Source organism: Ovis aries, chromosome 6 (genome assembly GCF_016772045.2).
Source record: "Ovis aries strain OAR_USU_Benz2616 breed Rambouillet chromosome 6, ARS-UI_Ramb_v3.0, whole genome shotgun sequence".
Taxonomy (NCBI): Eukaryota; Metazoa; Chordata; class Mammalia; order Artiodactyla; family Bovidae; genus Ovis; species Ovis aries.
The window spans coordinates 112,187,183-112,331,361 of record NC_056059.1 but is presented as its reverse complement, the minus strand read 5'-3'; the positions used below and the strand labels follow the sequence as shown (position 1 = coordinate 112,331,361).

Genomic DNA, 144,179 nt, shown 5'->3' with positions numbered 1-144,179 from the left:
GTGGGATCCTAGTTCCCTAAGCAGGGATCGAACACGGCAACCTGCAAGAACCTTCCTGAGCCCTGAGCTCATCTCTTCCTTGGCATGCAGAGAGGAAGGAAGGTTGCCCCACCTCTCATTTGCTCCCCACTGCAGCTGTGCGTGAGTGGCATTCTTAGCTGTCTCCAGCCAGGGCTGGGCTTGTGCTGCTGTGTCTCTGGTTCCCACTGGCAGAAAGCAGAGAAGAGAGAAGCAGACACAAGAGAGCATCCTTAGGGCTTCCCTGTGGCTCCCTGGTTAAGAATCCGCCTGCCAATGCAGGGGACGTGGGGTCGATCCCTGGTCTGGGAAGATTCCACATGCCTCTGGGCAACCAAGCCCATGAGCCACAACTACTGAGCCCTGGAGCCCTAGAGTGGTTGCTCCACAGCAGGCGAGCCCACTGAAGTGAGAAGGCTGTGCACCATACCAGAGGGTGGCCCCACCTGCCGCAACTAGGGGAAGCCCACATGCCACAGTGAAGACCCAGCACAGCCAAAATTAAATAAATAAAACAGAGAGAGAGAAAAAGAGGATCCTCCACCTAAAGGGCCCCCTCGCCCCATTCTGAGCCATCTGTTTTCTTCCACAATGTGGCCCAGTCACTGTTTTGTCTGCGGGAGCTGATCGGTTTCCTTCACATTCTCAGGTCCACCACCCTCTCTCTTGCTTCATCCTTGTCAAAGAACACTTTCAAGGCAGGAGACACAGTCTATGTTAATTTTCCATCTAGTCAGAAGCATTTTTTTCTGGGCTCCAAAACCACTGCAGATGGTGATTGCAGCCATGAAGTTAAAAGATGCTTACTCCTTGGAGGGAAAGTTCTGACCAACCTAGACAGCATATTAAAAAGCAGAGACATTACTTTGCCAGCAAAGGTCCATCTAGTCAAGGCTATGGTTTTTCCAGTGGTCATGTATGGATGTGAGAGTTGGACTATAAAGAAAGCTGAGTGCAGAAGAATTGATGCTTTTGAACTGTGGTGTTGGAGAAGACTCTTGAGAGTCCCTTGGACTGCAAGGAGATCCAACCAGTCCATCCTAAAGGAGATCAGTCCTGGGTGTTCACTGGAAGGACTGATGTTGAAGCTGAGACTCCAATACTTTGGCCACCTCATGCAAAGAGTTGACTCATTTGAAAAGACCCTAATGCTGGGAAAGATCAAAGGTGGGAGGAGAAGGGGACAACAGAGGATGAGACGGCTGGATGGCATCACTGACTCAATGACCATGGGTTTGGGTGGACTCTGGGAGTTGGTGATGGAGAGGGAGGCCTGGCATGCTGTGGTTCATGGGGTCGCAAAGAGTCAGACACGACTGAGTGACTGAACTGAACTGAACTGAGTCAGAACCATTCGTTACCTGGAGCTGTTCTCCTGAGACCTGAGTAGAGAGCCCACCCCAGCTGTTCGTTCACCAGTGATTTCCGATTTAGGAAAGGAAAGAAAAAATGGAGCTTTCACAATTCCCATAATAGAAGTACATGGATAGGTAATTAAAGCTAAGGCAAAGTTTTAAACCACATCTTACAGATTTTTGCTCAAGAAAGACTAAGCATCTATAGAAAACTTAGGACATTGATAAATGATAGTTTTCCGGGCAGGGTTATTGCTGCAAACAAAAGGATGCTGGGTAAAAGGCCATCGATACGTCTGTTTTTCTTTCAGCCCTTATTCCGTTGATACTGTGGGTCCTCCTCCTGTTCTCATGCTGTTCACAGCTGCTATAACGACAGGGGCCCTGGGGTGGGAGGTAAGGTGCTCAGAGCTTTCCCGTTGTCACTGAGTCACCTTGAGTGGGCTCCCATCCAGCAATAGGACAGATTATCAAAGTTCTCACCAAATTTAATACGAAGCAGTGTGTGTTTGTTACAGAGTAAAGATGAGTGTGCATGTGTCTTTGTTAGTTTCTCTGAGAGCTTAAAGAAGCTAAAGCTCCAAGAAATTTTGCTCTGAGTTTCTCTCACCTTTCTGTATCTCACAGAGAGCTACACAGACCTATTTGAAATGATCTGAAATCAGGTGGGTTTTGTATAGCCGATGGTAACATGAGATTGGTGTGCTGCAGTCCACGGAGTCACAAAGAGTCAGACACGACTTGGCGACTGGGGTCACAAAGAGTCGGACACGACTGAGTGACTGAACTGAACTGAACTGAGTCAGAACCATTCTTTACCTGGAGCTGATCTCACAGCAACATGCAATTAATAAGGACACCATTTGACTCTACTATCAGGGCTTCCCTGGGGGCTCAAATGGTAAAGAATCTGCCTGCAATGCAGGGAACCCGGGTTTGATCCCTGGGTCGGAAAGATCCCTTGAAGAAGGGAATGGATACTCACTCCAGTATTCTTGCCTGGAGAATTCCTTGGACAGAGAAGCCCTGTGGACTCCACAGTCCATGGGGTCACAAAGAGTCAGAGACGACTGAGCAGCTAACACTCTACATTTCCACCTGGGTCAAGAATGAATGTGTTCTGAAAACATCTGAAAGAATGCAAGAAAAAACAAGCACTCTTTTGATTTAAGGAACTGACTTCCAAAATGAAGGGGTTACAAACTCACAGATAAAGAGAAGAAACTAGTGGCTACCAGTGGGCAGAGGGAGGCGGGGAGTGGAAAATAGGGTAAGAATTAAGAGGTGCAAGCTATTATGTATAAGATAAGCTATAAGGAAGGATACGTTGTACAACACAGGGAATACAGCCAGTATTTTGTAGTAATAAGTGGAGTCTAAGCTTTAAAAATTGTGAGTCACTATATTGTACAGCTGCAAATTATCTAATATCGTACATCAACTATGCTTGAAAAAAATGAAGGGGTTATAAAAGATCTTCAAAATGGAAGGTTCTCTCTATCCCCTGAGAGCTCAGAGAAGCACTGTGTTCTCTTTTCGTGGAAAAACTCCATGACTCAAGACAGACGCTTAGAACCCCGGTCCCTTCCGAGAACAGATTATCCACCTACAATGAGGACAGTATGCATATAATGCTATACTTTTAGATTAGGACTTATGCCTGCCTGGATGCTGTTGTTGTTTCTAATGGACTTTATTTTTTAAGAAAAGTTTTAGGTTCACAGAAAGACTGAGCTAAAAACAGCTTCCGTATGCTCACAGCCTCCCCAATTTTTAACCTCCTCCACAAAGGGACACATTTGTGAAAACCCATGAACCTTCATGAACTCATTATTACCACCCAAAGTTCATAACCGAAATCAAAGTTCACTCTTGGTGTCGCACATTCTGTGGATTCGGACACACGTGGGCTTCCCAGGTAGTGCTGGTGGTTAAGAACCTGCCTGCCAATGCAGGAGACTTAGGAGACTCTGGTTCGATCCCTGGGTCAGGAAGATCCTCTGGAGGAGGGCATGGCAACCCCTTCCCGTATTCTTGCCTAGAGAATCCCATGGACAGAGGAGCCTGGCGGGCTACAGTCCACAGGGTCACAAAGAGTCATACACCACTGAAGCACCTTAGCAGGCACGCATAATGACATGTATCCATCATTATAATATCATGCAGTCTTCCCCAGTGGCTCAGCGGTAAAGAATCCACCTGTGATGCAGAAAACACTAGCGATTTAGTTCGATCCCTGGATTGGGAAGATCCCCTGGAGGAGGGCATGGCTACCCACTCCGGTACTCTTGCTTGGAGAATCTCATGGACAGAGGAGCCTGGCAGGCTACGGTCCATGGTGTCACAAAGAGTCATACACAACCAAAGTGACTGAGCGTGCATGAAGTACCGTGCAGAATAATTTCACTGCTATAAAAATCCTCTGTGCTCTTCCTGTCCGTCACCCCTCCCCTTCTAACGCTTGTGTCTTTTAAATATCAATAAACATCCGTATTTTGCAGTAATTTTTAGAGTTTCAGACAAGTTGCAAAGATGCTACACAGAGTTCCTGTACACCCCTCAGCCAGTTTCACTCACTGGAAACATCTTATATTTTCACAGTACACTTGTCAAAACCAAGACCCTGACATTTAACCAAGCTCCAGACTTTATTTGATTTCATCATTATTTTTTGCTACTACCCTTTATAGTGCCCGGATCCAGCTCAGAGTGCCACTTCGCATCTAGCTGTCGCGTCTTCCTGGTCTCCAGATCCAGCTCAGAGTGCCACGTTGCATCTAGCTATCGGGTCTTCCTGGTCTCCTCTGGCCTGTGACTTGGTAGCTGTGACCTTGAGAGTCGTAAAAATGTTGATCAAATACCCTATATAATATCACATAACCTGCGTTTGCCTGTTTTTTCACTTGTTTTTTTCATTATTAGCCTGAGGCTATGAGGTTTTTGAACAAACATACAGGTATGAATCAGTCTTCTCATTACATCCAATTAAGGGGTGCAGGACATCCAGGTGGCATCGTATCACATGATGTAACTTTTATTATTTATTTACAGGTTTCTCCACTGTAAAGGTGCTCTTATGCCCTGTGCTATTCTTTGCAAAGAGTCACTGGGTGTAACACACTGTCAGTGGTGGGGGAGGTGGGAGAGGAGTGTGTGGCAATTAAACCTTAGCTCCTGAAGGGGTACCACCTACTCATATTATTTGGAACTCGCCTTTATTGCTTGCTCTTTCGATGTATATCTTCCCTTCTGGCATGTAGCTTGTTTGTCTTAGCTGTGTGCCAGTCGTGTGGAACAGCTGGCTCGTACCAGCTTGGGAGGGCCTATTGCCACATTTTCAGGACTTTCACAAGCTGGTTGACATACCAGTCTGCAGTCAGTGTGCTGGGAGTATTTACAACACAGACATTGGCAAACACTCCAAATCAAGACCCCACCCCACCCCTAGAACTGGTTGTTAAACACTTAACCAGCATACCCCTGTATGATCTATGTGATCAGATATTATTATGGGCCCTTTATTTCTTTGCTGATTGAAACAGAAAGTGGAGTCAGAAGATGTCCTCATTCTGCCATCCCCCTCCTGCATCAGACACTAGCCCATAGTGTACAGAAAGGCCCAGCTGTACATCTAGGTGTCCCATCTGCTGTTTGCCTCCATCAATGCGTGAAATACACCACTCTTCAGGCTCCCAGCTGAGAAAGTTTTAATACTTGTATTTTTATATACTGTCCTGAATGCACACATGAGGTTTCCGGTCAAAGCAATCCTTATTCTTTACTTACAACAATAACTGCACCCATTCCTCATGCCCCCTTTCTTCCTCCTTCTGGGGTGATGCAATGTGAGCCTCACAGGCACAAAGGGAGGTGCCCAACCACAGGGGAGGGACTCTGAAAATATATATCTGGGAGTGCATATGCATATTGTTCCCTGTGCTCCAGAGAGAGGGAGAAAAACCTCATTTCTTTAAGGTATATGCTTTCCTTTGGGGGAAACAAGGAGAAAATTCCAGAATTTCTACACCTTGGAATTTAAATAACTATCTCTAGGGTATAGAGAAGACAAACTGAAGTTTACAACTTAGAGTCTTATCCCCCTTATCGTCCATGTGTGACTAGTGAACACATGGAGAGATAAGCCTCCTAAGGTTTTTCAATCCGTCTTTAACTTCTCAAATTGGTCCTTCAATCCAAGTCCTAGATTTCTTTGCTCAGAAAGCCCTAACTAGTGAAAACATAAAAGTGTTTTCTCTCCTGGCTCACACCATCATCTAGGAGAAGGAAGAGACAGTACAGATTCTGAAGTTTTATTTAAGAAGGACTAAAACGATGACAGGACTCCTTGGCTGAGCTCAGCCTCTGGAGTCTTACATTTTCTTGTGTTATTATCCAAAACACCATCATTATAGCTTCACCAAAAGAGGCAGCCCCGATTTGTAGAAATCTAAAGATGAACTCCTGGGGCTTCCCAGGTGGCGCTAGAGGTAAAGAGCCTGCTTGCCAATGCAGGAGACTTTAGAGACACAGGTTCGATCCCTGGGTTGGAAAGATCCCATGGAGGAGGGCATGGCAACCCACTCCAGTCTTCTCGCCTGGAGAACCCCAGGGACAGAGGAGCCTGATGGGCTGCAGTCCACAGGGTCACAAAGAGTCGGACACGACTGAGCATGCACACCACACATACTGTGTGCCTCTTTGTCTTCAGTCTTGGATCCAAGTCACTGACCATAGAGAGTAAAGTCCCAGTCTGTTCTCTGTTACACAATCGCATCCCCAAGAGGTTGACTGTAGGAAAGATGTCAAACCCCACTGCGAATCCCACACTGCATTTCCCATGTTTAACAGGATGACTGTGACATTGCAGCTTCTGTTGCTGTTCTGTTCAGTTGCTCAGTCGTGTCCAACTCTTTGTGACCACAAGAACTGCAGCACATCAGGCCTCCCTGTCCTTCCCTATCTCCCAGAGTTTGCTCAAACTCATGTCCATTGAGTCAGTGAAGCCACTCAACCATCTCATCCCCTGTTGCCTCCTTCTCCTCCTCCCCTCAATCTTTCCCAGCATCAGGGTCTTTTCCAATGAGTCTGCTCTAGACTGACATTGCAGGCACTCAATAACTCTTGAATGAATGAATCAATGGAAACAGTGACAGACTTTATTTTGGGGGGCTCCAAAATCACTGCAAATGATGACTGAAGCCATGAAATTAAAAGACGCCTGCTCCTCGGAAGAAAAGCTTTGACCAACCTAGACAGTTATTAAAAAGCAGAGACATTACTTTGTCAACAAAGGTCCATCTAGTCAAAGCTATGGTTTTTCCAGTAGTCATGCATGGATGTGAGAGTTGGACTATAAAGAAAGCTGAGCACTGAAGTATTGATGCTTTTGAACTGTGGTGTAGGAGAAGACTTTGGAGAGTCCCTTTGACAGCAAGATCCAACCAGTCCATCCTAAAGGAAATCAGCACTGAATGTTCATTGGAAGGACAGATGCTAAAGCTGAAACTCCAATACTTTGGCCACCTGATGAGAAAAGCTGACTCATTGGAAAAGACCCTGATGCTGGGAAAGATTGAAGGCAGGAGGAGAAGGGGACGACCAAAGATGAGATGGCTGGATGGCATCACCGACTCAATGGACATGAGTTTGAGTAAACTCTGGAAGTTGGTGATGAACAGGGAGGCCTGGCATGCTGCAGTCCATGGGGTCACAAAGAATTGGACATGACTGAGCGACTGAACTGAACTGAACTGAATGAATCAATAAATCAGTCAATCAATCAATCAATTTGATTCTCTGTTGGGAACCAAATTAGACACTGGATTCTGTCTTTTCCTTATATTAGTACTTATTGGATTTTGTAAGGAGGCATTAGTCACCTCTCATCTAGCGTTGATAATAAAGATTAAAAAACAGGCACCCAGTAAATACTAGGTAGGGATTATGGTTTTAAATCCTTCAACAGCCCTGTGAAGTAAGTATTATTGTCCTTGTTTTGTAAACGAGGAAATTGAGGCTCAGGTACTTTAGTAAAATGACCAGGACTCTCAGGATATATCTGGTTAGTATTCAAGATTTCTCTCTGTATGTTTCTTGACCGAGAATGTGCAGGTTTTAGCTGTTGACTCTTTAATGTAGGGATGGCATCCGGGTGTGGTTTCACAGAACATTTAGGTGGTAGTTTTTGCCTGGAGTGCCATATCAAGGTCAGTGCTGTGATCCCAGTCCAATCCATTGAGTATGTCTGCTGTGCCTACTTAAGGGGAAAAGTGGTGGACACACGCACCAGCCCTGATCCAGGCAACTGTCCATACTTTCTTCAGCCAAATTAGAAACTGAGAAAGTCTGTCTTTGGTCTCTCCAGTATCCCTGCTTCTGCCGCCTCATCCCCTCCCCTTCCTTAGCCTGGGTGTCCAGCCTCGCCCTCACGCTGGCTCTGATATGGGTCCCTTTCATTCAGCTGTGATAACTCTCCCCGGGTGTGTTTACACTTGGTCTTTAGAGTCACGGGCAGGTCTACTGAGTGCGAAGTGTGCCTGACCTAGAATCACAGGGCATTCCTTCCTCCCCCTAGCTGCCTGTGTGATGCTGTAAAACTGACTTAATGTTACTCAGACGATCATAACTCCTGCCAGACCTACTTCTAGCCTTGCCTTGAGAATTAAACAAATTTAATTAATTAAAAGAGGATATAAGGTCTTACTATCAGGATGTGACAGCATTTGTCTGCTGTGGAAGGAAGTTCCAGACTTCCTGAAGGAGATCGTCTCCCTGACAAGTCCAGTTTCTCAGACCCTCTGCCACTATCCCTTGTGGGCTTTGGCTAGTAAATAGCTCTGTGCTTGCATGCTCAGTCATGTAAGAAGACTCTCTGCAATCCCATGGACTGTGGCCCACCAGCCTCCTCTATCCATGGAATTCTCCAGGCCAGAATACTAGAGTGAGCAGCCATTCCCTTCTCCAGGGGATCTCCCCAACCCAGGGATTGAACCCAGGACTCCTGCATTGCAGATGAATTCTTTAACAGCTGAGCCAGAAGGGAAGCCTGTGATATTCAATAAATGTTAAACACTGGAGACAAACTCTTTGCCTTCCTTCTCACTTCTTCACCTGTCAGTTGCTTCCAAGCCAGCAATTACTGCAGCCACCAAGGTTCTTCACTCCTGATCTTTCCCAGAAATTGCTCCGGCAATAGGAAGTGGTGTTGCAGAGTAAGGTAAGAGTGTAGTCTTTGGGTTCAAAACCCAGGTCTGCCACTCGTGAGCTCTATGACCTTGGGCAGGGTTGGGGCTTGTTTTTTTTTTGTTTTTTTTTTTTTTACCACTTTTGAGCCTTGATTTCCTCCTCTGTCAGATGGTATCACCATCCATCACAGTGTGGTAAGAAATACTATGAACATAATTTGTCCATGCAGTGCCTTGCATGTGGCAAGTTGTAAGGGTAGTTGATGGCTGCTTCTGCTCACTAGTCTGTAAGTGCCAAGAAGGCTAGGACTGTGGCTGGCTTTTCCTCCTCCGAACTTCTGATCCTGGGGAAGACTAGCCATCCAAAGTGAATAAATAGCCCCATGAGTGAACAAGTGAGACCAGATGTGTTGGGAAAGTAAGTCCCCCTGCTCCGGAATCATGTTTGCTGTTGTGTCTCCACATTGTTTGTTCCCAGCAAACTGTGGGGAATGAACACATATTTGTTGAATGAATTACTGGCCTTTAATCAAAATGAGTCTCCAATTACATAATGGAGAGCCCTGAAAATGAGATTCAAGAAAAGAAATTTCGTCTTATGGGCCTTTCAGAGATAACCTAGTTCATTAATCTGGATAAACTCAATGTTGATGCACCCTCCACTTGGAAATTATATGCAAATGCAAAACAATGGAAAGTGTGTTAGTCACTCAGTCGTGTCCGACTCTTTGAGCCCCATAGACGACAGCCTGCCAGGCTCCTCTGTCCACGGAATTCTCTAGGCAAGAATACTGGAGTGCGTAGCCATTCTCTTCTCCAGGGGATCTGCCTGACCCAGGGGTCAAAGCCTGTTCTCTGCACTGCAGGTGGATTCTCTTCCAAGTCAGTCGCCAGCGAAGCCCAATGTGAATGCAATGTGTGTGTATCAGCCCAATGTAAATGCAATGTGTGTGTATCAGCCCAATGTAAATGCAATGTGTGTGTATCATTTCTTCCTTGCAATAAAAGCATCCTGATGGTGTAATTGTCTTAACAAGTCAAGATACACTTTCTCCCTCCTTTGGCTTAAATGAGTATCTCTGTGATACAGCCCCAATTTTTATACCTGTATTCGAAAACTTTTCTTTTTACCAACTACTGACATCACTTGCTGTATTTTGTGAAGTTCTCAATCCATACAGTCGCAAAGAGTTGGACACGGGTGAGTGACTGAGCACAGTGCACACAGTCTTACCTGAGAGATTTTTTAGATTCATTACTTATTTCTTCTTTTTATTTGTTTCTCCGGGCCAGGATATTGGAGAGGGTAGCCAGTTCCCTTCTCCAGGGGATCCTCCCAACTCAGGGATCAAACCCAGGTCTCCTACATTCTTTATGCAGGCAGATTCTTCTTAGCTGGGCCACCAGGGAAGCCCAATATATACATATCCTTTTTTAGATCCTTCTAGTAGATATTTTTATATCTGAAACATTAGCAGGACCATATATGAAGGATGATATGATCTGTCACCAACTTTAGGATTCATCAATTGAATTGAATTACTGCCAATGGCTTTTAAAATATACTGTTTTTCCTAATATCTAATTTTCTACTATTACTTCTCTTGCTCTAACATAACTGATTTTTCTTTCTCTTTAACCTTCCAGAATCTAGCCTAGAATTTTTCATTGTCTTTCAATTGTTCTGAATTAAAAATAATATTAGTGGTTCTCTTGAATATTTCATGAGAATAGAAAGGGATAATTTATTTATAGTCTCCAATGATCACATTTTGGCTGAAGAGGCACTCTTTTTTTTTGTTTGTTTAGGGAAGATTGTTGTCACCATTACCCCTCTGTAATACTTCAAGATGCTTATTATTAATAGATATTAAATTAAATTAAACTTAGTACTCACTGTTCATGCCAAGAACTTTACAATAATCAATACTGTTATCATCATAACTCATACATGTATATATTTTTTAAGTTTACTAAAGCATTTTCACATTCATGATCAAGCCTACTCAATCTTATAGCTCTGTGACATGGAAATCATTTTATTAATTTGGAGATAAGGAACCTGAGGCTCAGAGTAGTTATCCAAGATACAGAGAAGAGCCAATTCTGAGAGCAATTCTAGAACTCACTCTAATGTTATTCTGTAGGAATACCACGGAAACCAAAGAATGAAGGGAATGTAGAGATTAGTTGATAGAGAAAAAAGCAGCAGCAAACAGACCCGGAGTGTTCAGATGCATTCCACAAGATTTAGCTGGGCGCCTACTGAGCTCTATGCCGCGTGTGCACGTTGTTGGGATAAAACGGTGGACAAGGCACAGGGTGTCTCTGCTTTCCACGGACTCACTCTCTAATGAAGAAGAGAAACAAATGGGTATTGGGTATTGGAAAGGACCTCTGAGGTCTTTGTATGCAGCTCATTCAATCTGCAGGTAAAGAAACTGAGGTCTTGGGAAGTTAAAAGATTTGTCCAAGATCACAAGGCAAGTTGTCAGAAATCCAGCACAGTAAGCCAAGGTTCCTAGTTCAGTTCAGTTCAGTTCAGTTCAGTCGCTCAGTCGTGTCCAACTCTTTGTGACCCCATGGACTGCAGCACACCAGACTTCACTGTCCATCGCCAAAGATTCAGGCAGGAGCACATTCAGTGACAGGGATGCCATCGAGGACCAAGGAGCTTACCATGTCTCCGTTCCATGTCTCCATTTCACAGATTTCTGCAAGTTCTTCTTAATACTTATCCCCTTTGTGTTTATGTTTTGGTCAGATGATCAGTTGACCAGTTGGGTCCCACTCTTTGCAACCCCATGGACTGCAACACGCCAGGCTTCCCCATCGTTCACCATCTCCCAGAGCTTGCTCAAATTCATGTCCACTGAGTCAGTGATGCCATCCAACCATCTCATCCTCTGTCGTCCCCTTCTCCTCCCATCTTCAATCTTTCCCAGCATCAGGGTCTTTTCCAATGAGTCAGTTCTTCGCATCAGGTGGCCAAAGTACTGCAGTTCCAGTTTCAGCGTCAGTCCTTCCGGTGAATATTCAGAACTGATTTCCTTTAGGATGGACTGGTTGGATCTCCTTGCAGTCCAAGGGACTCTCAAGAGTCTTCTCCATCACCATAGTTCAAAAGCATCAATTCTTCAGTGCTCAGTTTTCTTTATGGTCCAACTCTCAAATCCATACCTAACTTCCAGTCTAATGGAATATATAGAAATATCATTTTCAAAGTTATTGTTGAATAATAGGCCAAAGAAATCAGGGAGACTTGGAAATGGAATTCTTAATTCATCTTCAGCGTATCTATGGATTATAGCACATCCATTATCTGCATAGTTTCGGCTGCTGTCACTACAACAGCAGAGCTGAGCAGTTGCAGCAGAAACCTAAGGCTTATAAATCTGAAGTACTTACTATTTAGAACTTTATGTGAACACTTGCCCACTCCTGCGGTAGTGGAAAGAACTCCAAGCGGGAGTCAGAAATAATGTCATGCCATTTCTACCACCTGCTAACTCTGTTGTAAAGATAGCCTAGCTTTCCACCTGCCTGATTTACTTCTAGTAAATCACCCAGGTAAGGATTCCCCCAGATAAAATCTCTGTGATGGAGGAGTTGCATCACTCAGGAAGGGTTTAGCTGTAAATATCTGAGGACCAAACTCAACTGCCTTAGGTAAGAAGGAAAGATACACAGAGGCCCATGGACAGGCAAAGATTCAGGCAGGAGCACATTCAGTGACAGGGATGCCATCGAGGACAAAGGAGCTTACCATGTCTCCGTCCTATGTCTCCATTTCACAGATTTCTGCAAGTTCTTCTTAATACTTATCCCCTTTGTGTTTATGTTTTGGTCAGATGATCAGTTGACCAGTTGGGTCCCACTCTTTGCAACCCCATGGACTGCAGCACGCCAGGCTTCCCCATCGTTCACCATCTCCCAGAGCTTGCTCAAACTCATGTCCATTGAGTCAGTGATGCCATCCAACCGTTTCACCCTCTGTTGCCCCCTTCTCCTCCTGCCCTCAGTCTTTCCCAGCATCAGGGTCTTTTCTAGTGAGTCGGCTCTTTGTATCTCACGTGGTCAAAGTATTGGAGCTTTAGCTTCAGCATCAGTCCTTCCAATGAATATTCAGGGCTGATCTCCTTAAGGATTGACTCGTTTGATCTCCTTGAAGTCCAAGGGACTCTCAAGAGTCTTCTCCAAAACCGCAGTTCAAAAGTATCAATTCTTCGGCACTCAGCTTTCTTTATGGTCCAACTCTCATATCCATACATGACTACTGGGAAAACCATAGCCTTGACTAGATGGATCTTTGTGTTTATGAGACACTGCCATTTTCTCTTGCAGGAATCACCTCTCTTGACTGACACACTATATCCAGAAGTGTTTTGTAAACTGTTTAGTGCTATACATAGATAAGGAGTCAGATTGTTATTGTTGTGTTGTTATCTTGTATAATGAATACAAGCAATCCCTTGACTCTTGAGTGCTTAGGGAAGGAACCCTTCTTGACGTGTAGTGGGGGCTGCTAATTTTCCCACTGGACTGATCTTACAAACCACAATTCTCTTCCTGTTAAAGATGCCCCATTGCCCTTCCTTCCAGCTCCCAGCAACCTCCATTCTACTTTCTATTTCTATGATTTTGACTGTCCGAAGTAACTCATTTAGCATTCAGTTAGCATATTCATATTCATTTAGCAGTTGTATTCATTTAGCATAATGTCCTCAAGTTCCTCAATTCTGTAGACCCACCTGCAGGCTATTCAGCTTTTCAAGGCTGAATAATATTCCACTGTGTGTTTCCACTATGTTTTGTTTATCCATTCACTCGTCCATGGACACTGGGGTTACTTGCACATTCTGGCTATTACGACGGGGCTATTAGAAATACGAGTGTGCAAAGGGATTTATGATTTGTGGATGTGGACTGTTCCAGCTATTATGATCTCATTCAGTTTCCCTGGTTGCCATGTGAGGTGGGGTGGCAAACTGCTAGCCATGCCCCAGTATCCACTCTTGCTCCTTCCTTAGTAGCAGAACCCTCCCTAGTTTTAAGTCAGCACATAGACAACCAAAGTGAGGATGAAAATCTCCCACTCCCCTTGCAGCCAGATGGGGCTGCCTAGGTGACTATGTTGTCTCCAATAAGTGCGAACAGAAGTGATTGTGCAGCTTCCAGACAGGCTGTTAAAAGCTAGGGGGCACACCCTCGCCTTCCCTTTCTCCTTCTCCCACAGGCTGGAATGCAGATGACTGCCCTGGATCTTGTGGACAATGGTACCCCCACACACAGGGATGGGGAGCAGCAGGGAGCCTCAGTCACTGACTTTCACTGTCCCCTGAAGGGCATAGCATCCCTATGTCTTACGCAAGGCACAGTCTTGGAGGTTTCTGCGAAGGTATTTGGTGTGCATGCTGAGTCGTGTCCAACTCTTTGCCACCCCATGGACTGCAGCCCTCTAGGCTCCTCTATCCATGGAATTTTCCAGGCAAGAATACTGCAGTGAATTGCCTTTTTCCTCTTCCAGGGCATCTTCCTAACCCAGGGATCAAAACTGAGTCTCTTGTGTCTCCTGCATTGACTGGCAGAGTCTTAACCACTGGGCCACCTAAGAAGCCCAAGGTGTTCACCCTGTATCCCAGCTAATACCAATAGGTTACTGTTACAGCTGTTTCACAGATGAGGAAACCACTGCTCAAGCAGAATTACTTCCATGCTATCAGAGCCAAGAATGGACCAGAGCTGCCTGGCTCCTCACCTGCTTTCTTTCCCCTGTACCAGCCTGTCCCAGAGAAACTTTAGGTGATGTGCACACATCTGTGACTGTGCTTATGTTCACACGCGTGTTGTGTGTGTGTGCATCAATTTAGACTTTGTGTTGAACTAATTTCTAAAAAATGTAAAACTCTAGATATTAAATAATATTTACGCGGCTGCATCGGGTCCTTAGCTGCAGCACGCTGGATCAGCTTTGCACCGTGTGGGATCTTTCCGCGCAGCACTGGGACTCACTAGTTGTGGCGTGTGAGGTCAGGAGTTGCAGCAGGAAGACTCAGGAGTTGTGATGCGGCGGCTTAGTTTCTCCACCGAGTGTGGAATCTTAGTTCTCTGACCAGGAATTGAACCCATGTCCTCTGCATTGCAAGGCAGATTCTTTACCACTGGACCTCCAGAATGAGTGAATGAATGAAACCCCTCAACCATATCCCAACTTTTTGAGACCCCATGGAATGCAGCTTACCAGGCTTCTCCATCCACAGGATTTTCCAGGCAAGAGTATTGGAGTGGTTTGCCATTTCCTTCTCCAGGGGATCTTCCTGACCCAGGGATCAAACTCAGGTCTCCCGCATTGCAGGCAGATGCTTTACCCTCTGAGCCACCAGGGAAGCTAATTGTTAGAGACCTCCAGGGAAGTCCCTAAATAATATTTTGATTGCATCCAGGGCACTGTGTGGTTCAAAGACATTTTTAAATACAGACCTTTTGTAAGGTGAAGTCTAAGTCCCAGTTTTGTTTGGTTTCATTAAGCAAACTCAGATTCTCCTATGCTATGTTTGGTTAGGGCAAAGTACACACGCAAACACACACCTAGACACATGTACACACACCCAGGTACATAAGTCTCAATTGTCCTGATAGCCTGTCATATTTGCTTTCAGGCTCTGTTGATAATAATGGAGGAGGGAGAGAGAGTGGAGAAGACAAGATGCATAATTTGCACTACTGAATATTTCTTCACACTCTAATTTTTAATTTTAAAAATTTTTTAGTTTTTACATTTTTCTGGTTTCTCCCAAAAAGCAATGCAAATCAGCCATTATTATACACACATCCCTTTCCTAGCCTCCCTTCCCTCCCTCCCATCCCCCACCCCACCCCTCCAGGTGATCACAGAACACCAAACTGCAATACTGAATTTTTAAATAAAAGCTCCCCAGACCAATCACATTTGCAACTTAAGTTGTTTTTCTGTTGCTTGAGTGGTTTAGAAAGTAAAACACATTTGAGGGAAGATGGGGGAGCAGACTGAAATGTTGGTTTCGAACCTCAAGTGACCATGAGTTTAGTGGGAGTATATTACTATACTTGCTTAATTCTGCCATCTGCTGAGGTTTTCCACGTGATTAATGAGAGACCATCATACAACATTACCAGAAGGGAAACAATCTCACTCACCAATATAGCTAAACCGTAATTACTATGCAAATGATTTCAGTAATGTAATAGAAAGGAATCTCAGGTCATTACAGGGCAGACAATTCACCATGCTAATTGGGGCTAGTCTGTTTTCTGAAAGTAAATAATATTAACAGTCAAATAAATCCAAACTAATATTAAGTTTGATTTTGCTTGTAATCAAGGAGAATGGCCTGCTTCTGAAATTACATTTCTATTCAGAAGATAAACTATACTCGCTGCAATCTCTAGTAAAAGTACAATGAGTTGGGATTGAAAATACTGGGGAACAAAATCATATGAAGATGAGATTTAGGACTTGAGAAAAATGGTCCTCAGCTGAAAGTTTTCAGGCCAGAAGACAGACATGGAAGTGTTATTATGGTTTGGTCACTAAGCTGTGTCTGATTCTTTTGCGACCCCTGTCGGGTTCCTCTGGCAATGGGATTTCCCAGGCAAGAATGCTGGAGTGGGTTGTCATTTCCTCCCCCAGGGAATCTTCCCAACCTTGGGACAGACCCGCATCTCCTGCATTGCAAGAGAATTCTTTACCACTGAGCCACCAGGGAGGCCCCAGATGTGGAAATATACAAGCTTTAATTCTCAGAGTTACTTATATATACTTGGGGTCGGAGAGAATGTCTCAGAACGTGAAGAAAAAAGGACAAAGAGGAAGAACACTGCTGCTAAGTCATCCTCTTAGACCTTTTAGTTTCTCCCCAGTCTCTCTCCTGTTACCCGAGATTAAGTCTTACATCACCACTTACTTGTTCTATGATCATCGTTTTCAGATCTGTCTCTTCCTCTGCCCATTCTCTCTTAGCCTTGCCCATCCCATGCTCTGGAAGGGCAGAAGTTCCTTTTCCCCACAGCTAAAGCCCCACACTTTCTACCTTTGGAGGAGGTATCCAAAGGCGTCCTCCATCACAACCTTTCTCTCCCCATCCTGTACACCCACTGCGACCCGGAACCTGAGCTTGGACAATGGGCTCCTTTTCCCGTTGGAGCTCATAGCAATGGAGCCCATCCTTCCAGCTCCAGGGTCCTGTTGCTTGCGCTCCACCACACACAAGGTTTCTGTTTGTGCCCCCTCTTGTTCTATTTTTAGGCCAGATCCTCCAGCCTCCCTCCCTCTCCCTGATCCACACAACATCCTTCTAACAAATTCTCCTTTTTATATGATCTTAGCCAAAAAAAGAATCCTAACAGATACACTTATCCTAAGAAATTTAAGTCAGATCATCAGAGCCTCCAGTGGGGCTCCAGGGCAGGAAGAAGGCAATGATTAGATAGTAAATTAGGGCTGTTTCTTAAGACTGCTTGTGGTCAGCTTAAATTCAGAAATATCCTGTGAGCAGATGACATCATCAGAAGCAGTGGAGGTCGTGGTTAGGAACCAACCTCCAAACTCAGACCACGTTGGTTTGAACCTCACTTCCTCCACTTCAGAGCGGCAGGACCTTGGGTAAATTGCTTACAAGTTAAATGCACGGTGCAGGAATCCATTCCTTCCAGGATTGTTAGGAAAATGATGAGTTATATGTGTAGAATGTATAGAGCAGAGTCTGATGCTAGCAAGCATGGTAAGCATATAAAATGTTACTATTAAGGTTTTTGAAAAACAGCTTATGTGGGTAGGCAAATAAGATTTGAAAAATAAGATTCAATACAATATACTGACTTGACATCTATGTACAGAGAGTTAGGTAGCACCCAAAGTCGTCCCCCTGGGGCTACAAATATTCCCATGGCATTGCCATGATTCAAGCCTGAGATTTTTTCCTCCAGAATTTCTCCTTTAAAGCCTGCCAAACATAGCAGACTTGGACTGCGAGGAGATCAAACCAGTCAATCCTAAAGGAAGTCAACCCTGAATATTCACTGGAAGAACTGATGCTGAAGCTCCAATATTTTGGCCACCTGATGAGAAGAGCCAACTCTTTGGAAAAGACCCTGATGCTGGGAGAGATTGAAGGCAAAAGAAGAAAGGAGGTGGCAAGAGATGAGATGGTTAGATAGCATCACCAACACAGTGGACATTAATCTGACCAAACTCCAGGAGATAGCGAAAGACAGGGGAAAGACTGGTGTGCTGCAGTCCATGGGGTCGCAAAATCAGATACAACTTAGTTGCTGAACAATGACAGCATGCATAGATAGGTTTGGTTGCCTTTGTGCCTCTTAGAAAGGGATTTCGTTACTAAATACCAAAAGATAGTAACCGTGAAAGCATCTAGACTATGCCTGACCATTCTCCCCAGGGGTCATTCATGCCCTGCCAAAAATGTAAATTGCAAAAGTGAGGAATTACAAGTCTTTGTTCTCACAGACCCCTCTGGTTCACAAAAGCAAGTCCTGGGAAACAAGCAGGTGCTTGCCTGACAGCAAAGTACCCAGTCCATGATCCCCAAACCGGCTGTGGTCCCTGATGGCCTTCTTAGATGGTTTCCAAGGCACTTGGGTCCCAGGAGATGCCCCTGCCCCTCCCCATTGTCCCACTTCTCCCAGAAGCCCTTGATCAGCACCTGTATCCTCTGCTTCACCTTCCGGTCCTTCCCCCAGGCTGGGGTGGGATTACTCTCCAGCCCTGTCCAAAGCGCTCTCAGGCTTTCCAAAGGGAGCTAATCTGATGTGCTGTCGCTTGAACGAGTTCCCAGGAGCCAGAGCCACCGAGCACTTGAGAGTCCACCAGGGCCTTACTAAGCCCAACCCTCTACACATTTCTGGATTTGAAGGCAGTGGGACACCCTGTACTCTGAACGAGATACTTGAGTTTCCAGCTGCCTGCAAATCATTGGAAAAGACCCTGATCCTGGGAAAGACTGAAGGCAGGAGGAGAAGGGGACCGCAGAGGATGAGATGGTTGAATAGCATCATTGACTCAATGGACATGAGTTTGAGCAAACCCCAGGAAATAGTGAAGGACAGAGAAGCCTGGTGGGCTGCAGTCCATGGGGTCACAGAATCAGACACAAATTAGAGACTGAACAGCAGTAAGAGCAGGACGTCAAAAAGTCTATGGATCTCAGTCTGGAACTCCATCATACACCGTGTTTTGCATCCATCTTCCTGCTCAGGATGTCTTGCTTGAGCTGAGGTGGTGGTGGATAGAATCAAGGCACAGGCATATTTCAAGGCAGATCTGAGTCAAACACCAGGGCTTGCCAGGCAGCCCTAGTGGTAAAGAATCTGTCTGCCAATGCAGGAGATGCAAGAGACTCAGGTTCGATCCCTGGGTTGGGAAGATCCCCTGGAGTAGGAAATGATGCCCCACTCCAGTATTCTTGCCTAGAAAATTCCATGGACAGAGGGACCTGGTGGCCTACAGTCCATGGGATCCCAAAGAATCAGACATGACTAAGCACATACATACACACTGAGAGAAACAGTGGCCAGTGAACGGAGGCTGTACTGGCCTGCTGGCGTTCTGATCCCCAAAGGTGGCCAGGTTACCAAGTCCTGTCGTAGACACCGTGGTGGTGTCCTTCCCCAGAAGTCCCTACTCTTAGGTGGGCTGCTGGCTCTCCAGCAATGCAGTCCTTAGAGACTTTTTCACCCAACATGTCAGATTCTTAGATAAAAGTTCATTTGATTCCATAGAGCTTCACAGGTAAGTTGTCTCTAATGCCAGCCAGTGCCATGGGTTCCAATTACAGCACCCTAAGTGACAAGTCAAAGCTATGGTTTTTCCAGTGGTCATGTATGGATGTGAGAGTTCGACTATAAAGAAAGCTGAGTGCTGAAGAATCGATGGTTTTTAACCGTGGTGTTAGAAAAGACTCTTGAGAGTCCCTTGGACTGCAAGGAGATCCAACCAGTCGATTCTAAAGGGAATCAATCTTGAATATTCATTAGAAGGACTGATGCTGAAGCTGAAACTTCAATACTTTGGCCACCTGATTCGAAGAACTGACTCACTGGAAAAGACCCTAATGCTGGGAAAGATTAAAGACAGGAGGAGAAGGGGACGACAGAGGACGAGATGGTTGGATGGCATCACTGACTCGATGGACATGCGTTTGAGTAAGAGCTGGGAGTTGGTGATGGACAGAGAAGCCTGGCATGCTGCAGTCCATGGGGTCCCAAAGAGTTGGACACGACTGAGTGACTGAACTAACTAAATAAAGTAATGAGAGGCTTGGGAATAAGGGATAGTGACCCCCCTCAGCATAGCCAGGGATGCTTAGAAACAAGGTGGACTCTCTCATGACAAGTTTCAGAGGAGAAATCTCTGGTGCATGGGAGCAGTCACTGAAATCAAGGCAGACATGCATGGAGAAGGCCCTTTGACAAGGAGGTTCTGGATTACAGGCCCCCCATCACAAGGCTCTGGAGAGGCTTGGCAGCACTTTCTAGGCTGTGCCCAGTGGGTTTCCATGGCGACAGGCTGGCATGGGTCTTCCTACATGATTATGGCACAGGGCACCTCATACCTTGCCAGCGAAAGGTGCCAAGTAGTCAACATTCTGAGTTCTGAGTACTGTTGGGTGACAGGGTAATGACCTCTCTCCTTAAAATGCTTACTGAGCAGGGTTATTTCAACAGAATGAAACCACCATCCCAAGCCACACACCAATAGGGATGGGGCAGAGGTTAAATTTTAACTATTTTCCTAGTGGCTCAGTGGTCAAGAATCTGCCTGCCAAAGCAGGAGGTTTAAGTTTGATCCCTGGGTCAGGAAGTGCCCATGAAGAAGGAAATGGTAACTCACTCCAGTATTCTTGCCTGGAGAATTCCATGGACAGAGGAACCTGACGGGCTATAGTGCATAAGGTCACGAAGAGTTGGGCATGACTTAGCGACTAAACAGCAACAACAAAATAGATTAATTTAGGGCTTGAGTAGGAGGAAACTGAGACACTGGAAGATACCAGCCTGGCCTCCCTCCTCCTGAAGACAGGGACAAAGTCTCCAATTCACCATTCCGGCTCTAGTACCCGGGACATTTTGGCTCTCATCTAATGTTGCTGTTGCTCTGCAGTCCCTACGTCTTGTCGAGCTTCGTGATCCCATGGACTGCAGCACGCCAGTCTCCTCTGTCCTTCACATCACAATTTGAAAGCATCAATTCTCCGGCGCTCAGCCCTCTTTATGGCCCAACTCTCAAATCTGTACATGACTATTGGAAAAACCATAGTATACTAGTACACTAAATATTAACATGAAATTAAACTAATATAGACAATTAACAATTATTAGTAATAAGTAGCTATATAATTTTTATAATTGTGTGATATTAATAACTGATCACTAATGACTAGTAATAGTATAAGGATATGACTATAGCAGTTTTTCTTTTTTTTGGCTTATATAGAAAAATGTGTTTGGAGAGTCAAAGAGGATGGTGAAGGCTCAACCCCATCAAGCCAGCTGCCAACTGTAGCTCAGCATCTCTCAGCTCCAGCCAGCACCTCTGAATAGGAAGGGTAGCTGCTGCTGCTGCTGCTGCTAAGGCGCTTCAGTCATGTCTGACTCTGTGTGACCCCATAGACAGCAGCCCACCAGGCTCCTCTGTCCCTGGGATTCTTCAGGCAAGAATACTGGAGTGGGCTGCCATTTCCTTCTCCAATGCACGCTAAGTTGCTTCAGTCATGCCCGACTCTATGAGACCCTATGGACAGCAGCCCACCAGGCTTCTCTGTCCACAAGATTCTCTAGGCAAGAATGCTGGAATGGGTTGCCATTTCCTCCAAGGAAGGGCAGACGCACACCTTTTCCTTGCCCTGCATGACCTGAACAGATGCAGGATGAGTTCCCACAGGCTAGGTGAAGAAGAGTTTGCTGATAAACACTTCGTCCTTGGCTGCAGACCACCCTAGTGCTCCAGAGCTGAGGTTCCCTCTCCTGACCAGGGTCCTCCTGCCCCTCTGATGGAGTGGCATCTCCTCCCCAGCCCAGCTTAGCCCCAGCAAGCTCTCTTATCAGGACAAGGAGCACGTCCTGGTGTCCCGATGGCCATCAAGACACTTCAGCCTCATCCCAGCATTACTGTAAAGACGCTCTGAGACCAGAGAAAGCCACCGGGCCCATGTAGGTGATGCTTCTTCTCTAAAGAGAGAAAAGTACATGTTTTTAAAGTCTGAGGTCATTTCTAGCAGAGGCGATGCCATGAATCTATGAATGATTGCAATAGGTGACCTGCTTGTCACATATTGGAAACTTCAGATATAAAGTCCTCTGCTGAGAAATTAAAGCCCCAGAACTGGACACAAGATGGGCGGGAGACTGGGAATGGTGGGGGGATGCAGGAACATAAGAATTTACTTACTAGGGTGCAGTCTGGTGCAGCAGGAACACTTTGCTTTAAAGAAACATTCAAAAGAATGATGACCTGTTTTCCCAGGAAATTTCTCCATTTTTGTGAACCTCCACATCTCTAAAAAATGAAACACAACAATTTTGAAAACAAAGCAAGCTATATGTAAGGCTAAAACATTGCAAAGATACAATATGCCTTTGAATTTTTTTCAAGCTTTTGCTTTTTTTTTTCTATTGGGGTATAACTGATTAACAATGAGGGAGTGTCAGGTAAACAGCCAAGGGACACAGCAATACATACACATGTATCCATTCTCCCCCGAAATCCCCTCCCATCCAGGCTGCCACATAACACTGAGCAGAGTTCCCTGTGCTATGCAGTAGGTCCTTGTTCATTAACTATTTTAAATATAGCAATGGGTGCATGACCTTCCCAGCCTCCCTAACTATCCCATCCCCCTGGAAACCGTAAGTTCATTCTCTAAGCCTGTGAGTCTCTTTCTGTTTTCTAAGTGAGTTCGTTTGCATCATTCCACCTACTCCACTTAGATTCCACCTTAAATTTCACTTAGGTTCCACGTTAAATTCCACTTAGATTCCACCTATGAGGGATGTCATATGATATTTTTCCTTCTCTGACTTACTTCACTCAGTATGACACTCTATATCCATCCATGTTGCTGCAAATAACCTGCTTTTGAATTTTATTTTAGACCTCCAAGAATCTAACAAAGTAACTGCTGCTGCTGCTGCTAAGTCGCTTCAGTCGTGTCCGACTCTGTGCGACCCTATAGACTGCAGCCCACCAGGCTCCTCCGACCCTGGGATTCTCCAGGCAAGAACACTGGAGTGGGTTGCCATTTCCTTCTCCAGTTCTTTTTCAAAAAAACTAAAAGCATTCATATTATATAGACCCTTCATTTTCTAGGGAATCTAGCCTATACCAATACTTTCACTCTAAGTATGAAAGTGAAAGTCTCCCAGTCAAATCCAGCTCTGCGACACCATGGCCTGTAGTCCGCCAGACTCCTCTGTCCATGGGATTCTCCAGGCAAGAATACTGGAATGGGTAGACAGTCCCTTCTCCAGGGGACCTTCCTATCTCAGGGATTGATCCCCAGTCTCCAAGAATACTGGAGTGGGTTGCTATGCCCTCCTCCAGGGGATCTTCCCAACTAAGGATCAAACCCACGTCTTTTATGTCTCTTGCATTGCTAGGCAGGCTCTTTACCACAAGCACCACTATATAATATGGGAGAATCACAATACTCACCAAAATTCAGATACAAAAAGCACAAAATTTGAACTCACCTGCACAGCCCTTCTGCTATTTCACTAGGTGGCAGCATGGAATAACAAATAATGATATCACACAGAAGTAAGAAATGAAACTGTGAAAAGCTACTCTAAGAACAATGTCAGCTTCTCAAAGATTTCTGAAACAACAGAAAGAACTTCAGTGCTTTTTCAGCTTAACTTGAAATTGGATTTATTAGAGGCATTATTGGAGTCCACACATTCACACATTCCATTTCAGGTAAAAATTCTTGAGACTGAAGTATGATGGAGAAAAAGGGTGGATTCTATGAGGTATCTTTTCTTCATTAATATTTAACCAAAGGAAATAACAATTCACCGCTAAGCAAAGAATCCGCCTGCAATACAGGAATCCTGGGTTCAGTCTCTGGGTTGGGAAGATATCCTGGAGACGTGAAAGACTACCCACTCCAGTATTCTGGCCTAGAGAATTCCATGGAGTATACAGTCCACGGGGTCACAAAGAGTCGGACACAACTGAGAGACTTTCACTTTCACTTTCTAAGCAAAGAGAGCTGTTGATAGATACCAACACCAGTTATAACGAAATTTTCTCAAAGTCAGATCTTGGATTTTACTTGGCAATGAATGACCTACAAATGAAAATTGGAATTTTAACTCTAAGAAAACATACCCGCACAAATTAGAAATTTAAGACTGTTGGTAGCAGACTGTCATTCCAGAGTCAGGGCATGAAGGCGGTTCCTTGACTTCATGTGTGTGTCTCTGTGTGTGTGTAGAATTTCCATGTTAAAAGTCAAGCTGTTTCATACAAAAATCCAGATTCTTGGCTTCTCTAGAGCCCACAGATCTGCAAACACTGAATCCATATTTTCTCTTTTTTATTTTTTAATTGCAGTATAATCGCTTTGTTTCTGCTGTACCACAACGTGAATCAGCTATAAGTATACTTATATCCCCTCCATACTTTCACATGCAGCAGAAGGCTGGCACCAAGTGGCAGCCACCCCCTTTAACCAACTAGGAGCCCTCCAGAATCTTCCATCTGCTCTGACCCTGGTGTCTGCTTCCTAGCTGTGTTAGTTTTCTATTGTTTTGTAACAATGACCACACAAACTTAGAGGCTTAGAACAGCACTCATGGGGCAGCTGACACCTCTGTGGTCAAAAGCCCTGTGGTCAGAAGCCCAGGAACAGCATGACTGCGTTTCCTGCTCACAGTCTTATGAAGCTACCGTCTGTGTGCCAGCCAGCCTGCTTTCTCATCCCCTCCCAGACCACGTGGTGCAGGCAGGGACTGAGTCCTGTGTGGTCGTATGCCTGTACTCCCACTTGTCTCTTGGTTCTGAGCAGGAACAGTCTCAAGTCCGGCTGGCCGCCAGCATTCCTTACCGCGTGGCCTGCATATTCAAAGGCAGCAAGGGAGCACCCCACTCATGCTCCAGCTCTCCCTCCAGAAGGAGCTCAGTCCCCTTTGAGGCCTCACCTGAATAGGGCTGGCCCATCCAAGTTCCTCTCCTATCCTTAAAGCCAAGCTTTGTGACACAAGCTACTCCTGGGGGTGACGTCACATCACAGTGACAGTCCCATGGCTTTTGCAGGCCATGCACACAAACACGAGGCGGGACTCTCAGAATCCTGTCTGCCACACTTGGCTAAATAAGTTTATCATTCATTATCAAACTTGCACTGGAGTTTTTGTTGTTGTTCGTTTCTTAGAATCGTGTTCACACCGAGCTATTTCCATGACACATTTCCAGCAAAAATTGAGAAGATGAAAAAGTGAAGTCCATATAGTTTGAGAACAACAAGACAAATGTTCGTACATGTTTCATATCAAAATGACACGGACTTTTTTTAGACTCGGGCCCCATGACTCATCTTTGCTGCCCACCTGGGAGTTTCAGTCTGTGGCCCCTGGCTTAAACCGTACTCAACATCTGTCTCCACTGAAGACATTTGAAGAACCTCTCCAACACCTCTCATATGACGTCTGGCTCCCCGATTCCACTGCCTCTCTGCTCTTGAGTTTAGGAGCTTCAATCTTCAGGGTTCCCCGAGATAAGAGACTGTGCATTTTTTCTAGTGCATCTCAAATTCTCTGTGATGAAGAAACTTCCTTCCCCAACCCATCACACATAGCTCATGACTCAATGGACATGAGTTAGCAAATTCCAGGGGATAGTGAAGGATAAAGAAGCCTGGTGTGCTGCACTCCATGTGGTCAAAAGGAGCTGGACACAGCTACTTAGCGACTAAAAAACAACAACCCATCGCAGACTGATTTTTTTTTAAAAAGTACTATAGAAATAAAATGAGTTCACTGATGATGTTCTCAGATATTGGAGCAATGTAAAAAGTTGCTATGAAAAACTGTGAAAGTTAGCTGCTCAGTCACATCTGACTCTTTGTGACCCCATGTATTGTAGCCAGCCAGGCTCCTCTGTCCATGGAATGCTTCAGGTAAGAATATTGGAGTGGGTAGCCATTCCCTTCTCCAAGGGATCTTACCAACCCAGGGATCAAACCTGGGTCTCCTGCATTGCAGGCAGATTCTTTAGTCTGTGCCACCAAGGAAGCAAAAAAAAAAAAAAAAAAAATTGCTATAAAAGTTTCCAAATTTTACCTTGTTAGAGACTGTTAGCAGATTACTCACACAGAGTTACTACTCTTGTTACCATAAGAAGCTAATAATGACCATTCATTAAGCATGTTTTCAGTGTACATGGAATTACATACCAGTGCAGTTCAGTCGCTCAGTCATGTCCGACTCTTTGTGACCCCATGAATCGCAGCACGCCAGGCCTCCCTGTCCATCACCAACTCCCGGAGTTCACTCAGACTCACGACCATTGAGTCAGTGATGTCATCCAGCCATCTCATCCTCTGTTGTCCCCTTCTCCTCCTGCCCCCAATCCCTCCCAGCATCACAGTCTTTTCCAATGAGTCAACTCTTCGCATGAGGTGGCCAAAGTACTGCAGTTTCAGCTTTAGCATCATTCCTTCCAAAGAACACCCAGGACTGATCTCCTTTAGAATGGACTGGTTGGATCTCCTTGCAGTCCAAGGGACTCTCAAGAGTCTTCTCCAACACCACAGTTCAAAAGCATCAATTCTTTGTCACTCAGCCTTCTTCACAGTCCAACTCTCACATCCATATATGACTACTGGAAAAACCATAGCTTTGACTAGATGGACCTTTGTTGGCAAAGTAATGTCTCTACTTTTGAATATGCTATCTAGGTTGGTCATAGCTTTCCTTCCAAGGAGTAAGCGTCTTTTAATTTCATGGCTGCAGTCACCATCTGCAGTGATTTTGGAGCCCAAAAAATAAAGTCTGACACTGTTTCCACTGTTTCCCCATCTATTTCCCATGAAGTGATGGGACCAGATGCCATGATCTTCGTTTTCTGAATGTTGAGCTTTAAGCCAACTTTTTCATTCTCCACTTTCACTTTCATCAAGAGGCTTTTGAGTTCCTCTTCACTTTCTGCCATAAGGGTGGTGTCATCTGCATATCTGAGGTTATTGATATTTCTCCCAGCAATCTTGATTCCAGCTTGTGCTTCTTCCAGTCCAGCGTTTCTCATGATGTACTCTGCACAGAAGTTAAATAAGCAGGGTGACAATATACAGCCTTGATGTACTCCTTTTCCTATTTGGAACCAGTCTGTTGTTCCATGTCCAGTTCTAACTGTTGCTTCCTGACCTGCATATAGGTTTCTCAAGAGGCAGGTCAGGTGGTCTGTATTCCCATCTTTTTCAGAATTTTCCACATTTTATTGTGATCCACACAGTCAAAGGCTTTGGCATAGTCAATAAAGCAGAAATTTATTTTTTTCTGGAACTCTCTTGCTTTTTCAATGATCCAGAGGATGTTGGCAATTTGATCTCTGGTTCCTCTGCCTTTTCTAAAACCAGCTTAAACACCTGGAAGTTCGCAGTTCACATATTGCTGAAGCCTGGCTTGGAGAATCAAATTACACATAGTGCGACAGTTGTGATAGCTAGATTTTCTGATGGAATTTTTGTGCCAATTATTGAGTTGGTCAAAAAAAATTTATTCAGGTTTTTCTGCAATGTAACTGAAAACCCAAATGAACTTTTTGGCCGACTCAGCATTTTTCTAGTTCTTTTATCTCCTCTAGTCCTCAAAATCTACCTGTGAAATAGATTCTACGATTATTTCATAGGTATGAAAACCAGCCCCAGATCATGTAAATAAGTTTCCCCTTTCACACAGATAGTCCATGTTCTCAGACACCACGCTCAGTGGTCATTCATGGGACCGACATTCATGTGGCCACAAGGAGAGCTGGGAATTGTATGTGATTTTGTGTCGGAGACCAGGGCTCAAACCACAGTTCCTCCATCTCCCAGGTACATGACACGGCTTAAATTATTTAGCCTGTCTGAGACTCACTGTCTTCATTGAATTTCAACATTGTAATATGCAACTCACTGGGACAAAGGGAGAGAGGGGGTTACATGATGCAATTTGTGTTAGTACTTTAGAAATAATAAACTTCTCCTCAAGCATTAATTACACATACACTCAATTTTTAAACCAAGATATCCGTGCTCGGGCTTAGTTGTGTCTGACTCTTTGAGACCCTTTGGAGAGTAGCATACTAGGCGTCTCTGTCCATGGGATTTTCCAGGCAAGAAGACTGGAGTGGGTTTGCCATTTCCTTCTTCAGAGGATCTTCCTGGCCCAGGAATCAAACCCCCATCTCCTGTGCCTTCTGTATTGTTGGTAGATTCTTTACCCACTGAGCTGTGTAATATTGTTACAGGTGAACTAACAGTGATTCTCAATTTTCAAAGGTTATACTCCATTTATAGTTATTAAAAATATTGGCTATATTCCCTGTGTTGTACAATATGTCTTTGCAACTTAGTTATTTTGTATGAAACAGTTTGTACCTCTTAAGCCCCTATCCCTGTATTGTCCTCCCCCCTTCCCTCTCCCCACTAGGAACCGCTAGTTTTTTCTCTATATCTGTGAGTCTGTATCCTTTTTGTTGTATTTATTTGTTTTGTTATTTTAAATTCCACATATAAATGATACCGCATAGCATTTGTCTTTTCCTGTCTGACTTATCTCACTTAGTTTAATACCCCTCAAATTCACCCATGTTGTTATATTATTTCATTCTTTTTATAGCTGAGTAATATTCCACTGTATATATATATATATATACACACATATATATATACCACATCTTTTCTATCCATTCATCTGTTGATGAACGCTTACGTCCATTCTATATCTTGGCTATTATAAATAACGCTGCTATGAACACTGGAAAGTATGTATCTTTTCAAATTAGCATTTTCTTTTTTTTTTTTTTTAGATTTATACCCAGGAATGGAATTATTGGGTCATACAGTAATTCTGTTGTTGTTGTTTTTTTTTGAGAAACCACCCTACTATTTTTCCACAGTGGCTGCACCAATTTACATGCCTACCAACAATGCATAGGGGTTCCCTTTTCTCCACATTCTTGCCACCATTTGTAATCTGTGTTGTTTTGGATGATAGCCATTCTGACGGGTATGAGGTGATGTATTATTGTGGTTTTAATTTGCATTTCGCTGATGTAGTGATGCTGAGCAATTTGTCATGCACCTGTTGGCCCTCTGTATGTCTTCTTTGGGAAACTGTCTATTCAGGTCTTCTTCCCATTTTTAAATTGAGTTGTTTGTTTTACTGGTATTGAGTTGTGTGAGCTCTTTATATATTTTGGAAATTAACCCCTTATCAGTCAAGTCATTAGCAAATATTTTCTCCTATTCAGAAGGCTGTCTGTTTTGTAGATGGTTTCCTTGGCTGTGCAAAAGCTTTTAAGCCTAATTAGGTACCATTTGTTTATTTTTCCTTTTATTTATCTTGCTTTAATAGACAAGATCCAAAAAATAATGCTACAATTTACATCAGAGAGTGCTCTACTTATATTTCCTTTCAGGAGTTATATGGTTTCTGGTCTTACATTTATATCTTTAATGAATTTATATTTGTGTAGGGTGTGATAAAACGTTCCATTTTTATTCTTTTCCTTGTAGCTGTCCAGTTTTCCCGGCACCACTTATTGAAGAGGCTGTCTTTTCTCCACTGTGTATACATGCCTCCTTTGTCATTGATTAATCGATCACAATCACGTGGGTTTATTTCTGGGCTCTCTATGCTGTTCCACTGATCTACAACACACATGAATTTTTAAGGTAATGTTGGCATAGTCTGTAAACAATGTCCTTTGAAAAGTTTCTTTAAAATATACTGTGCCAGTGAGGGCTCACAGAGTAGAGAGATAACCTGGAGAAGACCTGCATCACTCAGGGCTCTGCCAGAGAAACAGGGCCAGCATATTAGACAGACAGATAGGTGGATAGATAGATATTACATACGTTACACATTGTGAGAAACTAGCTCAGGTCATTGGTGGCTAGGCATCAGCTAGACTGAAGCCATCAGCTAGGCTGTCAAAAAGCATTCCCTCGGGATGCTTGGGAAGATGGTGATGCTGCAATCCACAGGGCCGCAGGCAAAATGTCTTCTTTCTCAAGGAAACCTCAGTTCTGCTCTTAAGACCTTTCAACTGAAGGACCTTGGATCAGGTGTACCCACATTATTGGTCATCATCTCCTGAAAATCAACTGACTGTAGCTGTTAATCACATCTGTAAAATACCTTCACAGCAACACCTAGATCAGAGTATGATGGATAACTGAGTGCTATAGTTGATACAGAAGACCGACCATCACTATTGATGGCGAGAATGCATACCAGCACTACAGCTGGGGGAACAGTGGGATGCTGAGGCATCCTGGAGTCCAGACACTGGGGAAGCGTGGTGGGAGCTGCCGGGTAAGAGCTGGAACCACAGAAGACACATCACAGGTGGCAGAGCTGCCATGACCGGTGGGCAGAGCCAAAGAAAAGGGAGAGAAATGCCCATTCTCCCCTTTCCACCCATGTTTCTCGCTGGCCAAACCTTCAGGAAACCAGAAGGCAAAGGGGCCTGGGAAATGTAATTTTCTGTGACGCAAAACAGTCTGGAGGAGTGAAGGGCAATGGGATTATTGACATTATGTACCTGAACAAGAAAAGAAAAAAAAAAAAAGATAATGTGTCCCATCCTAGGGAAGGTTAACATTCAGAAAACACTCATTGGCTTAAGATAACTTGAAAGACTGCCTCTTCAGAAAACAAAGACTAGCCGTGTCATTCTTACCTTTCATTCGTTTGGTAAATATCAAAGTTTTATGTGGTTGGAGATAAGGCCTCAGAAGAGGGACTTGGGTGCAATGCTTAAGAGCCTGGACTTTTTCCCTGTGGTCTACGTGCCTCCAAGTGTGATCCAAGTACCACTTGTATCCGGATGACCTGTGCCCTTGTAGAAATAAAGATTTCTGAGCCCCATCCCGAACTACTGAGTCAGAATGTATGGAATGGAATACAGAACTATGCATGTTTATCAAGCTTCCCAGGTGATCCTGAGACAAACTGAAGTTTGAGAATCAGAGTTTTAGGCAAGATGGGGAGCCGCAGAGGAGTGTCAAGATAAGATTTAAGTTTCAGAAAATAAGAATACAAATAACCAACACTTATTGACAAAAAGACCAAACAGTGTCTTATGTACTTCACATGTGGATTTATATAACTACTCCAGTGTCTCTGTGAATGATAGCTGGTTTTTTGGTTCTGGGTACCAAAATGGTGAGTAACAGTCAATGAGTGTTTTCCAATTTCAGATAATTAAAACAACATCTGAAGGGGCTAAATCAGAACTTCATTAAACAAACGTTATTTGCTCCTGATTTGGGAAAGACAGCTGAACATGCACTATCAATTGCAAATTGCATGTGGTTTATCTAACCACAAATTTGAGCATATTCAAATACATCTACAGATAATACCCAGTGGGTGTGTGTTCAGTCGTTCAGCCATATCCGACTCTCTGCAATCACATGGACTGCAGCTCACCAGGCTCCTCTGTCCATGGAATCTCCCATGCAAATATACTGGAGTGGGTTGCCATTTCCTCCTCCAGGAATCTTCGCAACAAAGGGACTAAACCCGAGTCTCCTGCATCTCCTGTGTTGGCAGGAGGGTTCTTTACTATTGAGCCCTCTGGGAAACCCAATACCTAGAGAGTTCCTGGCAGTGTAGTAGAGTCCTTTGCTCCCATTATTAACACCTTCCTGCACGCACACTCTCTGCCATGTGACTCCGAAGTGAGCAGGGTGCTCTGTTGTACCCCTTGACCTTGAGCTTAATCATGTCACTTCACCAGCAGAGGTTAGCAGCCGTGACACAAGCAGAGGCTTGAGATGGGGTGCAGGCCGGGCTTACTCACTCTTGTGCCGCTGTCATCACGTGAGTGTGTGCCCTGCTTAGCCAGCTGGAAGATGAGAAGCACGTGGAGGGAGCTACACCCCACCAGCTGCACCAGCCATGGCCAGCTGAGGTCTGCCAGTTTACCTTAGAGGCGTGGAAAACATATTCTTTAGTGTAGATTGCACTAAGGTTTTACAATTGCTTGTTACATAGTATAACTGGACCATACACGACTCTATCGGCACTGCATTTCACTTCTGCTTCATTGCACCATGGACCAGGAATGACGTCCGTGGCATCAGGGAACGAAGGATGTTGCAGCCGTCGAGCCACCTCAGGGTGGAAACCGGATGCCCGCCGTCAAGCCCACAACTGCTGTAGGTACCCACCCCCAAGCATGCCCCCTTGGAAACTCAGGAATGTGAAAACACAGGATACTGGCCCCAGAGAGCTGAGGTCCACGCCAAAGGAATAATTTCAGTGAGTCCAGACTCTTGCATCTTCCCATGTATAGAAAAGCACTAAATTCATTAACTTGAGATATCTCATTTTCTTTGATTAACAGTCATCTTTTGATGTTCCAGCCACCTGGTTTTTGTTACAAAACTCCTATATATCCTGGCTCCTCCCTTATCTCTTCCGAGCGGTTCTCTCAGAGCCATCTGAGAGTCCTATCTCCTGGGCCTGAAATCTGCCAAATAAAACACAACTCACAACTTTGATGTTGTGCATTTTTCTTTTTAGTCAATGCTATGCTGGTAAAATTCCTTGTAAATTGTGCTTGGTGAACAGTGCATGTCTTTCTAAAGTGATTGCTTTTTTCTTTAATTTTTCCAATTCTGTATCACCCTAAAACTTTATCCCGTATTTCTACAGGTCATGATCCTAAGGAATGTGGAATGGCCTTCCATTCCAGACACATCTAGGAAGGAACTTAGGGTTCTTGAGGTTAGTGGTAGAGCTGGAGCATTCCCACCAAGACAACAACGGGCTCCAAGATTGGAGTTGCTGGTGAGGTTAGAGTCTAAAACAAAAAGAGTGAAAGTCCAGACACAGGGGACGGGGAGAAACCACAGATTAGAAGAAATGATTGTAATCCAGCTCTCCCAGGAAAACATTCAGGGATATGGAGCTGATTTTAAAGGGAATACATACATAGAGAACCCTAAGGAATCTAAAAACAATAACAAAACTGATAGAACTAATTAAATGGAGTTAGCAAGGTTTTAGATACAAGGTCAGCAACCAATTATATTTCTATATATCAGCAACAGACTTGAACACCAAAATTCCCCAAATAAGCCATTTTTAATAGCATCAAAAAACACAAACCAGTTAATAGCAAATTGAAATATATGTATATATAGGCTCTGTACCTTGAAAAATACAAAATACTGATGGGAGAAAGTAAAGGAGAGCTAAATTAATGGAGAGCCATATGGACTCAATGGACATGAGTTTGCGCAAACTCCAAGAGATCCTGAGGGACAGGGAGGCTGGCGTGCTGCAGTCCATGGGGTCACAAAGTGTCGGACATGACTGAGCAGCTGAAAAACAGCGACAAAATTCACAGATTAGAAGACTCAATACTGTTAAGATGCCAACTCTACACAATCAGAATAGCAGCAGGCAGGTTTTTTTTTAAGACTTAGATTCTAGTTTTTTGTAAATCTAAATGACTTAGAATTGCCAAAACTATTTTGAAACAGAAGAGTAAAGTTGGAGAACTTACATCACCTAATTTCAAAACTTACTGTAAAGCATCAGAAACCAAGACATGTGTGACTCATACAAAGAGAGACACATAAATAAATGGATCAGAAAAAAGAGTTGAGAAATAGATGCCAACAAACCCGGCCCATTGATTTTTGCTGAAAATGCCAAGATAAATCAATAGCAATAGTCTTTTCCATAAATGATGTTGAACAACTGAATATCCATTCACAAAAAATTAACCTCAACTCTTAGCTCACGGCACACATAAAAACTAGTTCAAAATAGATGAGAGGCAAACATAAAAGGGCAAACTATTAAACGTCTATAAGAAAAAAAACATGAAAATCTTCCCAACATTGGGGGTTTCTTAGGTAGAATGCAGAAGCTTGCATTATGAAAGAAAAATAATAAATTTGAGTTTTCTAAAATTAAAAACTTTTCTTCAAAAGATGCTGTTAAGAAAATGTAAGAACAAGCCACAGATGGGGAGAAAATATTTGCGATGAATGTATCTGACAAAGTACTTGAATTCAGAATATACCAAGAATTCTTACAGTTGAATAATAGGAGGATAAACACTCGATAAAAATAAGCAAAGACTTAAACAGATGCTTCACAGAAGAAGATGATATATGAATACCCAAAAGACAAACAACATCATTAGTCATTAGGTAATGCAGAAAATTAAAAGCCAAAAATAAAATACAGCTATCCATCTATTAGAATGGATAGATTTTAAAATATTGCCAGGAAGAAATGAAGCAATATTGCTGGTAGAAAACAGTTTGGCACTTTCCTATAAAGCCAAACATACACTTACTTTCTTACTGCTGAGCATGTACCCCCTACCAAATATTCAAATTTATGTCCACACACACGAACGTTCACAGTAGTTTTATTCATAAGAGCCAAACATAGGAAACAACTCAAACGTGTGATTTTGTTGGATAAACAGATTATGGTATATTTATACAATAAGACAGAGCCTCCCTTGTGGCTCAGTGGTGAAGAATCCACCTGCAATGCAGAAGAGGTGGGTTCAATCCCTGGGTCAAGAAGATCCCCTGGAGAAGGAAATGACAACCCACCCCAGTATTCTTGCCTGGAGAATCCCATGGACAGAGGAGCCTGGCGGGCTACAGTCCATGGGGTTGTAAAGAGTTGGATACAACTTAGGGATTACACCACCACCACCATATACAATAAAATAGCACTGAGGAATAAAAAGGAACAAGCTACTGATACATATAATAACACAGATGAATCTCAAACATATGATGTTGAGGAAAAGAAATCAAGCATAAACAAGCTATACTGTCTGCCACCACTTATCTACACAGTCAAAACTAATATGTAATTCCACTCTAGAAAAGGCAACACTAGTCAATACTAGGTGTCTTAGTCAGCTCAAGTTGCTATAACAAAAGTACCATAGACTAGGTGGTTTAAACAACAAACATTTCTCATAGTTCTTGTGGTCAGATAATCCAGGATCAAGGTGCAGACAGATCTGGTGTCTGGTGAGAGCCTTCTTGCTGGTTTACAGAAGCACAGCTTCTTCTTGTGTCTTCACATGGCAGAGACAGCAGACAGCTTGATAATAAGGGCACTAACCCCATGGACGGAGGAGCCTGGTGGGCTGCAGTCCATGGGGTTGCAAAGAGTTGGACACGACTGAACAACTTCACCTCACTTCACTTACCCCTACACTAGTCCAAACATACCCAGACAGATAGAAGCTAGATAGGTGAGAGATGGATAGATAGATAGATAAATGTGTTACTCATCTGGTTTACATATAAATCCTGTCAGCCATAAGCTTAGCATAGCAGACAATGAGATGAAAAAGCTAACTGCTACAAAATATTAAGTGCAAAGAACACCTCATATTTGTTTCTAAAAAACTGTATGTTCACCGAATGAGCAAGGACCTGGAGAAGGTGGAAAAGAGTGAGCCAAGCAAAGAAGCAAGTAAACTGGTCTTGGGGAAAATCCAGGAAATCTATTCATTCAGATAGAAAGAAAGAAGCTCTGAAAATAGAGGTGTTTAGGAAGGATGCTACAGAATCGGTGGCATTTTGTCTCTGCGTTGAGAGAAATAAAGTGAATGGGAGGGGAGGGACTTGAGGGAAAGGGGGAAACTTTGCGACAGTCACTGCAAGCAGTGGGCGATGAGGTCACCACAGAAGGGCAGGAGTGGTGCTGTGTAGGATCAGCTGCGGTCCGAAGCCATCATTGATTGATGGTTCCAACTCATCTTGAGTCAAAATCCATCTCCTCTGAAAGTCCTGGTTCTCCTCCTTGCCTTTCATATGCAGGCATTTGTGCATTTTGCAAATGCAGAAGATATGTAAGATAGATACATAAAATACATATATTCAAGATATATATATCTATAAGATAGTATAAGATACAGAGAGATACAAGATAATAACACCTTGCTGTTCACTCGGCCTAGCGATAGACAGTGTGTGTGTGACATATATATCTGGGTTGTGAGAACAGCAAGGTGTCCCTGTCTTTGCATTACGATAAGCCCCTAAGTTGTCTTCTTCCCAGTTGATTATCTCAACCAGCAGCTGTTCCTCAAAGAGCTGCTGTTTGGCCATTTTGGCAGCTCTCTCTTACAGACAGATAAATAACCATAAAAATATTAGTCATACTTCACAGCAAATTCTGTTCAGTTCGGTTCAGTCACTCAGTCGTGTCGAACTCTTTGCGACCCCATGAATCGCAGCACGCCAGGCCTCCCTGTCCATCACCAACTCCCGGAGTTCACTCAGACTCACGTCCATTGAGTCAGCAATGCCATCCAGCCATCTCATCCTCTGTCGTCCCCTTCTTCTCCTGCCCCTAATCCCTCCCAGCATCAAAGTCTTTTCCAATGAGTCAACTCTTTGCATGAGGTGGCCAAAGTACTGGAGCTTCAGCTTTAGCTTTAGAAATCCCAGGGTTGATCTCCTTCAGAATGGACTGGTTGGATCTCCTTGCAGTCCAAGGGACTCTCAAGAGTCTTCTCCAACACCACAGTTCAAAAGCATCAATTCTTCGGCACTAAGCCTTCTTCACAGTCCAACTCTCACATCCATACATGACCACAGGAAGTGTGGTGGCCAACTTTATTTGTCAGCTTGGCTGGGCCATAATTCCCAGACAGTCAGTCAAGCATTGCTTCTGATGTTTCTCCAAAGGTATTTTTTGGAGGACAGTAATGCTGAAGCTGGGGAACTTGGGGTCAAGCAGATTATCCTCCAGAATGTGGGTGGGCCTCATCCAATCAGTTGAAGGTCCTAATAGAAAAAGACTGACCTCACCCATGAAAGAAGGAATTCTACCAGCTGACTGCCTTTGGACTCAAACTACAATTCCTCCCAGGGTCTCCAGCCTGCTGGCCTACCCCATCAAAATTTGGACTCCCCAAGCCTCCACAACTGCATAAGCCAATTCCTTAAAATAAGTCTCATAGATTGATAGATAGATAGAAATAGAAAGAAAGAAAAATAAATATAAAGATTAGACATACAGCCAATTCCTTAAAATAAATCTCACAGATCAATAGATGGAAAAATAGATACAAAGATTAGAAATAGAGATTGAGATAGGGGTAGAGACAAATTTTTGTTTCTATTTCCCTGGAGAATCCTGGCTAATACACTTTACAAAAAGTACTTTCACATAAGCTCTCCAGTAGGTGAATTATGGAAGTCATTTGTGCTAATCAGCTTACACAGCCTTTTCAAACATCTTTCACTTGGAAAAGAACATAAAGATTTGTGATCTCACTTCCAGCTCTCCTAACTGTAATTTCCAGACTTCAAACCCCACAGAAGCCACTGACTTGTCAGTATATCTAGTATATCAATATAGATCTTAAATGAGTTATACAGAGGAATATTAAATATCAATTCCTTCATAGCATTTTTATAATATAGTGACTAGAAGTTTGCTTATTCACCAACTTTCCCTCTGATCATCAAATAAGTTGCTGTTTTTCAAATAATGCAGGATTTCTAACATTCCAGTTATACATACTGTTACTCAAGTGGATTTGAAATTCAGCATCAAATCTACAGTTCATGATGAGGAATTTGTCAGAATAAAGATGACTAATAATGTATTATCAAGAGCAGCGAACAGCTATGGATGATGCAATTGGCAACTCACCCACGTGTTACCAAAAACAGACTGTATTTCACAGATCCCTAAAGGAACACTCACACGCTTCTCCTGATGCTGAGTTCTTGGGGGTCTTTTCTTTGACCTAGTTCTTTGACAGAACATTACTTAGAAGCAAGCAAACCCTAGTTTAGGATGGAAAGTGAATAGAACAGTATATATGGGATATATTCTCTCTCCTTTCAACTCCAGTTCCCATAGGGTATAGTTCAGAGCTGCACCAGACATAGGCAGGCTTTCCGGGTTTTGCCAGTGATAGAGAAATTGCCTGCTGATGTAGAAGATGTAAGAGACTCAGGTTCAGCCCCAGGGTTGGGAAGATCCCTTGGAGAAGGGCATGGCAACCCACTCCAGTCCTCTTGCCTGGAGAATCCCGTGGACAGAAGAGCCTGGAGGCTACTCTTCATAGGATTGCGAAGAACTGGACACGACTAAATGACTGAGCATGCACACACACGGAACACAGGCACCAACAGAGCTGACCCAGACATTAAACCAGCAAAATGGCTTCCTATAGAGAAAGACAATTTGTTTACAATACTGTTTTCCACTCTGCAGCACAGTGATTCAGTATTTTTATAGATCACGCTCCCTCTAAAGTTAATGCAAAACAATGGCTGTATTCCCCATGCTGTACAATATAGCCTTGCTGCTTATCTATTTTATACACAGCGATTTGTGACTCTTAATCCCCTACTCCTACCTTGCCCTGCCTCTTTCCCTCTTCCCCAGTGGTATCCAGGAGTTTATTCTCGATACCTGTGAGTCTATTTCTGTTTGTCTTATTTCTTGGATTCCACATATAAGTGACAAATACAGTATTTGCATTTCTCTGTCCAACTTATCTCACTAAGCATAATGCCCTCTAGGTCCATAGCAAAATTGGTTTGTATGTGTTAGAAAATGACTTCTATGCTCCACGAATGTCTCTACCCCAGACCTCTCTTCTTTTTCTCTGGTTCCTCCTTAGGGCTCCTCCAAGGCTTGCTCACAATCTCTAGCTAAAGGGATAATGCTGGGAAGGGTGGGAGGTCTTGGAACCCTACTCTCTGTAGCTCCGGCTGGCAGCCATTCTGACTGATCTACACACATGCCCTACCGATTGCTAAGTATTCTAAATATCATTCCTGGTTGGTTGGGAAAGTTTTGAGCATCTTTCTCTTTTCTTTGTCACACAAAGGCTTTTGATTCCTTGACCTATTTTTATTGAGACAATAAATAATAAAAAGCAGAAGCATTTTTATAACAATCTACACCTTGTAGGTTTTCCAATACTTTAGCTTATTCAACCATTATTTATTGTCTTACCATGTTCTGCACTGTAACAGGTATTAAACACAGGTGCGTGCACACACACACAGCCACATACACACATCATTTACTCCTCATGACAGCCCTGTGACTTGGGTGCTGCTATAATAATTTCCCCCCAAAATCATGTTAATATTACCTAACTTTTTCCCCTGTGCTAGGTGACTAGCTCTATGCTAAGCACTGTGCATGTGTTTGCTCATTTAATCTACAACGATATCACAAGATGTGTGCTTTTTCTCATCCTCAATACATAGATGAGTCATCTGGGACCAGAAAAGATTAAGTAAATTCTTAAGGTGCATGAGCTGGCAGGAACAAAGCAGCCGCTCTCGTCCAGTTTCTCAGTTTCAACTTTTCCATTGCCTTCTCCACTGTTCCCTGCTCCCTGGCATTAGGAGTGGATATTGGCAGAAGTCTTGAATAACGGGGCTGGTGTAATTTATAAATGGCTCAAAGTATCTTGAGCTCCAAGTTTCAGCTTTCGGATTGCCAACTTACAGTTTCCGCATCAGAGAAGGGCCATGTTCACACCAACTCATCTCACTGATCTCTAGATGAAGTCCTGCTTCAGCTGCTCAGTGGTTCTTGTCTTTAAGGAGTGGGCATTTTGCTATCTGGTGGAGACTCTTACTGTGTTTTTTTTCTTTTACATTGTATTTAAGATTCCCTGGTGGCTCAGAGAATAAAGAATCCACCCACAATGCAGGAGACCAGGGTTTGACCCCTGGGTTGGGAAGATTCTCTGGAGGAGGGCAAGGCAACCCAATCCAGTATTCTTGCCTGGAGAATCCCATGGACAGAGGAGCCTGGTGGGCCACAGTCCATGGGGTCGCAAAGAGTCAGACCTGACTGAGCAATTAACACAAGGTTAAAATACTGAGAGTGCCACTTCCTGCAGACATTATAGAGGCTTGCTCCATTACTGCCCCCTCACCACTCTCCCCTGCTCTTTTCTGGTGGAGGATGCTGCACCAGAAGTGGGCAGGGACTGTGCCTGTCATTTTATCCTTGGCCACTAACCCAGTGCTTCGGACATGAGAACATGATAAGCACTGTTTGAACACAGGAGTAAGCAGGAGTGAGTGGTGGTGCTTTTTCAGTGTCTCCAGAAGAGACAATTGTCCTAATCATGACGACCATCTGCTTTTGCGCCCCCAGCAAACCTCCACTCCCATCAGGTCAAAACTTGACCATGTCCAGTATATGGCCTCTAATACATGGTGCTCACTCTTAAAAAAAATAAATAAAAAGTTTTTGGCTGTGCTGGGTCTTTGTTGCTCTGGGTGGGCTTTCTCTAGTTGCAGTGTGCAGGCTGCTCGTTGTGGTGGCCTCTCTTGTTGTGGAGCGCAGTCTCTAGGGCACATGAGCTTCAGCAGTTGTGATGTGTGGGCCCAGCAGTTGTGGCTGGAGGCATTCAGAGGACAGGCTCATGAGTTGTGGCTCATGGGCTCAGCTGCCCCGAGGTCTGTGGGATCTTCCCAGACCTGGAATGGAACCAGTGTCCCTTGCATTGCAAGGCAAATTCTCAACCACTGGACCACCAGGGAAGCCCATATGGTTCTCTTTATACAACAAATGTTTAGTGAAATTTCCATTCATTTACTTTACTGGTGTTTGTGCACACATGTTCCACACAAAGTGATACACTGGATTCTGGGGATACAGTGATGAAGAAGAAGGTAAGCGAGGCCCCGTCTTCAGGGCGCTCACATTCTTGTTGAGGGGAGGAGATTGAAATGAATACTTCCAAAAACTAACGCAAAAAAAAAAAAGAAGGCAGAGGATAATTACCAACTGTATGAAGGGCTATGAAAAAAATAAACAGGAAAGAGAGATGGAGTCACCAGGAATAGCAACGAGAAGGTGACCTATGAGCTGAAATGACCTAAAGATGAAAAGGATCTTGTTGTTTAGTCGCTCAGCGGTGTCCGACTCTTTGCCATCCCCTGGACTGCAGCACGCCAGGCTTCCTTGTCCTTCACCATCTCCTGGAGCTTGCTCAAACTCACGTCCACCGAAGATGACCTATCCATGCAAAATGATGGGATGAGAGCCTCCCAGGCAGAGAGGAGACACGGGCAAGTGCCCAGGCTCCCGGGGAACAGAGCAGAGGGGGTGCTTCTGGTCCAGTGGGAAATGGGAGAGCAGGAGAAGCCAGCCTCCCCAGGCTCCAGAGCACACAGTGGGGCTTTTATTTGGAGAGAAACACAAGACCAGTGAAGGGAGTGTCTTCTGCAGTCTAAAGAGGAAAAAGTAAAGACAGGAGATGATGGGGCTTGGACTAAAAAGAGGATAGGGAAAGAAGTGGATGGATTTTAGTTCTACGTGAACAAAGTACATTTGACAAGAGAGGGGGACAAAAAAGGACTGGCTTAAGCAACTGAGATGGGGAAAAGTGAGACTGGAACAGGGTTTCCATCAAGAGTTTTCATTTTGTATATATTATTTTTCCATTGCCTATTAAATACACAAATGGGGCTATCATGTAAGGAGGTGGATATACAAGCCTTGAGTTCAGGGAGATAGAAAAGTGCAGGGGAGAGAGAGGAGCTGGGAATATTCGAGTATCAAGAACAGATGGCAGTGGCCGTTTAGCCGCAAAGTCGTGTCCAACTCTTGTGATCCCATGGGCTATAGCCTGCCAGGCTCCTCTGTCCATGGGATTCTCCAGGCAAGAATACTGGAGTGGGTATACTCCTCCAGGGGATCTTCCCGACCCAGGAATCGAACCCAGGTCTCCTGCATCGCAGGCAGATTCTTTACCGACTGAGCTATGAGGGAGCTCTGAGAACAGGTGGAAGGTATCAAAATCAAGCCAAGGATCTGCTCTTCAACACTGGTCAGCTCCAGGCTGATTCTATGACCCTGAGTAAATAACTTCTTCATGTCTCTATTTTCTCATCTATAAAATGAGAACAAAAGTACCACTCCTTAGGTTTGCATTGAGGATTAATAAAATAATCCATACCTTGTCAACTGAATGCCCTCTTTGCGGTCACTCAGACATGCATCTCTGTCACACTCCTGAAGTCCTGGACGGTCGTTCTTGCCCTCAGTGCTGAGTTGCCCTCTCAGACAGCTCCAATTAGCCTCCCACCCTCAGGACACCCAGGCAAGGGGAAGGCCCCAGTCTCATGGTTGGGGGATGTCAATGTCCTCTCCTGGCACTTTCCTCTTTTCTAGCTTTGCTTGAGGACCACTCTAACTTGGCTTAAAGGGACAACCCTCCTTTCTCATCCCAGAGAGAAGACCAGAAAAATACTGTGATGCTCTTATACCTAAGAATCCCACCTAAAGCATCGTCCAGCTTTCTCTTATATAGTTGAAGGTGGTTGATGGAGTTGATGGAGCTGACAAAGAACTGGTTTCTTCACCTCTCAGTAAATCCTGCAGAAACGTGTCTAGCATTGATCTTTATAACACAGGGAATTTGTCATACATCTTAAGTAGCTTTGAATTTCAGCCAGAATTTCCACAGGAAACTTCCCATTACTCATCATATGTATTTTATTTGTAATTTTGTTTCTTAGTGTCAGCTTTACTTGCCTATCACGACCTCCATGACAAGAAATCCTGGCCCATGAACCTGAAGTCTAAAGAGATTCAGGAAGAATAACAGTATAAAACACTGCCTCTCTTTTCTATATGCCTCTGATCTTAGGTTACAAATCCTGAAAAGATACTATAAATTCTGTGCTATAGGAGAGTGCATTAAAAAAGATCATCTGTATGATGTTTGAGTTTAAGGGAGGGTGATAGTTAATTGCTCTTCCTCCTCAGAGTCCGGAAACAATTAAGAAATAGAGCCCAATGCATGGAGGCCAAAGCATTAAATTTACAATTCAGGAAGGCTAGGTTGGAGCATGGAGCTCATCCTGTAGCAAAAGTAGGCTCCTCCTACTCAGAAAAGCAGGCCACTACATCCAGCAAAATGAAAACCCGTCTTTGAAGTCTATCATAGAGAGGTGGGAGCCACGAATGCAAGCTGGTTGTCGAAAGGCAGATCCCAGAGAGACAGTCACACGGCCCGTTTGGAAGATGGGGAGAAGCAATCAGAGAAGCTTGGACAAACGGATGTCCAACTTTCTCTACCCCCCCCCCCCCCATCAAGATGGAGAGAGAAGAGAGAGATACTAAAATTATTCCTTGCCTCCTTTTCCTACCTTCCTCCTCTAAGGAAAGGCTGGATGGGAGATGAGTGCTCCCTCAAAAGGAAGAACTAAATGCCATTAACATTCACCTGGAAGTGGGAAATCCTGGGAGGATAGCATTGTCGTGAGGTCATTTGCTCTGAACCTACTAGGTGTGAATTTTTCAGGGGAAGGGGTGCAGGAAGCGTTCCTGCCAGAGAGAGACCATGAGTGAAGGGGAGGGGGAAAAGCAGCTGTCCTCAGGGACACCTGAGTGGTCTAGATGGACTTGAACATCAAGAGCTTCAGTGGGTAACAGAGGGAGACCCTGGAAAGGCCATCTGAACTTGGGTTGGGGAAAATCTTGGTTACAAGCCAAGGATTTGTATATATTCTTTGGTTGGAAATTGGAAGACAGGCAAAGTTTTTGAGTAGGAGAGGAACATAATTATAGTAATGCTTTAAGAAAATTAAGTCAGCCGCAGAGTTTGGAATATATTATCTGGGGAGAGTTTGGAAGCAGGAAGATAAGTGAGAGGCTCAAGTGGAAGCAATGTTAATTAGTATCATCTAGGGGTGGGTGGGGGTGCTGGAAGGCAAATGATGTGTGTGCGGTGCTTTAGAGTTTACAAAGTTCTTACCCCATCACTTATTTCTGTTGATACGGCAATTGTGAGAAGTAAATCGCTCAATGGTAGACACACTGCAAGTCAATCAATTTGCATCAGTAAATCTTAATTGAATTAACACCAGGAAAGCGCTAAAGGACTTGGTGACTCGACACGGGAAGGAAGGCGAGTGAAGAGGCAAAAATGATTCATAGCCTTCAAGCTAGAATAAGTCATTCATCCGTCAAATATTTATTGAGCTCTTACTATAATACCAGGAACTGTTCCAGATTCTGGGCTGCAGCGAAGAATTTGGTGAACAAAGACCTTACCCTCAGGGAGCGTCTGTACCAGGGATAAGATTTCATCAGCAGATGTACAAAGAAATATAAAATGTCATGGGATTAAAGAGACAAAAGTCAGGGTGAGAGTATGGAGGGCGAGAGCATCAGGGAGGTACTTTTTAAGATGTGTGATCAGAGTCCTTTCTGTGGAAGTGACAGAGATCTGGAGGCTAAAAGGGAAGTGAAAGGCCAGGCTAAGGACTTCTGGTCATTGTGCAAAAGAATGATTCGTAGAGGAGCAACAGTGGAAATACAAAGACAAGCAAGAAGGTACTACAATACATGGGTCCAGGCAAGAGATGATGATAGCTTGAACTAAAGTGGTATTTTCAGAGAAGACAAAGACCAGCCAGATTCCCCCAATAAATGTTTAGATAAGGTTTACAGGATCTCTTTTATTCCATGTGATGTAGTATGGAAGAAAAGGAGAGAAGTTAGGATGCTTCTGAAGTTTTCACTGTGAGTGGTTGGGTAAATAGTTGTGCCCTTCTCAGACGGAGACTAGTGGGCCAAGGAATCAAGGGCTTTGCTTTGAACCTGTTACCTTTGATTAACTTGCTGAAAATTCAAGTGGACAGACTGCAAAGGAAGGACATGATTCTGGACTTGCAGGAGATGTCAGGGTTAGAGATCTAAACTTCAGATGGCTTTTCCATCACCCAGGAGGGAGACGCTGATTCTTATACTCATCCAGCATTTATTAAGTACTTACTGTATGTGAAATACTTCTCTAGGCCTTGGGAGTGCAGAGATCAAAGACATTTTCCTTCCCTTCAAAGGGCGCACAGCTTGTCAGGAACACAAACGAGGGAACAGCCAATCAGACTGTAACATGATAAGTTTCATAACAGGAGTTTCCAGGGGTGATACAGGAAACCTCAGAGGGGCAGGGGATCCAGGGATACAAGGAAGCCTTCCTTGAAAAGGTGATGCTCAAGGGAAGTTTTGAGGATTGAAGAAGGCTTGTCTGGGAGAAGAGAAATCCAGGCTCAGAAAGAAGGGTTATTCAGGTGGAAGGAACACAGTTAAGAGCATTGAAGCACAAGATTGCATGGCATGGTCATGCGTCTGTGTTTATTTAGACATGACTGGGAAACCGGGTGTTTCTGTGAGGGCAGCAAGAGAAGAGACTGGACAGAGGTGGGTGAGAACAGATCATGAAGACCCCGCTAGGCCATGCTGAGGAGTCTGCCAGGAGACGACGACAGCCCTAGTCTTAGAAGTACTGAACCTGGGCCATGCTGAGGAGTCTGCCAGGAGACGAGGACAGCTGAGCCTGAGATATACACGGGACATGTCTAGAGGGCAACGGAAAATGGAAGATCAGACCCCAGAGAAGTTTGGGGCCAGACTCTTGCTTTCATTTCTAGCTATGTCTGTAATATTTCAGCATCTCCCTCACAGAGATCATTGTGAAGACATTTTTGCTGTTTGTGTTGTTCAGTCGCTAAGTCTTGTCCAACTCTTTGTGACCCCGTGGACTGCAGCACACCAGGCTCCCCTGTCCTTTACCATCTCCCGGAGTTCACTCAGACTCACGTCCATCGAGTCAGTGATGCCATCCAGCCATCTCATCCTCTGTCGTCCCCTTTTCCTCCTGCCCTCAAGACCCAGCATCAGGGTCTTTTCCAGTGAGTTGGCTCTTCGAATCAAGTGGTCAAAGTACTGGAGCTTCAGCTTCAGCATCAGTCCTTCCGATGAATATTCAGGACTGATTTCTTTTAGGACTGACTGGTTGGATCTCCTTGCTGTCCAAGGGAGTCTCAAGAGTTTTCTCCAACACCACAGTTCAAAAGCATTAATTCTTTGGTCAAGCTAAAGAAGCTCAACCTTCTTTAGGGTCCAACTGTCACATCCATACATGACTACTGGAAAAACCACAGCTTTAACTATATGGACCTTTGTCGGCAAAGTAATGTCTCTGGTTTTTAACATGCCGTCTAGGTTGGTCATAACCTTTCTTTCGCAGAGCAAGCATCTTTTAATTTCATGGCTGCAGCCACTGTCTGCAGTGATTTTGGAGCCCAAGAAAATAAAGCCTATCACTGTTTCCATCTTTTCCCCATCTATTTGCCATGAAGTGATGGGACAAGATACCATGATCTTCATTTTTTGTGAATGTTGAGTTTTAAGCCAGCTTTTCACTCTCCTCTTTCACCTTCATCAAGAGGCTCTTTAAGACACAGATGTGAATTAAATGTTCAAGAAACAGGGAATGCAGAGAAAAGAGGAGCAGGAAAGGGACCGGTTTGTAGGCAATGTCCACAGCTTGAGGGCTGGGAGAGAAACAGAGTCAGGATGGAAATCAGGGCCAGAAAGGTCAGGGATGGTCAAGAACTGAAAGGGTACATCATCAATGGCGCCAAGGACAGGGGAAGATGTGTGAGGAGGATGGTGGTTGGAAACACCGTCTACTGGTTAAAGAAGGTGGCATTTGAGGGCATGTCATTCTGTGTGCTGACCAAATGTCCCTTTGTGACCTTTGGGAGAATAATTTAGAGCAGCCAGGCATTAGAGGGACTAGGACTGGGGTGAGAAAGTGAAGGCGGAGAAGGGAGACTTCCAAGCCTCTGATCCTGAGCTCGTCCTGGTTTCCTGCCTAGCCGCGGCCATTTGTATTCAACCTTCACTTGACCCTTTTTCCCTGGCTTCCTGTCCTGTCTCCCTGTCTGCTGTCCCAACAGCACAGCATCGCCTGCCAACAGCAATCCCACCATTCAGCCAACCAGCAAGCTACGAACTGAGTCATCAAGTGGACTTTATCCGATAACAAAATAGGTCAAGGATTACCTCAATGACACGCGTGCCGTCCTCGATCCTGCAAAACAATTGGGATCTCTTTGCGGACACCTTCGACCTGGAAGAGTCCACAGGAATCTGTGACGAGTGGTTACCAACTGGGTCCAGAAAGGAGGGCATTGTGGGGGATGGAGATGTTTTTTCATTTCTACTATATACCCCATTTTATCATTTTAGGTTATTGTTGTTGTCATTGTTTTACAACAAAAGTGTGTTAGTTTTATCATTTTAAACACTTTTGGTAAAAAAAAAAAAAAATGATATCACCCCTCTCCCCATGCTTCTAAGCTGCAGAGACACCATTTGGCCAAGACCATCTACATCTCTTCTTCTCTTTGTGTTCTCCTCTCATCAATCTTTGGCAGCTAGAATTAACTCAATGGAAATGTTGGCAAACCCGCCAGTCAGACATTTATTCTCTTTAACATCATGGCCGTATCAAGATAATTGTTCTTCTGTATCAACTGATATCTAGCATTTAATCAATTGGCTTTGCATATCCAAAAGCCACTTATGCAAATTAAAACGATGACTCTGCTTAAGAAACTGGGAATGATAACCACGGTCATTATGAAAATGAGTGAAGCTAATCAAAGCCCCATTGTCATAATTTTCTTTTTAGAGACCAACAGCTGAAACAAGTGGAATCAGGAAAAGAATAATTGGCCACTTATTCCAAATGACCACCATTTATAATAATAATGAACAGCACAAATAGCAAACAAATTAAGAACTGCACCCATTGAATTCATCAGTTACCAACATGATGGCTTTTCCTCTCACTACTTGAACTTCTCCCTTCTACCTCTGGCCCCATCCCTCTCCCTGGACCACAACAACCGCCTCCCAGATGCCACTCTTGTTCCTCTTAGGTGTAGTCTCCACACTGGCCACTGGAATGAACTCCTTAATACCAAAACCAGGCCATTGCCTTGATGAGAACTCTTCAACCCGGAATTAAGCTCTTTGTCAACCATCCAAGATGGCTGGTCTCCTGGCTCCCACCTGTGGATCTTCTGAACTCAGGCTCGCGGGGGATCAGTGGAAGCTGCTCACCTTGACTTGGGATGTCCTGTGGCACTCAGATCACTGGCAGACTCCGCTCTGTCTTGTGGTGACCTTCCCTCTGGGGAATTCAAGTGTCCTCTTCTGTCCCAGCACCTTGGTCAGGACCACCACCATCCACTGTAGCAGTTTCCCTTAAGATTTAGGGAACTTTGCTGACAGAAGTCCATATAGTCAAAGCTATGGTGCTTCCAGTAGGCATGAATGGATGTGAGAGTTGAACCATAAAGAAGGCTGAGCACTGAAGAATTGATGCTTTTAAACTGCGGTGTTGGAGAAGACTCTTGAGAGTCCCTTGGGCTTCAAGGAGATCAAGCCAGTCAATCCTAAAGGAAATCAACCCTGAATATTCATGCTGTTCAGGACCGATGCTGAAGCTGAAGCTCCAACACTTTGGCCACCTGATATGAAGAGTCAATTCACTGGAGAAGACCCTGATACTGAGAAAAACTGAAGATAAAAGGAGAAGGAAACAACAGGGGATGAGATGGTTGGATGGCATCACTGACTCAATGGACATGAATTTGAGCAAACTCCAGGAGATGGCTCAGACAGTAAAGCATCTGCCCGCAATACGGGAGACCTGGGTTCGATTCCTGGATTGGGAAGATCCCCTGGAGAAGGAAATGGCAATCCACTCCAGCACACTTGCCTGGAAAATCCCATGGATGGAGGAGCCTGGTAGGCTACAGTATATGGGGTCACAAAGAGTCGGACACGACTCAGCACCTTCAGTTCAATTCAAAATTCCGGGAGATGGTGATGGACAGGGAAGCCTGGCGTGTTGCAGTCCATGGGGTCACAAAGAGTCGGTCATGACTTAGAAACTGAACAGCAACCTGATAGCCCAGTGGCTAAGGCTCCACACTCCCAGTGCTGGAGGCCTGGGTTTGATCCCTGGTCAGGGAACTAGAGCCCACACGCTGTATCTGAAGATCCCTCATGCTGAAACGAGGATCAAAGATACTGCATGCCACAACTAAGACCTGGCCCAGCAAAAAAAAACAAAAAACAAAACAGTTTTGGTGGAAGGGGTACCTTACCTCTTCTCTTTTCATAAGCCTTTTGGGATCTTTAGGCAAATACATCTACTTCCTCCTCTTCAAAATGAGGAAAAGTTTGGCTAAATCACAGGATTTTTTTTTAAAGCTACTTAGTATGCCATTTCCCAAAGTCAAGATATGCCTCAATTGTTACGTTTATATAAAGGATGCCACTCCTATGTGACTTTCTATGTTCACCTTTAACTAAAAACTTCCAGCACACCAGGTACTCATCATAGATATAAGCACACACATACATCTTAAGTCTTATTATCTCTGCTTAGAAAATGACTTTTCTGAAAACATCCTTTAATAATATCATTGCAGTTTTGTAAGTAGTCTGATACATCATTTCCTGGAGTCAATAGCACTAAGATTAGAGCCTTCTTGACATTAACCAGAAACAAAATGAATGGACTGTCTCAATCAACTGTTAATTACTTATTCTGCCCTAGACTTCTAAAAGAAAGAAGGAAAGAAGCTAGCAATTGGATTTCTCAGGCCATTAATAGGTGCTGTTGAAACAGCATCTGCCTCTATAGCTCTCAATCACACGTACACACAGGAAAGGGCAATAGCCACAGTTCTTAGGATCAGGAGACTCTTTGGAAGGCAAAATTTTCAAACTCGGTTTTCAAACGGTTCAAGCTCTTTCACCAAGAATAACCTTGCCTCTTGGAAGACATTACTCGGGCATCTAGAAAATGGTGACTGCAGAGACAGGACTGTCCACTGAAAACCTACTGGGAAAAACTTTAGAGATATGATGCTGGACTGTCTGATATCAGTAAAAATTTCAGCAGGACCCAGAGACTAGTCAACTAGCAAGCTGCGATCGTTTTAAAGACCCTTCAATACACAAAAATACAGAGTTGGCCATCATTATGTCATCAAGTCCACCAGCTTTCTGAGTTCATTTATTCTTACAAGGACAAGTTGAAGCAGCAAGGAAGTTATTTCAGGACACTGGGAGCGCTAGAATCTCTGGGAGTCATGTTTGGAGCCATCTGAGGTATCTAACCAGGAACAGGGCTGCCCAAGCTGGGCACACGTTCCACCCATTCAGTTTGAGATTATCGGAAGAGGTTAATGAAGCTTTGTGTCTTTCTTCATATTATAGTTTCCTTTTACCCCAAATAATACACTCTTATCCCATTTTTTGTCTTATCCCATTTTTGTCTTAAGTCTCAGAGGTCAATTTAGAGCCTCCTGCAGTAACTCCCCAACCAAAGGTTTGGGCAGTGATTATCAGGAGAAATATCAATAACCTCAGATATGCACATGACTCCACCCTAATGGCAGAAAGTGAAGAGGAACTAAAGAGCCTCGTGATGAAACTGAAAGAGGAGAGTGAAAAAGCTGGCTTAAAACTCAACAGTCATAAAAGGAAAATCATGGCATCCGGTCCCATCACTTCAGGGCAAATAGATGGGGAAACAATGGAAACAGTGACAGACTATTTTCTTGGGCTTCAGAATCACTGCAGATGGTGACTGCAGCCATGAAATTAAGAGACACTTACTGCTTGGAAGGAAAGTTATGACCAACCTAGATAGCATATTCAAAAGCAGAGACACTACTTTGCCAACAACGGTCCATCTAGTCAAGGCTATGGTTGTTCCAGTAGTCATGTATGGATGTGAGAGTTGGACTGTGAAGAAAGCTGAGCACCAAAGAATTGATGCTTTTGAATTGTGGTGTTGGAGAAGACTCTTGAGAGTTCCTTGGACTGCACTGAGAGCAAACCAGTCCATCCTAAAGAAGATCAGTCCTGAATATTCATTGGAAGGACTGATGCTAAAGCTGAGGCTCCAATACTTTGGCCACTTGATATGAAGAACTGACTCATTGGAAAAGATCCTGATGCTGGGAAAGACTGAAGAAAGGAGGAGAAGGGGACCACAGAGGATGAAGTGGTTGGATGGCTTCATGGACTCAATGGACATGAGTTATGAAGTGTTTGGATGGCTTCACAGACTCAATGGACATGAGTTTGACTGAACTCCGGGAGTTGGTGCTGGACAGGGAGGCCTGGTGTGCTGCAGTCCATGGGGTCGCAAAGATTTGGACACAACTGAGCGACTGAACTGAACTGAACTTGTCTTTTGGAGCAGCCTCATTTATATGAGTTAAAGTCTACAAAGTCAGGTAAAATTTCTAAATAAATTAGGTAAACTAAGTAGAAAGCACAACACACTGCCATAGTCAATTGCTTCTAGACCTAGACACAGACACGGCACAGCTCTGGTTTTTTAAACAGACTCTGGACTATCAAAAAATGAATGTCTGGTATTTCCCTTATGCTAAGTTCTCTATCTTCTAAGATCATCATCCTTTCAATATCCTAATGGAACTGCCTGGGCCCCGTACCACAAAGTGATGCTTTCAAATTGTGGTTGCTGGAGAAGACGCTAGAGAATCCCTTGGACAGCAAGGAAATCAAATTAGTCCATCCCAAGGGAAATCAGTCCTGAATATTCATTGCAATGACTGATGCTGCAATGAATCTGCAATACTTTGGCCACCAAATGTGAAGAGCTGACCCATTGGAAAAGACCCTGATGTTGGGAAAGATTGAGGGCAGGAGGAGAAGGGTGTGGCAGAGGATGAGATGGTTAGATAGCATTACCGACTCAATGGACGTGAGTCTGAGCAAACTCTGGGAGATGATAAAGGACAGGGGAGCCTGGTGTGTTGCAGTCCAGGAGGTCACAAAGTGTTAGACATGACTGAACAACAGCAAACATACCAGGTGCCTTGGGAAACCCTGACACAGGCATACACATGGAGGTGCCATTTGCACCCACTTTGGAGAAGGAAATGGCAACCCACTCCAGTTTCTTGCCTAGAGAATCCCAGAGATGGGGGAGCCTGGTGGGCTGCCGTCTATGGGGTCGCACAGAGTCGGACACGACTGAAGCGACTTAGCAGCAGCACATCCCATGTCAGCATCTCCAAGGTGCCTGTGAGGTTACATTTCTAGTCATCAGTATGCCCTCTTAGCTTCCTTCTTCCACTTTGTTGCTCCAGGATTGTGGGTAAAATCTGTAGGCATCCAACCAAAAAGAGCTACATCATCCAGGAGGTTCAGCTTCCACCATCCCTTTTTCAGAGAAGACAGGGACAATGACTGACCAACACAAGGGTTTGAAACACCGCCCCTTTGCCTGAAGAGGACCCAGCTCTGTGATGCAGTGTGTGCTCTGAAACTCCCTACGAGGTCAGGTCCAAATCAGCCCCCAGGCCACGTCCATGTGGCGTCCCCTCCTCCTTCCCCACTCTTGTCCTCTTACGCCCCTTCTGCGGGGAGCACCCCTCAAAATATCACAGTCACAACTCCCCCTGCCTCAGGCTCTGCTTCTAAGGACCCAGCCTAACCCAGCTAGGTTTAGCAAATGTTTTCCAGAAGGGGACTGAGAACCCAGCACAGACCCGCAGGGACTCAGATCTGTGTGTTCCTTGCTGTGTTGCTAAACCAAGGATTCCCAGAAGAGGCGCAGAGTAGAGAACCTTCTTTCTGCAGGATGAAGAAACAAAACCATGACTACTTTCATGGCTTCAGAGATTTTTGTTTTCTCTTAACTGCCTCCAAAGAAGCAGATGAGCTCAGGAAGCAGAGTCCAGCAAAATCCTCAGTGTAGGAACCTCCCAGAATTTGACACTAGTATTAAGGAGTTTCTAGGACCTCTCTGGTGGTCCAGTGATGTCTAAGACTCTGCATTCCAAAAGCCAGGGGCCCGGGTTCGACCCCTAGTCAGGGAATCAGATGCCATATTGCCACAACTAAAGATCCTGCTTCCAGTTCAGTTCAGTTCAGTTCAGTTGCTTAGTCGTGTCCTTAGCGACCCCATGAATCGCAGCACCCCAGGCCTCCCTGTCCATCACCAACTCTCGGAGTTCACTCAGACTCACGTCCATCGAGTCTGTGATGCCATCCAGCCATCTCATCCTCTGTCGTCCCCTTCTCCTCCTGCCCCCAATCCCTCCCACCATCAGAGTCTTTTCCAACGAGTCAACTCTTCACATGAGGTGGCCAAAGTACTGCAGTTTCAGCTTTATCATCATTCCTTCCAAAGAAATCCCAGGGTTGATCTCCTTCAGAATGGACTGGTTGGATCTCCTTGCAGTCCACGGGACTCTCAAGAGTCTTCTCCAACACCACAGTTCAAAAGCATCAATTCTTTGGCACTCAGCCTTCTTCACAGTCCAACTCTCACATCCATACATGACCACTGGAAAAACCATAGCCTTGACTAGATGGACCTTTGTTGGCAAAGTAATATCTCTGCTTTTAAATATACTATCTAGGTTGATCATAACTTTTCTTCCAAGGAGTAAGCGTCTTTTAATTCCATGGCTGCAGTCACCATCTGCAGTGATTTTGGAGCCCCAAAAAATAAAGTCTGACGCTGTTTCCACTGTTTCCCCATCTATTTCCCATGAAGTGATGGGATCAGATGCCAGGATCTTCGTTTTCTGAATGTTCAACTTTAAGCCAACTTTTTCACTCTCCTCTTTCACTTTCATCAAGAGGCTTTTAGCTTCTCTTCACTTTCTGCCATAAGGGTGGTGTCATCTGCATATCTGAAGTTATTGATATTTCTCCCAGCAATCTTGATTCCAGCTTGTGTTTCTTCTAGTCCAGCATTTCTCATGATGTGCTCTGCATAGAAGTTAAATAAGCAGGGTGACAATATACAGCCTTGACGTACTCCTTTTCCTATTTGGAACCAGTCTGTTGTTCCATGTCCAGTTCGAACTGTTGCTTCCTGACCTGCATACAGATTTCTCAAGAAGCAGGTCAGGTGGTCTGTTATTCCCATCTCTTTCAGAATTTTCCACAGTTTATTGTGATCCACACAGTCAAAGGCTTTGGCATAGTCAATAAAGCAGAAATAGATGTTTTTCTGGAACTCTCTTGCTTTTTCCATGATCCAGCAGATGTTGGCAATTTGATCTCTGGTTCCTCTGCCTTTTCTAAAACCAGCTTGAACATCAGGAAGTTCACGGTTCACGTATTGCTGAAGCCTGGTTTGGAGAATTTTGAGCATTACTTTACTAGCGTGTGAGATGAGTGCATTTGTGCGGTAGTTTGAGCATTCTTTGGCATTGCCTTTCTTTGGGATTGGAATGAAAACTGACCTTTTCCAGTCCTGTGGCCACTGCTGAGTTTTCCAAATTTGCTGGCATATTGAGTGCAGCACTTTCACAGCATCATCTTTCAGGATTTGAAACAGCTCAACTGGAATTCCATCACCTCCACTAGCTTTGTGATCTTTTCTAAGGCCCACTTGACTTCACATTCCAGGATGTCTGGCTCCAGGTGAGTGATCACACCATCATGATTATCTGGGTCATGAAGATCTTTTTTGTACAGTTCTTCTGTGTATTCTTGCCACCTCTTCTTAATATTTTTTGCTTCTGTTAGGTCCAGACCATTTCTGTCCTTTATCGAGCCCATCTTTGCATGAAATATTCCCTTGGTATCTCTAATTTTCTTGAAGAGATCTCTAGTCTTTCCCATTCTGTTGTTTCCCTCTATTTCTTTGCATGGATCGCTGAAGAAGGCTTTCTTCTCTTCTTGCTATTCTCTGGAACTCTGCATTCAGATGCTTATATCTTTCCTTTTCTCCTTTGATTTTTGCTTCTCTTCTTTTCACAGCTATTTGTAAGGCATCCCCAGATAGCCATTTTGCTTTTTTGCATTTCTTTTCCATGGGGATGGTCTTGATCCCTGTCTCCTGTACAATATCACGAACCTCATCCCATAGTTTATCAGGCACTCTATCTATCAGATCTAGGCCCTTAAATCTATTTCTCACTTCCACTGTATAATCATAAGGGATTTGATTTAGGTCATACCTGAATGGTCCAGCGGTTTTCCTTACTTTCTTCAATTTGAGTCTGAATTTGGCAATAAGGAGTTCATGATCTGAGCCACAGTCAGCTCCTGGTCTGGTTTTTGTTGCCAGTATAGAGCTTCTCCATCTTTGGCTGCAAAGAATACAATCAATCTGATTTCGGTGTTGACCATCTGGTGATGTCCATGTGTAGAGTCTTCTCTTGTGTTGTTGGAAGAGGGTGTTTTCTATGACCAGTGCATTTTCTTGGCAAAACTCTATTAGTCTTTGCCCTGCTTCATTGCGCATTCCAAGGCCAAATTTGCCTGTTACTCCAGGTGTTTCTTGACTTCCTACTTTTGCATTCCAGCCCCCTATAATGAAAAGGACATTGTTTGGGGGTGTTAGTCTAAAAGGTCTTGTAGGACTTCATAAAACTGTTCAACTTCAGCTTCTTCAGCATTACTGGTTGGGACATAGACTTGGATAACTGTGATATTGAATGGTTTGCCTCAGAGACGAACAGAGATCATTCTGTCGTTTTTGAGATTGCATCCAAGTACTGCATTTCGGACTCTTTTGTTGACCATGATGGCTACTCCATTTCTTCTGAGGGATTCCTGCCTGCAGTAGTAGATATAATGGTCATCTGAGTTAAATTCTCCCATTCCAGTCCATTTTAGTTTGCTGATTCCTAGAATGTCAACGTTCACTCTTGCCATCTCTTGTTTGACCACTTCCAATTTGCCTTGATTCATGGACCTGACATTCCAGGTTCCTATGCAATATTTCTATTTACAGCATTGGACCTTGCTTCTATCACCAGTCACATCCACAGCTGGGTATTGTTTTTGCTTTGGCTCCATCCCTTTATTTTTTCTGGAGTTATTTCTCCACTGAACTCCAGTAGCATATTGAGCACCTACTGACCTGGGGAGTCTTTCAGTATCCTATTATTTTCCCTTTTCATACTGTTCATGGGGTTCTCAAGGCAAGAATACTGAAGTGGCTTGCCATTCCCTTGTCCAGTGGACCACATTCTGTCAGACTGCTCCACCATGACCCGCCCATCTTGGCTTGCCCCGCGGGCATGGCTTGGTTTCATTGAGTTAGACAAGGCTGTGGTCCTAGTGTGATTAGACTGACTAGTTTTCTGTGAGTATGGTTTCAGTGTGTCCGCCCTCTGATGCCCTCTTGCAACACCTACCATCTTACTTGGGTTTCTCTTACCTTGGGCGTGGGGTATCTTTTCACGGCTGCTCCAGCAAAGCACAGCTGCTGCTCCTTACCTTGGATGAGGGGTATCTCCTTACCGCCGCCTTTCCTGACCTTCAACGTGGGATAGCTCCTCTAGGCCCTCCTGCGCCCGCACAGTCACCACTTCTCCCAGCCACCACCTCTGGCCTCCGACACGAGGTAGCCCCTCTCGGCCGTTCCTGCGCGCTGCAGCCTGGCACTCTCAGCCGCTGCCCCTGACACTCAGACATGCGGTAACTCCTCTCGGCCGCACTCAGTGCGCCGGGACGCAGCCACCCTCGCTCAGTGCGCCCCGCGTGTCGCAACAAAGATCGAAGATCCAGCGTGCGGCAACCAAGACCCAGCACAGCCAAATTAACAGATAAACATGTCCTTGAGAAAGAAAAGTGCTGGAGAAGCATAAAGATGGTGTGGCCCTCAGATTATTTAGCTCCTATTAATCTGCCCTTCACCAGGCTCATTCTTCTCGTTGTCTTTGGCAACCAGTTTTTCGCACAGAATAAAGCACACTCGCCTCCATTCCGGTAGGGACTGTGACTACTGCTGGGAAGAGGAATGCGGGATGGTGTGAGTGAAGGTGGGAGGTGGTCTGATCCCAGGAAATCCTGAGGGCACCGAGATGCACAGGAAGGGCTCAGCTTTCCCCTCCACTGGGTCAGGTAACCTGGAGTGCACACGGATTCTCCCTGCCGCGGCCATGTCAGAGGGACTGACAAATTGCCAGGAGACTGCAGGAGAGACAGCAGTCCACGTGACACAGAGATGAGGAGGGGAAAGTCGGCAAAGGGTCCACGGAGCTCAGGACATCTGATCTGTGCCTGAAGGTTGAGACGCGGATATTAACCAAGGGACGAAAGGTGAAAGAAGGCAAGCCCAGCTGAGAGCCCCGGGGGGCAGAGAGGTGACTGCAGGTTGCAGGGGAAGGTCCGGAGAGTCCTGCAGGGCTGCGGCAGGAGATGAGACCGGGAAGAGGCCTTGGAAGCCACTTGAGAAAGTCCGCAGGATTGTGCAAGCAGTTGCCACAGGAAGCAGTCTGCCCAACCTGAGGGGAATGGATTAGAGGGAAACAGAAAAGGCAGAGAAACCTGTCAGGAGGCTCTTGAAGTGATCTCTAGTGCTCGCTGTGTACTTAAGACACGCCAGGTGCTGGCCAAGCATTTTCCACATTTTATTTCACTTAATCCTCACAAGGGTTGAATGTGACAAACCCTGTTGTGCATCTCAAATGGCAGGAGCAAACTGGGACGTGAACGCCTAGGTAAGCGGTCCAGGGAGTCAAGGCTGCTAAGCACGGAGCAGTGCCGTCAGCCTGCAAGTCAGGACCTCCCTGGTGTCCAGTGGTTAAGACTCCGAGCTTCCCATGCAGGGGACATGGGTTTGATCCCTGGTTAGGGAACTAAAATCCCACATGATGCTCTGCAGAGCCAAAAGCAAACAGAAAACCTGGGATTCCGGCTCCAGAGTCGGCAGGCTTTTCTGCTCGATTCCGGGGGAGAAATGTTGAGGTTCTGTCTAGGGCAGTAAGAACTGGAAGAGAGAAGTGTGGAAGTGTTAGTTGCTCAGTCATGTCCAACTCTTTGCAACCCCATGGACTGTAGCCCACCAGGCTCCTCTGGCCATGGGATTCTCCAGGCAAGAATACTGGAGGGGGTTGCCATTCCCTTCTGCAGGGGATCTTCCCGATTCAAGCATCAAACCCAGGTCTCCTGTACTGCAGGCAGATTTTTTACCATCTAAGCCACCAGGGAACAGAGAAGGGACAAAGCAAATGACATTTTCAGGGTGAAGAAGGGAGACAGAGATCAGCACAGATTACTGAGGTTTCCAGTGAACCAAGGCAAGGGTATTCAAATTAATAAGATGGGGAATAGCAGCGTCAGGGGTTAAAGTCTACCTGTGTGTGAGATGTGAAGGTTTCAGGGACTGTGGGTCTTGAGATGTGAAGGTTGCAGGGACTATGGGTCTTACCCCTCTCCCCAACTCCCATCTTCCCACCTGGCACAGTCACGCTTGCTCTGACCTTTGCTCTATTGAAACGTCTTCTCAAGGAAGTGCCTGGGACACTGGGACAGATGCCATCAACACACTGAGGCCAGTAAGTGCTCTCTGGCTGGACAGCTCTGATCGTAAATGTCAGGCTTATTCCTGTAAAAGGAGTCAGGAAAAATCAGGGAATGTGCTGGAGAGGAGGTTTCCCAGCACCACGGAAACCCTGACCTGCTTAAGTAGATGACTGTCAGTCCCACTCTCAAGGACAGATTCAAACTTCAAACAGCAGTTGTTCTTGTTGTTGTTGTTCAGCGACTAAGTCAAGTCCAGCTCTTGGCCGCCCCATGGACTGCCAGGCCCTTCCGTCCTTCACTATCTCCTAGAGCTTGCTCAAATTCATGTCCACTGAGTCGGTGATACATCCACCCATCTCATCCTCTGTCGTCCCCTTCTCCTCCTGTCTTCAATCCTTCCCAGCATCAGGGTCTTTTCCAATGAGTCAGTTCTTCGTATCAGGTGACCAAATTATTGGAGCTTCAGCTTCAGCATCAGTCCTTCCAATGAATATTCAGGGTTGATTTCCTTTAGGATGGACTGGTTGGATCTCCTTGCTGTCCAAGGAACACATTGGACCCCTTCAGACCTGATGGGGCTCATCTTCCAGTGTCCTATCTTTTTGCCTTTTCATACTGTTCATGGGATTCTCCCGGCAAGAATCCTGGAGTGGTTTGCCATTCCCTCCTCCAGTGGAACACATTTTGTCAGAACTCCACCATGACCCTTCTGTCGTGGGTGGCCCTGCACGGAATGGCTCCTAGCTTTATTGAGTTACACAAGCCCTTTGATCCCAACAAGGCTGTGATCCATGAAGGGGAAACAAATCAGGGTCCCCCATTAATTCGCTGCCTATGGACAGATTGGGGTAGTTCTCAGGGTTCTCTCACAAGATGCAAAAGCCACTGGGAAGAGAAAATGCTTTGGAATGCCAGCTGATTCCCAAGGGCATATGGGGCTTCTTGCAAAAGTGTTCTAGTTCTAAGCACCATCTTTTAAAACAATCCAGCATCTCTCTCTCTACCTCTCCATCTATTCCTCCCTCCTGCCTACTATCCACACTCCTAGTGGTTTAGGAGTGCTGATCTCTGTCTCCCTTCTTCACCCTGAAAATGTCATTTGCTTTGTCCCTTCTCTGTTCCCTGGTGGCTTAGATGGTAAAAAATCTGCCTGCAGTACAGGAGACCTGGGTTTGATACTTGAATCGGGAAGATCCTCCTAGTGGTTTAGTCACTGACAAAGGGAGAAGGCTGTTTATTCATTGTGTCATAATTTATACCAGCAGAGCACTGGACACAATCCAAACCTCCATCCATAGAGGACTTAGAAACTATGATGCTGTTACTGCTGCTGTTGTTCAGTCGCTCAGCTGTGCCTGACTCTTTGTGACTCTAAAGACTATAGCCTGCCAGGCTCCTCTGTCCATGAGATTTCCCAGGCAAGAGTACTGGAGTGGTTTGCCATTTCCTCCTCCAGGGACGGAACTCACGTATCCTCTGTCTCCTGCATTGCAGGAGCCCTCTCTTTACCACTGAGCCACCTGGGAAGCCCATAAACTATGATACATTCTCATAATCCTGTATATTCAGCCTTAAAGAGAAACAAGGTTCAACGGCATATGTACCAATATGGAAGCTGAGATAAATGATGTGCAAAAAAGCAAGGTGCAACCCGGCGAGTCATATGCCGTGTTTCCTATATACATTCTTATACTCGCAGAAAGAAACAGTAGAAGGCTATTTGCAGCCACAGCCTGAGTTACCTGCAGACTGCAGAGGCAAGAGGGGTACAGAGCACAGGAGGGAGGCAATGGGGCCCTGAGGATGACTCTCTCCTCTTGACTTTGGAAGCACACAAATTGTGTGTTCCAAGAGTAAAACTTAATTAAAAAAAAAAAATCTCATGCAGAAATTAAAAGGAGATATTTTACGAAAGTAAATCCTAAGGAGAAGTCAAAACGTGGTGTATGGCCCGCTAGACAAACCCCTCCAAAATGGGGGTCTGACTGAGGCCCACCGGTCCTCTCCAAAGGGCTTTCCGAGGATGTCTATAGGACGAGGGGAGGACACAGGCGGGGAAAGATGGGGCTGCATGGAGCATGGGGCCACGTGGCTCAGGAGGAGGGGGCCCAGAGGAAGTGGCAGGAGAGCCGGAAGGGCAGAGCAGCATGGCGCGACAGCACCCCCACCCCGCCCCTCCGCCGGCCGCAGGGACTTCCCCCTCCGTCGCGCCAGGAGTCTGTTATTCCCCCAGATTGTTTTTACATCGGAAACAGTTTTTTTCTAAATATTTAGGAGAGACCCTCTTTGCCGTGACCGTTTGGGGCTTGCGGGACAGGATCCTAATTGAAGACAGTAAACTGTGCCCATGAGTGTCCCACCCTTTGTCTCTGCTCCCCTGTCCCCATGGAGCAGGGAGGTGGTGCCCCTGGGTTTCACTGCCTTGGGGAGCAGATGGGGAGGGTAGACCTCAAATGTTTGTCTAACACTCACTGCCCCACCACTGCACCAGGAAAGAGGGAAGACGACTCAGAAAATGCTGTCTAGGGTCCCGAGAATGAGAGGATCCTGCTAATATGCCAGGAATGGACTGAACACAAGGCCAGGACTCTCCAGGCAGAGCCCAGCCTGAGACCTGCACTCCAAGCAAGGCAGGGAGACAATGAGGGGGAGGGCAGGGGGGGAGGAGCCCCATGCCATGTGAAAAGGCTGTGCAGAGCCCGACCTATAAAGACAGGCGGTGAACACCACCCAGCCCCAACCCCACCGGTTCTCTGGCAGGGGACGAGGTCAGGAACTGAGACACACGTCAGGAAGAGAGCCCGCTCTGGGATGGGGTGAGGGTTTCCTCTTCCCAGCAACCTACCATGGGGTCTGAAAGTGAAAGTGAAGTCGCTCAGTCATGTCAGACTCTTTGCAACCCCATGGACTGTAGCCTACCAGGCTCCTCCATCCATGGAATTTTCCAGGCAAGAGTACTGGAATGGGTTGCCATTTCCTTCTCCAGGGGATCTTCCTGACCCAGGGATTGAACCCTGGTCTCCCACACTGCAGGCAGATGCTTTACCTTCTGAGCCACCAGGGAAGCCCATGGGTCTGAAGTTAGTATTAAATTGGTCTACAGATCACTTGCATGCAGGGTTGATCGCACAGTTCGATTTAGGGGATGAAAGATATGCCCAGTATCTCTGATTCTTTCCAAGCTCATTAGACACACACACTCTACAAGTGGAACTCTGGCTTGGTGTGGGGAAACAAAAGTAGGGCGTGTCTGATTTTCCTTGAGCTCCCCTAGCCTTGTCCTGACCCACCAGAGAGTCACCCCACACCAGGTGTCTGTGCTAAGACCCAGAGGCAGCAGCATCTCTGTGGGGTTGGGAGGGCAACACGAAGCAAAGGCAGAAGCTGAGAGAACTTGTCAGGGAGGACTCATGATCGCTCGGTCCACCTTTCTTTAATTCAGAACAAAATTCCAAGGAGGTCACACAAACACAGTCGACTCAAAACAGCCAAGAGAAGTGCCCTGTACTTTGCCCTAAAGGCAAAACAACAGCAGAAAAACAAACCAAAGAAGGGTCAGAACGGGGACAGGGTGGGAGGGATGCTATTTAGAAATACAAAGGAAGCAAGGAGAATCAGGGTTCTTCGAAGTCCTGGAGGTGGGAGCTGTGTCAGCTGCTACAGGAGACAAGCTTTCGTGAAGGTAATCACAGCCCTGAAACCTGTTAGACTTCCTAATACAAACTTAATCTTTGGGTCTGTGTGAACTGGCAGGTGAAATGACAACATGAGGGAAAGAGTGCATTTCATATGTATCAACAGTGATACCAATGAGCTCACTTGCAAAACAGAAAGAGGCTCACAGACTTAGAAAAGGAACTTAGGTTGCAGGGCTGGGTGGGGGAAGGGATAGTTAAGGAGTCTGGGAACTCATGTACACACGGCTATATTTAAAATGGATAACCAACAAGGACCTATTGTATAGCATGTGGAACTCTATCCAATGTCATGTGGCAGCCTGGATGGGAGGGAGGTTGGGGGGTGGGGGTGGGGTGGAGAATGAATACACGTATATGAAAGGCTGAATCCCTTTGCTGTTTACTTGAAACTATCAAAACATTGTTAATCAGCTATACCCCAATGCAAATTTAAAAGTTTAAAGTTTGAAAAAAAAGTGTGTTTCATATGTTCAACTGCTCTCCTCAGATTGCTATTTGTTGTTATTGCTTAGTTGCTCAGTCTTAGTCTGACTCTTTTGCGACCCCACGAACTGTAGCCTACCAGGCTCCTCTGCCCAGGGGACTCTCCAGGCAAGAATACTGGGGTGGGTTGCCATTTCCTTCTCCAGGGGATCTTCCTGACCCAGGGATTGAATCCAGGTCTCCTGCACTGGCAGGAGGATTCTTTATCAGTGAGCCACCAGGAAAGCCCAAGATTGATACAGATTCTACAATAATAAGAATAATTAAGGCCATGTACTTGTCTCTGCTTCCCAGGGGGCTCAGTGATAAAGAATCCGTCTGCCATTGCAGGAGGTGAGAGTTTGATCCCTGCGTCGGGAAGATTCCCAGGAGAAGGACATGGCAACCCACTCCAGTATTCTTGCCTGGAGAATCCCATGGACAGAGGAGCCTGGCGGCCTGCAGCCCATAGAGTGGTGAAGAGTCAGACACGGCTGGGCGACTGAGCATCAACGTGTGTGCACGTCTCTGCTGGCTTTTTACCCCGTCCACTTTCACACATTATTGCAACTCACTCACTCATTATTGCAAACTAACTCACCTGCTGGACTGTGAGCTCTGAGAGGGCTACAACAGTGTGTTTTCATATTTTAACCCCACTGTTCACCGCAGCGCTCAGTGCAAGTAAGCACCTACCAAGCAGGAAGCAAAGAGATGGCTGGGGGACTTGGGGGAGCTTGGAGGATGCATAGCGGATATGTGTTGCCTCCAGGCTTCTTTTTTGTGAGGCAATCCAAGTACTGTGCAGTCTGAGAACAAATGGGAGAAGCAGGGATGGGCAGGGTCACAGCACCATGCCCCGTGAGCAGCGATTCTAGGTCGATGTGCTAAATGCGTGCTCGCAAACTAGAAAGCAAGGGTGTCAAAACATGCGTGTGTGCGTGCTAAGCAGCTTCAGTCGCGTCCGAATCTTTGCAACCCTATGGGATGATAGTAGCCCGCCAGGCTCCTCTGTTCATGGGATTCTCCAGACAAGAATACTGGAGTGGGTTGCCATTTCCTCCCCCAGGGGATCATTCCGATTCAGGGATCAAACCCACTGTCTTTTATGTCTCCTGCATGGGCAGGCGGGTTCTTTACCACTAGCACCACCTGGAAAGCCACATGGCAACTGAACATTCACTACAGCAGGTCAAGGCGTATGATAGCATCGTGGGTTTAGAGACAAGAGATAAAACCCCCCTGACTAAGGATTTTAAGTGTGAATCAAACAGCGATAGTTCAAGGCAGAGCTCCAGGCCCAGTAAGGCATCGCAACATTAACTGGGACACCATACTGGACAGGCCAATTGATTTATGATGGTTACTTCTCTGGGGGCACTGGGTTGCTGACTCACTGGATACAGAGCTTTAGGCAGCAAGACTGACGTCAGATCACACCCCCTGGAAAGGACGGGGGTCTTAACTGTCCTCGGAGATCCCCTTCCAATTCTCCTGCATGTTCATTCTCTCACTCCAACCCACGGGCCGTTAACCACGCTCAAGCCTCTTTTCTTTGTTGTTGGTTTAATCGCTAAGTCGTGTCCGACTCTTTTGTGACTTCAAGGGCTTTCCCAGGCAAGGATACTGGAGTGAGTGCCATTTCCTTCTCCAGGGGATCTTCTCGACCAACTGATCAAACTCAAGTCTCCTGGTTGGCAGAGAGATTCTTTACCACTGGGCCACAAGGGAAGCCCATCTCTCTTCTGTTAAAGGAAATAAATAAACCAATCAACAGAGAAGCAAACAGGCTTGCCTTCCTGCAGCCACGGTTGGCTGGACAACTGAAGCCACGTCTTCTCTTCCCTCTCACTCCTCTTGTGAGTCCCCCGCGCTGTGTTTCTCTCCTGCTCGTGACGATGGTGTCACTGTTGCTCACGCTACAGGACAGGTTCATGTGGCTCCTGCGTGCCCTCTGCTGCGCCCTCGTCACTGACCACCGCTCTTCCTCGACACGCCTTCCACGGTGACGCCCTCCGCCCGGCTTCCTTCTGCCTCTCCTCCATGGACTTCTCCTCCAGCTCCTCCAACTTTCTGGAATGCTGGTGCTCCTCCTGCGTTTCCTGGGTGCTCGCCTATCATACTGCCCACCCTCCTTGGGTCACCCATTCTCTTGTCCTCAACACCGATTCAAATGACACCCAGATCTACATTTGGCCCCAATTTCTATCCAACTGCCATATCTAAGTACATATGCTATTTCCTGAACACCCCTCCTTGGCTATTAGTGGGCTGAAATAGGCCACTTTTATTCTGTCATTAGAAGGCGGTTTGATTTGAAGGACCAAAATGAAGCTGACAAGGGCCAAAATGAAACAGATTTCCCAGGAAGCTCAATGGTAAAGAGTCTGCCTGCAACGCAGGAGATGCAGGAGTCCTGAGTTTGATCTCTGGGTCAGAAAGGTCCTAGGGATGTGTGACATGACAACCCACTCCAGCATTCTTGCCTAGAAGATTTCATGGACAGAGGAGCCTGGTGGGCTACAATCCGTGGGGGTCACGAAGAGTCAGACACGACGAGTGACTGAGCACCGAAAATGAGATGCAGAAAAATGCATGACAGGAGAAAAGCTGACTTGAGGATCATCAATCATGGCTAAATTTAAAAACCACAAAAATTTTTTCAGAAAATATTGGGTTAGGTTAAAAAAGAAAAGCAAACTACTGTGGACAATAGCTAAATCAGCAAATGGTAAAATAAATAAATAAATATATATATATATATATAGTTTACAGATTAATGAAAAATCAAAAAGACTTGATTAAAGTTTGTGTATATAAAAATTTGGCATGGTAAAAAAAAAAAAAGTGGACCTAAAAGGACTCTTGCCATAGAAAAAACTATGATCTATAAAAATTTGACAGTGATGAAGAAAAAGAGGTTGAAAAATCATGTCTTCCTTATGAAAGGTACATGAGAAAGATCTTATCCTGATGCAAATAATATTGGTAAGATAAAAATGAAAGTAGAAACCAGTGGAAACAGTTGTAATACGCTACAGAGAAAGTGGATCAAGGAATTAAATTGCCTCCACGGCATTCACAGAATTCATCAGTGTTGATATCATCCTAACAGAAGTGTTAACGTTCCAGAACAAACCCCATCAGGGTCTAAATATACAAGAGCTGAAAACAATGAAGTCAAAATGTCCCACGCTCCCTCGTGGGTACTTCACACCCCACAGTTTCCAAACAGGACTCTCTTTTCCTCCCCCACTTACATCCCACATCCTTTCTTCTCCCTCACTCCCCTCCCCGCCCTCTCACCATATCTGATCACATCCTGCCTTTTCTGGCTCCTAAAGGAAAAGGAAAGGAAAGTGACGTCGCTCAGTCATGTCTGACTCTTTGCGACCCCATGGACTGTAGCCGACTAGGCTCCTCAGTCCATGGGATTCTCCAGGCAAGGGTACTGGAACAGGTTGCCATTTCCTTCTCCAGGGCATCTTCCTAACCCAGGGAACAAACCTGGATCTCCCGCATTGAAGACGGACGCTTTACTGTCTGAGCCACCAGGGAAACTTTCTGGCTCCTAAATGTCCCTCGATGTGTTCCCATCTCTCCATCCCCACTATGATAGCTGCTCTGGAAGCCACAGCACTTCAGCGAGGCAGCCTCTTAACTGGTCCTCTTGGTTTCCAGACTATGGTAAACCACTCCCACTCACTGGACGGTGGGAGAGCTTTCTGAATGTCTCATCTGATCACACATTCATCACAGGTTCCCTCTGCCTCGTGCCTGGCACGCAGGGGCCCTAGTGGGTTTCTACATCTCCATCCTCAACCCCACATCCACTGGTAAACAATGGCTCTCTCTGCGTCCTGACCTGCCATCTTCTCTCTGATGCAAGTGCAGTTCACGTTATCCCCTTAGACCTCAAATCCTGCTGCCCTCACCCAAACCCAAGAATCCCTGTGCTAGGGAATTCCTACATGTCCTTCAAGAATGACATTGCAGTTGCTTGTTTTCTTGTTCGATAAATCATAAAGTTCTCAGGGGAGAATCATGCCTCATTCACCACTGTATTCTTAGTACAGAATATAGTGGCCTATGTGTAATAGGAGCCCTCTCTATGTGATGGTCAAACAGAAGGACGGATCATATTTAATCTTCGCAACAATCCTGTACAGCAGGCATTACTGCCTTTATTGAAGGAAGCAAAAAGAAGTCAGCTAACTTGCCCAAGTTTCCACAGAAAGTAAACAGCAGTTAAGGCTAAACCTATTACAGTTTAACCGTAAAGTGCATCTTCTTTTTATTCCATCATGTAGTGTCTTTATTCCAAATTGGGTCTAGTTCCAAATTGGGAAAGGAGTAGGTCAAGGCTATATATTGTCACCCTGTTTATTTAACTTATATGCAGAGTACATCATGAGAAATGCCGGGCTGGATGAAGCACAAGCTGGAATCAAGATTGCCGGGAGAAATATCAGTAACCTCAGATATGCAGATGACACCTCCCTATGGCAGAAAGTGAAGAAGAACTAGAGTCTCTTGTGAAAGTGAAAGAGGAGAGTGAAAAAGCTGGCTTAAAATTCAACATTCAAAAAACGAAGATCATGGCATATGTTCCCATCACTATTTCCCATACAGCAAATAGATGGAGAAACAATGGAAACAGGGAGAGAATTTTTCTTCGGCTCCAAAATCACTGCAGATGATACTGCAGCCATGAAATCAAAAGATGCATGCTCCTTGGAAGAAAAGCTATGACCAACCTAGACAGCATATTAAAAAACAGAGACATTACTTTGCCGACAAAGGTCTAAGTCAAAGCTACAGTTTTTCTAGTAGTCATGTATGGATGTGAGAGTTGGACTCTAAAGAAAGCTGAGTGCCAAAGAATTGATGCTTTTGAACTGTGGTGTTGGAGAAGACTCTTGACAGTCCCTTGGAGTGCAAGGAGATCCAACCAGTCCATCCTAAAGGAAACCAGTCCTGACTATTCATTTGAAGGACTGATGCTGAAGCTGAAGCTCCAATACTTTGGCTACCTGATGCAAAGAATTGACTCATTGGAAAATATCCTGATGCTGGGAAAGATTGAAGGCTGGAGGAGAATGGGATGACAGAGGATGAGATGGTTGGATGGCATCACTGACATCATGGACATGAATTTGAGCAAGCTCCGGGAGTTGGTGATGGACAGGGAAGCCTGGAGTGCTGCAGTCTATGGGGTCACAAAGAGTCAGAGACGACTGAGCAACTGAACTGACTGACTGTCTTTGAATTAGACGCAAACAAAATACAGACAAGGAGACACAATTCCTACAGATATGGTGTTGAGAGTCGACAGGAGAGCAATGCATTAAAAAATGACAGGGCAGGGCTTCCCTGGTGGCCCAGTGGTAAAGAATCCAGTTGCCAATGTAGGAGACATGAGTTCGATCCCTGATCCAGGAAGATTCCACATACCATGGAACCCGCGTGCCACAACTACTGAGCCTGTGCTTTAGAGCCTGTGCTCCACAACAAGAGAAGCCACTGCAACGCGAAGCCCACGAACGACAGCTAGAGAGAGCCACCACTGAGCCCCAGCTCTCTGAACCTTGAGACAGGCCCGCGCAGCAACAAAGAGCCAGTACAGCCAAGTAAGCAAGTAAAATTACTAAAAACGAATAACAATGCAGTCGCAGGTGCATGGATAATAGGTACCTACAGAAAACAGACTGGCCACGGGGAAAGGGGAGGTTCGGAAAGACTGGGAGGAGGGATATTCCAACTAGGGTTTAAAGGATGACTGAGAGCTTGACTGGCAAAGTTGGGAAGCAAATCCTTGGGCAGATGTAGAAAACGAATTTAGTTTTCTCATATACTGGTTGCTGCATCATAATAAGCTTAAGAAATTAATATTCCCTCCAAGTGTCATTTAGATGACAAAGCACCCAACGCCAGCATTTTGACATTTCAAAACACTGAAGTGATTAAACGTGTAAGAGGGTACGTGCCAGCAGAGGTGATTTCTCGGAAGTGTCAGGCACAACGCTGGAAGCTGCTTTGCCGGACACTGCCAGGGTCCTCGGGCAGGTCATCATGAACACATTTCCTTGTGTTGTGTACCTCATCAACCTATTCTGCTGTGTTCCAAGTGCTAATTAAAATTGTACACTGCCTGCCAAAGGAAAAGGGCTTATATTAAAACAATAAGTGTCTAAATTAAATGGCTCCAAACAGCCCGATTCCAAGTTGACGTACAGTTCTTACCCCACCCCAGAACTGTCAGAGGGAGAGGGGTAAGACTCAGACATAACATTTAATAGTGTTCTTTCTGATATTTATAATTACTCAAAATAATCTAGAGCTTTAATGTTCCAAAGAGCAACCTCCAAGCTGTCACCCTATTTTATTCTTTCAATACACTGAAAGATTTGGGGCTTGGAGGTGAAATGTGATATTCTCTATGTAAAGAATACATTGCTTATCATTAAATTGCCCCTGTGATTCCCTGTCAAATACCTAATCCTTTGTCTTCTAGCCAAACAAAACAAAGCACATCCTTAAGAAATGTTTGTTCTGTAAACATACTGTGATAAATCTTCAGGAAAAAAAGATGTCAGCAAAAGTTAACCAGGTATGAGACTTGGACTTTGAGAATAAGACTTGTTGTTGTTCAGGGGCTAAGTCAAGTCCCACTCTGCGATCCCATGGACTGTAGCACACCAGGCTCCTCTGTCCTCCACTATTTCCCGGAATAAAACTTAATACATAGTAAACAGGGGCTGCCCCGATGGGTCAGCGGTAAAGAATCCACCTGGAACACAGGAGACTCGGGTTCGATCCCTGAATCGGGAGGACCCCTTGAAAGAGGAAATGGCAACCCACGCCATTACTCTTGCCTGGAGAATCCCATGGACAAGGGAGCCTGGTTTAGCCCTGGAAACAAACTTAGTCTTGAACCTCTACTCAAACACTGCATTTTCCTGCCTTGCTCCCTCCGCCCGTGCTGTTCCATCTGCCCATCAAGGCCTTTTTAGCCACCTCGCTCTGCCCCATTTTCCACCTGACAAACACATCTTCCAGGTGAAGTTGCTCAGTCATGTCCAACTCTTTGCAACCACTTGGACTGTAGCCCACCAGGTTCCTCCATCCATGGAATTTGCCAGGCAAGAATACTGGAGTGGGTTGCCATTTCCTTCTCTAGGAGATCTTCCTGACCCAGGGATCGAACTAGGATCTCCCGCATTGGAGGTGGACTCTACCAGCTGAGCCACCAGGGCATCATCCAAGACCTGTTCAAAAGCCACTTGCTTCTAAACTGTCCTGCCCGCCCCAGCCTACCCCCTGCACCCCTCGCAGAATTATTCCATCTCCTCTCTGAACTACCAAAGCACTTCATTCATTCCTCTACAGTGATGCTTACCATGTGTGTGTGTGCATGCTTAGGTTGCTTCAGCCTTTTCTCTTTGCAACACTATGGACTGTAGCTCACCAGGCTCCTCTGTCCATGAGATTCACCAGACAAGAATACTGGAGGGGGTTGTCATGCCCTCCTCTAAGGGATCCTCCTGACCCAGGGATCGAACCAGTGTTCCCTGCATTGCAGATGATTCTTTACTCACTGAGCCGCGGTGGCTCAGCCATCAGGGAAGCCCTGATACTTATCATACTGCACTTACTTGCAGACAGGAAACACATGTCGTTTGTCGTTGTTACTCTTGGGTTCTGTATAGTAACCAACACCAAAAACACTCAACGAACCTTTGCTGAATAGGAAATACTGAAGTCTGTGGATTAAAGGTAAGCAATTTAAGATAAGCATTATAATTTAGAATAGGGAACTTGACTTCATCAGAAGAAAAATAACATTACAAGCTTTATGCTAAGTCGACATTTAAATTCAACCTAAAATACCCTCAAGAGGTATTCGTACTTAAAACCTCCTAAGTCTAAAACTGAAAGGAAACTTCAAGAAAATATAGCCCGTCCCCTGCTATCAGGGAATTAAGACCCAGAGCTCATCCCAAGGATGACTAGTAACGTCTTCAGACATAGTGAAGATCTTTTCTAGCCTACTGCCATCACTTGATGTTAGACTGTACTTGTCCTATCCTTGCACTAAGTTGCTTCAGTCACGTCTGACTCTTTGCAACGCTATGGACTGCAGCCTGCCAGGCTCCTCTGTCCATAGGATTCTCCAGAAAAAAATACTGGAGTGGGTTGTTAAGCCCTCCTCCAGAGGATCTTCCCAACCCAGGGATTGAACCTGTGTCTCCTACGTCTCCTGCATTTGCAGGCAGGTTCTTTACCTGAGACTCCAGTGGGAAAGCCAGATTGTAAAATCTGTGCTGTGCTCAGTCACTCAGTCATGTCCAGCTCTTTGTGAGCCTATGGACTGTAGCCCACCAGGCTCCTCTGTCCAGGGGTTTCCCTAGGCAAGAATACTGGAGTGGGTTGCCATGCCCTCCTCCAAGGGATCTTCCCAACCCAGGCATTGAACCCAGGTCTCCCACACTGCAGGCGGATTTTTTTACCATCTGAGCCACCAGGAAAGCCTTTGTAAGGTCTAGTCCCGAATAAAGATGCCACCCACTCTGGTACAGAAGCAAAACAGATTGTTTTGAGAAAGCCATCAGCTAGCTAGAAACAAATGCTTGCATGGATGCATCCACCTGTGTGTTTATACAAGTCCCTTAAAAATCAACGGACACTGCCTATCTGAAAGTTTAAAAATTACAGATTCTGAAAAAAAAAAACACTGCTAATATATTGTTTTTAAAAATACAACTTAACAATCCCCACAAATACACAGAAAATTATTTGCTTTCAAGAGAAAAGCCAATTATACTACTCTCCATAAAACAGAACATTGTCTATAAAATACCAGTGAAGGGACCATATTGTACCAATTAGGCTTCTCTACGGAACGTTATTACAACATTAGAAGGAAAGGAAACAAATGGCTGGAGATTTAGAATGAATATTAAGTTGCCCAAACTCACCAGAATCAACTTATTTTTGAACCTGCAATTACTTAGTACAAGAATGATTTTATTGTCTGCACTAAGATAAACTGGAAACTGTGAAAGAGAATAATAAGCTTGTAAAAACAAACTAGATTGCATGAAACTTAACAATATCTAGAAAAAGGATATCTAGCTAACCAGGTCAGATCATAAATTCCAGAGTGATACATATTAAAACTGAATAATAAAAATAGCTTGTAGGACTAGAAATGAATTTTTGTTTGTATATTGTGTTACCACAGAGCTAAGAATATGGACAAAAGGTCAGAGGTAAAGTCAAAAGATGATAAACAATGACCAGCCTCTGATTTAGCTTGTTTCCGTAGCAATCAGATATTTATGTGTGAATTCCCCATGCCACGTTTGTAACCCCAGCGTATATCTGTCATCGGGCATATGCACAAGGCAATGTGAATTAATACTAGTATCACCTTGGGCAAAGCATAATTAGGAGGATAAAACTGTCCCAAGAAAGTAATGCTCAATGCCCAAGAAAGTAAAGCCACAAGACGTTTTCTTTTTATTGCTGTTTTGAAGAACTATTAATAATAATGTTTTTCTCCATGAAACTGCACACCTGTTATTTATTAAGCATTCATATGGAAGATAAGGATGTAAAAGTTGTGCAGTATTTGAAACTGATACTAAATTAGCAAAATACCAGAAACAACAAAAGGATTTTACATATAAATGTAAATTTAGAATATTGAAAAGGAGATTACGATAGATGTTTATAAAGAAGCAATTTGAAAATTCAAGGCCTTAAACTCATACAGACAAACTTCTAAAGCCTGGATAGCAAAAACCCTTTTAAAAGGATTATTTTGAGACTCTATTATTTTGGTATCAAAGACCAAAAAGAGATAAATACTTGGGTTTGCATAAGAAGAGGCAAAATTTAAATAATCGATGTTAATAAGACCCAAGGGGTACATTCACTTCTAACTATATCAGAAACAAAGAGGAGAAATGGAAAAAAAAAATATTAGAATGGAAATGCTGATCCATGAGCAGAAGGGAAGTTAACTACAAGGGTAGGACTGCATGATCACAGCCGAAAAGAACTTGAAAGGGCGTGGAAGTAAAGAGAAACTGTACTCAGTTCTTTTGATCCAAGACAGCTCAACCAGAGACACTAAAAGAAAGAAAAATTGTCCTAAATAGCATGTGAGGTCTTCTGACTACCAACTACGACTCGGTAACTGGCCAGAAGAAGCAATAAATAACTCACCACCAGGGAATAATGGAAACAGGACAATAAAAACAAAAAAAATTCTGAAAGGCAAAATCCAAAAGGGCTAGCAACATGGACCAAGTGATAAATAAAACCTTCTCTGCTGCATGATTCCTAAAATTAAAACCTTTGGTAGCTAGAATCCTAATGAAGGATTTAGACAGTTATCAACAGTTCAGTCTGCAAATGGATTCTTGTTAATTAACTAAATGATTAAAACCACACTAAACATGTCTGTTTTTTTAATCAGGAAAATGAAAAATAAACAATGTTTTTCTCCTCAAAGAGAGAACTCTGGACTGCAGTTTGCTAAGCCATCACCATGGTCTCTCCCATCAGTACTTCAGAATTTTCCAAAAATTTAAAATTTAATATGAAACAAACCTTATAACTGATCATGAATAAAAGGTCTCATTAGCCAATAAAATATGGATTTATGTTCATACACTTTTATTACATAAACAGAACCTACTTTTAGGTCTTCAGAACAGAGTGTCTTTTATAAAGCATCTCTTGTAACAAAATACAGTTTTCAGTAGGTCCTGTTTAAAATGGTTTGAGTCCTATATTCTTGTGCCAGAAAAAAGCTTTTAGAAATAAGATTGTGCTCGTGACCATTTTAGTTAAGTTGTAACAGGTACATTAGAATCAAAGGCACATTATTCAATTTGTGCTACATCTTCCAGAAACAAACTGAGTTGATGTTCTTTAGAAATTCATGGAATAAAGCCCAGCCGGGATAAAACACAATAAGTATCAGTCAAAAAATGATTACTGAAGATAGGAAATATTATTACTGAAACTCAGAGATTCAATAAACTCACATAAATTTACTGCAAAGCCTCGCTCTGGGGCCCATAGTATATTTTATTTCTTTAGAACATCAGTTGCAAAACTGCTGGGATTTTTTAAAAAAAAATCAATTCATACTTTTTTCTCAGAAAGAAAATGGCAGAGGAATTAACTTCAGTACTACATTTTGTGAATTAGCTCCATGGTATTTATGGTTGAAAGAATAGAAGTCATGTATTGCTGAAATGAACTTCAACTGGGAAATGCAGAATTCTTTTCAACTATACTCTATTCAGTGGTTGAATCTATACTACCAAAATGAATGTTACAGCAGTAATCATCTCAAATACTGGGTTGGGCCAAAAAGTTCGTTTGGGTTTTTCGTAAGATGTTATTAATAAAAACCCAAACGAACTTTTTGGCCAACCCAATACCTTTTCAGTTGCTGTTTAATGCCACCTTCAAGTAGTATTCTTAGACTTACGTATGCACGGGTCCTGTAAGGGAAATTTATAAATGTACAAAAGTAATGGGGTTAGGTGGAGAAGGCAATGGCACCCCACTCCAGTACTCCTGCCTGGAAAATCCCATGGACGGAGGAGCCTGGTAGGCTGCAGTCCATGGGGTCGCTAAGAGTTGGATACGACTGAGCGACTTCCCTTTCACCTTTCACTTTCATGCACTGGAGAAGGAAATGGCAACCCACTCCAGTGTTCTTGCCTGAAGAATCCCAGGGACGGTGGAGCCTGATGGGCTGCCGTTTATGGGGTCGCACAGAGTCCGACACGACTGAAGCGACTTAGCAGCAGCAATGGGGTTAGGACTGGAAAGGTCAGGGGGAACCATCCGTTCTCACACACAGGGATGAAGAAGTGATGCTTAGATCATGAAGAAGGGACATTAAAGATAACACACCTTTGATGTGCTATCAACAAAGTTGTGTGTCTGCATGCTCAATCTCTAAGTCACGTCCAACTCTTGGTGACCCCATGGATTGCAACCTGCCACACTCCTCTGTCCATGGGATTTCCCAGGCAAGAATACTGGAGTGGGTAGCCGTTTCCTTCTACAGTGGATCTTTCCTGACCCAGGGATGGAACCCACATCTCCTGTATTGGCAGGTGGGTTCTTTACCCACTGAGCCACCAGGGAAGCCTTTACCAATAAAGTTACTGCATTTGAAATCCCTGCATTCAACTTTTAGGGCTGATTACAAAGTAATTCTATAACTAAGGATTTCATACTTTTCTACAAATCTTGAGAGTGTAGGCAAATATCTAGCTTTTTATAATCCAGGGGTCCAAGAATCTGCAAAGGGTTAGGAAGGATTTTATCACAAAATTCTACAAGAGGACACAAGGGTAATCTAGTGTAATGCTTTACAGGGGAGAAAATGAAACATAGAGATGTCACATGTGTCATCGTAGGTCAAAAGACTCTGATGGGAGAGCTAAAGTCCCGGCTTCTCCAGATTCAGGGTCCTTTCCAATTAGCAAAGCACATGGTGTTTTTGTTACTCGGGAAAAGTATATGGAGCTAATTTCAAACATATTTTAGGGGCAATATACCAGAAATATATCAAGAGGTAAGTTGCGTTGACCTACTCAGTCTAAACAAAAAGAAGCATTCAAAGTTAGCACTAAGGAGGAACAAAAAGGAAAATTTTTTTTGTTTTTTTAGCTCCTACTATTGTGTAGGTATTGCCCCATTTACCAGTGAAAGATACTGAGAACCAGAGTTTACAGACCTCGTAAGGAAATTTTCTGGAGCTTGAACCCATGGTTCATATACAATGTGTTCAATGTATTTTCTATAGTCATAAAATCAGTTATTAAACATTTATTAAAAATGAAGTCATGTGATTTATTTTCTAAACTATATACACTATTCACCCAATCTTCATTCTTTTTAAAAACAGTTTGTGTTTTGCTCTTTTCAAAATACAGCAGCTACATGGTAGATATTACCACCATTAGGTAAAGGTTACGCAGTTAAGAATATGTGTAGCAATTTACAAGCTCTTGATTGAATTTACATAATCAGTTATGTGTACATATTAAAATATAATATGAATGTATAAATCCCTTAAGAAGTTTCTCCACTCCTTCAATCGTTTCCTTTCTGTACTGTTTACATGTAACGACTATTCTCAGCTTCTCATTCTTGCCCATTTACTTTCCTCTATTGAAACTATTACCCACCAATGAATTCTTTCTTTCACTAGTAGTTAATACAGTGACATGTTAACAGCATACCATCTAATTGTTTGTTGAATTAATGTTTTAAGTTCAATTCCTGCAGCTTATTGTCAACCAGATCCTGCTTTTAACTTATGCCTTAACTCAAAATGCCTTTTGATGTGCCTTTAACGGTGAGGGTTATCACGTCTTTTTTGAACTACTCCTATTATTTCCTAACAGCAGCATTATAAATCTAAGTGTATACCTTTTGTCCTGCAACTGATAAAGAAAACATTATATTTTAACTTCTATTTATTGTTCACAGAGAACTGTTGGTTTTCTATGCTCTATAACTATTTAAGATTATGCGTAACTTGCCTTTTTGATGATACAGAATACCTATTTGACAATACCCTTTTCCTGGATTCTGAAATTCTGACAATGGGTTTAATGAACGCAAAGAAACTTTTCATGTATATTAAGATATTTGACTAATTATCAATACCTAGACAAGGAAAGAGTAGTGTTAACTGAAAAATTTATTTAATGTTCATTTCAAAATGCTTATTTTCTTTTCGGCCATGCCCAGTAGCATGTGGGATCTTATTTCCCGGATCAGGGATTGAATACAAGCCCCTTGCATTGGAAGCACAGAATGTAACCTCTGGACCACCATAGAAGTCCCTCAAAAATGCTTTTTATCATGTTCCACTTCAAGATGGGTTTGTTTGAAATGGTGCAATTTCACAAAACATCAGAGAAAATAATGCAGTGCCAAAAAAGTTATCAGAGTTTCAGCTTTCCCGTTTCTGGTTAGGTCGTCTGCTGAAACACCTTCACACCTGGCCTGGACACAGGACTCCCTCCCTTTGCTGACTATTTTAAAGGACAAAGATGGCCTTTAGAACACTCTGTCTTCTTCAGGCCCTTACAGAACAAGAGAGAAATCCATTCCTACAACCGCTGCCTTAGGAAACAGGCCTTACAATTCCTTCCCTTCCAGCTCCTGTGGAGTTAAAAGCAGGGCCCATCAGCCAGCAAACGTGGTGAGACAGGAATTGGGAACTGACAGCCACAAGCAGTAAACGCTTCCTTCCTCCTGGACAATAGAACAGGATGGTTTTACTCTATCGAAGATCAGAGAAAAACAGAATTCGAGCCTTAAGGAATCTCAGAGGCCGCAGTTTTCAGTACCTTTTGATTTTCAAAATAATTCTAAAGATTTGATCAGAGCACTTGTTTCTGACTGATTTAACTCAGTTTTGACAGATGTAACCAAAACAAGAGAATTTCGTGGTCACAGGGATGTTTAGAAATGTAAACTCCCCAACGGTTCCGTTTTCTGAAGGATAAGGATGTTTCAAAGACATCAGTTCCTCCTTTCACTGGCGCCCGAGGGCCAGTTCCCATCTACCGGGCCTCCCTGGTCCAGCTGGGTCCCTCGTCCCCTACCCCTCAATCTGCTCTTAAATCTGTGAGGCGGCTGTCCTCTCTGCATGGAGCCCAGAACAGCCCACTCTGAGTTCGCAACCAGGTGGGTACCCGCTGGCGACAACAGAACCCTCAAGGTCTCTGATGAACCACCACGAGGTCGATTCTTACTCTGTTCACACCCACTTGTATCTATCAGGGCTTCCCCTGGTTGTTCAGACGGTAAAGCGTGTGGCCGTAATGTGGGATTCCCTGGTTCCATCCCTGGGTTGGGAAGATTCCCCTGGAGAAAGAATAGCAACCCACTCCAGTCTTCTGGCCTGAATCCCATGGACAGAGGAGCCTGGTGGGCTACAGTAGTCCGTGGGGTCAGAGTCGGACACGTCTGAAGTGACTTCACTTTTCTAGCTCTCCAGTTGAGGTCTAGGGAACTTCCAGACAACTTAACCTTAAGCGAAGGATTCCAGTTTTCCTTAATCAAAAGGGAACCCCCAGAGGCACAGGTTTTAGTTGGCAGACAAGAACCTGACCGGCCACAAATCCCCCACCCCCTTAAACGGAGCGACCGGCCCCTTCCCGGAGTCTGGAGCATCCTGACTCCCAGCGGCGGCGGACACCGCGCTCGGTGCGGAGTCACACGCCCGAGCTGCCCAGGGCGGTCACCCCAAGTGAAGAGGGGGCGCCCCGGGTGATGAGCGAGGGCGGCCGAGAGCCGTATCCTAACCCTAACGCCGACAAGCGGCCTTAGGAGGTCCGCGGGCGCGGAAAAAAAAAACAAACAAACAAACAAAAAAACGTAGAAAGCACCCGGCTCCTCGGGCGGAGTCCCCGGACCCGTGCCCTCCCCGCTCCGCACCCCCACCTGTTGGGCAGCATCTCCGGGGCACCTTCTGGCCCAAGTGCTTTGGAAACTGTCAACAACAACAACAACAAAACCCCAGAAGCCCGGGATGCTGACGGGCGAGCCAAACAATGCAGAAGAGCGGGAGCCCGAGGAGCCGACCCGCGGGGCCGGCGATCATCTGGAGGCCGGCCCGCAGCGCCGCGGCCGCGCCAGCGGTGCCAAGACCGGGCGGGCGGCGGCGCCGGCGCACTCCGGGCACCGAGCCTGCAAAAGGGGCCCCGGGCGAGCGGCCGGCCACCTCGCAGACGGCGGGCAGCGGGCGCAGCAGCAGCGGCCGCCGCCCCGGGGCTCCTCGGCCGACCCTCCGGCCGCCGCCGCCGCCGCCGCGCTCGGCTTGCTCCCGCCGGGGCCCCGACCCGAGCCCCGGAGGCGCTCGCTCTCCGCGGCCGCGCGGCCCGGCGGCATGGAGCCCGGCGCGGCGCGGGAAGGCAGCGCGCGTCACGGCGATGGCAGGAAGAAGATGGCGGCGGCCGTGGCGGCGGCGGCGGCGGCCGCCTCCTCTCACGCGCCGCTGACGCCAATGGCGCGCGCCGGCCGGCGGGCCGCGGATGGCGGCGGCGGCGGCGGCGGCGGCCCGGGCTCCGCTGAGGGGCGGGGCGAGGCGGGAAGGGGGCCGGCCGGAGGCGGAGGCCGGGCCGGCGCCTGGAGGGAGGCGGTGGGGACGGTTTGCTGTGCGCGGAACATGGCGGGCGTCGGCGACGCGGCCGCCCCGAGAGAAGGCGGCGCGGACGGCGCCGAGCGGGACGGCCGCGCTGAGGCGGAGCAGCTGGGCGGCGGCGGCGGTCACGGGCCCCCGCCGGCGCCTCAGCACACGGAGACGCTGGGCTTCTACGAGAGCGACCGGCGGCGGGAGCGGCGCCGCAGCCGCGCAGGTGAGAAGGGCGGGCGGGGAGGCGGGCGGCGCTAGGCCGCGGCCGCGGCGGCGGAGGGCGGCGAGAGGCGCCGCGCGGGACTCCGGCCGCGAGCTCCGGGGGCGGCTGGGCTTGGATGGGCGCGCGCGGAGCCGGCGCGGCTCCCGAGGCGCCGCGGCCGCTGACAGGCTCCTCGGGCGGGGCCGCCGGCAGCGCCGAGGCCGCCGGGCGATCAAACGCCCGCCCGGCCAGGTGCGTCCGAGAGACCGAGAGGGGCAGCGGCCGGGGGCGTGCGTCCCCGCTCCCTTTTCCTGCTGCTTCTGAAAGGTCTTTCTTTAAAACAAACAAACAAACGAAACAGAGCGTCTGGGGTCTCCTCCCGCCTGGATAACGTGGGCGAGCATCTCAGCCCCCACCCCCGGCTCGAGCTCAAAACTGAGCAGCGCGAGGCTGGATTTCATTATCTGTGTGTCAAGGTGACTTCTGTTGTGTTTCCAGCGAACTTGAGTCATCCGAACCTGTTAACTTGTTCTCTAAATAATGTGTTCTTCTGCCGCAGATAACGCGGTGGTAATGGCAGTGAAGTTTCAGCCCTTCTGCCCAGGGTATAAATATTTAGCGCTCCTGCACATGTTACCTGTGAACTTTTCCTAAACCGAAACTTAAGCCGCTTTTAAAAAGAAAAGAAAGGAAAAGGCGTCTCTTGTGAATCCTCCTTTCAGTGCCCGGTTTTTAAGCCTGTTGTTTTAGTATTGTTTCTTTCAGCTGTAGGATGTTATTCTTGTGTTCAGAAAGTTTTAAAAAGTTGCCTTTGTATTCATACTGCAGTTCTGTCTGAGGCTCGAAAGAAGGGAAGACATTGAGGTGTATCATTGAATGTAGAGTGACCATAGCATTTTAATTCTGGGCGTAATTCTGAGTTTTGAAGATCAGTGGAGCCATAACTCCCTTTGAATTTCTTCCAACTACAAATTGTTTCAGCTCCACAGTAGGAGCTGCATTGGTCGTTATTTCCTGCAGTTCGTGCCAATAAATGTTTAAGTCATAAGGCTTACTGTATCATTGGCTGTGCTTGTGTATGGAAGACTTGGAAGTCCTTTAGTGCTACCTTGGTCTGATCAAGTGAGATCGTGATTGATTTGCTAATTTTCAGAACTAGATATAGGTTAGCTTTTGTAGAGATCTTTATCTTTGAAAAATTAAGTTGTCTGGTTAAGTTGCCAATTTAAACTTTTGCTTGGGAGAGTGTTTACTTTCTGAATTGGTCAGATCTGAGTAAGACAGGATTAAATCTCTCAGCTGTCTGTTTACTTACTTGGACTTGAAAATTAAAAGCACTCTGGTGCAAAGAGAGAGCAATGTGGCCAGGTTTCACTGTAATTTTTTGAAATATTTATGAGTTTCAGGAAATTCAGCATTATAAATGTTGCTTGCACGCACAAAAAATGAAGTTGTCAGGAGCCTTTTGATGAGCACAGTTGCTGGGACCCTTAGCCCCGTTTCTGTGGCCCTGCCCACCATCCCTCTGGATACCTGTAACCGTGAACTTCCACAGACTTCATGCCGCCCATGCATTCTTCATCATGGGTTACTGAGGGTGGTTTACTTAACATGTTTGAAGCTGGACTTTCAACTCAGAGTTGCGGAAAGTCGTTATCAGGGACACACTTGCAGCTCTGGTTGTTTGGGTAGTTAAGTGTTTCCCCAGTTCCAGCCGTTCAGTGGAGGTGAGATACGTGTGGCAGCTCTTGAGGATCAGGACTTAGGTGAGGGTCCCAGGAGGTCTCAGCTGGAGTCACCAGCCAGCGTTGTTCTGTCTTGGCCTCCACGTGGGCCCCTTGTCCTCTCTCCCGGGTGTCTGTCCCTCTCTGCTAGGCACACAGCTCTCGCCACTGCCAAAACCCACTCCCTAACTTTGAAGCTGCTCTGGTCAAACTCTCCTCACTGGAGATTTGAAGTCTTGCAGTCATTCTGAAAGGCCCTGGGCTGCTCAAGTGCCTAGCACCTTCACCCTGACCCTCCAGCATTGCTCCCTTCCGCTGCTCAGCATCCTTTCCTTCCTCTCCTGTCCAGAATTTAGAAAATTCTTCCCTAGGGGCTGCCCTGGGCCAGAGGGCCTTGGAGTGGCACCACCTAGGGTCCTGTGAGCAGCATTTCGTCCTGAGTCAGATGTCTCCCAAGACTGGATGCTTGCACTAAAGGTGTTACTTTGTCCATTCTTTATATTCTGGCGCTGCCTCTGCTACTCTGGTCTTCCCTCCTTTCCTGCCAATTCAGGGCAACCTTTGTCTTGCCTTTTGAAAGTCGGAATTTTAGTGTCTTTGTGGCCTGAAGCATCAGTTAGTTCCAAAGTCCCCTCTATCATTTCTCCCAAGGAATGTAGGACTTTTATAAATTAGAAGTTTGTTGGCCTGTCCTAACCATCCGAGATCCTGTAAATGAACTTACAGATTAGGTGATTAGCCAGACCCTCTCAGTCCAAGTAAAATAATTCAGAACATAGTGTTTGAAGTCCCTAGTTTTATTTTGTACTTGTCTGTGTTTATGTGTGTGTGCCTAGAAGGTATATGTACGTTGGTTGGTATATATACAGCTACATCAAGGGTAACGTTTGTTTTTCTCCCTTAAACTCTTGTAATCATTTCATTCACTGAACTCCCTCTGAGTCGTGAGTAGCCTGGTGGTGGGCTGAGACTTTTCTCAGGTGCTGGTACTTAAATCCTAACATGGTTAGAAATGGCTAGTTCACTCCTCACTCCCAATTTTGTTCTCTTTCTCATGACGGCCGCTGTGTATTTATTCCACCATTGCCTCATATGGTCCTCTGTCTTGAACTCTGGTGGATATATTTATTAGTCATCACGAACTGCAGATTCATCTCTTCTTTTTTTCTTCTTAAAAAATATGTATTAATGTGTACACTTAAGAATAGTTAATGGTAACATTTATGTATATTTTACTGCAATAAAAATAAATTTAAAAATTAAAACAAAATATGACCAACATCTGTTGTCGTTTTTGCTATAGGACCAGATAATAAGTACACATTGCTGGGGCTTCCCTAGTGATCCAGTGGTTTCAGGACTCCACGCCTTCACTGCCAAAGGCATGGGTTTGATCCCTGAACAGGGAACCAAGATCCTGCCAGCCAGGAGGTTCCCACCCGCCTCACCACCACTCCCCCACCCCGCCACCCCACCAAAAAAAAGTACATGTTGCTATGTTTCCCTGCTTATTCCCCACCTCACTGCTCTGCAGAAGTTCTAAGTGGTAGAGTTTCTGTATAATCCTGTTCCTATTTAGGAATCTAGGTCCAGCAAGTCAACTTTGGACTAAGCGTTGGGCAATCCGTTCTTGGCTTATTTTGGTGGCTGAATTGCTTTGTAGACTCTGTGCTTGCCTAATCTACTTGGCTCTGTTTCATAACTCCACCACTCAGTGGCTTAGTATCCAAAGTATCTAAGTTGGCTCTAATGACTGGAGACTTAACAATGGAAGCCCTGGTGTAGAATAAACGCAGCTTCTACTGGTGAAGACGAAGCAGTGACTATACATGCAGGTATTGGAGTATGTATAGGAGCAGGTGTTGCTTATAGAGCAAAAGAGCTTGGAGTAGGGTATTGCCGGGAGCCAGTGTGAGGAATCCCGCCCGTGACAAGGTCATGAGGAAGGAAGCTGACATACGCAAGGCGTGCTCAGACTTCAGGGACCCCTCTGGAAATTCCTAAGCATGTACCCCAACAAAAATCTGCCGGCTTTTGTGCTCTGCTTTTCTACTCTTCTGACATTTTCTGGAAAAAGTCAATTCAGGGCTTTAGTCTTCTGCATTTGAAAGAGTGTTTCAATCCAAATACTCCTCTGATGGCTTTCTAGCCTGCCTGCAGGACTCCTACAGCTGCGCGTGTGATTGTTTGAGGCCTCCTGACTGCAGGAGGCACAGGAAGCTTAAAACATCCTAGGAATGTAGGGGCTTCCGAGGAGTCAAAATCTTTAGAATAGGACTGATTAAAGGTTTCATTTGTTGGGTCAATATTTGCTGCCAAATTTTCACATCCTTTATTTGTAGATATAGTTAGAAAAACAAGTAGTAGACCTTGTGTTAGCAACATTAGATCTTTGAGTTAAGTACCTTCTTTGTTATATCCCACTGCACCTTTGTTCTATAGAGATGTAACTTTAATGTTAATGCTTTAAGGAGATGTAGATTAAAGAAAAACACTTCAGGGGAAACAAGATTAACATTCATTAAGGAAGAGAGCCAAAAAGTGTTAACAAGCCTCTTGGCCAGAAGATAATGTAAATCACCTGAGACCCTTTGTATACCAAATGATGTATAGAAAGAGCCTGAGCTGCGAACGCTACATAATCTTGTGTTACCCATTGATCTCTGTGTTTTATCAAAAGTATAAAAGGCCTTCTGAACAATAAAGGATGGGGCCAGCTTCTGGGGCCGGGGGCCAGCTTCTTGGACCAGCTTCTCTAACTAGTCTCCCGGCCTGGTTTCTTAGGGCTCTGGCTCCCCCCGTGTCTCTCTCTGTCTTTCTTCTTCTCTCCCTTTCCCTCTCTCTGCTCTTTACTTTAACTTCAGGCTGAATCTCCACCTGGAGCGCGGAGGCTCGCCAGGTCTACTTACTTGCCCCGGCTGTTAAGACCCGAGAGAAAGGGAGCTTAAGGCGAGGCACCCTTAGATATTCAAGCGGGTGCCGGTGGCCCAACGTAGATGGTGCAAATTCCTTGTCTGGAATTTTATTGGTCTTCCGCGTAAACCAAGCTATTCAGCCATCTTCCTCCACTTAATCTTCCTACTAGCTATAGTTTCTTAATCTAATCTTACATTAATAAATAAACAAGTCTTTCCACGCCGACGCCATCCACCCTTTGAATTCCCTGGATCCACCGGGGCTGGACCCCGGCAGGGTATGAACTAGTAGGGTCAGAACATCCGGGTTTCTGACTGTAAATGGCCCCAGGGCCGTGGGGCCCATTTCGTTCCTTTCCCAGTGGTGACTCTTCACTTCTGGAGCTTAAACTCGTTACCACCGCTTTTGCTTCTCTTCACTTTCCCTGCATTTTAGACTCTTGCTTACCTCCACGAGAGGGTGAACAGAGGAAAGAAAACTAAAGCCCAGAAACACCAACTGACGCCTTTTTAGCAGCTCCCACAAAAGATTTCGTCTGGGACTGAGGTTCAGCTTCACCATGTCTGTCCTGTTTGTAACTGAAAATTTAATATGTTAAAATACATTTTCATTTCACCAGTCCTGATCCTGTATAAAATATGTTACATGGTTATGCTTGTGGCCCGAGACTTATCCTGATGGATGATTAAAGGCTGTGATTTGGAAAATTATGCCCTAGAGTAAATCAATTTCTCATCTACAAAGGAAATTAAGAATAGTTGTAAAACTGCCTAAGAAATTACCTGGAGTGTCCACAACCCTGATACAGATAATGTAAAATTAGCTTCTTTTCTTGTGACAGATGATCGCTTTTCTCTTAAAATTCTCACCTGCTTTATTTAACTAGTACTTGCAAACTAAAAAGCAATGATATGATCTTTGACCAGGTCAATATCTTGACCTTTTTTAAGATGTTAAGCTTCCATCTGGTTCCCCCTCGAAAATTCAGTCCTAGAAGCTCATTTGGAGCCCACTTTGGGGAATGCTTACATGAAAGAGATCTTTAAAAAGACTGTATATCATTGACTGTCAAGTTAATGACACTCTGTTCCCATCTTTAGTCCTTTGTAACCTTGTAACCTTGGAAAAAGTTGCCACTCTTTTTGTGTCTGTTTCCATCTATAAATTTATGAGTATCTTTTCTGTTATTTACTTCCCTAAATGAGGTTATTTATAAGCAGTTTGATAGCTTTAACAGCTTAAGAGGTACCTGTACTATATTTGAGTTAGGAAAGCAAGATTGCTATCATTGATTCCTAGTTGCCCTTGTACAAGGGTGTGCCTTTGTATTTGTGTAATAAACTTGTAACTAATATTTTAGTGTAACTTTAGTAAAGCCTATTAAGGAACACATTATTTAAGATCATGGAGATATGCATGTTTCATAGTATTGTCCTAGCAGTTAACCAGTATTACTTTCCAGTTTTTTTAATGGTCAATGCTATTTTAAGAAAGATATATTTAGACATATTACTGAACATGTAAATATATTTAGGATTACTCATTACTTCAAATTAATACTTTTTTATCCTGAGTTCTTATTTCTAAAACAAGCTCTCTCAGAAGATAATTAATCATAATATTTCTTTGTTCAGGTATGAGGAAGAAGCCATTTATACTGTACTTTTTCTCAATTTGGATCACCAAGCAATTCTGTAGTAGATGTGTACTAATTAAAAATCTGGAGAAATTGATTCAGATTTATGATTGATATTATTTTCCTAGTGTTAAATGTTTATAACTGGCAAGACTTACTTATTCAAATGTAGAAGCTCCTATTTCTATTAAACAGTGAAATACTTCTATTTTTTAAAGACATACTGAATAATAGTTCTTGTTGGTGAGAACTGGGTAAATGAACTACAATTGGTTGACATCTGAAAAGCTCAAGTGATACTGAGAAAACAAACAATTGGGTTATTTTATTTGGGAAAATAATTTGCACTTACACTATAAAGACAGATGCTCAGGTCCCCTTGTGTGTGTGCTCAGTTCCTGAGCCATGTCCAGCTCTTTGCGACCCTGTGGACTGTCGCCTGCCAGCTCCTCTGTCCGTGGGAGCTCTGGTCCACTGAACCAGCTGAGTTCTTGAAGAGTGGCAGCCACAGGTCAAAGAACAGTAGTCATCTTCCTGAATAATTAGCCAGGCAGCCTGCCAGTATCGCAGGACAGGTGAGTTCAGGTCCATCCGTATAATGGAGAAAACTGTTTAAATCAACAGCAACAACAAACAGAAGCACTGAAACACAGCTGTGCTCCAGAGCGGACGGCTCTAGAACAGAAGGAGAGGATCTATTCAAGAATGTATCCGTGACCAGGCAAAGGCTGGGGGGCAGCCGGGCGGGGACCAGACAGCAGCAGGACTGCCGCGCCACCCCTGAGGAGCTCGGGCCACAGGGCAGCAGAAGCCCCTTCTGCAGTGTGGGTCAGAGGCTCCTCCTGGGAGATGGGAGCCAGGCAGGGCTCAGCCATCTTCTCTAGAATGATCGGCAGAGAGACGGATGGCAATTACGGTCCAGGGGAGAGTGTGTGTGCAGTCGCTCGGCCGTGTCCAGCTGTTTGCAGCTCCAGGGGCTGCAGCACGCCACGCTTCCCTGTCTTTCGCCATCTCCTGGAGTTTGCTCAGATTCATGTCCATCGAGTCGGTGATACTGTCCGACTGTCTCATCCTCTGCTGTCCGCTTCTCCTTTTGCCTTCAGGCTTTCCAGCATCAGGGTCTTTGCTAGTGAATCAGCTTGTCGAATCAGTTGGCCGAAGTATTGGAGCTTCAACGTCAGTCCTTCCAATGAATATTCAGGGTGTATTTCCTTTAGGATTGACTAGTTTGATCTCCTCGCAGTCCAAAGAACTCTCTAGAGTCTTCTCCAGCACCACAGTTTGCAAGCATCAATTCTTCGGTGCTGGGTCCTATTCCCAACTTGCCTCTTAGCTTTTCAGTGACTTTGGACAAGTCTCTGAAGCTCTATGAGCCTCAGATTCTTGATTTGAAAAATGTGAACACTGTCAACAGCGCCTGTAGCTCTGACTTGTGGTGAAGGTTTTTTGAAGTAATGTGTGCAGCACCTTTGTAAGCCACCTCAGTCAGGTGCTTCATTTGTTAGTCCCTCAGCCGTGTCTTGACTCTTTGCCAGGCTCCCCTGTACGTGGAATTCTCCAGGCAAGAATACTGGAGTGTGTGGCCATTCCTTTCTCCAGGGGATCGTCCCACTCCAGGGATCGAGCGCAGGTCTCCTGCGTTGCAGGCAGGTCTGAGCCACCGAAGAAGCAGAGGACCCTAATTCCTTAAGCAGGGCCAGTCCTTCAGGAGTGTGGTGGGGTGGGAGGGGTGTGGTGGACAGGGAGGAGTGTGGGGAGGAGGAGGGAGGAAAGCTTTCCATCTGTCTCACCCCATGAAACTTGGTTGTTTTGTTAGTATTGCTTTAATGTTTCTTTTAAAACTTCTCCAACCCGCTGCTGCTGCTAAGTCACTTCAGTCGTGTCCAACTCTGTGCGACCCCATCCCTGGGATTCGCCAGGCAAGAACACTGGAGTGGGATGCCATTGCCTTTTCCACTCCAACCCACTAGTATGGTGTTAATGATAGGTAAACTCTATCCTTACACTTAGCTCACTCGAGGCTGGACTTGGGGAAGGAAGATCCGGATACATGGTGCTTGGTTTCAGAAAGTTTAAGGGCTGGCAAGGGAGCTGCTTAGTAAACAGTGTAACATCACAGAAGTAAACCCAGGGTGCTGGGAACGTGGAGATAGGGTCGGGGGGTGGTTCCCAGTTTTCCAGAACACAGTGGCCTGTTTACAAAAGCACTGAAGATGATAGAATAATCTAGTGCCAGAAAGCACAGGCTTTAGGGATGGACTGCTTGATTTGAATGCTGGCTGTACTGTTCACTTCTTCTGTGACCTGGGAGGCCTCCTTCACTTCTCTGTGCCTCAGTTTCTTCATCTATAAAATGGGCATGATGATAGAGCCTGTCTCGTGGTTATGAGAACTGTGTACTCAAAACACGTTTTATCCTTTAATGCTTGTGTTTACTGTTAACTTTTCCATTGGAGAATCAAAATTGGTGTTTAAAACTGAAATTCTTGCATTTCTAGAGGTAGAATCCTGATACAGTACTTCTTCACATTTATAATAGAGTTAAAACACCCTCATAGGTTTATATTTTACAATTCTTTAAAACTCGTTTAAGGAAAGTTCCTTAGGTTATACAGTTTGTTAAGTGTGCTTGTTAGATGTGTTCCCTTTTATCCTTGGAAGCAGGATTGCAGACGTAGCAGTAAACATTAGGTGCCCACCAAACTCGGATTGGCTAGTGCTCTGGACCACGGGAGGTTGCTAGTGAGTGGTCCAGACAGCGTGTCACGCTCTGCGGTCTTCACAACCTTCACAACCTTTCACAACCGGTCGCTCGAACGTCCTTTGTGAATGAGAAGCAGGTAACAGGTGTAAAACCACTCCAGGCCTCGGTTTCCCTCTTCTGTGACCGTTGAGATCTGTGGGTGGAGTGGGGTCCCAGGACCAGTGGAGACAGAACCGGTGCGGATCCGCCCTCATCTGACTGCTCTCCCTGCGTCCTTCTCTGGACCAGGACAAAACCCTCACTGTGGAGGAAGTTCCGTACCGGCCCAGAGGATAACTTTTTAAATAAACAAGGGTGCAGGGTCGGGCTGCAGCCCATTGGCCCACCCGGCCTGAGCTTGCCCAGGTTCAGGACCGAAGGAAGAGCCAGGACTCGGCAACAGAGAGACCTCAGTGGTTTGAAATGGATGGAGTGGGGGGCTCCCAGGGAGAAGGGGGCTCTTTGGTTACCAGGGAAACCAGCCGAAGGCCACGCCCCTCCCCACCCTTTGACCAGCACAGGCTAGGGCTGGGGGCGGCTCTGCAGGAAGGTCAGCCCTGCGCCAGGGACACAGGTGAAGCAGGCCCTGGTTGGTCAGCAGATGGACAGAGAGCAAGAGGACAGCCATCTTGAGTGGCCTGACCACACGGACAGCTCATCCCAGCCTTTCGGTTTAACTCATGTAACATCCTGTTTATCTAATCCTTCACACACCGAGATACTAGCTCTTGCCCCTCAGCTCCCTTCCCTGCCCTTACTGTGTGTGGACGATGAGCCGGGGCCCTTATTGGCTGTGCCCCTCGGGCAGAGTGCAGGTGCCTGTCGAGGACCGTCCTTTGGATGCTCACTGACCGGGTGCTCCAGAGCTCTTCCCTGCTGAGAACGCCTACATCTCAGAACACACCTGCCCCAGTCCCGGGCTCTGTGCTCAAGAAGCTGCCACGCTCTGCTTCTGCCGCCTCTCGTTTCCAGTTCTTGCTCTCCGCCACACCTTCCTCTGTGACTGCCTTCCTCTCCTCTGAGCCACTCATTCGTTCAGGGAGCATCAGCTGAGCCCTCTTCAGCGCTGTGTCCCGAGGGTGCAGGGGGAAAGAACACCGGATGAGAGTGTGTGTGTACCCGGGCTCCGGGGAAAACCCGGGGAGTCTTCCTGGAGCAGATGACTCCGCACGTTACTCGCCCGTGGAGGCTCACCACACGAGTGGACAGAGGGAGCCAACACACAGCGTTTGCCCGCGGTGAGACGTGTTGTACCTAGAGAACAGTGACCTCGACGTTCAGGGGAGGCAGGCGTACTGCGCGGCGGGAAAGAAAGATAACCCGGGCCCAAGTTGGCAGGGCTCTGCTGTCACCCCTGCCAGGGTGTTGACCTTGCCTGGAGGTGCCACAAGCCCCGAAGGGTTTCTGCCGCCGGCCCGTGTGTGTGCCGACCTGGGCCAGGCCAGGTGGGGCCTAGGGGAGCAAGGAGCAGAAGGCAGGCGCTGGTCAGCCTCTGTGGTAACCTGGAGAGAGGGGGGTGGACCACACACAGGCGGAGTCCGGAAGAAGAGGGCAAGTCTGTAAACGTTTTGAGGAGTCATCAGGGCTTGGAAAGGGGCCGGAGGGGATGGTCAGAATCGGCCCCAGCTGCCGGCCTGGAGCTGTGTCACTGGTGAGCCCTGAACTAATGGTGGGGCTGCAGTAGTGGGGGTTAATGGGGAAAGGGTGGATTGCAGTTTGCCGGCTAAAGGTGCCTTTGGAAATTCTAGGTGGAGTTGCCCACAAGGCAGTGGGAAGTAGGAGTCCAGGCTCAGAAGTCAAAAGCGGAAGCTATGGCAACGTCAGGATTGAGGTGATGGTTTTGACCTTAGACCACCCCAGGAGAGTATGTGTAGGGAAGAAAGATAAGAAGAATGAAGAAAAGGTACCTGGTGGCACATGAAACAATATGGCCTAAAGGGTGGCCGGGAGTTCACTGGAGCCCTGCCCTGGTGCATGCGTGTGTGCGTGTGAAGCCGCTCAGTCGTATCCGACTCTCTGTGGCCCGCCAGGCTCGTCTCTCTGTGGGATTCTCCAGGCAAGAGGACAAGAGCGGGTTGCCATGCCCTCCTCCAGGGGCTCTTCCCCACCCAGGGATCGAACCCTTGTCTCTGGCATCTACCTGCATTAGCAGGCAGGTTCCTGACCCCTGGCGCCACCTGGGAAGCACATAAGAAGCAAGAGCACACAACCAAACCCGCAAGCCCTTCAGGATCGGGTGGAGGAAGACCAGGGAGTCTGGTGACGCGACCCTCAGGGCTCGTGACCCCGCTCGCTGGCGTCAGTGCCATTTTGTGCCAGCGCTGTTTCTTCTGCTTCCTGAATGTCCCGTTGCTTCCCAGCATTCATTCACTTGAAAGAATTGATATTCTTCTGACTCTCTTCTGTCCAGTTGGAAAACCGAACTGCGTTCAAGTCTTAACTGTTTGATCTTTCTCTTCTGTTTTAGCTGTCCTTGTTTATAGCACAAAACACTCTTTTTCTCTCTCCTTCAGGCAGTAGAGCTTGTGCTGGATCTGGCCAGCCACCAACGTGTTAGAAAGTGCCGAGCCAGAAGCTTCACTCCGCACGGATGCGGTTGCCTTGAGGCACGCACCGTGCGGTTCACACCTGTGTCTGTGGCTTCTGCCGTAGTGTCCTGAGAGCGCCACGATCATGGTCACTGTGCGGTCTGACCTGCCTCTCTGCCCGGCTGCAGTAGGCATAGGTCGGGTTCTCTCTCCACCTCTTTCAGTCTCCAGGTGGCTCTCATGGTACCGCTGACTCTCCAAGTCAATTATGAATCTTGAGTTTAAAGAAATCTGTAATTTGGGGGTGGGTGGGACTCTCACTTCTGCACATAAGTGAGCCACTTCACCTCAGCAAGTTCAAGGAACTTGCTGTCTGTCCCAGTGCTGGAGGAAGTCAGCTGTTTTAGGCCCACTGAGAGGTAGTAAGTCCACTTCTGAGTCTTCTAGGGCTCTTCCAGAGTGTTTAGGACTGTACACTCTTCCCCACCCCTGCAGCCTTTAAATCCTGGCGTCACATAAGACGGAACTCCACAGGTGGACACTCATGGGTGAAATTGACCTCCCTGCCTTGTCATCTGTGGGAGGGAACAGCAACATGGGGTTTGAGGAAGGAGCAAGAGGCCAGCTCGGAGCAGAGAGGACGCTTTGCAGCCCTTGGTGTCCTGAGTCTGGGAAGAGAGGGCGGCCTCCCAGGGAGTGAAGGAGGGAGGGGGTCGAGAGGTCACCCAGGTGGTGGGCTGCCGGGAAGCGTGGCCCACATGGTGGAGACGTTGGCATCAGGTAACAGCCTTACTTGCCATCCCAGGTCTGCCAGATACAGCCCAGTGGAAAGTGTTCAGCCTCCTCCGGCCTTTGTTTCCTGAGCTGAGATGAGAGAACGGAGGGTGAATTTGCATCAGAGGAACGGAAAACGGGGGACAGGTCCATGGGGAGTGCGGTCTTCAGATGGGGTTGAGGTTCTGTCTTGTATGATTCACAGTTACCATCATGTTGGGAAGCCTTCACCTGGGGAAATGGTGTTATTTAGACTCTGGCATGCATTGGAGAAGGAAATGGCAACCCACTCCAGTGTTCTTGCCTGGAGAGTCCCAGGGACGGGGGAGCCTAGTAGGCTGCTGTCTCTGGGGTCACACAGAGTCGGATACGACTGAAGCTACTCAGCAGCATCTCTGAGGCTGAAGAAGAAGGAAGAAATTGTCGCAGTGTCCAGTGTGCTCTGCAGCCCAGCTCACCTGGACTGGAGCAGTGCCCTCGGGAGACCCGGCTCGTGTGCGTGTGTCTCCGTTTTGTGTGCACTTGGTACTCACTCTGTGCGTGTAGGAGTGTGTGTGTGTGTCTCGATTTTGTATGTACTTGGTTCCCGCTCTGTGTGGGGGGTGTTTGTGCCTGTGTCTGTGTCTTCCGTTTTGTATGTACTTGGTACCTGCTCTGTGTGTGTGTGTGTGCGTGTGTCTCCATGAGTATCTTTTGCCCTGCCTTCTACTCTGCGTCAGCCCAGGTCCTCTATCACCTAAGACTCCTCACTAGACTCTCAGAGAGAACTTCTGACTTATATTCTGGCTTATAGCAGTGGCCCCTGGTATATTCCCCTGACATTGGCAGTTTATATCACAGAAAAACAGCAGTTTTCTCACCGTCCGCTGATGGCTTATGTGCAGTTCAGTTCTGGGCACCGAAACGGAGATTGCTTTGTTTTATCCTCTTGTTTTACGTATGCGTCACCTGGGGCGCCAGCTAGCCATGGAAGGCGCCTGGTAAATGCTGTTCTTTTTGTTTTGTCTTTTTTTTTCTTATAGAGCTTTCACTGTTCAGGTTCCTCAGCGCTGAACTAACCAGAGGGTACTTCCTTGAACATAATGAGGCCAAGTATACAGAAAGAAGAGAAAGAGTGTACACGTGTATGCGGATACCAAGAGAACTGGAAAAGGTACTGGTTTTTTTTTTTTAATTACTTGCCATCATTTTGAAAATTATGTCAACATGTTAATTCTATTAAAAACAATTTGAACTGCTTGAGTGGAATTTTTAAAATATTGGAAATAATGTGATCATGAATAGTTAGGTGGGATAGGAGTTCCCAGATAGAGTCTTTCAAAAGTACATTTTTCAGTGTCAGATCCAGTGATCTGTAACTTCGTTATTTATTAAACTTGCTGAATCCCATTTGACTCTTCCTTCCTGGCTCAGTGGTAAAGAATCTGCCTCCAATGCAGGAGTCGGGGGTGTGATCCCTGGGTCAGGAAGATCCCCTGGAGGAGGAAATGGGAACTCACTCCGAGTCTTCTTGCCCGGAGAATCCTGCGGAGCGAGGAGCCCTTGCCCACCAGGCTCCTCGTCCATGGGACCACAGACGAGCTGGACGCTCCCGGCGACTAAAGAATACGAACAGCAGTTCCCATTTCTGTCCCATCCAGATAACTTTCTTCAAGAAATTGCTGTCCTATTATCCTTCCAGTTCTCTTCAGTTTGTTTTTCCTAGAAGCAGTTTTTTTCCCCATTCAGCACGATATAAACTATTTAATTTCGCCCTTTGTTAAGGTGTCAGTTTCTCAGAAAGCCCTCATTTTTAAAAATGTAAAGGACAGTTTCTTCAAAGGAAATTAGATAGTCTGTTTCACCTTCAACACGGAAAGCATCCCAGTCGGGAATAAACACGTAGCAACAGCACCGATCCTTCCATGTGGTGCTCCCTTGATGTGTCCTAGGCCACCAGGACTGATCAGATGAGAGGCCAAGGCTGCCCTTTTCCTCTGCATTCACAGAGTTGATGAGTCTGAACCATCTGGAAATGTCTTATAAGAAGGAAAGAGTTAAGTGATAATTCAGCTTTCAGTTCAGTTCAGTCGCTCAGTCGTGTCTGACTCTTTGCAACCCCAGGGGCTGCAGCACGCTAGGCTTCCCTGTCCATCACCAGTTCCCAGAGCTTGCTCAAACTCATGTCCATTGAGTCGGTGATGCCATCCAACCATCTCATCCTCTGTCATCCCCTTCTCCTCCTGCCTTCAGTCTTTCCCAGTATCAGGATCTTTTCTAAGGAGTTAGTTCTTCGCATCAGGTGGCCAAAGTATTGGAGCTTCAGCATTAGTCCTTCCAGTGAATATTCAGTGCTGATTTCCTTTAGGGTTGCCTGGTTTGATCTCCTTGAAGTCCAAGGGACTCTCAAGTCTTCTCCAACATTACAGTTCAAAAATACCAATTCTTCAGCGCTCCACTTTCTTTATGGTCCAGCTCATACATCCATGGAAGTTTCTTATAAGAAGGAAAGAGTTAAGCAGTAATTCAGCTTTAGCTATGCTACAACATGTCTTCATACATTTTTAGAAACAGAACTTTTGCTGTTCGAGTCATTTCCCTGGAGTCAGTTTCTCTTAGGCTGGCACGGAAGGGTTTGGTTGGTGCGCTTTCTCCGTGGGCTGCGACAGCAGGAGGGGCGGTAGACGGCGAGAAGGGGAGGCGCCGGCCGGTGGCTGGGCGAGGAGGGGAGGCGCCGGCCGGTGGCCGAGGTTTCTTTATTTCTAACCATCCATCCGTTTGGTAGAAGGAGGAGGGGCACGTGTGAAGGGGCAGCTTGACAGACCTTGTTTCTGTGGGTTTTTGGTGATGGGTGGCATGCGAGAGCTTAGGGGGTTCTGTATTGGGGTGAGGTTAGAGAGTGGGGGAGCCAGCAGACGTTTGAGACTAGGAAGCAGTTTGGTGCCTTTGGCCAGGATCCTCAAACACGCGTGGCTGTTAACCACGTCACTGCTTTTCTCTGGGGCTCTGAGCCGGAGCCGAGGCCTGGAGGTGAGGGAGGTGTTTGGGGCGGGGGTAGAGGTGCAGCCCTCCTCCCCAGGGCGGCAGCTCCTTTGTTTTGTGTATTAGAGTAGCTTTAAGGTTTTGTCCAGGAGGAACCTGGCAGGTGATGTTTCTTCTGCTTGGAAAAAGAATTTTTTGTTTAAAGTAATTCTTGTGTCTTTCTAAAACACCTTAACCTGCTTTTCAGAGCTCACTTTTTTCTGCCAGTGATCAGCCATGGGCTGGAAGTGGGAGGCTGCTGCAGAAGGCCCTGCTGGGAGTCTGCCTTCTCTCTGCAGCCTGGATGCTCATCCACCCTTCTGTCTGAGCTGCTGGCCTCCCGCTTTGCTCTGGGCGAGCCCAGAGGGTCGTGTCCACTGTCCACAGGCAGACTTTATGGACTTTCACTAAGGAGGTGTCCTTCTGACCCCTTGTACCACTCCACCTGTGGTAGAAATAACTCACAGTGACCGCAGCCCCCGTAACTGTCAGCTCATCAGAGGCAGGCTCAGTACATCCATCCCTCTCTTTTCCTCGTCTGTTGTTCAGTCACTAAATTGTGTCCAACTCTTTGCGACTCCATGGACTGCAACACGCCAGGCTTCTCTGTCCTCCTCTCTCTCCCTGAGTTTGCTCAAATTTACGTCCATTGTGTCGGTGATGCCATCCAACTATCTCACTTTCTGCCACCCTCTTTTGCCTCAGTCTTCCCCAGCATCAGGGTCTTTTCCAATGAGTCATCTCTTCATATTAGTGGCCAAAGTTTTGGAACTTCAACTTTAGCATCACTCCTTCCAGTGAATATTCAGAGATAATTTCTGTTAGGATTGGCTGGTTTGATCTCCTTATAGTAAGGGACTCTCGAGAGTCCTCCAGCACCACAGTTCTTTTCCTCATTATCAGCATTGAAATTACAAGCAAGTTTCTGGGTGGATTTCTCACAGAAACTTGTAAGCATTTCATATTTGTCATTGTGAGTATTAAGTTGTCTTCTGGGAAAATCTCTGCAGGTCTTGATGGGGCTTCGGTATAAACCAGTGTCTTTCAACCTGTGGTCTGCTGTAGGGCCACTAGTAGGTGGAATAGCCCATGCAGTAGGTTGTAATTGATGAGGATTTATTCTGTTTAATTGAAGAATAGAAAAAGTATCACATTGCATTCGTTGCCTGTACTCAGGGTAAGTGGTTTTTTGTTTTTTTTGTTTTTTTGTTTTTTTGAAACTTTGGTTTCACTTGTACGTGTGTGAAACATTAATAACGTGAGAAAAGTTTAGTGGACACTGCTCACACACAGTTGCCATTATGTTCTAATCCTATTGCCTGCGAGAAAGGCTTTTGGTTTTAGGCCTACTTAAGACATGTTGATTTAGTCTCTGAGAACAATACTTTAGGTGTTTTACTGCTTAAAATATACAGAAGAATATCGTCTTTTTCAGTTTAGAGAAGTTTCTTCTTCTGTTAGGTTGGTGCAAAAGTAATTGCACGTTGGCCCTTTGATATTGGAGTACATTCTTATATAAATGTGGTTATGTTATACCCCATTTTAAGGCTCATTTCTCACTTTATTTTTTTTTTGCTAGTGACTTGCTACTTGCTGCTTGTTTTACATTTAAGACTATAAAAATGATATTAGACAAAAAGCAAATTTGAGTAATTTTTTAATTCAAATTCAAAGTGGGTCGTAAAGCAGCAGAGACAGTTCACAACATCAGCAATGCATTTGGCCAAGGAACTGCTAATGAACATATAATGCAGTGGTAATTCAAGAAGTTTTAGAAAGGAAGCGAGAGCCTTGAAGATGACGGGCTTAGTGGCTGCCCATTGGAAGTTAGCAACAACCAGAGCAATTATCGAGGCAGATCTTCTTACAACTACATAAGAAGCTGCCAAAGAACTCATCGTCAGCCATTCTACATTCATTCAGCATTTGAAGCAAATTGGGAAGGTAAAAAAGCTCGATAAGTGACTGCCTCATGAGCTGACTGAAAAATCAAAATAAAATCATCGTTTTGAAGTGTCCTCTCTGATTCTCTTCAACAACGAACCATTTCTTGATCGGATTGTGATGTGTGACGAAAAGTGGGTTTTATACAACCAGTGATGACCAGCTCAGTGGCTAGACCAAGAAGAAGCTCCAAAGCACTTCCCCAAACCAAACTTGCACCAAAAAACAAATGACCTTGGACACTGGTGCTCTCCTGCCAGTCTGATCCACTCCAGCTTTCCGAATCATGGCAAAACCACTATATCTGAGAAGTGTGCTCAGCAAATCGATGAGATGCACTGAAAACTGCTACGCCTGCAGTCAGCACTGGTCAACAAAGCAGGCCCAATTCTTCTGCACAACAACACCCAACCACATATTGCAAAACCAAGGCTTCAAAAGTTGAACAAATTGGGCTACAGAGTTCTGCCTCGTTCACCATAGTCACCTGACCTCTTGCCGACCGACTACCACTTCTTCAAGCATTTTGACAGCTTTTTGTAGGGAAAACACTGCCATAACCAGCAGGAGGCAGAAAATGGTTTCCAAGAGTCCACTGAATCCTGAAGCATGGATTTTTATACTACAGGAATAAAAAAACTTATTTCTATTGGCAAAAATGTGTGGATTGTAATGGTTCCTATTTTGATTAATAAAGATGTGTTTGAGCCTAGTTATAATCTAAAATTCACAGTCCAAAACCACAATTTCTTTTGTATCAACAAAATCACTGTAGATGGTGATTGCGGCCATGAAATTAAAAGACACTTACTCCTTGGAAGGAAAGTTATGACCAACCTAGACAGCATATTCAAAAGCAGAGACATTACTTTGCTGACTAAGGTCCGTCTAGTCAAGGGTAGGGTTTTTCCAGTGGTCATGTATGGATGTGAGAGTTGGACTGTGAAGAAGGCTGAGCGCCAAAGAATTGATGCTTTTAAACTGTGGTGTTGGAGAAGACTCTTGAGAGTCCCTTGGACTGCAAGGAGATCCAACCAGTCCATCCTAAAGGAAATCAGTCCTGGGATTTCTTTGGAAGGAATGATGCTAAAGCTGAAACTCCAGTACTTTGGCCACCTCATGCGAAGAGTTGACTCATTGGAAAAGACTCTGATGCTGGGAGGGATTGGGGGCAGGAGGAGAATGGGACAACAGAGGATAAGATCGCTGGATGGCGTCACCGACTCAATGGAAGTGAGTCTGCGTGAACTCCAGGAGTTGATGATGGACAGGGAGGTCTGGCGTGCTGCGGTTCATGGGGTTGCAAAGAGTCGGACACGACTGAGTGACTGAACTGAACTGAATAAGACTAAGTGGAGCATAGAGGAAAACAGACTTAGATTTCTGTTTAATTCCAGGCTTAAATATCTCATAACAGCATGAATTCACTCTGCTGTCTCTAAGGCCTTTATTAGACGTGGGGAGGGGGTCCCACTTCAGGCGTTTATCGTGAGAGTTGAGAGGCAGTCGAGACATTTGTGATAATATAACTTAATTTTATTGGTTATCTTTGGGTTTATTTATCCAATATATAATGCCGTACTAATCTTCTTTTAAATGTTCTTGTTTTTGAGGGGGATACATGCTACTGTATTTCCACCTAACCTTTGCAAAAAGAGAAACTTGATAATTAAAGAGCACTTTGTGTCTTCAGGAGTTGCAGATACTTTAAAGCATGTAATTAATGCTTATTATTTTAAAGTCAAGAGAAAGGTCAACTCAGTATCTCCAACTGAACCTGTTTAGTGATTGTTAAAAAGAAAAAAAAGACAGGTTTTTGTGTAATATTGTCAGTAGATAAACATGTTATACTTGACATTTAATAAAGATGAATTGCTTATATATTTAAAGTAGTTTTCCTAGTTATTAGCACATTTTTATGCTTGAACTTCTCAATGTGATGTAAGGATATGAAATTTTGGAGCATTTGTTGACTTGGAGGCAACACTTCTTCTTTTCCTCCACAGTCCTTTCCCCATGCTCCCACCTGCTCCAGGGGTTCTTGTCTAGATCTGCTGCTAACTGCTCATATGCTCCACCTTGGGAGCTGTATTTTTTTCTTCCACACAAAGAGGAAGCTAAACTGCAGGATCTCTGCATCCTGAACTGAGAGCCAGGATAGCAAAGTGGTTAAAGGGCATGAACTTGAAGGCCAGCCTGCCGGAATTTGGATCTTGGCTCCACAGTTTGTCAAGTGTGAGGCTGTGACCAGTTCACTTCTGTCTCCGTGTGCCTCAGTTTTCTCATCCGAATGCTAACTACGTGGCAGGCCTTCTGTGGGCTTCCTAGATGGCTCAATGGTGAAGAATCCAGGTTGGATCCCTGGGCGGGGAAGATCCCCTGGAGAAGGAAATGGCAACCCACCCAGTACTCCTGTTTGGATAATCCCATAGACGGAGGAGCCTGGCAGGCTACAGTCCATGGGTTCACAGGAGTCGGACATGACTTAGCAACTAAACGACAAAAGCCTTCTGTAAGTGTTTTAAGATCTTTACAAATCTCGCTTCAGTTCAGTTCACTCGCTCAATCATGTCCGACTCTTTGCGACCCCATGAATTGCAGCACGCCAGGCCTCCCTGTCCATCACCAACTCCTGGAGTTCACTCAGACTCACGTCCATCGAGTCAGTGATGCCATCCAGCCATCTCATCCTTGGTCGTCCCCTTCTCCTCCTGCCCCCAATCCCTCCCAGCATCAGAGTCTTTTCCAATGAGTCAACCCTTCGCATGAGGTGGCCAAAGTACTGGAGTTTCAGCTTTAGCATCATTCCTTCCAAAGAAATCCCAGGGCTGATCTCCTTTAGAAAGGACTGGTTGGATCTCCTTGCAGTCCAAGGGACTCTCAAGAGTCTTCTCCAACACCACAGTTCAAAAGCATCAATTCTTTGGCGCTCAGCCTTCTTCACAGTCCAACTCTCACATCCATACATGACTACTGGAAAAACCATGCCCTTGACTAGACGGACATTAGTCGGCAAAGTAATGTCTCTGCTTTTGAATACACTATCTAGGTTGGTCATAACTTTCCAAGGAGTAAGCGTCTTTTAATTTCATGGCTGCAGTCACCATCTGCAGTGATTTTGGAGCCCAAAAAATAAAGTCTGACACTGTTTCCACTGTTTCCCCATCTATTTCCCATGAAGTGATGGGACCAGATGCCATGATCTTAGTTTTCTGAATGTTGAGCTTTAAGCCAACTTTTTCACTCTCCTCTTTCACTTTCATCAAGAGGCTTTTGAGTTCCTCTTCATTTTCTGCCATAAGGGTGGTGTCATCTGCATATCTTAGGTGATTAATATTTCTCCTGGCAATCTTGATTCCAGCTTGTGTTTCTTCTAGTCCAGCATTTCTCATGATGTACTCTGCACAGAAGATAAATAAGCAGGGTGACAATATAGAGCCTTGACGCACTCCTTTTCCTATTTGGAACCAGTCTGTTGTCCACTCCTTTTCCTATTTGGAACCAGTCTCTTGTTCCATGTCCAGTTCGAACTGTTGCTTCCTGACCTGCATACAGATTTCTCAAGAGGCAGGTCAGGTGTTCTTGTATTCCATCTCTTTCAGAATTTTCCACAGTTTATTGTGATCCACACAGTCAAAGGCTTTGGCATAGTCAATAAAGCAGAAATAGATGTTTTTCTGGAACTCTCTTGCTTTTTCCATGATCCAGCGGATGTTGGCAATTTGAACTCTGGCTCCTCTGCCTTTTCTAAAACCAGCTTGAACATCAGGAAGTTCACGGTTCACATATTGTTGAAGCCTGGCTTGGAGAATTTTGAGCATTACTTCACGAGTGTGTGAGATGAGTGCAATTGTTCGGTAGTTTGAGCATTCTTTGGCATTGCCTTTCTTTGGAATTGGAGTGAAAACTGACCTTTTCCAGTCCTGTGGCCACTGCTGAGGTTTCCAAATTTGCTGGCATATTGAGTGCAGCACTTTCACAGCATCATCTTTGATTTGAAGGATTTGAAATAGCTCTGCTGGAATTCCATCACCTCCACTTAGCAAATTGCAGTGCCCTGCCCTGGGAGAACAGGAAGAGGTTTGAAAGGTTTCTTGTCCCCTGGTTGTACTGCAGTGGCCGTTTGATTTGCAGTGGGGATGGCAGTCTCCCTGGGCTGAGTCCAGCAGGGAGTGGTTGGGAGGGGACTGGTTTTCAAGGTTCTCTGTGTCCCTCTTTGATCTCCCGCTCTACTACTAACCATCCTGCTTCACTTGCTAATAAAGGGCTCTTCTAACTCTGGAAGGGTCATGATTTCTGACCCCCGCCTCTTGGGTTGCTGATCTCAGGCAGAAAGAACCTTTAGGAAAAATATTTTCTTCCCTTTCTCCTTGCAGTCACGCTATCTGAGAGTGAAGCTTATCTTTCATGGAGGTTTAGCTGATGGCTACAGAGATAATGCTTGCTCTTTGGAAGAAAAGCTATGACGAACCTAAACAGTTTTAAAAAGCAAAGACATCACTTTGTGGACAAAGGTCCATATAGTCAAAGCTATGGATTTTCTAGTAGTCATATGCATATGTGAGGACTGAACTATTAAGAAGACTGAGTATCGAAGAACTGACACTTTTGAACTGTGGTGTTAGAGAAAACTCTTAAGAGTCCCTTGAACAGCAGGATCAAACCAGTCAATCCTAAAGGAAATCACCCCTTCATTGGAAGGACTGATACTGAAGCTCCAATACTTTGGCCACCTGATTTGAAGAGCTGGCTCATTGGAAAAGACCCTGATGCTGGGAAAGATGGAAGACAGGAGGAGAAGGGGCAGACAGAGGATGAGATGGTTGGATGGCATCACAGACTCAATGGACGTGAGTTTGAGCAAGCTCCGGGTGTTGGTGCTGGACAGGGATGCCTGGCGTGCTGCAGTCCAGAGGGTCGGAAAGAGTCAGACACAACTTAGTGATGGAACAACCACCCACCCACCCTCGTGAAGTTACTTATCTTCTCAGTTTTTGATTTGAGTGCTATGTTCCAGGCACTTTTACCGTGGGGAAGTACAGAGATAAACATGGGACCCGTGAAGGGAATGGCAAGGTGATGAGGACACAGGGGTCACTTCTGTACAGTTTAGGGCATACGTGGAGGTGCTGGTTAGTGTTAGTTGCTCCATATTTTCCGACTCTTTGTGACCCCATGGACTGTAGCCCACCAGGCTCCTCTGTCCGTGGGATTCTCCGGGCAAGAATACTGGAGTGAGTTGCCATTCCCTTCTCCAGGGGATCTTCCTGACCCAGGGATTGAACCTGGGTCTCCCATAGTGCAGGCAGATTCTTTACCATCTGAGCCACGGGGAAGTCCATGTAGAGGTGAGGGGGTGAGATATACTAGGGAGACCCAGAGCTGGGAGATTGTCAGGAACAGAAAAGAAAGGACAGGCGCACTGAAAGGATGGGTTGGAACCAGGTGACTCTGAAGGTTAGACTAAGGGGTTTAGGCTGGCATTGGAAGGAAATTAAAACTTTTTCCTCAAGAATACTTTTAGCTGTGTGTATTGTATTACAGAATGGGCTTCCCAGTGGCACAATGGTAAAGAACCCACCTACTGATGCAGGAGACACAGAGAAGAGGCCTGGGTTCTATCCCTGGGTCAAGAAGATCCCCTGGAGAAGGAAATGGCAACCCACTCCAGTATGCTTGCCTGGGAAATCCCTGGTGGGCTACAGTCCATTGGGGTTGTAAAGAGTCGGATATGAGTGAGTGACTGAGCGTGAATACCTAAAAGTGACTTAAACGAAAAGGTTTTTAAAAACTTTTAACAAGCCTAGAGGAAGGCAATCTGTTTCCAGCAGATTCATGAGGCCAGCATGGACTCAAGTCCTTTTTCTCTTTCTCTTTCACCATCACTGGCAAATTGGCTCTTGGTCCCCTTGCTGCCTTTCACTAGAAAGATGTCAGCTGCACCTCCGACCTCATATCTGCATTACAGTCAGAGACGAGGAGATGGACAGCGCCGCCTTCTCCACCGACCCTTTCATAATAAATTAAAAGCTTCCCCAGAGGTGCCCAGTGTGCCTTTTTCCGCCAGTGCCTTGTTGGCCAGACTGAGCTGCACAGCCACCCTGCTGCACGGGGGCTGGGCCAGGGTAGATGAGGCTTTTCCAGCAAAGGGAAAAGGAGATTGAGGATGGTGAGGGGTCATCTGCCCCCTCCAGAGCTCTGCTTCTGAAGCATAGCGATGTTCAGCGTGGACTGGAAATGAAGGAAACAGGGAGAAGTCAAGACCACTCCAGGTGTGCGCTCTTCAGGTTCAAACCAGTTGATTAATTTACCTCTTTAAGAAATCTATCCCTCAAGTTAAACACATGTCAGATGTAGGGGTGATTATTATGAAGACTTTTATCAAAATTACTTTTCTATGATAGCATACATTTATATAGCTTTGCCTATCCTAAGATGTAGAACTAAGGTGAAATCATAATTTTGACTTTTCTTTGCCTTATAACTCTGTGCATTTTGACAGTCTTTTTCATTGTTACCATGCTTTGTATGTTAGTTATTTATAGAAAATTGAATTCAACTGCTTAGTCTTAAATAGTAACTACATAGGTCACATCAGGTTGAAGAGAGAAGTATGACCGTAGGTATAGAACGTTGTGTTTGGGGCATAGACTCTGTTACTGTTGCAAAGGAGAGGTTAGTGTCGCACAGGGGGTCTTGGGGTGGAGATGAACAACCTCACCTTCTCATCTCAGGTCCACCGATTAAGGTGTTACTTTGGCTTTGACTGTCTTTGTCTGAGATTAGGAGGCTGGACTCGGTCATCTCAGGAGGGCCAGTAGTCCGTGACCCTGTGAATGAGTTTGCCCACAAGGAGAGGATGCGGCAGCAAGGGAAAGAGTCACAGAGGGCAGATTTGATCTCTCTAGTGGAGGAACTCAGTTCTGCTCTTTTGACAGTCAGACAGGTGATAAACATTTAGGAAAAATAAATCAAAAACTTCCTTTCAAAATAAGGAACTGAATGAAAATATCATGTAAAGCCTTTTAGTTGCTTTGTAGTGTGAGGGTATATTAAGAAGAGGTAGTTGCAGCCGCTGTTTCGCTTTTATGTCAATGAGACAGTCCAGAGATGGCATTGTGAAGCTAACAGAGAGCACTCAGGCGCTCTTGTCAAGGTGCTTCCTCCTTTCTGTGCCTGGCAGCAGCTCGTGCCCATCTTTCTCCTCGTGGGGGAGCTTTGCTGACCGTTCCTGCCTCCCCGGGGTGCCCACTCCCTAGCCCCCGTCCCCACCCCAGCTGGTGCACAGCCCTTAGCTTGTCCCCAGCACACCCAGAGTACATCCTTCATCCAGCCCTTACCATGCTGTCCTTCTCGCTAACTTTGAATTCCCCGGGGAAGGGGTCCCTCCCCAGTGACCTCGTATCCCATGTATAGGACTGAGCAAAACGCAGGAGTGAACCCAGAGCCTCACACACTGAGAGCAGGGGCAGAAAGAAAGCCCTCCTCCTGCCTGACCCCTGCTGCCCGGCTTGGGGCTGTGGGGGAATGGATACAGAATTGCCAGAGGTGGTTTCTGCAGCTCAAAGAGGCATCTTCCAAATCCTTGTGCTGCTTTTAATTGTAGCCATACCATTTTATTTATTTTGAAATTCCAAGTGGCATTAAAAGGAAGGCAGGAGGTTTTGGTCAAAAAAGGAAACATTTTTGAAAGGTGAAGAAACCTTGCTCTGCTCTCCATGGAGAGGGGCCGGCATTTTATTTGTTTTGTTTGTTTTGAGGCTAGCATCTTTCAGATGATCAAGAGCAGTAGCAGTAGGTTCAGAATGAGTGTGGTGAGGGCTGGCTGTGGAGCTTCTCACTAGCAGGTGGTGTTGGCCGGCGTTACAGAATCGCTGTGGCTTTCTCATTGAGGTTCAGATGTTAAAAGCTTAGTGGTAAATCCTTTTTTTTTTTAAACATACAAATCCAGTGGCAAGGTTGAGGCTGAGTGGCAGGTGTCGTTAGTAGAAATAGTGCTTCAGTCTCAAAGCCACGTCTTCTGCAGACCTGTGGGGGGCTGGCCCTGCCTCTGCTGCTCAGGCACCAGGTGAGCCCCCAAACCTCGCTGCAGAGTTGGGGGCATGGTGATGAGGTCCCGGTGGAGATGAGGCTGGATGGAGGCCAGCGCCTGGCCCTATTGCCCAGTACCTGCGAAAGGCTTCTGAAACCCTTCCACACAAGATCTCCTGTGAGACAGAAAGGCAATGAATGCTCAGTTAAGAGAGAGAAGGAGGAAGAAATCAAAGCCTAAGTCAGCCCTGGGAAGTTTTCACACAAAACCTCTGGTAACATTTTGTCATCCAACCCCGGGAAAATCCACCAGCTGGAAGAGGTAAAAGCCGGCAACTGCAGTGTAGGATTTCTTCTTGAAGCATGTTCATTACGCTTTGGTGTCTTTGCATTTTGTTATATTCCATATAATTGGGCTTCCCTGGTGGCTCAGCTGGTAGAGAATCTGCCTGCAAGGCAGAAGACCTGGGTTCGATCCCTGGGTTGGGAAGATCCCCTGGAGAAGGAAATGGCAACCCACTCCAGTACTCTTGCCTGGAAAATCCCATGGACGGAGGAGCCTGGTAGGCTACAAGTCCATGGGGTCGCAAAGAGTTGGACACGACTGAGCGACTTCACTTTTTTTAAAAAATTCATATAATTGCTGGTTCAGAGAGATGACATGTTTATAATGCTTCCCCCTCCACCACCCCGTAAAGCTCAGACACAGCTAAGGCAAGAGATAGTTATAACTTAGACATACATAATTTATCACCTTCTACAAGATGGGTAAAGTGGTGCGGGGGTGGGTGCATGGAACTGGAGTAGGAGAGAAATGGGGACAGGGCGAGCTAGAGACAGGGACCCAGGCTCACCGTGATGTGACTACCATCTGGTTAGATGGGTGTGCACCCACGGTCGAGATGGATTCCAGCAGCATCATGCTGCTTTGATTTTAGCCACCCCACTGTATTCATTTTGACCTTTCCAGTGACATTTAAAGGAGATTTTTGTTTCTCAGAAGGGAGACAGAGGGTGGCATATGACACCAGTCTCTCTGGTTTGTAGTTAACACCTTGCACATTTTAGGGACAATTTCATCAGCCATTGCTTCAGATTCCGTGACTGCCTTGTGGTTATTTGATGCCAATGAAAAGTAAATCATAATCCTTGTCTGTTTTATCAAGGTGGGCTTCCGTGGTGACTCAAGGGTAAAGAATCTGCCTGCAGTGAAGACTCAGGTTCAGTCCCTGGGTCGGAGAGATCCGCTGGAGAAGGAGATGGCAATCCACTCCAGTACTGTTGCCTGTGAAATCCCACGGACAGAGGAGCCTGGCAGGCTACCGCCCATAGGGTCGCGAAGAGTCAGATACGACTGAGTGACTAAGCAACCACAACAGTTTACAACATTTTATCAAGATGCCAAAGCACGCTGCCTTCTATACCTAGCAAAAACTGGGCCTGAGATCTTTTGCTGCGCTCACACGGCTTCAAACCTGCGGGGCTCGGGGGTAGACAGCCGCAGCGCGCAGGCCAGCTCCTGCACTCCAACGTGCAGCCCTAGGCCAGGGTCCAGCCGCCAAAACTGTGGCTTCCTGGTGTGCCGAGCAGGGCTGAAACTTAGCAGCTCAGGAGCTGACAGGGATGAAGCAATCAGCACTCAATGCCGCACGCCCAGAGGCCCAAGGACATGGGAGTCCCTCTTGGCACAGCCACCGAGACACCTGGGTCACCAGGTAGATTAAACCAGACACCCTGGACTGCCCATCAGGGCGCCCAGGGATTCCTCTCCCTCCCTCAAGGGTAACTGTTCTCAGGGTCACATCTTGTTTATTGTCTTTTAAGGACATTTTCTCATTATCGTTTGCAAAGGATTTAAAAGGATGCTGTGCTTTGTGAACAGACCTAACGCCTGAGCAGTAGGTACAGGAGTGGAGTCGCTTGGTACATTTCTGAACCCTGAAAGGCATAGCTGGGTTCTTTCCTGGCCCCCAGTCGAAGTGTCTTTGATCACAGCCGCTTGCTTCCTTCCATTTTCGCATTGTGATCTGGTGTCGCGATAGCTCCGGTGGTCCCTAGATGCTGAGCGTGCAGGGGTGGGGGTATTTTTGCTTCCTGGGCTGATTTAAAATGGGATGGGAAGACCCTTAGACGTTTGTTACTGTTGCTTGCCGTAGATGAGAAGCAATGCTAAAACAAGTTTCTCTAAGCCTAAGAAGGATGACTGTTCTCTAACAGAAAGTCTGATTCTTTAAGAGACGATTTCAGTCTGGTCAGAAGACCCAGGATGGAATGGTCGTCACGGTTGGTGTCTTCTGAGGCCTCTCCCCTCGCTTGTGTACTCCGTCTGATCCCTGCCGTATCATCTTCCCTGTGTGTGTCTGCCTCCTAACAGCTCCTACAGGGATGTACCAGTCATGCTGGATAAGGGCCATCCTCGCGACCTCATTTTAACTTGATTCCCTCTTTAAAGAGCCCCCACTCCAAATACAGTCACATTCTGAGATGTGGGGAGGGAGGGCTGTGGTCAGGCCCTCAGCATATGAATTGTGGGGAACGTATTGCAGCTCTTCCAGTAACGGTGTGCATGTTAGCTACTTAGTACGTTTCTGGAGGTCAGTTTATTGACTAAGAATACATGGAGTGTTGTGTGTGAGGGTGTGTACATCATACCATGTCTGTGTGTCAAATGTACAGAAAGTCACCCCTCTTGAAATAGTACAGGTTAGCAGCCTGGGTGTGGCTATTTGCTAAGGCATCACAAGATTCTACCCTCCCTCTGTGAAATATTGTCGTTCAGTCGCTAACTCATGTCCAACTCTTTGCGACCCAGTGGACTGCAACACTCCAGGCTTCTCTGTTCTCCACTGTCTCCCGCAGTTTGCTCAGATTCATGTCCATTGAGTCGGTGATGCTGTTGAAACAACATTTCATCCTCTGCCACTCCCTTCTCCTTTTGCCTCAGCGTCAGGGTCTTTTCCAGTGAGTCCGCTTTTCTCATCAGGTGGCCAAAGTATTGGAGCTTCAGCTTCAGTCCTTCTAATGAATATTCAGGGTTGATTTTCTTTAGGTTTGACTGGTTTGGTCTCTTTGCAGGCCAAGGGACTCTCAAGAGTCTTCTCCAGCACCACAATTCGAAAGCATAAGTTCTTTTAACAGTCAGGCTTCTTTATGGTCCAACTCTCACATCCATACATAACTACTGGAAAAACCACAGCTTTGACTATATGGACCTTTATCATAAGCAGAGTCTCTGCTTTTTAATACACTGTCTAGGTTTGTCATAGCTTTTCTTCCAAGGAGCAAGCGTCTTTTGATTTCATGCCTGTAGTCACAATCTGCAGTGATTTTGCAGCCCAAGAAAATAGAATCTGCCACTGCTTCCACTTTTTCCCTTGTTTGCCATGAAGTGTGGAGAGCAAGAAATATAGTCCTAAATGTAACAGATGAAAGTGTACAGTATCACCGGAAACAGGAAGGATGTGACAAGCACACGAGAAAGAAGAGGTGCAGACATTAACAGCTACTCCTCCAGTGAGAAATAATAACTTCTTTGCACAGCAAGCTCAAGTGTACCTAAAATTGTATTAAAACAAGTAATATCTTTACTTTAAAGTTAGAGTTTAAGTTTCATCTGAAGGGTTTTCTATAGCATCTCTGCAGCTTGAGGAGGCGCCCAGAGAGCTACGCCAGATGTCTCATAGTTGTGCTTGAGGGTGGCTTGTCTTTTGAATAATTGACTTGTGTAGATGATAAACCAAAGGCTCCAGAAGAAGAACTGCAAGCCTGCATTTTGAAAAGGAATCTTTTATTAGAATATGGCTCATTTTCGACAAGGAGAGCTGTTAGCTTGTTATTCCCATAGCTAAGTTATGAGAAATGAATTTGCTACCAAGTTTAGAAATTCCTTGACTGTTTGAAATTTTCATCTACAATATTTTAAAGAACAATTTGTTTTGCATTCTGTCTTTTATGTTCCTCTCTCCTTTTACAATCCAGCTCATGGTTTTTGGAATCTTTCTGTGCCTGGACGCGTTTCTCTATGTGTTCACCCTGCTTCCCGTCAGAGTCTTCCTGGCCCTATTCAGGCTCTTCACTCTGCCTTGCTATGGCCTAAGGTAAGTTTAAGATGATGAACTGTTGTAAAGGTTTAAATTATTTTTGCTACTTGTGCTTAATAATCAACTTGGATAGATTTTTTTTAGAATAGGAATAATTCATTACGTTTCTTTCATACTTTGGCCCTTAACACATCAACTAATGCTGTTTATCTTTGTAGTGAATATTATATAATATGCTTATATAATATTTCTACTTTTTATTTGTACTTTTTTTTTTCCCCGAATGGTTCTGAACCAGAACTTTGTTTTGGCTAGGCGACAGATGTTAATAATGCAGATTGTGTCTGTGTGTGTGTGTGTCTGTGTGTGTGTCTGTGTGTTTGTGTGTGTGTGTCTGTGTGTGTCTCTGTGTGTTTGTGTGTGTGTGTGTTTAGTTGCTCAGTAGTCTCCAACTCTTAGCAGTCCTATGAACTGCCAGGCTCTTCTGTCCATGGAATTCTCCAGGCCAGAATACTGGAGTGGGTACCCTTTCCCTTCTCCAGGGGATCTCTAACCAGGGATTGAACCCAGATCTCCGGCACTGCAGGCAGATTCTTTACCATCTGAGCCACCGGGGAAGTATAGAAAGGGCCCAGCGCTGAGGGCCAGGCCCGACCACATGGCCACTGTGCTGCTCAGCCTGTACTTTTATTTTCTTCACGTCCCCAGCCTCTTGGGCATCATTCTGTATAAAGTGAGGAGCAGGTTCTAGGCTGGGACGTGGAGGGGCGGGTAGCATCAGTAGCTCCTACGGAACTCCCGCTGCAGGCTCCTCCTCCATCTCATTTGAGAGCCACTGTCTTCGTGGTCTGGCAAGCCTTACCTGCTTACGGGTGAGACACCCTCTGATTTGTGAGAGGGGAAAACCCTGAAAGACATTGTCCTGGTGGGAAGAATCAGACAGCCTGGCCCAGCATTGAGGAACTGATGACTCAGGAGCCATTACTTGACTTCTCTCAGCCTGTGTCCCCATCCTCAGAAAGGGGATATTTAGTGCCGGCATCTTTTACTGCAAAGATTGAGAGATGTAAAAAGAATACCCAGCGTAGTGACAGGAACAGATACTAGTTTCCTTCTTTCCTTCTCTTCCGAAACTGGGAACAGGAAGATGAAAATGTAAAGCTTACGTGACTCGTGATGCTTTACTGGTCTTGAGGTTAGAGATGGGATTTTACAGCTTTTTCCTCCGTACTTGTATCTCCATGCCTCTATGTAGTCCCTCTCTGCAACATCATCACAGTTCTAGCACAGTTGCCCAGGCTGCATTTCTAACACTGCATCACTATTTTAAATACATTTCATTCCAAAAAGTGTCAGAATACTGAAGTGGACAATAATATGTGAAACTTAGCTATGAAGTAGGTGACTCTTCATGGGTATATTAAATGTATATTTAATAACATTATTATCAATAACCACAGAAACTAAGTTTAATATACAATATATCCAGAATTATATGTTGCTTTCTTTTCAAAGACTAAAGTCCTAGAAGTTTCTCTTTTAGTAAATGAGTGTGTACTTGGTATTTAGTAAGTACCGAATGACATTCAGCCTTTTTCAAAATGAGCCTTAATCAGTTTTCAGTTCAGTTCAGCTCAGTTGGTCAGTTGTGTCCGACTCCTTGCGACCCCATGAATTGCAACACACCAGGCCTCCCTGTCCATCACCAACTTCCATCGAGTTGGTGATGCCATCCAGCCATCTCATCCTCTGTCGTCCCCTTCTCCTCCTGCCCCCAATCCCTCCCAGCATCAGAGTCTTTTCCAGTGAATCAACTCTTCGCGTGAGGTGGCCAAAGTACTGGAGTTTCAGCTTTAGCATCATTCCTTCCAAAGAACACCAGGGCTGATCTCCTTTAGAATGGACTGGTTGGATCTCCTTACAGTCCAAGGGACTCTCAAGAGTCTTCTCCAATACCACAGTTTAAAAGCATCAGTTCTTCGGCGCTCAGCTTTCTTCACAGTCCAACTCTCACATCCATACATGACCACTGGGAAAACCATAGCCTTGCCTAGACGGACCTTTGTTGGCAAAGTAATGTCTCTGCTTCTGAATATGCTATCTAGGTTGGTCATAACTTTCCTTCCAAGGAGTAAGCGTCTTGTAATTTCATGGCTGCAGTGATTTTGGAGCCCCCAAAAATAAAGTCTGACACTGTTTCTACTAATCCCTCCAATATAAATTAGAAGAATTTATTTATCAAGATATTATGATAAGAGTAAAAACTCATTTGCAAGATAGCATGGAATAAAACAATTACAAGGGTTAAGATCACATCGTTATTATATGTAATGCTTTATACTCTTGTCTTCTTACTCTGCTTCGAGAATGAAAGAATTATGTTTTATATTTTATTAAGTACAATTAATCAAATGGGGAAATCTTTTTTAGGAATTTACCATCAACTTTAAGTTATTCAAGTACTTGCTTTATGCCTTTGGAAGAATTTTTAAGAAGGCCTATTCATACCAGGAAACCTTTTTAGAAGATATCTGTAACATTCACAAAGCCTCACCTTCTATACTATCCCTATTTCTTTATCACCTTTGGGAGCTCAATAAAGTCATGGTTATTTCAGTTACCTTTTCAGAACACCAGGAAAAAAAAAATCTGGTAAGACATTACTAAACAGAAGTCTTCATGTGTGATTGCGTAACAAGGATGAACACATGGAAAGTTGGGTAAAGCCAGGTGAGGCTGCCTAACATAGGATAACTCATGCCATATGTAGCTTTTGATGTCTGCTCCGTGAGCTGGGTTATTCTCCCTCTAAGTTATTCTCGGCTCAGCAGTGTGAGGCAAGTTCCTGCTCTAGCTGTCTTTAAGCGTGTTCTGTGTGGCTGTTGGCATGATGAGGTAAAGGGTCAAAAGGCTGTGTAACCTAAAGACCCTGTCCTTCTGTAGGGACTCCTGGGGTCTCTCAAGCCCTCAGTGGATGTTCACGGGGTGAGTGACGAAGGGGATTTGCCGTGTTCCCAAGGGCCCCTGTTTCGCGGCTCTTATTTGAAGAGCCGAGTTCTTGCTGTGGCAGAGGCATCTAAACTGTGTCTGTGTCCCCTGAGGGAGCAAGGCACCAAGGTCGCCTAGGGAAGCCCTTTGGTGTTTGTTCTGGAAACCGGGAGAGCTGTTGGAGAGAGCCAGGATGCCTTCAGCCCTCTGCTCCTGGTGGCTTCAGTGGGTCGATAGTCCCTGGAGCCAACCTTTTCTAGACCTTTTCAGATTTTTTTTTTAGCCTATAAAATAAAGATGATAACTTTCATATATTTCTCTAAAATACTTTTTAATCTAAATTAATCTGAGTGACATTTTAAAGCAGCATTCAGGTCTGTTCTGTTTTCACGCTCTTGCAGCCAGGACGACACTAGAGGGCAGCCCGTCACCCTCCTGCAAGGCGCCGTTCAGTTTTCCTGGGCAGAGGATTCTTGCTGTTCCTGCAGTTTGGCTCCTCTGAAAAATTACATTTTATGCCGTCAGTTACATATGTGTATATAACGTGAAGCGCAGTTAAAATGGAATAACAGAACGTCCGCACTTCTAAGCACTCCATGAGCATAGGCAGATCGTACAGATACGAAGACCCTGCCTCCCTGTCTCAGCGCCGTAAGTGTGCTTTATCAGAATGGAGTACTTTGCTGACGGTAACATGGGCTGCAGTCCATATTTTCTTTGAGCAATTTAGAAAGCAAAGTCTTCTGAGCATTATTTTTTAAAGCACCTAACTTGAAATATTTGAAACTTAAAATATAATGTAAAAAATTGTATTACTAAAACTATTGTTAATACTAAGTCTAAAACCTTTCAGATATTTTAGGAGTATATGAATATGTTTTCTCTTTTACAAAATTATTGATCAGACAAGTTTCGCCTTCTTTCTCTTCGAACATTCTGTTCTGTTCAGGATTATTTTACTTTTCTTTCCTGTGGCTGAATCATCTTCCATCTTTTTCAGCAAGCAAAAAGTGCTCTTTCCTTCAGTCTGACTTAATTTTTTCGAAGAGATAAGAAGAAATGGAAAAGATCAGCAAAGAGGTCAATTGTATTTTTTTGTGTTTCCCTTTTCTCACACTCCTGTGTTTTAGTTTCCTTTCTGTTAAAAAAACAAGTTAGGGACTTCCTGGTAGTCCAGTGGGTAAGACCCCATGCTTCCAGCACAGGGGCACAGGTTTGGTCCCCGGTCAGGGAACTAAAATTCCGCCTGCCTCTAGCTGCAGCCCAAAACAAACAAAGTTATTGTCTTCCTAGTCTCTTGTTCTTAGAAATTATACCCAGAAAATTGGGGAGCGAGGAGAAAGTATATTTGTCAAAGTGGTTAAGTGCTGGCATGAACGCAGCACCAGTTTGCAGGCCCTGGTGCCGTGTTGTCGGCATCCGACAGTGGCCGAGGGCTGGCACAGCCCTCCTTTCAGCAGTGGGGTCGGCGCTCTCACCTCCTGTACGTTCAGTCACGCCTGGCATGGTGTTTGTGGGGCCTGTGGAAGCTGACAGTTTCCCAGGTTTTCTGCTTTAGAATGGACTCTTTGAACCCGCTTGTGAATCTTCCGTAAACTGGTCACAGGATTTGGCTTGGGGCTTTAATCGGCCCTGACACAAAGCCGACTCGCTGCTTTTCCTTCAGGCTGAGGCCACTCAGGAGCCCTTAAGGAGGCCGGCCTGTATTGTGGCTGCTCCACTGATGGGCACTTTGCCAGCCTCTGACCCTGTGAAAATATTTTTTTATTTTGAGATGTTGGCAGGGTAACTTTTCTTGACTCTGTAGCTGTCTGCACGTTATCTGCAAAGGGTGCACTGCTTCCATAAAACGTTTACACCCACCCTTAGCAATTTCAGGAATAACTAGGTGAAAATTATTGCTAACGAATTAACAATCTTGAAAAATCTTTGGCCTTACATACTTTGTTGTAGGTTATAATAAACGCATGCAGGTTCTCTAAAAGCCTACTGATTTATGTATTTCTTCCCTCTTTCTCAGATAGGGTAGTATAATTTTGGAAAAACATTTGAGAAAATTCTTGAATTAAGGTAATTCTTTAAATGATGAGATGAAAATGGGAATTAAGTTTTGGTTTATTATATGAGATATCTTTGTTTCTTGAAAGAATGAAAGCATTTTGTTTTTAGAGAAGTAGACTGCTGTACAGTAGCTACATTTGCTAAATGTAGCATAATGTGCTTTATGCTAAAGAGGTGCCCAGTGTTATTTTTCTGAACTTAAAGAATAAATAAATAATAACAGTTGTATGTGTATTTCTAATTTACCTGGCATTTTATGCCAGGTATCCTTTTTCCTCCTCCAAGCTGTGACTTCATTTTGTGTTTTAGAATCCTCAGTCTTACTTGAGTTAGAAGGTGAGCGAAGTTGTAGAGAAAAATGATACTATCTGATGCCAAGAACTGATGGTTTTGAAAACTTTGCTGTGATATTTTAGACAGCAATAAGTGTAGGTGAGGTTTAAGTAGTAAATGCTAGAGTATTTTTCTTTTACTATTAGAGCAAATAAAATACATGCAAGTAAATTTTACTGATTCCTCACCCTGGTTTTAAGCATATCTCTTAGGAAGCTTCAAGTACCTTTCTGTTTTTAAGGCAGTGGTAACTTACCCCATAAAAATCTCTCTCATCTCCTGAAGAATTAAGAATTTCAGATGCTCGAGCGTTTCTTAACCCGTTGGGTTTCCTCCCCCTGCCTTACCTCCTCCAAGGTAGTTCTCCCTGAAATGAACTTCACACACGAACACACACACACATGAGATTTTCCCTCTTTTCAGACATAAGCCTTAATTCCGACCTGAATGATTTGTGCTGCCCCTGGCATGCTCACGCCACTTCTCCGAGGATCACGGCCGGCCGTCATTCCCCTCCCAGGCCGGGCCTCCATGCTCATTTGTAGAGAGCAGGGTCTCGTTAGAGGGTCTTCCCACCGCAGGTCTCGTCGTCCCCTCCTCCTCCTCACCTTGGCGCTCTCAGTAGCGTAGCAACATTACAACGTTCTCTCTCTCTCTTTCTTTCTCGTAAATCAGACCGAAGGGAGGAGCACTCTCACTTCCTTTGTAGAGTGGAATGTGGTGTCACAGGGACTCCTCGTGGTGAGTAAACCCTGATTTTTCTTCTATTCTCTTGTCCAAATTGACATCAGTACAAACAAGATATTGATTATAATGGGAAACAGACATGACTGTTTGGAGATGGACACTTCAGAAGGAAACAAGCTTCCTTATCCTAACTTGGTGATAGTTTTGTCCACATTTGTGCAGGATTTGAGCAGAATCTCACCTAACCTAGGAAGATCACTTGATAAAATGAGTTTCAATTACACATGTTGTCTAGGTTTGACATCAAGTCCTTCACTTCCCACGCCCCATCAGTTCCTTCACATGAGCTTAAGTTCCTTCGATGTGAGCGGTTTTTATTTTGCATCATCCAAGCACCAAACATAGCTTTATCAAGCCAGTGCTTTTTTCCCTAGTATAGTTTGGAATCATTTTAAAGCCCAAGAAACACTTTAGTCATTCAGTTTAAGCATTTGTGGTTAATTTTTCTACCATCTGTTGCAAAACCTTAAGGTGCTCAATTTTCAGTCTTCTAAGTAAGAAAACCTCTTAATCTCAATAGTTAATTGCAGTTTACTTTAAAATGAGAAAATGACTTCTCTTTCAAAAACGGACACCATTTTTTACTTTTCACATTTTTCCAATAGTCCTTTGTATTTCTTCATTCTTTCAGTCTTACCATGAGCAGCTAGAAGCGTTAAGAGAGAAAGAAAGATAGCTCCAGCCTGTGTGTTTTGTGATGAAGTGCCTCGCGCTGGTGCCTTGGCATGTTCGAACAGCGATTTGAACATGAAGTAGGCACAGATTACCGCGGTCTCGTGGTCACAGACGCTGCTTCCTCTTTCCTGGTCTTTCTGTTCACTTGTCAGCTCACACTTCAGTCTTGGTCAGCTGAGCACTTTCTGCTGCACATGGCGAGGAAAACCCTGCAACTGACTATCTTTGTCTGCTCCATCATTCTGTTCCCCAAGAGTGCTCTTGAAACAACAGGGTCCTTTCCCGGGTAAATGTGCAAATCCAGGGAAAGTATTTGAATGACCGAAAGATAAAATTTAGAAATGTAGAAAGTTTAATTTCCGCAAGTGTGGCTTAACCTGAAAGTTTTAAATGATTTTAGGTTCTGTTGAATTTCTTGGCTAATAGTACTTGTCTTGTGATAACTGATAGCCAAGCTATAAATTAGATTAGCGGGGTTTTCACTTTGTCCAGCCGCTTCCTCCACTTGTTTATATGTTTGTGTGGGATTTTCAGCATTTGCAAAATGAATTGGGAGTATCTGCTGTTTGATAGTCATTTATAAGGCAGAGCTTCACCCTGAAAGCATTACTCAGGAACCAGTTCAAAGCTGATTGGCAGGGCTGGTGGATAAGCTTCCTTTGGAGTTGGAAATGCGTATCACACAGTCATCCACAAGTGTCCTGGAAGAGCAGGAAACAAACATTGGAGCTGGCTTGGGTTGTTTCCACCAGGTGAACTTACTCTGAGGTTCAATCTTACTTCAGAGAGGTTGTGATGCCACCTTAGAATTTTTTTTTCTTCAGTTTTTTCGGCTTTCCTGTTTCATTTGCAGGGACATTTATATGATAGCAAGATCCTTTGTTTCTGAACAGTTCTGCTTCTTTTATTTTTTATTTGAATAAATCTCTCTAATTTTTAAAATCAGTCATCTCCATAGCAACCAGTTATGATGTAAGCGATGGAACATTTCCACCAAAGCAGAGAGTGCACAGAAAGCAGCAGACCCAGTGGAAATAGCCCTTTTTCCTCTCTTTTTAGAAACAAAGAGCAAAAATTGTAGCTTTATTTGGTATTTAGCCCAATCATTTTTCCAAATGAGATGACAGTACAGTGATAAATTATACAGTATTAAATTAGGCTGAAAGATCAAACATGCTGAGTTGCTGATTCCTGTGAGTTTAAAAAGTTCTTTTAAAGAAACGTCTAGAATAGTAGGCGGGAGTGAGAAATTGCCTTCTAGAGCCAGAGGCCAAGAGTCGGATCCTGGCTCCGCCACTTGTTATTTCTGAACTGCAGCTGCAGTCACATTCCTGATACCCTTTGGGAAATTAGGATGGTGGTGGTCCCTTCCTCATAGGATCTCATAAGGTTACTGTGGAAACTGAACGAGAGAGTGTACGAAGTGCCTGGAGAGGGGCCTGCCACACAGGGCCTGGGGATTGTAGCGTGTTTCTGCAGTGCTTCTGCATTTTCCCAACCTGGTTTAATCCTAGGCAACATAAAGCTAAGTTAAAGTTATTTATGCGAGATTTTGGACTTAGTATCATCTTTGTTTAAACAGTGTGATATTATGTTATTTGAGATTATAGCTTTTCAATGTTTGGTTCAGTTCAGTCACATCCAACTCTTTGCAACCCCGTGGACTATAGCCTGCTAGGCTTCTCCATTCATGGAATTCTCCAGGCAAGAATACTGCAGTGGGTTGCCATGCCCTCCTCCAGGGGATCTGCCTGACCCAGGGATCTAACCCAGGTTTCCCACATTGCAGGCAGACTCTTTCCATCTGAGCCACCAGGGAAGCCTGTTCCTTCTTAGAGAATATACTATCTCATTGTTCCATTGTTGTAAATGTTTATAAAGAGACACAATTGAACATATATGTGTTAAAAGTCCCTTCATCTCTTAAAGAGCTTTGGCTGAGACCAGTTAACTGAGTAGATGCCATTCAAGTCCTAAAAGCTCTACAGATTTCTGCTGTAATTAGTTACCTAAAGCCTTTGGGTAATTAATGCAGATTCACTAATGCCATCCTGCATTTCATTCCTGTCCTTTTCTTTCATTCATAAAGCACGGCCTCCAGCGCTTAAACGGAAGGCCCCGGCCACGGGTGATGTGTGCATTTCAGTGTGTGCCCATCTGTGCCCGCACGTCTGCGGGGGCGTGGGTGGGCGCTCGTGGCTGATGCTGCCATCTGTGCCCCGGCCGTCTCAGGGGTACAGACAGTCCAGGAGCCCAAGAGTGTCCGCACGTCTCCTTTTCTCATTGTTTGCATTAGAAATGTTTACCTCCAGCTCTTGACAAATACTTATCTCGGCGTGGGGGGAGGGAGCAGCGAATTCCCTTGAGAGTTGCACAGCCCTTGGCAGAGTTCTGTGCTCTGGGCTCAGTGTCCGAACTAAGACATAGCTCACTCCTGATTTCATGGGGAAAAACAGGGCCTTGTCTGTGGGGAGGGAGAAGAGCACTGGAGCCAGAAAGGGACAGAGAAGTGATGGTGGAGATATATCAGCCTTGTCCTGGAGGCAGTTTTCCCCAAGATTTGAACTTTCACTGCTGAGAAGAACTCCCCTCGCTCTCTTGCACCCGTCTCAAGGCCCAGGGTGTGACCTGGACCGTCCTGACCCGTCTCTGCATCTAAGCTCATTGGTTCAGCCCAGGGTCATCCGCTGCTGGCCCTGCCTGGATGCAGTCTTCGCAGAGTCTGCCTCTTTTGGGGGCGTCTGTCGGGCTCCATGTTCTCTCTGTGATGAGGCTGAAAGCCGTGCCCAGGGCACGTCACTGAGGTCCTGCGTGCCTCACCGTCACCTTACAGCGCTCTGGCAGCGGTTTCCCATCCTTGCTGAACCCAACAGGGATCTTTGCAAGAAAAGCGCCCCTGATCTGAACGTGTCCGAGGGCTCGGCAGGAGCTCAGGGAGTAGGTAGCCAGGGAGCAGCCAGTAAGTGAAAGCTCAGGATGCCGGCGGCCCCTGGAAAGGGAGCTCACCCATCAGTAGGAGCCGCAGTGCCATCACGGCAGCAAGGGGAAGAGGCTCTGCGTCTCCTGATGCAGGTCTTCAGGCTTTCTGCTGGTCACACGGTATGAAGAAGCTGCCAAGGCAGGGCCTGCGCGTTTTCCATCTTGAGGAGTCGCCTGCAGTGTACTGAGAGAAAACACCTTTCCATCCCAGTCCCAGGAACTTTACGTGTCGTGATAGACATCTTACTTCCTTCTTTTGTAATGTATTTTTTCCCTGTATCTTAGGAATACATTTCCATTCATAATTTAGGTTTAGCTCTTTTGACTCTGACCTCGGAAGTAAGGAATGATTCTGCTTATATTAATTAGGGGGAAAAACCATCGTCAGCACTTGAGCCCCTGAGGGTTGGGGTACCAGCCCCACGTGCACTGTAGAGCCTGCCATATCCATGGTCCCTCTGTATCCAGGACTCCTCTCTATCTGTGTTTCCTCATCCATGGACTCAACCAACTGTAGGTCCCGTAGTGCTGAAGTAACGTATTTATTGAAAAAAATCCACGTATAAGTGGACCCGTACAGTTCAAACCCATGTTATTCAAGGGGCAGCTGTATTTCCAACTCATGTTGCAGAGGGCTAATGTTTGTAATATAACAACCATCCTACAAACTAGTAAGAAGAAGATATGAGGAGAGAATTCACAGAAAGTATAGATAAATATATGAAGACTATGTCAGTGTTCTAGTGAGGGAAATCAACAGTGAAACTGCTGAACTGGATTCCCACCAGTGGCATTAGCCAGCGTCCCTGCATGGATGCACGTGAGCTTCCAGGCGTCTGGTGCAAGTGTAAATTGGTACAGCTCCTGCAGAGGGCAGCACAGGTATTACCAGAAGGACAAGTGAGCGTAAAGAACGTGAGATTCCAGTTTTAAGACTTTATCCTATGAATGTGTTTTCACTTACGAGGTATGACATGTACCTTATTTACATCATGGTTTATAGTTGCAAAAGGCTGGGAATCTGTCGGTGTTGTTAAATTATGATGCATCCACGCAGTGGAACACTGTGCTGTCTGTAAGAACTGATCATGGAAAGTAGCGTAGAACGCTGTCCCTGTGTCAGAAGCGCCGCGCCCATGAATCCCGGGATCCTGATGAGCTGGGAGACCTGTGTCCTCATTGTGGAAACCCCTTGCTTCCAGGCGCTCGGCCAGCAGCCACCTGCCCTCTGCGGTCACTCGCTAAGGTTCCCACTTCCTCTCATTGTAATTCTGGTCTAGTATCTTCATATTCTCGACCTGGGCAGGAAATGTGCTACTGTTGAGCAGTCAGCATAACTTTCCTCGTTAACGTGAAGTTTTTGTTGGCTGTTCCCTTTGTTTGCCACTGCCTCTCCCGTAAAGATGATTTATTCAAGAGCACGGAAGGTGAAACTCACCGTCTGTTACTTCTCATCTGTTTCAGGGACAGACGTGTGCTTCAGCCCGCCCAGGTGTGTGACATCCTGAAGGGGGTCATCTTGGTCATCTGCTACTTCATGATGCACTACGTGGACTATTCCATGATGTATCACCTGATCCGGGGGCAGTCGGTCATCAAGCTGTACATCATCTACAACATGCTCGAGGTGAGCCCGGCAGGCCCGGCCCACGGCGCCTGGCGGCCTGCACGGGACAGCTTCCCGCCGGCTCTGCCAGCCGTGCCTCCAGCCTCGGCTTCGTACCATCAGGGGTGGCCTTCTGAGAACGCACGTTCTGATTTAGAATCCCTCTAACAAGATGGTGCCTGTGCGTCCCAGGACACACTGGGGGCAGCCGGTCCGCAGGGCATCGTGTCCTCCCGTGGGGAGGAGGGCGACCGGCCGTCTAGACCTTTTGGAGTCAGTGCCCCCTTGAGAGTGTAAACTGTCAGATGACAGGGGAGTATTGTCTCGATTCATTGGAAACCTGTGTGTGCTTTCTGTTAGAACTGTAAATCTTATGAAGAGATTTTTAGGATTATGTGTTTATTGGCTATAGTAGATTTATATTTTAAATTGCTTTTAAATTTTCACACAGAACAAGTAAACGATTTCCCAGTTTCTCTAAGTATTTAACACTTTTAATACAATATGTCTTCAAAGTACACTACACTTTAAAGTAGTCGTCCTGTGAAAATCGGCATTTATGTAAGAAATAAACAGTTACGCAAAGTGCACAGTAGAAAACCACTTTCCTTTTAGGCAGAATCTCAAGGTTTTTTTAAATAGTAAACTAACCTGGGTTATGTCATTAACCTTTAAGATTCAGTTTGTACTTTTCTGTACTGCTTTTTGGGGACACCAGTAAGTCTCCCTGTCTCTTAGACTCAGTTCAGCTCAGTCACGTCCGACTCTTTGCGACCCCATGGACTGAAGCATGTCAGGCTTCCCTGTCCATCACCAACTCCAGCACCTACTCAAACTCAAGTCCATCAAGTTGGTGATGCCATCCAACCATCTCATCCTCTGTCGTCCCCTTCTCCTGCCTTCAATCTTTCCCAGCATCAGGGTCTTTTCCAATGAGTCAGTTCTTCACATCAGGTGGCCAGAGTATTGGAGTTTCAGCTTTAGCATCAGTCCTTCCAATGAACACCTAGGACTGATCTCCTTTAGAAGGGGCTGGTTGGATCTCCTTGCGGTCCAAGGGGCTCTCAGGAGTCTTCTCCAACACCACAGTTCAGAAGCATCAATTCTTTGGCATCCAGCTTTCTTTGTAGTCCGACTCTGACATCTGTATGTGACTACTGGAAAAACCATAGCCTTGACTAAACGGACCTTTGTGGGCAAAGTCATGTCTGCAGTGGGTTTTCCTGACGTGTGGTGGACACGTGGGGTGATGTGGGACTACTGGCCCCTCTGCTGTGCCACTGCCTGGGTGTGATAGGTGGGGACTTCCTGTCTCTTCACAAAACCACACACTCTAGCCATCCTGTTTGCTTCTAAATTCATCGACTGAGATGTGTTGGAACCACACCCCAGCTCCCTGGTGCAGGCTCGTTGCCGCACGCCTGCTTTGCCAGGTCAGGTGAGATGTGACAGTGGGTTTGGCTGGGTTTGTGAAGCAGAGTAGCTGTCCGTGCGCTCCCCTCACTCCCATCAAAGAAAAGCCCAGGCCTTCTGTCCCCTTTGGCCATGTGGGTAGCTCTCCTTGTCAAGTCCCGCTGCCTCCTCCCTGGGGGGATTGCAGCTGACCAGGCTTCTCCCTCCCCCCAAAACTTAAGATAGGCGCCTCCTGTTGTACAGCGCCGCCCACAAGGTGCTGCTGTTGCTGTTATCAGGAAGTAGGCCAAGCAGGAGGATCCATGAATTGCTGATCCCGGTGGTTTAAATACTCACTCACTCTGTAGACTACAGTTGATGATGTAGTTTAAGCGCAGTGGAGCAGAGTCCAAGCTCTAGTCTAGAGATAACTCCCTCCAATCCTGGTTATCCTGCACGTGCGGCCAGCTGCTGAGTGACTCTGCTCTTCAGCTTGTCGCCTGTGAGATGGAGACATTAGGAGAATTGCAAGGTTTCCATGAGACAGCGAATAGAAGGAGCTTAGCACAAGCCAGGCGTGTGGTGGGAGCGCCCTCAATGATAGCTATCATTTCTTCATTTGGCAAATGTTTAATCAACACTTCCTGGATGCTGAGATCCCGAAGAGCCTGAGGTGGACAAGCCTAGTCCCCTGGCTAATATTCCACAGGTGGGAGAGAGGCAGTGATAAATACCGTGATAAAGAGGAACAGGATGATGCTTTGGAGACCACAGGAGCCACAGAGGTTGGATAGGCCAGGAACGTCCTGTCTCAGAATGTGACATTCCAACTGAATCCTGAATGATAGCCCTCCTTTTTTTCTTTTTTATGTGCTTCTCTTTATCTATTGGACTACATTCATGGAGATGAGTACTCGAAAATGTCTTCCAGGAATAAATTTGCTTATTATATTCTTATACGGTAAACTTCAAACAAATCACAGCTATTCTTACTTACCAATATTAGGTATGAGGAGAATGGGTCAAGTGATATATTTGTCCTTAAAAGTTTGAGTCCTGAATTTAAATTCAAAGAGTTAAAGCCAGAAGAACTATGATTTTGATGTGTCGTCTGCCTTTTATTTTTATGACTAAGATTTTCCTTGTTACAAACATGGCTAGTTAGACAAATTCTAATTCAGTTAGTACAACACCTGGGCGCTCCGTGTGTGTCAGAGAATGAGAAAATGTGAACGAGTAAGTAAACAAAGCTCCTGTCTCTCTTGGAGCTTATCTCCTGTGGTGTTTGTGTTACCTCTGAAGTTTAATAAGATGTACCGACAGCATAGTAAGAAACGCGCTTCCTTAATTTTTCTCTTTAGGTAGCAGATCGCCTGTTTTCCTCCTTTGGGCAAGATATATTAGACGCTCTGTACTGGACAGCCACAGAGCCCAAGGAGCGGAGGAGGGCCCACATCGGGGTGGCCCCCCACTTCTTCATGGCAGTCCTCTATGTCTGTATCCTTTCAGGCCGCTCGGGGATGCGCGTTTTACATTATCCTGTTCACTTAGCCATTTCTCAGACTTAGAGAGGGGGTGTGCGTGTGCATCCTAAAGATTAATATGAAATGTCTACTTTCTTTTGAGAAATTGGTTATAACAGTCTACTTAGTCCGTGAACACAGGGACTAATCCAAGTATGGGGCTTCATCTGGTTGCTCAGTGGTAAAGAATCCACCCACCAGAAGACAAAGAAGATGCAGGTCTGATCCCTGAGTCAGAAAGATGCCCTGGAGAAGGAAATGGCACCCCACTCCAGTACTCATACCTGGGAAATCCCATGGACAGTGGAGCCTGGCGGGCTACAGTCCATAGGGTTCCAAAGAATCAGATACAACTTAGCAGCTAAATAGCAGCAGCAGCAATCCGGGTATCAATTATAACCAGTCTCTGTATCCGAGGGTTCAGCCAACAACAGCCCGTTTAATACTGTAGTATTTTACTATTGAAAATTACATGTGTGTAAGTGGACCGATGCAGTCCAGACCCATGTTGCTCAGGGGTCAGCTCTAACTGTAAATTAAAGAGTCATGTATGCATGCCCCTTTAAACTGCTAGAACCTGGTTCTAAGGAAGGATTTTAGAATAAAGAGGTAGTTATATTTATACATACTTCAGATTTATATAGATCTATATAGCTTTTTCATACTTGAGTTAGAATTTTATAAAGTTGCCCCTAAACCTATGAATTCTTTGTTATAACCTTCAGCTGAGAATGTATGCAGTTCTTCAATAAAAAAATAAATGAAAAATAAAATGTATACAGTTCATCTAGAAGTAAAATTTGAAATTAGCTGGGGAGGAATTCTAGAGGTTTTCTTTCCCCCTCCCTCACCTCCATCTAAAAGCTTTTTTTTGGAGAATAAATGTTTTACTATGTAACACAGTGTGCGCACGGGTGTATGCTGTGCATGCCTGCCTGTTTACATACATGCACGTACTCACACTCGCTTCCTATGGGAGCAGGGCGGGTTCACAGGAATGTGCCGTGTGGTTTTGTTGTGTCCTGTCTTTGAAAGAACAATGCTTAAAAGAATTGGGTTAACATCTGGGAAGTTAAGGGACTATATGGGGAAAATGTCTGTGGCGAGTAAAAGATTGTTTCAGACACAGTGGAGTAAAAAGTTACTGTTCTAATTTAAGCTCTTCCATGGAATTTAAGCTCTTCCACAGGCGATATAATTCTGCAGCTCATGAATGTCTTCAGAACTGGCATCTGAAGAAGAATCCTAATTACCAGACATTTCTGACTCCTGCATTCCCCATCCCCCGATGAAAACCAGAGAGGAAAATCAGTTCCAGACTGACTCTCACTTTATGTTCTTTTCTGTTTTAGGATGTAAATTATCTGAATTCACAATGTATATATCTAAGTCTCTTCTTTCAGGATTTACCATAATGTATTCCATTATTTAATAAACTTTCCTGAGATCCCGTTTCCCAAGCATCATGCCCAATGCCAAAGCTCCAGAAAGAACAAGACGGCTGTCCTCCAGAACTCACCGTCTAAGCGGTTGGATCATTTCTGCGTTTGTTTGTTCCGTAGTTTGTTTCATAGGTTTCTTATCCCATCAAATGTGTATCAACTGTAGCTAACAGGGAAATCACAAAGACAATACAGTACTTAGGTAAGGCATGATCTAGAAAGCATAGGCATATTTTTCCCCATTTGAAACTTCTGAGATTTTAATAACATATCTGTTAATATAAACTGGAACCAGAATTCAGTTTTTCCCTTGACGTCACTTAACTGCTAGTTTTGCACGCCATCCTTATAATGGTTCAAGCAACAACTCTCAACGTGGCTTTCAACTCACACAACAAGTCCCTGCTTACTATCATGATGTCTAATAATGTAAGTATGAGATTTTATTTTATATTTTTGAGGTTGTATGGGTACATTAACAGCAGTATTCTAGATGGGAGAAAATTGGGTTTTTTTCCTTAATTGTTATTTATTCTCTGGGAAGTTTAATATATAGCACGTCACTTTTTTAAACTGTGGTAATAAAGATGACTTTTGTGTTTTCTCTTTCAGTTTGTCGAAATTAAAGGAAGTGTTTTCAAGAAGTTCGAAAAGAACAATCTCTTTCAAATGTCAAATAGCGGTAGGTACAATCAGATTCTACTTGAAGCTTTATGCAGAGTTACTGTGTAATTCATTCTGAAACTCTTAATGTCACATCTCCAACAGGCCACTGTTTCTTTGACTTAAAGCTGTGTTTCCTCTTAACTCTCTCAACATCTTTACCATGTTTTTTGTATTTTGGTTATTGTGATCTTGAGGATGTTTAATATAATAAATAATGATAGGCATTTGTATAGTACTTTACCATACTTTCATACAGTGGTATAGTATGGTACTACACTTTACCATACTGTAGCACAAAGTGCTATACAAATGCCCATAATTATTTATTATCTTATCTTTCTAACTCATAAATTTCTTGGAAGCTGCTGATATGACTCCATTTTACAGATGTGTAAACTGAAATACAGACAAAATGACCTGACTCACTCAGGGTCACCCACTTAGCCGCTGAGAGCAGAATCATGGTGACACACCTCAGATAGGTCTCAGCTTTCTCAGTTATGACTTACTGCCTCCTTCCTAATTCTGTAGAGTGTGAGGGCACAAAATTTATCCCAGAAACATTATCTTAACATAGTTGTCATAATCAGAACAGCAGTGTCTTGGTTCTCAAGGTGTGGCCCACGGATCCCTGGACAAGATTCTGTGAAGTCAAGACTGTTCTTGTGAAGATGTTATTTATTTCATTCACCATGTTGCTGTCTGCACCGTGGTGGCAAATCGGGGTGAGAAAGCCAAGGAGAGACCACCAGGCACCCACTGGAATGTCCGGTCCAGTGGCTGCCAGCACGCATCAGTGACGCTGAGGCGCGCCTGGCACTGAGGGCCAGTGTGTGAGACTGCAGCTGCTCCAGGAACCCTTAAGGGCTTGCTCCAGCCTTACACGGTCACCTGCCCTGTCGCCCAGCAGCAGGAACATGGTTTCACAAGAGGACTTGTATGAGAATGGTTATGACAGCCTTAAACACAGCCCCAAATTAGAAACAACCCAGACCCTCCTGTTCAGAGGAAAGCAGATACATAAATGCCAGTATACCTACACTGCGAACACTGCTCAGCCGTTAGAACTACTGTATTTTCGACTGTATAGAGGAATCTCAAAAGCTCTATGCTGAGTGAAAAGAGACCCGACATAAATAAGTACATGCTGTGTAATTTCATATTTATGAGGTTTGTGATCAGACAAAATTAATTTATGATAATGGAAATCAAACTGATTGCTTATGGGGGTGGGGATTGGCTAGGAGGGTGTCAGGAAACTTACTGCAGTGATGGAACTCTTCATGTTTTAGCTACGGGTGTGGTGGCAGAGCTTATGGGTTCATCAGAACCCATCAAATTCTACATTTAAAACTTCCACATGTGTAAATTTTGCCTCTGTGTTAGGCAAGGAAAGTAATGGCATGTGAATACATTGAAGCAGAGGAGCGTTTGGAATTACAGGAGATTTGATAACTAGGCAGCGAACAAAAAGAACTCATGAGAAACGTTAGGCCGTTCTGTGGAGCAGTGATAAAACCTTGGACCTCAGAGCTGTGAGAGGCAGTGTGTGCTTGTGTCTTTCTGTGCAGTGATGCTCTTTCGAATGTGTGCTCCCAGTCTCTGTGAATTTGAAATGGGAGAGGAAGGGGAGAGACAGGAGGGAAGCTGAGACAGGATTTCTTCTTCTATGGAGGCAACTATGAGACTTTCACTTGTAGCAGAAATCATGCTCTTTTTACTTAAGAGCCTGATTTGAGTAGGCGCTCTTCGTAGAGCTGTAAACTAGGCATGCAGGTCTTTTTAAAGTTTTAACAGTTTTTAATCTTTATTGTGTGGAGGAGATTGTGAACAATTTTCAACCTTATCACCAATATGTTGAGATAATTCATGTCCCCTTTCCTTTCTTTTAGAAACAAGTCCCCAGAATTATAACCTCTTAGCTTAGAAAAATTAGGAATTTAGTATTTCCATTTTAAGAAAGCTCTGAAAACAATGGCCTATTGATCAAGCAATGCATGTGAGTTTACAAGAAATTCAAGAGTATATTATGGCTTAAAATGGTTAGTAATCAACATGAAAAGTCTTGCTTTTTGTTAGAGGTAGAATAGCTTATGTTACAGTGCAGTGTGGTCTGCCTTGTACCACCTTCTATCTCCCTTCAAGTTTTACAAGAAATTAATTTTACCTTCTGCTGAGTCGCTTCAGTCATGTCCGACTCTGTGCGACCCCATAGATGGCAGCCCACCAGGCTCCTCCGTCCATTGGATTTTCCAGGCAAGAGAACTGGAGTGGGGTACCATTGCCTTCTCCGAATTTTATCTAAAGTAGCCTTAAAACCCATTCCCACATAAGAAAAAGAAAAATCTCTCCTAGAGAGAGATGCCACGTAGGTGGGATCAAATTCAGTACCTTACACGAGTTTAATGTTGAAAACCTGGTTTGGAAGCTTTAGAGCAACTTTATCCCTTTCATTTTATTGCCTGACTGTATTTTTCTTTCAGGGAATTGTCCAAGGACACATGAAATAGAGTTTAGTTAATGAAACACAACTTTTTAACTTTTGGTCCTTTCTTGCACTTCATGTCAGTGTAAGCCCAAGCTGAGTATGGAAACTAGGCCTTTCTGACTTGGGTTCTTAAAATGAAGAGTTTTACATAGTTTGTAACCCACTGACACTGTGAACTATACATTCAGAAAGATCCTGCAGGCGTTACATTGGTGTGAAGTAGGTTCCAGCTCAGGGTAATTCTGTTTAAGTCTCTTAACATAAGCCTGTGTACTTGCATTCATTTGAATAACTGTTGGAAACAAAATAGTCACTTCACATTTAAAATGTGATTGTAAATATGTTAAAGTATATCCCTGTTAGTGGTAACTTAGAAAAAGGAGATTAATAATTTGAATATCAAAAATACTTTTAAAGTATTAATCACCAGTGTTTTTAAGAGTTTGACTCATTGGAAAAGACTCTGATGCTGGGAGGGATTGGGGGCAGGAGGAGAAGGGGACGACAGAGGATAAGATGGTTGGATGGCATCACTGACTCGATGGACATGAGTCTGAGTGAACTCCGGGAGTTGGTGATGGACAGGGAGGCCTGGCGTGCTGCGATTCATGGGGTCGCAAAGAGTCGGACACGACTGAGCGACTGAACTGAACTGAACTGAATAGTGATTAAGAGAAAACATTCCCATTTTGGAAGTTTCACTTTTTAACTATCGTAAGAGTTCACCCCAAGGCAGACAGAGATTTATTTCATTCCATTTCCTGATTACGTAGTATCTTAGATGCTGATAAGAAGATAACAACTTAAAAAGTGAAATGTATTAACTAGCCCTTAGCAGGAATTTAGTTCTTTGCTTTTATTAAATTCATTCAGACTAAGCTCAGAATACTTAGTAATTAAGGTGAATACCATCATGAACCCTAATTTTTGGCTTATCTTATTCCCCTAAGCTCCCTTAGTGATGCTGCTGGCTTTGTTAGCTAGCTAAAGGAGTCATCCGGTTGGTTCTTGTATTCCAGACCTGAAATACTTACCAGATTAGAAGCAGTCTGGGAAGCAGGGGTTTTATGTTACCCAAAGTCTTGTATTTTACTCTCTGCTTCTATTTTTTTCTTCTTTTGTAAAATAAAAACAGTTTCCTTATGTCCCCAAAGACCGTTGGAGGAATTTGACTGAGTCTGACCAGACTGATGCTTTGACCATTTTTTGAGGTTTGTAGAGAACTGGCATTTCTGTACTAGGATTATGTTGGGGAAAGAAGTAAATGGCTTGCCAGTGTAGCACCACCCTATAAATAAAATATTTATCTCACAGACATTTACACTGTAATATAATTTCATCATACTCTGACTTAAAAGAAAATTATTTTGGATACATACTATAGTATTATTATATTATTTTTATACACTCTACTTTTTTTTATGTTAAACTTTTTTTTCAGATATTAAGGAACGATTCACAAATTATGTGCTTTTGCTAATAGTATGTCTGAGAAACATGGAGCAGTTTTCTTGGAATCCAGGTAAGGAAGTCTTAACAATTACGGTGCCTTTCCATTTTACTCTTGAGCGAAAAATCATTCTCTTCCATGGGATAAAATGAGTACGCAGAAAAGTGCAGAAAACTCCAGAAGCCTTTAGCTGGTCCACTCTTCACATGGAGGATGGGTTGCCTCTGCTCGCTAGGGGGTGGTGGGAGCTAGACCCCCCACAGTAGTCTTTGCCCCAGCATGGCGCCAGTGGTAAAGAACCTGCCTGCCAATTCAGGAGACGCAGGTTCAATTCCTGAGGGGGGAAGATCCCCTGGAGTAGGAAATGGCAGCCCACTCCAGTGCTCTTGCCTGGAGAATCCCATGGACAGAGGAGCCTGGCGGGCCACAGTCCGTGGGGTTGCAAAGTCGGACACGGCTGAGCGCGCACACACGGTTCCCACGGGCCACGCAGCGTCGCTGGAGCCGCACACCCAGTGGCCCTGCTCAGCATTGCAGCGTAGACATTTTTCTCTCTCGCAGAGGAGGAAACTGGAACTTATTAACAAACCATTTCCAGCGTCAGGTAGCTAGTCAGTGGCGGAGCTAAGTGTTGAAAGAGGTCGAGGTGCCCTGGCTAAAGCTGAGTACCATGTGAGACCGCCAAGACCTCCTTCCTAGTCAGCAGGCGGAGCCCCAGCCCTGTGCCCTCCACCTGCCCTGCCAGCTGCCTCAGGGCAGGATTGCCCCAGGTCCCTGCCAGCATTTCTGATCTTCTTCCTATTCTGTCCCCCTCGTATATCGTCCTTCAAGGCCTAAGCAGGTTATCCTGTTGTCTGCATTTGTTAATCAGGCACTTGGTACTGAGTTGACGTTTTAATAAATATGGTAAAGGTGAGCAAATTTGGCAGGTTACCTCTGTATGATGGTGAAATAAAGGATGGCTCAGTATCGTTGAACCTTAGTGATCAAAGAGGAAAAAATGGCCCAGTTGACTTTAGCACCATGTCCTCCTGGTTATCCACTGTCACACCGAGGCAGCCCCAGAGACTTAGACGGAGCCTCCTCACTCACCATCCCACAGCGTCCTGTGCCTTTCCCCAGGGAGAAGCCGGGATCCGCTGACCCCAGCGCCCCCTCAAGGCTTCCTCTGTACCAAGCTCGGAGTAAGCACTTGTTGAATGACTTAGCCTTTATCCTGATAAGATATGACTTCCTGAGAGTTAATTCTATGCCGGTTCTCTCTCCATGATCACTTGCTGAAAATGTTCTAGTTTTGCCCTGTGGAGAGTGTACATTTCTCTGGAAGCCTGTGATAGGATGTTATGGATTCTGTTCATATTACGAGATGTAATTGTCTCTCTTCTCCCCTACTTTATAGATCATCTCTGGGTGTTATTTCCAGATGTCTGTATGGTGGTCGCATCAGAAATTGCTGTGGATATTGTAAAACATGCTTTTATCACAAAGTTCAATGACATCACAGCAGATGTATGTATTTTAATAGGCAATTCAATGTTTGGTGTTGACTTCTGATTAAGTATCATAAGGTTGTAGGATAGCAAGTTAAATTTACTGAATTTATGAATAGGATAGAAAAGAACTACATTTTTAAAGTTACAATTATAATTTTAAATTTCTAAAAATGATTTTGCTGCCAAAAGTACATTATTTCAGTATTAAACAGTTCTGCTTCTGTACATTTGTGTAGAGGTATAGACTGAAATGGCAACCCACTCCAATATTCTTGCCTGGAGAATCCCATGGGCGGAGGAGCCTGGTGGGCTACAGTCCACGGGGTCGCAGAGAGTCGGACACGACTGAGCGACTTCACTCACCCACTCATAGACTGATCAGTAGTTGAGATCAGGGTGTCACTAAAACCATTATAAACTGTTAATACCATCATAACCTGTCTTGTTAAACTTTTAAAAGTCACATTGTTCCTATTTAAAATATTAGACCCAAAACTTCTCTCTGGCTAGATTGTTTAGTATTTTATATTTTAAAGTTGATTTTCCTTTCTCCTGTGATTATTAATAGGTTTTTGGTAAGTCCTAGAAGACAAACACCTTATATTTTTCTACTGAAAACATTTGTTGGAACTTTGAGCGATGTTACAACAGGTATTTTGTAGCATTTCCAAAAATAGAAATGTGGCTGTAGGCTTGATATAAACAAAATGAAGCCTACTCACTGAGCCGTCCCACCAGTCGAGTTTTCAAGAGCAATGCTCATCCCTCCCCCAGACCCCAAATGAATGGTAATTTACCAGTATCTCAATCTGGTTTGGGTTGTGCATGCTTATTGTCATATTTTAAAAGGCAAGGACTTAAAATACAATGCAGTTGCAGCTGCTACAGTCGATGGTGGGATTATGGCATTTCTGAATGTTTTAATATCCTTGAATAACAGATGATCATGCAGTTTCTGGCAAAGGCCGGATACAACAATTTCACCCTTTACTCTCTCGGCTTCCTCAAAACAGGAATCCCTTTTCATGGGACATTTTCTCAGCAACTCAAGTCAAAACTAATAGCCTTGATTCAGATACTTAGTATGTTTTGTAGTGGAAATGACGGTTTACAAGTGCCTTCAGGACAACTGTATTCTCCAACTCAGCTTAATATCAGACTCAGCATTCGCTCTTCTGAGAAGACATCATTATCATTAGATGTATAGTAGTAATTTTTAAAACTGTTCATTTAATTTAAATTTTCAGAATTATTTTCCATGCCTTGCACTACTTAAAATAGCCACTCTTCCTAAAAGTCTAAACTCTCAACGACCATAATCATTGAATATTTATCCCTCTTTAAAGGAAACCTTTAAAAGGCCTTGAACCTATCAAGGGGAATTGAGGCTCTTTTTCACTCTTATTGTAGGTGAACAAATAGGGAAAAACTACTTATTAGCACCTCCTTCCTGGCTAGATATTGAACATTTTATCTACAAAGTAAGTCTTTCCATGTTCTGTATTTGCACTGTATTACTTAATACCTCATTCTTATTTGTCTTTAGGTCTACAGTGAATATAGAGCCAGCCTTGCTTTTGACCTTGTTAGCAGTCGACAGAAAAATGTAAGCACTGTATATATAAAAGGCATAATCTGAAGTTAACAATGGTTTAATTAATAATTAATTTTTTGAATAATAGTTTAATGTAGCATGGGATATTAATTACAGGAAAGCTAGATAAACTGCCTTATTTCTGTTCTTGACACTAAATGTTTACAAAATAATAAAAATAATGCTAATACTTATTACATAGTGTATGATTTCTACAGCATTGTAACAGTTATACAACTTTGTATTTTAAACTTCTTATGAACATTTAGATCAATCCATTGTTTTGCTAAATTTCAGTATAGGTGCTAGGGTCTCTTCTTACAGTCTCACCTGTTTAGAATATTTGCTGGTGATGAGTGAATTGTACACTCTTTTTTTAAGTTTGAAACATTTCTTATTTTAATTAAGATAACAATAAGAAACATTACATGTGAGCACAGATAACATTCCTGTACCTGACTTTTCTGATGAATTCTGCTTTTTAAGTGCTTATTAAATCCCATAAATCCCTCTCTCCTCTCTCTGTCCAGGCGTATACTGATTATAGTGACTCCGTGGCCCGGAGGATGGGGTTCATTCCTCTCCCACTAGCTGTTTTAGTAAGTCCATACGCTTTTTATGATGAGATGACCATCATTAAAGAATATGAATAAATGGATTAACAATCAGTTTGTTCTAAAATGACTTGATAGTAAAATTAAAGGTCCATGACTTAGAAGGAAATTTTGTTTTAAATTATAATATTTCCCTTTTGGATTTTGAGCCATTTAATGGATAAAAGATGTTAAGGCATATTTTACATGATAGCTTTCCTAACAATGAGAATATTCATTTTTGCTTCTTCATTTGGCAGTGATTTTTCTTTTTGAATGGAAATACCTAGTGATAGGCATTGAGTGGCCGCTGTAACACACATTGGTGGAAGTATAAGTTGATCCAACATTTCTAAAGAGCCCTGTGACAGTATTATGCTTTGATGAAGTAATTCCAGTTCTAGGAATTTCTCCTAAGAAAACAGTCATGAAAGTCAAATGGTGATTTATGGGAAAGGTTATGCACTGCAGTAGCATTTACAGTAGTGAAAATTTGGCAACAGATGAAATAGATTAAATAAATACAATATGCTCAAATGAAAAACTACTCTGTATTCATTATAAGTACTACTTAAGTTTTTTTCCAAAGTTTTTACAAGGGAATTTTCTGCTGTTATACACAGGAAATATCATATATATTTTTAAATAATGGCACTGAAACTTAATCAAAAACATTAGTCATCAACTTCTGATATTTTCATGAAGTGCTCAGAACAGCCTTGCAAATAGTTACTGTAATATTTAATTAGGGCTCTAATAATTAAGAAGATTTTGCTGGCTGCACTTACATTTGATTGCATTCCTTTTTGGCTAACTATTCTCAAATCAAAACAAATGCACTGTCTTTTCATTGAAGGACATCTGAATTTTTCCAAAGACGCAAAGTCTCATGGAAATTAAGAGATGTATAAAGACGTTTCGGTCATACTAACTGTATTTTTTACCAGCTTGCCTAACTTTTTTTTAGAGGATGAATGATATGTTATTTTAAGCTTCAGCAGGACTCCCCAGATAAGCACATCCTAAATGTTTTCAGTTGTATTAGTAGCTTGTTTTTATTATATACAAATATGGCTTTCTTTTGCTTAGTGAAAGGAACTCCTAGAATTTTGGAAAAACAGAAAATTCTGAAGAGTGAAATTATTTGTTAATGGTTTAAGAGATTGATAAAATAGGATTTTAAGATTTTTTTCCATGTTTTCTGCAACTGGAAAAAGGATACGTACAATGTGAGAATAAACCGAGGCTGCCTTTTTTTTTTTTTTAAAGATTAGTTAAGTGGTTGGATTAAAATATGGCCCTGCTTTGCCAAATAATAATTTGTCTAATAATTTATTTACCAAAAAATTCTGATCATAATTAGTATGAATTTTTAAAATTATTATCTTTAGATTTTTCATTAATCTTTATTTTATTTTTTAAGTGAGTCTTTATGGTTGTTATACCAGAAGATTTAAGTTTAGTTAATACTTGATTAGCAGAACACTTCTGGGGAATCTCCTGTAGTTTTAAAGGGGATTATGGAGCTACGTGCAGACCCAGGGGATTTTCTTTTGCAGTGTTTTTCTCACTGAACTCCAGAGTGACAGCAGAGCTTTGGCAGAAATCTCGGGCCCCTGAGGAATAAACTGAGGCCTTAGTAACCAAGCCAATTCTTGCATTAAGGCCAAGAGTAGCAGTCTTTCCTTGTAAATGTTACTTTAAGTCCTAGAATGAGTTCATATCCAAGAAAAGTAAATCATATTAAGGTCTCAAGGAAATTAGACTTGGGACATATGTATCTTAAAGTTACCTAATAATATACTGGGTAAAAATGAAGTCATTGAAACCTCCATTTGCTTTTCATATTTTTGAACAAAATTCTAGAACCATATTACTTTCCATCACAAATGTTTAATGACAGGTCACTTCCCCATTGGAGACTGAGCCAGGTGTTTTATTAAATATGTGTGGCAGCTCATTCTGTCTAGCTCCTCCCAATTGCTCTTTTACTTAAAGCATTTTTTAAATGTCACTTGAAATGTTCTTGTGTTATTTATTTAATTGAGACTCTTCCATTTGAGGATGGCATTACTGGATGAAGTTGGGTATTTTCCCTGATTCTCTGTTTTCGCGTAGTGGTCCCTGCATTCCGTAATATATGGGTGCATTAAGCTGACCCTATAACGTGTAAATGCTTTTCAGTGACAGATCCCATCAGATTTATTCAGCAGATGTCCAGAGGTAGTGCTGTTACTCTTATGTTTCTCTGAGATAAGTAAGAAAATATAAGATCCCCTGGAGGAGGGCATGGCAGCCCACTCCAGTATTCTTGCCTGGAGAGTCCCATGAACAGAGGAGCCTGGCAGGCTACAGTCCATAGGGTGCAAAGAGTCAGACACGACTGAAGCAACTTAGCAACCGTAACTCTTCAAAAGAGAAATTTTCTGGCCTTTAAGTAATTAGTTTCATAATAGTATTTAGTTTTGTTAAACGGTACATGCCTCTTAAGGGTTCCCTTTTCTCTCTCACTCAGCAAGTCCTTGGGGTTCTTAGAGAGTCAAAGAACAAAGGACAGAAAAAGCAGGAATGAGGGAAATGCCCACCAAATGCTTCCAGCCCTGGTGGGGAGGCATGCAGCAAGATGAATCCGTTTATATAAAGTTAACTAATTTGCATCTCTGTTAAGTGCAGGTAAACCTGTTAGTCACCAGCTGGGAGCAGTGCCTGACTTTAGAGTCAGTGGTTGAATTTGGCATTAGCGGGCATTTTAGATTTGCCCAAAGAGTCTAAATCTACCATAAAAGGTTCCATAAGCAGCCAGGTTCTGATGTGAATCGACACGTCCTAGAGCTGGTTTCTTGGGTTCTGACAGAGGCCACGGGAGGGTGCCCAGGGTGTTGGAGTCGGCATGGAGAAACCTTCTTTTAAATACTAACTGGTCACTCTGGTTGTGTGCTTTGTTTTTGTGGTTTGTTGTTTCGGTTTGTCTCTGGCTAGCTCATCAGAGTGGTAACAAGTTCAATTAAGGTGCAAGGAATCCTGTCTTATGCCTGCGTCATCCTCTTCTACTTGGGGTAAGATTAACTGTTCTTTAATATGTTTTTGGTTGTACAGTAAAGTGTGAGTGCAAAGGGCTTCCCAGGTGGCGCTGGCAGTAAAGAACCTGCCTGCCAGTGCAGGAGACGTAAAGTGATGCGGGTTTGACCCCTGAGTCGGGAAGATTTCCCTGGAGGAGGGCAGGATCCGCTGCAGTGTTCTTGCCTGGAGAATCCCATGGACAGAGGAACCTGGCGGGCCACAGTCCTTAGGGTCGCACAGAGTTGGACACAACTGAAGTGACTTCACACACACACACACACACACACACACACACACACACACACACACACACACATAAATGCACAATGTAGTAGAAGTTAACAGCAACCAGGTCACAGCTGTCCTGGGATCGCCCTTGACAGCATGTATCCCCAGGTGTATTTGTGACTTAGTTAAATTCTGGCTAAATTAAATGTGCTGTTGGGCAAAAGTATTGATGGCACTTTAGATTGTGTCTTAATCTTTTAATGAAATCACTTACTTATAGTCCTCCTTATTTAAGGCTTAAGTTTCACCCATGTTTTCTTTTATGATAAAATTTGCCATTACAATCAGATGTTGTTCTGTGTTTTAAAAAATGTTTTTTTCTACTATGTTTGCCACACTAATTATTAAGCACACTCTAGGCCTTGTCAGACAGTAAAGAATCTGCCTGCAGTACCCGAGATAATAATGGGTTCGATCCCTGGGTTGGGAAGATACCCTGAAGAGGGAAATGGCAACCCACTCCAGTATTCTTGCCTGGGAAATCCCATAGACAGAGCAGCTACAGTCCATGGGATCACAAAGAGTCAGATACCACTGAGCACACGCGCGTGCACACACACACACACACACACATCAGTGTGAAGAGTTTTGTTCTGTTTTTGTTTTTTCAGAATTTTTGCCAGATTATTTCAAATGCCTAAAAATATTATGTACCTTTTGGCCCAGAAATCCCACTTCTGTAACAATAGAAGCAGCATGTTTGAAGTACCCTAAGTAACCCGAAATTGAAGGCTTTGGGGGGTTCTATTATATGACGGCCAGCACAGTGAAGCTTTGCGAGCCTGTCACGGTCAGCTCACTGAGGACCACCGCCGGGTCGGGAGACTGTTCCGGATGTACTGTCATTTACAACAGTGGTGGTCATGCAGCAGAACTGGTTGGCATTTCTGTGTGCCCAGCACTGTTCCGAGCATCTTACCGAAATTACCCCTTTGTGGATTAACTCGTTAGGAAATTCACTGAGATCCACACAGTCCTGAGCAGTGGAGTCAGGACTTGAACCCACATGCTCAGCCCCCAGAGTCTCTCCTCTGGCTGTGAGCTCCAGTCCCCTACTGCCTTCTTAAAGACACCCCGTTTCTGGAGAGCGAGAGCCACAAATAGATGTCCATTCAGAGCACAGGTGACTGCAGGTTCACATGCCAGATGTCGCGGTGGTCTGCACTGCAGTGTGGCGCTATAAGCTTTTGTTGTTGGTTTTCATCTACGTTTGCTAAATGTCTTTGTTTTGTAGTAAGAGAATACATGTTAGACAGTTTAGCACCAGGTAAGACTTCTAAGTATAATTTGTTCTTATAATGAAAACCAAGGAGTTTTTTCAAAAATGCTTCCCTGGGGTAAAGAAGCCTCCAGAAACTCAGGGTTTGCACACGGAACTGGTCCTGTGGCGCCTGGGTGGTCCTCCGTCCCTGCAGCTCCCCTCTTCACTGGCCGAGCTAGGGGCGGCTGGCCGCCATATGCAAAGACGGACCCCAGCAGCACGTGGTGGTTTCTTCCCGGTTTTAGGTTGATCTCCCTGAAAGTCCTGAACAGCATTGTCCTGCTGGGGAAATCCTGCCAGTACGTGAAGGAGGCCAAAATGGAAGAGAAGTTGTTTAACCCTCCCCCGGCCAGTGCTCCCGGCAAGCCGTCCAGTAAATCACAAAACAAGTGTAAACCCTCCCAAGGTGGGTTTGGCTCTCTGTTCATCACCTCTGTGAATCATTACCTAAAGAATCAGTTGTCTGAACTCTCCATGATAAAAAAATCACTGTTGAGCAGTGCTTTCAAGACCAAATCTTGCTTTGCTCAGCTGTGGATTTTTAGTGTTTATGCTGAGATCTCATCGCAGGCACCCCTGGGGAAACCTTTTCCTGTTTGTCCCTGTTCAGTAGATGGTCATTGGGCGCCTGGTACCTGGCGGGTCGAGGGACAGCTGGGCTGCAGACGAGACGGTCGGGGGGAGAGCAGGTGGACATGCACCGAGTCATCAGGGAGAGCGAAGTGGGCTGGCAGGAGGACACGTGGGGTGGGGGCTCCCCAGCTGTGAGGGGCTGGGGTGTGGGCTGCACCTGCAGAGGCCTCGGGCAACGGCAGCAAGAGCCAAGGAGGCCGGAGGGCCCCAACACCGGGGGAGAGGGACCGGGGGTGGGGGTCGCCGAGAGCTCCGACCCCGGGGGAGAGGGACGAGGGGGGCCCGAGAGCCCCACCCCGGGGGAGAGGGACAAGGGGAGTCCCGAGAGCCCCACCCCAGGGGAGAGGGGCTGGGGGTGGGGGTTGCCAAGAGCTCCGACCCCGGGGGAGAGGGACGAGGGGGGCCCGAGAGCTCTGACCCCGGGGGAGAGGGACTGGGGGCTCTGAGAGCCCCACCCCGGGGGAGAGGGACCGGGGGTGGGGGTTGCCGAGAGCCCCACCCCGGGGGAGAGGGACTGGGGGGTCCGAGAGCTCCGACCCCCGAGGAGAGGGACTGGGTGGGAGAGGGGCGGGTGCCGAGAGGCCGCCCAGGGCTCCCGCGGCTCTCGGGAGCACCTCGGCTTCTGCCATGTGGGAAGGGGCTGTTGGAGAGAGGGGCGCCAGGATGCAGGGTCACTCTCAGTCTCTGTGGGAAATAGACTCGGGAAGGTGAGCCCAGGAGTGGAGGCCGGCGGGGAAATGCCCGGCTCAGCGCACAGGTCACCGTGGGAGCCCGGCGGGAGACCAGATTCCAGGCGCATCTCCAGGAGCACAGTGCTTGCTGGCGAGGTCGTGCCCTGGAGAGAGCAGTTAAGGATGGTCCCAGGATTTCTGGCCTGGAAGATTTCCAGGAAGGACTGGGGCTTAATTGTTGTCAGTGGACGGCAGTTCCACGTCCACATGAGTATTTATCTAGATGACTTTTAGTTTAAACGGTTTACTCTTCCATGCCTGTGCCAGGCGCTATGTGAGACACTGGAGCTACAGAGGTAAATAAATCCAGCTTTGGGACCTCAGGCTGACAGAGGAGACAGCCAAAGCGGCTGATCCAGATCGGAGAGCAGTGGGGAGGGGGCAGGAGAGGGGTCCTTCCTGGAGCTGGTGAGGCCTGAACTGAACCCCAAAGTGGCTGATCCAGACCGGAGAGCAGTGGGGCTCTAGAGGGGACGGGAGAGGGGTCCTTCCTGGAGCTGGTGAGGCCTGAACTGAACCCCAAAATGGCTGATCCAGATCAGAGAGCAGTAGGGCTCGAGAGGGGTCCTTCCTGGAGCTGGTGAGGCCGGAACTGAACCCCAAAGTGGCTGATCCAGATCGGGGACAGTGAGGCTCTAGAGGGGACGGGAGAGGGGTCCTTCCTGGAGCTGGTGACGCCTGAACTGAATCCCAAAGCGCAAGAAGGAGTAGGACCTGGTGCAGGCGGGGCTCATCAGGAAGGGGACCTGCGGGGGTCCACAGTGAGGTGGCAGAGCAGAGACCCGGGGTCAGTGCCCGAGCGCGGCGTGTGCCTGCGAAGGGGCAGGGGGTGAACCCGCGGGTGAGGCTGAGACAGGGCGTAGGGGTGCCGAGTAGGGCGCCGTGCTCCTCTCTCCATCGCGGCCCTGTGTGTGTCAGCGCCCGTCTGACCCTCTGTCTTAACCAGGCACCGTTTGAGGGGTGTCATTCTTAGCCCGATGATGACGCTGCTCAGGTAAGGGCTGCGTGTATGATTCAGAGATTGGTGGGTCCGGGCCCCCAGACTGGATCCCCATGGCCGTTTGGGGTTTCGTTCATTGGTGTGTTTTTAATCTCCGATCTGAACTTCCTGGAGGTAAAAGGCCGACTCTACCGTGACCACACACGAGAGGTGGAGTGGTCTCGAGTCCGCTCAGCCCTGCTGTCCTGGGTGGGAGTCAGTGCTAGTGTTTCTGGTCTGCAGCGGTCTTCCTGGGACCTGCTTGTGTAGGAAGGTGGCTGTGACACAGGAGCTCTGATTTTCCCCACATCCGCTAACAGTGATCGTCCACAGTACACTGCCATATACGATTTTGGATGAGAAAATGGAAATAGTATAGCCTCTTGAGTCTCATTATAAGCTATAGGGTTTATACAGCATGCTGTTAATATTAGGCTATGATTTGCTTTATCCGAAAGCACAGACAGTTGACACTTTTTTTCAGTCCCACTGTATTGGAAAGCTTGTGGTTATAGTAGTCTGGCGGGACACCCTTTTCTAATTTAACAGATCTGTTTTTCCACAGAAGAAACCCTGTCTGCCTCGGTCACCAGCCAGCCCTCTCATCAGAAGGAAAATGCGATCCCGCTGCTCGTCACAAGCAGCTCTGATCAGCTTCTGACCACCCCGGATGGCGACGAGAAGGACATAACACAGGAGAACTCGGAACTGAAACACAGGTCCTCAAAGAAAGATCTGTTAGAGATAGACAGGTTCACAATTTGTGGAAATCGAATTGACTGAATTTCAGAGCTCCGGGTGCCAAAGATGCAGTCCCGGGGCCCCAGAGGTGGTGCCCCCCGGACGGACAGATGCTGAAGACGGCACTTAAATATTTATTTAAGAACTTAACTTATTGACAGAAAGCAAATCTTAGTGTCCTTCTTCTGGTGACGTGGTCTGGCTAAAAGTCAGGTCACACGGGGCAGCCAGCAGCAACCTGCAGCCTCGAGCCCTTGGACAGATGGATGGCTCAGGAAGGGTCCCTCCTGCTTGCGGAAGCCACAGAGTCACCCTGGGCCCCGCGGGAGCGACCCCACCACCCCTTCCGCTCATCACTCTGTGCTTCCATAGGGTGGGATTCCACCTCGAGTCCTCCTCGGCGTCGGGATGCGCTGGAGACAGTGGAGCTCTCACCCGACGCTCCGTTTCCAGCCTCATTCTGTTCCCACAGTTTTCAAACTTCATCTGCCAAAGCATTAAAAAAAAAAAAAAGATAACGATAATTAAACTTAAGATAAATGTTCTTACCAACCAGAATACTCTTCGAAGATGTATCTGAGTTAATCAGAATAAAAAGCTATCTTAAATGAGACATGATGGGTAGTAGCATTTTATAGAGGGAAAGAAAAAAAACCCTTAAGCCAGTTTATTTAAAAAATACGAATGAATGAAGGTTTGCATCACTGAGAAAATGTTTCCTAATTTTTCAGTTTTACTCTTCACAGCCAAATGTGAGCTGTGTATTGTGTAATTGCAGTGGATAAAATAAGAATTCCCTGACAGAAAGGCACTTTTTATACTGAAAAAAGCAGAGCAGTGTTCATTTTCAGCTGGAGTTAACTGGTTTCCCTTTCAAATTGATTGCTTCCTAAGTTGTTACTGTTAAAAGGGTTTGGTGTTAAACAGGCTGAGGAATCATCAGAGGACAAAATTCAAATGTATCAACTTCAACTGGGTTTTTCAAGCCCCAGTTTTAAAGTCAGTCTTGTGTGGGTGGGGCATCGTTTTGCTCGGGCTCCTAGAAAGAGCTGGTCTGCCCGTCTGTCTGTCTGTACGCCTGCACGTGGCCCAGGTCTGTGCTCTGGGGAGATGGGCCCTCGGGTGCACTGGTCTGCCCGTCTGTCTGTCTGTACGCCTGCACGTGGCCCGGGTCTGTGCTCTGGGGAGATGGGCCCTCGGGTGCACTGGTCTGCCTGTCGGTCTGTCTGTCTGTGTGCCCACACCTGGTCCGGGTCTGTGCCCTGGGGGGAGGTGGGTGCTCGGATGCGTATGTGCCAGGGTGGGCAGGCTGTGTGGGGAGAAGGAAAGGAGACGTTTGGGGTGTGTGTGTGGTCGTCAGGGTGTGGACAGGGGCTTGTGTGGGGAGCAGCTAAACGGTGCTTCTTGGCTTTGTTTGAGATCAAGATTCTGTTTCTGCTTAATTACCAGTCCATGGCCCACATCACAGGACAAGTTCTTTTCCACCACATTGTATCTTGAGGAGCCTTTCTGCATTTTTATAGATTTTCCAGGGTCTGATTTCAGAATGTCCAGATGTTGCCGTTAGCTGTTAACTTCCTTTGAGGTTTTCATCTGAAGCTCCACCCTTTTGCTGATAGTCCCTGCATGTGATACTGCGGAAGGTAAATTTTAGCTGATTTGTCTTATTTCCTGGGTGAAACATAAGGTAGGCTTTAATGCTTTGACTCGTTCCTCTGAAAAATAAAAGCAAATTTTAATGTGCTGCATTAAAGCTAAAGAAGTCTGAAGATGATGGTTCACATTAGAAAGTAAAAGGAAATAGTACAGAAATGCTTGTGGGAAACCAGGAGGTACTTTAAGTTAAAAATGAAAGACTTGAAATTGCTTTGTGTATGTTTCAGTGAAGGCCCATATTAGAGTTATTATTGTGTTATTATTGTGTTCCCACCTTCTCTTCACCACCATAAGGAACAGTGTCCACGAGGAATGGGAATAGCGTGGAGAAACCTTTGCCAAACAAAGACCTGATCAGAGCAAAAATATGATGTGGGTATATCTTTCAGTTCAGCTTGAATGACTCTGTAACTATACTGTCATTTTTGGAAGTTTTTGTTTTTGTTTTTGTTTTTTGCAGAATATATTGGAAGTTTGGACTGATGTTCATTTCTTCTGTTAAAATGGCATTCAGTACTAATTTTATAAGTGCATCTTGTGTGAAACTCAATAAATTCAATTTTATAATCTTTTTTTAAAACGGCCATTGAATTTATTTTAATTATATTGACTGCTATATTTGGAGTGAATTTCCCACTCTGTTAGAATTCCCTTCCAATTCACAAGTGACAGGACTGTCTAATTTGAATTATTCTTTTGGTTTTAATGGGAGAAAAATGTTTGATTTTTTACCTTTGGAGAAAGATCTTGATCTGGATCTTGATCATAGACCATTTAATATCTCAGCAAATTAAGGTACTTCACTTTGCAGTTGTTTTGAAAGGCACATCATGTGCTTTTCACATCTGGGAGTCAGGTTTAACACAGAGCTTTGGTTTAAAAAGAAATTCCGAGGCACAACACGAGTCAGGCTCATGGCTTTTTGTTTAAGATAGAAGTATAAACACGAGGAGTCGTTCAGAGCCTGTTGAAATTTTCTTTGTACTTTCGTACTTTGTACATTTAGACTTTATATTCTATAGGTATACATGGAAGAATCTTGTTACAATTAGAAAGTGTTCCGTCAGAAATGTTCCTACCATCCCTGTTAATTCAACGGTGTTGTGTGCTCAGCTGCTAAGTCATGTCTGACTCCTTGCGACCCCATGGACTGTAGCCCACCAGGCTCCTCTGTCCATGGGATTTCCCAGGCAACAATACTGGAGTGGGCTGCCATTTCCTTCTCCAGGGGATTTTCCTAATCCAGGGATTGAACCCACATCTCCTGCGTCTCAGGCACTGGCAGGCAGATTCTTTACCACTGAGCCCAACTCAGCGGAGAAAGATATAAAGGCCCCAAATAATTTAAAATCCCTACATGTTGCTCTGTTTCAGTTCCGTCTACCTATTTATTCTTTTAACCAGGACATATTAACAGTTCCTGGAGAAGGAAATGGAAACCCACTCCATTTTGCCTGGAGGGTCCCATGGACAGAGGAGCCTGGCATGGTGTCACAGGGAGTCGGCCACGACTGAGCGACTCAAGGCTCACTCATTAACACTTCCTATGTGTCAGGAACTGCTCTTGCTGCTGGGACCAGCAATGAACAAAGTCCCTGCCCTCCTATGGGGACTGACGCTAAACAAGTCAGTGAAACAGCAGCTGCTGGGGGCAAGTCATCTGATAACCGAATGATCTCTCGTGTTTATTTCAATTCTTAAATAAATACAGTTCTGTACCATTTTGATGGAAATCTGAACTTTTTTCCCATTGGAGTTCTTAAAATAACTTTATAATAAAGTTTCACCCTGCTTCTATAATAGAATGAAGAAAAGACTGTTTTGCTCAGTACTGCTCGTTGTCCACCAGCATCTTCTGTGGCTAAGCAGAGTTGTGGCTGGGCACCTGCCTGCCTCTAGAGGGGGCTGCGTTCCTGGACCCTTCTTGCTGTTATGAATACATGGGGTCAAATGACTAATTCTCACCAAGAGCTGGAGGCTGAAGGGTATGTGCCATCATGGGTCTCCTTCAGCTCTCCCCTTCCCACCACCTGGAACCCGGAGGTGTACCATCGCCCTAGCCAGGCAGGTGAATGCACAGGGCTCACTGGATAGCAGAGCCTGGGGTGGGGAAGAGACCCAGGTCTCTGAATGCCAGAAAGCAGAGTTGCCCGTCAACTTGGATCAGTCAGCACAGACCGCACATGCCTCGGTTCTGAGCCGCTGAACCAAGGGGGTCTGCCTTGCAGCCCCCTGTGTTGTGTGAAGTCGCATCATTCATGTCCGACTCTCTGCAACCCCATGGACTGTAGCCTTCCAGGCTGCTCTGTCCATGGGATTCTCCAGGCAAGGATTCTGCAGTGGGTTGCCATGCCCTCCTCCAGGGGATCTTTGCCACCCAGGGATCAAACCTGCCTCTCCTAAGTCTCCTGCATGGGCAGGCCGGTTCTTTACCACTAGCATCACCTGGGAAGCCCATTAGAACTCACATTCACATGGAAATCTGAAAGGGCCTATTGATAGAGATCCTCACATCAAAGCAGTGGATGTTAGACCTCACTTCCCAAACAACGTGCTTCTGAAAACACACTGGGTATTTGCTATTGGTTTGTCAGGAAAAGGGAAAAGATAAAAAACGACTACACCCCACTTACTCAGCGGTCAGACTCCCAGCTCATCTCAGTCTGGGTAAGAAAACCTTAAGTGTGTATTTCACACACTTTAAACATTAAGTGGCGAAGTCCTCTTTGTTCATATACTCTAGGGAAGATGGGACTTCCCTGGTGGCTCAGCGGTAAAGAATCCGCCTGCAATGCAGGAGACAGGTTCAATCCTGGGGTCAAGAAGAGCCCCTGGAGAAGGAAATGGCAACCCACTCCAGTGTTTTTGCCTGAGAAATCCCGTGGGCAGAGGAGCCTGATGGACTACAGTCCATGGGGTGTCAAAGAGTCAGACTAAACAGCTACA

General features: G+C 45.2%; 1 protein-coding gene and 1 long non-coding RNA gene across 2 annotated transcripts; one reads left to right on the top strand and one right to left on the bottom strand.

Moving 5' to 3' along the window:
- Positions 1 to 32,898: 32,898 nt before the first annotated feature.
- On the bottom strand, positions 32,899 to 77,376 carry LOC114115351 (uncharacterized). The gene is made up of 3 exons (XR_003589722.3): positions 47,753 to 77,376; positions 46,688 to 46,754; positions 32,899 to 33,156 (listed from the first exon to the last, which is right to left on the bottom strand). It is a non-coding gene; the product is annotated as an uncharacterized LOC114115351 (long non-coding RNA).
- A 689-nt stretch (positions 77,377 to 78,065) lies between these two features.
- On the top strand, positions 78,066 to 141,813 carry TAPT1 (transmembrane anterior posterior transformation 1). The gene is made up of 14 exons (XM_015096648.4): positions 78,066 to 78,539; positions 91,862 to 91,992; positions 107,793 to 107,911; positions 119,102 to 119,264; positions 121,997 to 122,132; positions 123,932 to 124,029; positions 124,213 to 124,282; positions 128,196 to 128,276; positions 129,604 to 129,713; positions 131,244 to 131,303; positions 131,822 to 131,890; positions 134,864 to 134,940; positions 136,739 to 136,899; positions 139,402 to 141,813. The coding sequence occupies exons 1-14, from the start codon at positions 78,071 to 78,073 to the stop codon at positions 139,617 to 139,619; spliced, it is 1,962 nt and encodes a 653-aa protein (XP_014952134.4). The 5' UTR covers positions 78,066 to 78,070; the 3' UTR covers positions 139,620 to 141,813.
- Positions 141,814 to 144,179: the final 2,366 nt, after the last annotated feature.

Coding starts and splice junctions, on each gene's coding strand:
- TAPT1 (XM_015096648.4), top strand. CDS start 78,071: ATGGAGCCCGGCGCGGCGCGGGAAGGCAGCGCGCGTCACGGCGATGGC. Junction 107,912..119,101: donor CTGCCTTGCTATGGCCTAAG/GTAAGTTTAAGA, acceptor CATCTGTTTCAG/GGACAGACGTGTGCTTCAGC. Junction 128,277..129,603: donor GCAGTTTTCTTGGAATCCAG/GTAAGGAAGTCT, acceptor CCTACTTTATAG/ATCATCTCTGGGTGTTATTT.